Raw genomic sequence first — 115,000 nt, 5'->3', positions numbered from 1 at the left:
ACTTCTCAAGACAATGTGGAGCCCTATCATTGAACATCGTACCTCAAATTCCCAGAACATTTGTCTCGCCTAAACACGAGTCCTCTGCGCAAACAAACACAAACAAACACAGAAGGGACACATAAATACTCAAACCACAAACATCTGTCAGCGGCAGACTTCCAGAGCAGAAGGGGAACATCTACATCTTTACGACCCGGCTGTGAGACACTGTTTACTCCTCTGTCCTCTGGCGAACCTGCTTCCTTCAGGTTTGGAACAAAGAGGGGCAACTAAGTGGACCATCGCCCAGATGCACAGGTCAACAACAAGGAAGCTGATAAAAAGGTGCAGGGGGGATTTGAGAAGTTTTGACCGGTTTCTTTTTATGCCGATGCTTATTCACAGGGATTGTGGTCAAGCTAGCACCCAAACCTTTCAGAGCCAGCTTTAAAGCCCTGCACTTAAGTATGTAATCCTTTAGAGAAATGGTGTAAGGGTCATGTATGAAGCCACAGGTGTCACAGGATTAATAAAGAAATGTATACATCAGTTACTTTTATCCTGCTTTTTCCTTGTTTGCAAGGTACTTAGTGCGAAAACAGTCGACCGCTTAGAAGGTAGTGACGCTGTCAATCACAAGGTAGCCCTGCCCTAAAGCGTATCTGTTCCACTACATGGGACCATCTTTTACGAAATGAACATCATGCTGTATTAAAGAACAGATCATGAACTCATTATGGTAATAAATCAAGTGAGTCTTGAGTCTTTTTCTTATAGACTTCTATACAATCTGACTTCTTTTTGCAATCAAGCATTTCTCAGACTCGGAGGTTGCCCCATGTTTTGAGATTAGTAGGCTTAATGAAAGGTCACATAAGGGGTCACAAGCTTGTGGATGGGGGGGGTCTAACGCTGCGTGTCAGGGAGAAATGCAGGGGGGGGGGGGTGTTGCGTTTGAGTTGCCGTGAAGTCTTTCTATGTTTGCATGTTTGTGCGTTCATGCCGTGCCGTGTAGATCTGGGGAACAGCAGGACAGAGAAAGAGGTGATGGTGGTAATCACAGATATGAGCCCCCTCCCGGTATTTGGAGGCATTTTGGAAACAACAAACCAATCTCCTTGTAATTAAACACAGATGGAGATGATTTGTGTGCTCAGCAGCACGTTCCAGATGGATCGCTCTAGCATTGTGTGGCAACAAGTTCAAAACGATTCTGCTGCTAAAGGTCGTGTTTACATTATTGGCTCGATTTTAAATTCCAGAAAAAAAGGTAGGCCTATCATATCTCTAAGTGTTGTGGCTGATTGAGAGCCGTTTAAATCATTACCCCGGCTTAAGCCACATAAAACAACTTTTTATTTTCATTGCAAAATAGGCAATAAATCAGTTGTGAGTTGTGCCAAGCAAATATTCCCCTGCTGGCGTCACTTCAAGACGACAGGCTTGACAGGTAAACTTCACAGTGTTGTTTTGTTTTTATATACGTTTCCAAAACTAACATTCTTTCACAACTTATCATCACTAGAAACACACACACACACACACACACACACACCTGCTTTCCTCGACAGTGTGTGAGAAGTGCCACCCACACTACACGGGTCGTACCAAACAGATTGTGGGATCATTTATAAATCAGTCGCATCAACACTGCAGCGAATATGTATATATATAAAAGCCTACGAAGACATCTGTCGGCTGCACAGCATATACAGCTGGGGAAATATGTCTGTTCATAAAGAAACACTGGCCCTCCCGTTGTCTTCGAGGGACAAACACATACAGTATTTCACAACCGCACACGTCTCACTGAAAAATTATTTCCTTGTTGTAGCTTGTTAAATACACAAACATGGGATTTTAAAGGTGTCACAGTGACCTCTGATGACCTCTGGTGACCTCTGATGACCTCTGATGACCTCTGGTTGGCTTTATTCTGACTTTTATTGATTATATTCATTGTTTAAATGAAAAATAAGCCAGATTCTCAACGCCACATGCTGCAAAACGCCTGCATCAACGCACAATACCGAAAAGAAAAGTTTTGCATAACGAGCTGCGACAAGATCTGCCGCCTGCCAACCGTAGATGGAAAACACAAATTCCCTAAAACCAAACCAGAACATGTTCACAAACAAAGTGTGCAGTGCAAACAGCGCCGAGGGAATTATGTTTTCAAGCATCAGTGCAAATAAAGTGCTTCTGAGGGATTCACACACACGCACACACACGGACCCGCCTCAGCACGTTAGCTGTTCCACCTTTTCTGTTCCTAAACCGCACATGGTCCCTAATGAGGCTCTGCTGCATGCTCCGTCTGTCACACACCCGAGCGTAGACGACTTCAAAGCTATCAACATTACGGGTTTGGAACAATCTTAAAATTACATGTGACAAAATAGCAGCAAAAGGGAGAAGAAGAAAGGCAAGATAACGATGAGGGAGATAGAGAGACATGGATCTTAATCTAGTGTGGTGCTGCAGGGCTTGTTTAAACCTGCTGTTAACAGTACGGCCCGTCTGAATGAGACGCATTGACAAACCTCTATATGTATGTGTGTGTGTTACGCATGTCAAAGTGAGGTTAGCAGCTACACAATGTATAGAAATTCCTGTCGAGGCCGGTCATTATGTATCGGGAGGATAATCCTCTTCCAGAAAAAAGAGCCGGAGGAGCTTATCATCACAAGTCAAGGGTTTCTAGGAATGAATGGGACGAGGAGGGAAGAAAGGATGAATTTAAAGGATGATTTGTGTTCCTCTGTAAGGACTCAGGGACAGTTCCTCTTCCACATCGTTAAAGAAGAATGATGGTTAAGTACAACTTTGGTTATACCTTCGTTCTGTTCCGTCAAGAGGTCTGAAACCACCATGTTTGCAAACTTAGAAGAAGAAATGAAGGCCTGAGATAAAGAGAGGAGAGCTCGTGGAAGGGAGGAGAGAGTGACAGGATGGTGTGAGGGACATTTGTTAACCAGCCTCCATCATCACTGCAGCTGCTTGTTTTGAAAGTACAGTAACCCCCCCCCTTTCTGTTACTCCACCCTCATCTCCTCTCGCCCCATTGGTTGAACCGGCACACCTCACACAAGGAATTCAACAACCTCAACACCATCCATCACTCAACGACGTCCCGAGCTACAAACAATCACTGGGAGTAAATTCAACCTGTCGATCTACTGCAATCTATCAGCTCGGGAGGGGTCGACCGCGGCCCTGCAGGGGGATTGTGGGTATTTAAACCAACACTGACAAGTGGCAGAGCCAAAGCAAGTACTGGTGCTAGAATAAATCAAGAAAAATACGTTTGACGGCTGATTTTCAGTTGTAAAATCTCTGTTTTCAATAGTTTGCTTTGTTTTAAAGCAAAGTCATTAGAATAAAACTACATTCTGAAGGCATCTAGAAATAGAAAAAAGTCAAATTTGGGGGCAGAAATGGTTCGGTTTTCTCCCCCTGGGATCACGTCCTGAGCGTCCCCTCTAGTTCACCACAGAGAGAACAATGCAGCCACAGAAAGCAACACTTCTTCCCTGAGGTATGAAGATGGAGAAGACTTTTCTTCTTTGTTTTTTGGTCAGGTATGTGAACTGCAGAAACCCTCCAGTGCTTTTCCAAACACACTGTAACGCAATCTCTACAGCTGGCCGAGGGAGACAAGCTGAGACACAAACACGCCGTCTAAAACACACACGGAGACACACGCAAACACAGTCCCACACATGCATGTAGTCCACTCAACCGCACACCAAGTGTAACAGGAGGACGGAGACACTGAGGAGGGGACGTAGGAAACAGCTTTGAAGACATGTGACTAACCGTGACTTTAAACACCACTGCAGGTTGCTTCTATAAAAGTTTGGAAATCATGTTTTGGATATAGACCAACGTTGTGGAGCAGCCACATGTCCAGGCAGACTCTGTGACCCTGAACTCCTCACTCATCTCGTTTCTGTTGGCCCGAACGTCCAGCAGATCTGTGTGTGGGGTTGTGTGTCAATGGTTGGTATCTGCAAACTCCACTTCAAATCCCAGACTAGCTTTGAATGCACTTCTTTCCAGGGAGAAATGCTTTGTAAAATCTCTATTTAGGTGGAATGGAAGTTATTTATTGTTATTTATAATCTTTGTCCTTTTTGTCTCCAGGGAAATGAAGGCAGCAGCCACACGTCTGCAGCAACTAGAAAGATCTCAATCAAAGACGATGCAGAGCTTAAGTTACTGCTGGACTCCTACTTAGCCATGTGTGTGTGTGTGTGTGTGTGTGTGTGTGTGTGTGTGTGTGTGTGTATGTGCATGTGTGTCTGTGAGATACCAACAGAAAGCTATGTGAGATGCTGCACAGGCAATTATCAAATTGACTCCTTACTCTATACACTCACTTAAAGGCCTGATGTATACGGACGCTCAGTGTGTGTGTGTGTGTGTGTGCGTGTGTGTGTGTGTGTGTGTGTGTGTGTCCATGTGTGTGTGTGTGTTCTAATTCTGCGTGTGGTGACTGGAAGTAAAACTGAGTTCAATCAGATTCATGAGAGATTTTGAAAACCTTGAATGACCTTCGGCGAGGAGGTTATTTTATTGGTCTGCTGTGTTTGAGAGCTCGTACACTGAGGACCCCGGCCACAGAGATGACACCAGAACGGTAGAACAGGTCCCTTTCAGTGAAACACCCCCCTGCTATCACAACATGCAGGGTGGAGTGTGATGGGGGGGGGGGACAAGAAGTGACAGGCGCTGATAGGAGTCCGGTACACACACTGGAAGAAGCACTATTTTAACGGCGGTGACGACCCCTGCTCGCTGTAATTGCTGCTCTCGGTTTAAAATAACCGAGATGGAGAGACGAGAGGGTCTGAGTCACCCAGGGGCCGAGGCCCAGTGGAGGAGGGGCGAGGGCGCTGACATAGATTTAAGGATTATATTTATCTCAAGGGAAGGTGGCAGTAGTGACTGCACATCACCTGTGTTGTGCAGGTCTGCTTCACACACTGCAGCTTGGCACCAGGAGCAGAGTCATGGGGCTACTTTGCTCAAGGTCCCACATGACAAGATTATCAAAATATCTTTTAATGAGTCTGGGCTGCAGCCAGGAAGACAGGCTACCTTCTCCCACTGCGGGTTTGCTCATGTGTTATTAGAAAAAGAGTGAAACAGAAGCCGCCACAGAGACTTGTTCCATGGGTGTGGCCGCGTCCATAAAGAAGTGTCCTAGGTCTAAACTCAGACTGGGGTCAAGGGTCAAAGCAGCAGTGTCCTCACTCTGCTCCTCTAGTGTCGGCTGAGCTTCAGGTGACAGAAGCTACAAAACAAGAAGAGCGACAGAGAGGGAGGAACGGGACTTCTTTAGTCTAGAAAATGTGGAATATATATAAACCAGGGTTCTTACAGGTTCAATTTAAGACCTTTAAAGACTTGTTTTAATGCCACTTCAAGTGCACGTTGCTAATTATTTAAAGTTTTTAAACTGCCATGTCAGAAAACAAGTTATTTATTGATAAGAAAATCGCATCTCTGTCCATTTTACACATTGTTCAGTCGGTCTCCAACCACATTAACGCAGCAGCCACACTGGAGACCTTTCCAGCAACTAGACAGATCCCAAACAAAGACGATGCATAACTTCAATTACTGCGTTTCCTCCTCACTGTCTCCCCTGCCCTCCTCCTCCTCCTCCTCCTCCTCCTTCACACTATGCTTCTCCTGAGGAATTCCTGTCTCGGGTCGTTTGCAGCCTTTGACTGCAGTTACAAGGAACTGTAAAAGCAGCGTGTTTACCTCCGAAAAGAAGGGGTGAAATTCATTAAACGTCCTTTGTTGACTGTAAAAAGGCACGGCTACGCTCGAGGGACAGTCGCCAGGTTAGGGCATGGAGGAGCAGACGTGTGTGTGTGTGTGTGTAAAGCTGAGGAATGCAACCAGTGTTTGTAGTCTATAGGGCACGTCAATCCACAACTTGTTCTCTGGTTAAAAAAAGGACGAGCTGGGAAGGATGGAGGGAGGAGGAAGTGTGAGGAGGGAGAAGATGGAGGCCACAGAAGAGACAAGAGATGCAGGGAAAAGGACAGGAAGAGGAGAAGAAGATGCACGTGCTTCCTTTCTCTTCATCCTCCCCCTCCTCTCGTCTCTCCCTCCTTCTCTTCGGCCTCCTCACATTCCTCCCATCACAAGTCACAGCTGTCAGTTCGCTGCCTCGAGGCGAGGACAGGGATGAGAGTTCTCCTCCTGCTGCACCCCTATCCATGCACTTACTTTCTGAAACATGCAGGAAACATAGGCCTATATCTCTACAACATATCATGTTCATTGATATGCAAATGTTTGGAAGGAACGCCGCATGACTGAACGTGCACGAGTGTTAGAGAGCTCCTGCGAGGTACAAGTTTGGCAGCACTGAATGTAGTTGACATATTTATAGAGGCCATAAAAAAACATTCACCCCGGCGATAAAGAGGTGATATTTGGAGCTAGTTGGCGCCATAAATCCTTTTGATTATGTCACAGACAGCGCTATAAGTAAAACACTGAATTTATTCCTTCTTTATTCAGAAAGATTCGGCGAAAGCAGCCGTGGCCCTTTCAAAATAAAAGTATTTATATTCCTAATTAGAAAATCTCCATATTTTGTTATTTCAAGCCTGATTATTTTAGTTTTGACAAGAAAAATGCAGAAATTGATTCATTTCCATTTAAAAAATCGAGCCTTTTAAAAGGATTTCTACCTTTTTGAATGCTTCGTGTATGAACTCAGCGCTGCGGTCAAACACCTGGCTGCAGAAGACGACTCCCTCGACCCTCCAACTGGCTTCAATCCAACTTTATTTGTATACCTCTCTTTACACAGACATCCGTCACCTTATACTTCACAGCATTCCACAGACCGAACGCTTCACAACACTGCAAACCTCAGGTAAACTTACAGGATATACAAACCTCTCTCTGGTTTGTGTCAGACTGGACCACCAACACATCCTCTGCCAGGACGAACACAGGTCTGTCATTCCTTCTGTGTTAATGTGGTATAGAGGCTGGAAGATACAGACGTTTCCTTAACTCCTCTTGAGGATATTTATATAATAGGAAGCTTCATCTTTCTGACTGTTCAGAAATGTGCATGTCCGGTCTGTTTCTATATCGTCAACTGTCCAATGAAGACAAAGAAATATGAAAGAATTGCACGTTTTTGAAAGGAAGTGTAACTATTTGTGCTTCATTGCTAAAAGTGAAAACTTTACACTTTGGGCAGGTTAAAAATAGCTGCCATTTACTCCCATGAATTCTTGGTCAGTTTACAATGTGACCCACACACACACACACACACACACACACACACACACACACACGCACAGAGTGACTGAGATATGTGCTGTGGAAGTTGGCTTGTCGGTGCGAAGGTTGGACATGAAAAGCCGCAGCAATGTCACAGCAGCTTGTCAAGGAAGACGAGCGAGTGACAGAGAGACACTGACACAGAACGGAGAGCGTAGGTGTGCTTCAATCAATGTACCGCAGTGTGTGTGTGTGTGTGTGTGTGTGTGTGTGTGTGTGTGTGTGTGTGTGTGTGTGTGTGTGTGTGTGTGTGTGTGCGTGTAGGACAGCTGGTGGGAATCTCTCAAACGTCAGCTCTGCTTGTTCGCCTCGTGAGGAGCAGCAGTTATAGTAACCATATTGGTAAAACAGGTCGATAGAAACCTGAGGATCTGAAAGCCAAAAACTTCCAGTTCCAGCTTCACAAAGGTGAAGATTAGTTGCATTAACGTGAATATATTTGGGTTCTGGACTGTTAATGGAACAAAAGAAGACGTTAGAAGACGTCACTTTGGGCTTTAGCGAATCATGTTAGACACGTTTCAGTCTTTTCAGACCTTTTACAGACCAAGCGATGTTGTGTAAACCTGAGCATCATCCTGACGATGATCAAAGTGTTTGTGTTCGTCAGTGCAACAAAACTGAATTTAAGTTTAATCAGTTGTATCAGCATCTTGTTGCAGGAGCTCTGATTTCAAATGTTTGTCTCATGATTCCTTATTCAACATACAAATCCCTTTTGTTTGAACTTGTCCCCTAACACATGATACACACAGTCCATTTTCAGTCCTCTGGGTGCTCACACACACACACACACACACACACACACACACACACACACACACACACACATTGTGCCAAGAAGCCATCAGGTAGGTATGCGGAACAGGCCTTAAACAGGAGAAGGTAGACAGACAGAGAATCAGACGGTCAGACAGACGATACAGGAGCAGATACATTTTTGTCACACACACACACACACACACACACACAGACACACACACACACAGACACACACACACACATACATAGTAAGCGCCCTGTGCTGTGATCCCTTTAATCCACAGAGATATTTCTCATTTGTCTCAGTGAGTTAGACACAGACTACTGTGTAATTTAAAGACACCACGCTTTCATGAAACAAGAGGCAGAAGAAGAAGAAGAAGAAGAAGAAGAAGTTACACATGACAGGAAGATATACGTCTGACAGATTAGTGCTGTTGGGAAGTATTAACAGAGCTCTGCCTCCGTGCAGCAGTGTCATAACACACTGAGATAAAACAGATAAGTGCAATGAAGAACTCCAGTAGACGTGAGCAGCATGTAGCAGATTCTTTGTAACCAAAAGCTCCAGAACGAGCCAGTAAGTTGACCTTGAGTGAAGTTGTTCTGAATGAACTGCTGAGCTGTGCAGCTAGAAAGACCATGTGAAACAGTCAAAAGCTCTGGAACAAGGAAGAAAGCGGACCTTGAGGCTAAAGACTTTCCTGTTTGATAAAGCTTATAGTTAGGGCTGGCTCAGGCTGTATGCATTTATGTAAATGTAGGTCACTAACTCAGAGGGTCTAAGGACAGAGGGTCTAAGGACAGAGGGTCTGAGGACAGAGGGTCTAAAGATAGAGGGTATAAGGACAGAGGGTCTAAAGATAGAGGGTCTAAGGACAGAGGGTCTAAAGATAGAGGGTCTAAAGATAGAGGGTATAAGGACAGAGGGTCTAAAGATAGAGGGTCTAAGGACAGAGGGTATAAGGAAAGAGGGTGTAAGGACAGAGGGTGTAAGGACAGAGGGTCTAAAGATAGAGGGTCTAAGGACAGAGGGTCTAAGGACAGAGGGTGTAAGGACAAAGGGTCTAAGGACAGAGGGTCTAAAGATAGAGGGTCTAAGGACAGAGGGTATAAGGACAGAGGGTGTAAGGACAGAGGGTCTGAGGACAGAGGGTCTAAGGACAGAGGGTGTAAGGACAGAGGGTCTGAGGACAGAGGGTCCATTTCCTCATTTTAAATCTTGAATCTTCAGACTTGGACGAATGATCTCCGTTAATCATTGGGTCTTTGAAATGTCAAAAAGATAAAAAATGCCAATCACAATTTCCTAAAATCATAAAATGACTTGTTTTCAACAACAAAAGCAGCAAATTCTCACAAGCGAGTATTTAAACAATGAACCGATTGTCAAAATAGCTGTAAATAAATTAATCTAGATTAATCTATTGAGATTAATCGCTAACGGCTCGACTCATTAGTCCTGCAGTTCGGTTCAGTAACACTTTAACCGGTGCAATATATTTCCACTGAAGAGCAACGTATAGACGTCACTGCCACAGATATTCAGACACACACGTATCAACGACTGGAAAACATAACGAGGATTGATAGCGGGTCACACAGGTCCTCCACATCACAGCTTTGGGGGATATTTGGAGGCAACTTCCACCCTTAACTCTGAGAGAATACGGAAAGAATTGTGACAAGCAGAAGATTTAAAGAGCGCTTTAAAAGCTTTTCTCTGTGCAGTCCCTGAGGGGTCCATTTGTCTTCTCCCTACTCACAGGGAAGAGGTCAGGGTCAGCCACACACCCGCAAACTCAGGGCACAATGCACTGCATTATGGGAGCTGGTGTTTAATAAACATGTGCACAGAGTTTACTGAAGATGAAGGATGTGACAGCGTGTTTACTCTCACAGACTTACAGCTTTGTATGTAAACTGACGGGTAGGGAGGACGCGTCGTACGCATCAGAGATAGGAGCGGACATGTTTCAGTTTGTGTATAACTAGGAACCGAGAGGGAGGACAAGAAGCTTGATGCATTAGAAGTCATTCAAAGACCATCGCTGCCTTTTAACATCCACACGGCACAAACACACCATCTGTGTTACACTCCAGTAGCTGCACAACAAGCCCACCCACCGTGTTGCCATAGCTTTTTATGTAGCGTGACAGGTAGGCCACTGTCTACGTACATATATATATAATCTAATACAAACTAAACCTTTAATTTAAAAGATGGCATCAGCTCCCGGAGATGAGAGGAGGCTTGTGCTTTAACAACAAGACATCAGCACTCGCTTTAAGAACACTCTTTGAAACAAGTGAAACTGTAGTCCCAGCAGGAGGAGATGTGCAGATGATGGACACCTTTGCATTGTGCAATGACAGCTTTAAAAAAAGAAAAGCAACGCAGGGACTTAGCCGAGCTTTACACAGCTGGCAGGCGCCGCGGTTTCACACACCACGGGAGTCCTGCCTGAACAAGCCGCCTGCCGTCAGCCTCTTCGACTCCCTCGTCACCACAGGAAACCACCGCTCTGCGGAGGAGGAGGACGGAGGGGCGACTCAGAAGTGACAAGTCTCGTAAAGGGGGACGCCATTTTGGATCAAACATCACAGAGATAATGCAGACAGACGGGGTTAAGCGTCCCGCTGGGGAGCCATCTCACCCGTCATCACAGCGAGCTTCAGAGGGACTTAAAGATGACGGATAGACACGTAGACATTGCAACAATATTGTGCGTTACTGAAATAATATTCTCAGGCCGCAGCCCCATCGAGAGGCCGATATCGTGCGGCAGATACGATCGCTGATCGCAGGAGGCAGTGCACGTGTTTGACGTCCTGATGGGAGACAGTTTGGGGTTGAACCGTACTGAGATAACACAGGACGACTGTTTGAGACGCAGCGTGGAGGGTTAAGTGCTTCACACAGCAGAGAGCCAGGGGTCAAGGTGCAGATATAGGAAGCTGTTTGATCTGCACACAGTCAGTGGGAGTGAGGATCAAACACATTAATGCTTTACTTCATTCTACTTGGGTGTCGGGAGGGAGGGGTTTGCAACATGTGGTCAACGCAGTGGAGCTGAAAGATGCATTAAATCATCGGCGAGTAGCTCAAATAGGCCTTTTCCATCGCAGGAGCACAAAGGATGGAGTTAGCTGTACAGACAGTCGCTGCTACAACAGCAGTCATTCACAAAACCCAAAGAAGTTTCTGGATTTCTGACTTCTGGCTTGAAGTTCCAAAGGCTTCTTAGTGAAAAGGATGAAAAGCCAGATTCAATTACTCCGAAACAATAAAAGGAAATCTGAGATCTAAATGCTTCTGCAAAGGACATACTGCTAGCGCTGAGGCTTAACGGTTCATTTAACCTGGTTACCCAATAACAACGTGCCTCTAGTGAACTTTTGTGGAAATCCTGACCATGAGCCAATCAGTGACGCATCCACCTGCTCGGGTTAATTACCCATGAAGCATTGCATGTCAGTGGAGTACATCCTTCCCTCCCTCTCTGAGAAAACTAACAGAGAACATCGAGAGAAAGCTGCGAACCAACACGACTCTGAGGGAACATGAAGAACACGCCCTGCCGGACAGCCCTCCTCTCCGACCTTTGACCTTATGTGTGGAGCGCTTGAGACGAGTGGAAGGAGGAATGCTCAGTGTCCGACATCAGGTCAGAGTGGGGAGAGAGACCAGCAGACGAGAGGTGCTCAAAATGATTTTGTTTAGACGCTTTGGAACAAGCTACGGCCTCCATTTCCTTTGTGCATTGCATTGTGGGAGAGCAACAGAGATGTAAACTGTGTTGTGTTAACAAGACGGTAACGTTGGACGATACGCACTTAATTTGATTAACTGCTGAAGCCTCATAGTTAGCTATCACTTAGCACATCTTGGGGAGGAGAAACGATCTTTCTTTGATATCTTTAATGAGCACTGTACTGTGACGTGACATTCTTTCTTTAACATGAAAGCGACTGTTTGAGCGGATCGTTAACTCTCCGAGGCCACCTGCACTGCATCCTCTCTGAATGACCATTAGCGGAGCAGCGAATGTTAAACTGCATAAACATTCCCAAACTAACATTTACACTCAATAACAAACATTCAATATTTGAAGCTTTTGACGGTAAAAAGTTCAAACCAAGAGCAATGATTTACACGGACTGTCGGGCATCTGACATCTGAGTTTTGAGACGTGAACAATGACCTAATGGAGAGAGCATCATGGGAAAGTCTGCTCAGGAGGAGGCAGAGCTTTAATGTGGTCGTAAACAGCGAGTTACGGGCGAAGAGGCCCGGGACGGGACTCTCTATAGACAAAGTCACAGAGTTAAGAGAAGGAGGAACTGCATGTTATATTGCAATATCTCGTGTGCCAGTTTAGCTTCATCTAAATGTGGGACGTGGAGGAGAGATGCACTGACGAACCACCATCCAACGCCGTTTCTTCGAAAGTGTACGCAAAGCAGCCGCCTGCGTCCCTGCGATGACTCTTCGCCTCAGCGTCATTACGCCTTAAATCATCTCCAAAGACTCATTGTTGTCTTTAGCTGATGCTATCTCTAGACGTTCAGCTGAAGGTCAATCCATGACCATTTGTAGAAGAGGAGGAGACAAGGCGAGGACATTTAATTTATTAAGACAATAAAACGCTGCTTCACCTCACTTGGTTTTGATCCTGGGAGGTAAACACGTCCCAGGTGACCTGCGGGGTCTGAGCAGAGACGCGCCTTGGCCTCACTTTTACCTCTCGGTGTCGAGGTCATGCGTGGTCACTTTAACCGTCACAAGAGGTCATTATAATGCCTGAGTTTCACTTCTCCATCTGTTTCTGGCTTTAGCCTTTCTGGAAGTCAAGTCTGGACAACAACTCGTCCGCTTAAAGAGTTTAACCAAAGTGAACCTGCCAGAGTTAGACTGACAGCAGCAAATCACAGTGCTAAAACAAATGATGGTGCTTTCCAAAGAATGCAGGGTCATTTAGGCCTTTTGTTCACAGAATAATAGCTTCTTGAACTGCCAGGAACTGTCGCTTTCAACAACTGTCGAGAAGTAGGCATCATTTCTTTTAAAGCAGGACAGCTCACTATTGCAGAAATTCTTTTTTTTTTTATCCTACGCACAATTTTATCCCTATCCTTTAGAATGCTTTTTATTAAATCGATGTCACTATGTAAGTTTAATAAAAAATGGGCAACTATTCTATTTTAGTCATATATATATATATAATATTTATTTATATATAATATATATATATATATATATATAATATATATTTATTTTATTAGATTTAGATTTATTTATTTATATATATAAATTATATATATATATATATATGTATATATATATATATATATATATATAATATATAATATATATATTATATATATAATATATAATATATATATTATATATATAATATATAATATATATATATATATATATATATATATATATTATATATTTGATCAGTATTTAGTTTTTCTCATTGTAAACCAACCACTGACTTATTGCCTCTCTTATCTGTCTAGTCAGCAGGTGAATCCCCGGTCACTTCCTATCGCGCTCTAATAATCCCAGAATCAACTCCAGCCACTGCACATCAGTCATCTCTCCTCTTATCAGCCACGACCCCAAAGAAAACACACTTCTAAACTCAATAAACAGATAAAACTTTGACCTCTGCTGAAGGTCAGCAAAGGTCTAAACCAGATGTTTACCTCCATGTCATGCTGTGTACACAATTCAAATCCTCAAATGCGTGCGTGCTCTTGTCTCTCTCACAAATTCCTGAAGGTAACATGCAATGTTACGTAATTGAATTCCTGCTTTCCACCCGTGACCCTTGTGCACCGTTAGTTACAAGCCACACGGCCTACCTGCTGGCGCTCCGTGACCTCTGACCTCCAGCAGTAGCGCTGACCTGTCACAGCTTTTCTCTGTGACCCAGGAATTACATTCCCACACAGATGGGCTCATGGGTAATGTAGTCATTTAGAGAGTACACGAGACATGAATGTCTGAGTTATCAGGTTACTTTCATCAAACTTAAAAGACACTTATACGTCTTATTTAGATGAACCTGTTGCTTTAAACATTTTATGACAAAAAAGAAAAGAAATGAGTCACTGAGTTCAAATGAGAATAAGAGGGGGGGGGGGGGGGGGGGGTGAGGAAAGGAAAGAAGAGGTGCAGACAGGTGTGCGACCTCTTCAAGGAGCTGCAGGGCAGCGGGGGCGAGGAGGTGGTGGTCGAGAGGGGGTAGTAGCTGTGGCGATGACATGGAATGTTCACGTCGCCCCTGGCAACGGTTCATTAGCCATTGGCCCTCACAGGCTGATGGATGCTAAGCCCCGCCCCCCCCCCCCCTCTTCTCAGAAGTCTGGAATGCCGGTGGGATCGGGAATGCCGGAGCATTCCTGGAGGAAAAGGTGCAGCGCGCCTGCAGGTCGCCCCGCTACACGCCAGGGTTTGAATGTGACGCTCGAGGAAAACCTGGAGGTGCTGAAGTGTCACGCGTCACCACGACAGCAGCTTCTCAGTTACACTTCTTAAAACACTTCCAAGGTAGAAAAAGGTCGACGGGAGGAATGTTGCAATTTTAGAAATAAGCCGTACCTGGAGGACACAGGAGGCGAACATGTCTGAATGCGATTTCCCCCAGAATTTGATCAAATTTAAGAAACAACCACAGCTGCAACTAGCGACGCCTCTCGTCACGTGAAGAACGCAGTGAAAGAGCTGAAGACCAGAAGTTTTAATACTTATTTAAGATGAAGGAGGTTCTGGAAGGTCAGCGTGGGGAGATTTCCTTACGACGTAGGAGCGGATATTGTTTTCCAAATATGTACTTAATAAGATTATACTGTGTACAAAATAGTGCACGTCCCGGCTCCTTCCATTCCACGAGGCTGGAAGGATGAATGTATGTTGTGCAGTAAAATATGGATTTGCAAACCTCACATAAAGTGAACGTTAAAGGAGCTTTTCTAAAGATGTTGCAATCTGAGCCGACCTTTGAGACACTTTCTGCACGAGCTGCACGCCGTGCATCGTCTTCCACCCTGCAGGAGGAACGGACGACACCTCTTCCTTCAGTCTGTTTGGGCCTGCAGGTTTCAATCTTGATAGTAATGCCTCAGGGTTATCCAGTGTGTGTGTGTGTGTGTGTGTCAGCGTTCGAGACCTTTAAGTTCAAACGAGCAAAGAATCTTTGATGAACAGCTAATGAGGTTTAAAAGATTTAAGACGGACTCAGTTATATGAGATAATAAAAGCTTTGACAGATATAAGACAATAGAGGAAGTGTGTAACATTACAACACGTACTGTACGTGCTACTGTCGAGTTATATATTCTATATATGCGAGTGTTTTATGTTTTATGTGGTAGTTTTGGACGTTTTGCAGCCTGGCTGTCGTCTTTAGTATGTTTTACTTTGAGCACAAGTTATTATTAATATTGTCTAAAGCACACGGGTGCATGTCAGAACTGTGTCGTGCAAAAGAAAACATTTTGTGCCGATCATGTGTGGGAGTTCCCCAGCACACTGACCATTCACAGAAATAATGAAACCTCGCCTCACCCCCCTTCCACTCGTCCCACACACACACACACACACACACACACACACCGCCGCTCTCCAGCCAGCTAGTGCGTGAGCGAGCGAGCTATTTTAGGAACAAGAGGAGCCGGCTAAATAAATATGGAGGGGCAACTGCATCTGTTGACAAACACACTGACCCCGGTTACAGCGCAGACGAGCCACCGCCGCACAGCAGAGCGTTAGAGTCCAGTGACGTGAGATACTTGAGGTTGTTTCTGATGCAAATCAACATGATCAAGAGCGAATGTGAGATTAGATCGCCCCCCCTATGAAGCGGTCATGTATTGCGGCGTAAATTGGCACAATGATCATCTGTCCCCCCTCATTAGCAGCCGTTTGGGGCCACGGTGGGCAACAGGGAACAGAGCCAGAGGACTAGCGGAGGCCCTTCACTCCGTAATGAATGGAGTTAAAGCTAAGAGCACGAGGAACAGGGTGAAGCTGAAGGGAACGGTGCCAGGTAGCGCTAATCTGCAAGGCACTTCAGTCAGGGCGCTACAATGAGAGCTACGCTGGTCAAACTTCGTTAGCTGGTAAATAGATGTTTGTGAGGTTCGAATGCCACGTAGTGATGCAGCGCTGAGCAGTAAACAATCAATCAAAGTCACGACTATGTATCTGAGATAACACTGTCGTCCTTGTCTGTTGTTCTGTTGTTTCGATCGATGTGAATTCACATTTCGCACAAGCTAAGGCTGTTTTACGGGCGCCTGGTCCCTGAAAATATCCCACTACTCCCTCGTAAACAAGATTCTGGGAGTTCCTCTGATGGCGCTCGTTTGAAACGCCTGAACGGTCTCGAGAGGGAAGTTCTCGACACGAGTTATGAGCCACGGAGGACCGACCGATCAATCACAGCCCAGCGTAAAGGGCAGAATTAAAAGAGTAACTGACTGCTGCTCATCAGCGCTGCCACAGATGATGAACAGCGCTGGTGGGGGGGGGGTTCAACTGCAGGGCGTGTGTTGTAACTTTACACACGTTAAATTACACCTGACTGACGTGCGGTATTTCCCCCCTCTGGACAGGCCTAGAAGACAAATTGGGAATTTGATTTATGATTTCAGATTTACGTCATTTATGCAACGTCTAATTTGGAAATTGTAAAAAAAGTGACGTTTTAATTAATAATGTGTTCACAAAAATGGACTTTCTAGTAATTCTACTCATAGAAATAACCCAGCGAGGAGTTGCTTTAAAGCAGAAGGTAACACAGTGCAACAACTTTGAGGACAGCGGAGATACGAGATCTCTGAAGGTGAGGTAAGCAGACGTCAGCGTCATGTGTTTTACGACATTAAATCTATCTAAAGTTATTGCTTTCAAAGATCTTTTCATACAACAATGAGCTGTGGCACTTCCATGTCCACAGGCTGTGTTGTGCTCAAAGCAGCGGCGTCATTAAGTTTGGCAGCCGCTTGAAGTTATGGCAAAAGGAAAATGAGACAATGTACCAAAGTTATGTGGTTTATTAGAAGCTCAGAGAGGAAAAGAAAGAAAGAAAGGGGGGGGGGGGGGTTACCTGTGCTGCCTGGATTACCTGGCTGGCACAGAGGAGCGAGCGAAGGATGAGTGTGAGACAAAGAAGGAGGAAAACAGAGCGGAGGTATCAGTAATTACAGGGACAGGCAGAGACACATTGAGGCGGTAATAGCACACAATAACTGACACATCTGATGTGCCAATGATAGTGTTCCGATCACACTGGGACATTAGTGGGCTGCAGCCGGGGTTTACCTCACCACACACACGGTAACCATGGATATACTGGCTGGGGTTGGGGAGTCGGGGTTATTATTCACTAATGGAAACAGCCTTGGCGGAGGTCTGCGTTCTCTAAAGGGACGTACACAACCGCAAAACTACAACAAAAGGTGATTTGATTGTCTCAAAATGCTAACAAGCTAACTGAATGCTAACAGCAGCTCCTGGGCTGTTAGCATCGGTTATTTAAATCACTGTTTTAGTGACAGTGTAACAGAAAGATGTTAGTGTCTGCAGGATTAGAGAAAGAGAGCTTGATGCTAAAGGTTAAACATTAGCATGTAACTATCTGCACCTGCCCCTTTAATACCCACAACAATAACATTAATGTGGACTCGAGTATGTAATTAACGTCTCGATTATAGAACATTAGCAGTAATTAGAAAGCCACTCAAAAACACACACACACACACACACACACCTTGTCCCTACAGGGGCGCTTGTTCCGACCACCACCCAAGTAAAGTGACTAACAAAAGAAGATGTGTTCCCTCTGCTCGGGCACGCATATGATAATTGCAGTGAAAAATGTTTGACTTAAAGGGCTGATGTTGGTGTCTAATGCCAAAGTAGTGATGTTGCAGTGGAAAAAGTGGAGCATCAAAGCAAAGCGGGAATTGAACCTGTCAGGCTTCCTGACTTCAAAACAAACTGAAAGTCCTCAGGGGGGAGGGGGGAGGGGGTTAAGTTGCCATCAGACTTTTATTTAAAGCAGTACTTTACCTTTTCATATTGCTACGGCTAACGTGTTAGCAGAATAATGCGTATTTACACATCTAGCAGGCAAGAAGGAACGTTATTCTTCATGTAAGTGTAATAAACTCTCTCTAGCTGCCCCATGCTTCACTATGTTCACCGGCTAGTTGTTCCTGCCTGGAAGCGGGGTCGAGCTGAAAGACCCTAAAATGGCTTCTCTGTGGGACCCCTCTAACATCACACAAAGTCATTTAATCCCTTCTTAATACAAGAATATTGATTATCGCAGCTTTAAGTTGTCAAATGTGTCGCACCTCGCACTCAGAGGGGAGGTGCTTCGGTGTGGAGCAGCATGAAAAGTAAAGAAAAGGAGCAACGAGTGAGTTTAAAAAGGGACAAGAGCAACAAAATGAAGCCAGGAAAGGAAGGATGAAAGACAAGGCAGACAGAAGAGAGTGGGGAGAAGCAGATTGGAGGTCTAATCCTTCTGAAGTGCAAACAGCCTCGAGGGGAGTGATGGCATGAAGGAGAAGGGACCGGGCACGTCCAACAAGCTAAGACAGCACTCCCACTGAGCATCCAGCCAAACACTGCCCCACCTCAGCTCCTCTCTGACAAGCCTATAGCCCTTCACAAACACATAGATAGACCCCCCCCCCCCTCTTCTGACTTCCCCCTGCGCTCTATCTGAGGTGTTTTTGCTCGTCTTCCTTTCACGAGAGGCAGAAAAGCAAAACACAAAGTGCGATAAACAAATCTGGAGAGCGGGGCAGTGGAATGTTAAGCCGACGGCGCGGCCCAGAGCCCCTGCCGCCTTTGTGCTCGGACGACCCCTGACCCCGGGAGTTCACTGTGACCAATCGGGGGACAAACTGACAGCGTGTGCTTCGTCAAAAGAGACGGAGGGGGTCAGAAATGCGAAAGTGGCGCTGCCGAGCACTCGCCCGACAGATGGGGGGATGACGACGTGTTTACTCGCCACAATTTTGGCATCAGATTTTCAGTTTGCAGCCAACAGGTGCCAATTCTGACGAGTTCAGTTCCACGTCGACTGCTAAAAACACACAAACGAAGCCGGAATGCAACACAAGCAGAGCAGAAAATAACCAATCAATCAATTTGTGGAGCGATTGAAGAGCAGCGTCATGCAGCCAAGTCGCTTCGTCAGATTTATCGTGGGGAGAGCCTTATCTATCGTCCCAAACAAGCTGCGTCGCATCTTTTCATAACTCTAAACATTAGAGCTCTCACTTCAGGGAACGCAAAGCATGACAGGTGGGATTGATGCCCAAGTCAAGACGAACACACAGATGAAGAGCAGAGAACGGGACGCCAGAAGGTCGTGTCTGCCAACAGTAACGCCAGCGCACCTCTCTCTCTGTTGCTTTTGGATGTTTTAACACATTCTTGTGAGGACATAAGCATCACAGAGATTGCGTAACAGTTAGAGTGGAAAGCTAATAATGCTAGCCGAACAAGTACGACACACGATGGAGGGATGATAGTACGCCGACGCTTCTTCTAATCTTTCTGCAGACTTGATATTTGGTCTCACACATTGGCCTCCTCTTGACTCCAGATGAACTTTATCTATGTCCCACTGTTGTGGCATTAAATAGCCTTAAAGCCTTGTGTGCGAGGGTATTTCCCAGCGAAGGCCTTCATCCCACCTGCACCAGCAACACACACAAACACAGAGACGTATAGGATTTTATGGGGCTGGGAAACATGCACAAATGCATGTAAGCACCACACAGGTAGCAGAGTCTTAAGGGTGGGCGTGGGAGAGGAATAGCAGGGGCTTTTGAAGGGTACGTTAAACCTGCTATGTGTTTATAGGTTGTCTTATGCACTTACTGACAACGTCTTTTCCTCTAACGAAACTACAGAGAGAGAAATGGAGTGGGGCGGGGGGAAAGGGTTATTCCAGCTTTGAAGAAATGCAAAGAAATGAGAGATAGTGACACACAAGGTGAATTAGAGGATGTGAATGAGAGAGAATGAGAAAGAGGAGGGGAGAGGAAAGAGACATCTGCATCCTGACTGCTCCAGACCCACAACTGAGCCGTAGCAGCGTGACCCGGTCACATCAAACACTCTCTCTCTCTCTCTCCAGATTCACTAGCGGGCTCTTCGGCGATCACATTTCAAAACAACGACAGAACTTTTTCATAAACTTCACTAATCTCATCCGGACTCAAAGTCATCAGCGTTCATCCTCGCTTTCAGGCCGAAGCCTTCGGGGAATGTAAACTACAACACGGCGACTCCTAAACGTCCAGGAACACGCTGACATTCAAACCAACACGCGTGTAAAACCTGGAATCATTTTAACCCCAGAGTTAAGTATTAAATTGGGTTTAATCAGGTCTGACAGGTCTCACCGCACTTATACAATTATGTGGTGTCGGTGCTTGTCACCTTCTTTTTTCTCTCACAGCAGAAACGGAACATTCAATTGATGCACATAATGAATCAGAAGCACTTACAGAGCGGAAGACTTAAGCGTGACTAACTTGGAGATGAATAGTGCTGCAGCTAACCATTCTTTTCTCAATTAATCTGGTGAAGGTTTTGGAGACTGATCAGTCCGACTTATCAAGAATGCCAAAGAACAGCTGCAAATCTGCACATTTCAACACCTGGAACCATTTTGCTTGAAATAAATGACTAAAAATGTACCAAAATAGGCTGTTTTTAGCTTCTGCATCTAAAAGAATAATTAATAAAACTTTGGAAACACGTAGGAAGAAGAAAGACAGACAACAGGAAGAGTGTAGAGGTAGTCAGGAACCATCGATCGCGAATCAAACCACAAATGTTGTGGGTTGCGTGACTTATGGAAGCTCTGAGTGATAGGAAAAGAGGGTGTGAGGGGGTAATGATGGGGCGAGGGAGGGAGGGAGGAGGGCAGAAGGGAAAGGAAGGAGGAGGTGGGGGACTCAGTTGAGTTGGGGAGGGTCTAACAACCACAAATCAAGCAGTGATCAGTCGCCTCACTTAGCGTTTGTGGAATGTTCCAGCCTATAGCACCTGCAGGGAGTGGGAGACAGCCTGACAAGTCCTGCCAAGCTCTGGAGGAATTCACCGAAGGGGGGAGGGGGAGGAGGGGGGGAGTAAATGGATGTCCCTGCACCGTTTGTTAGTGTTTAAGTTTTCAGCATCATTCTTGCACCAAACCCACCTCCCGTCTCTCTAATTGCATCTCGTCACTCAAGAAGGACCTACTTTTTCCTGCAATGATCTAGAGTTAAATAACGGTTTCCAACAGCTCATCGATTTATCTCCATTTATTACAGACTGCGCAACTAAGTGACCACTAAATATTCCAAAAGACCACAAGATAAGTATCTGGCTATGCTCAGAAATCTCTCCCACACGTATGTTTGACTGATCCACAGATTCAAATCTGCTGATTGATTATCATATCACACACAAATAAATGAAAACCACTGGTTTGATGCTTTAAGGCTGAGATATTGTGTCGCTACCTGCCATAAGAGGACAGAAATCAGAATTTCTGGCATGAACTATGCACATACAACTTTTCCAAGAGTCTCCAACTTGTTCTTAAAACCCTGATTTGTCACCAGCCTGTGATTTAACAGTATGTACAAATGTGTACAACCCATCCATCTTCCATCCCAACAAATGTAAAAAAGTAGCCTATATTTCCGAACCTGCAGAATCAGTTGTTCCCTCCTCTCCTTCCCGTCATGCCTCCTCCCCTCTCCTCACCATTCCTCCTCACCCGAGTGTGATGTTTTCCCTGTGCCAACAGCTGTGTCAGCCCTTACAGACACTTGTGGCTCTCTCTGAATGTTCACTGAAACATAATTTTTCAGCGAACGTCCATCAATGTAACAACCAGGCTAAAAGAAAGTGAGCTATCTGGAAAAAAATGGCGATGATGCGGGTCTGGGTTTGAGTCATTATGCTAAGAAATGTAAGCTAAGTAGCACAAAAGAAACTCATATTTCAAAATGTACTGTAAGTTGGTGTGGCTCAATAAACATGCTTAGCTCCTGGTAGTGGCTAGCAGCTTGAGAAAAGTTAGTTCCCGTTAGCCTGATGGTTGTAGCAGCATAACTAGCTAGCATGCAAGCTAAGCAATGCTAACACGCTATTAAAAAAACACACATATTTCCAAATTCACTGTACATTAATGTGTTTCAATAAACGTGTGTGTGTTGTAGCTCTTTCCTCCTGATAGCAGTGTTAGTTAAATGTTAGCATACCAGCTAGCTAACTCGCAAACTAAGCAATGCTAACACACTATTAAAAAAAAACATATATTTCCAAATTCACTGTACATTAATATGTTTCAATAAACATGTGTGTGTTATAGCTCTTTCCTCCTGGTAGCACAGCAGCGTTACTTAAATGTTAGCATACTAGCTAGCTAACTCGCAATAAGCAATGCTAACACATTTCTCCCAGCCACTACCAAGGATAGCTTCTTCTAGACATGCTAACTAGAAGGTAAACAATCACTAGAAGATACTATAGTTGTTTTGCTAAACACAACATTTAATTGTTTTTGTTTGGGGACAAAGAAGCTTCAACTGAAATCCATGTAAACAATAGTGTTTTTATCTCAACACATAGAGCTTATAGAAACCTAACAAATATGGGTAATTAGCACTAACAGCAACCCCGTCTCCTAAAAATGATGTTACTACTTTCAAACCGTAAACACTTTCGGGGCCTGGACCACTGCGATACCCAAAGACACAGTTACTAAGGTTACGGCAGCCCAGACCACCCAATGAACTCATCTGTCAGTCACTCAACACACACACACACACACACACACACACACACACACACACACACATATACAACACAAAACAACAGGGAGGTGGAAAGTGGGTGGAGGAGTCAATTCAAAGTGAATGCAGCTCCATCACACGAGTGCTATTGAGACGCAGGAAGCTTTTTACTGCTGATTCGCTTTAATGTTTCCCCGTCAGCGTCTCTGTCACAGCCGACGACCACCTCGCGAGCATTTCCTGTCAGTCGGCTGGTAGAGCGCGGCACTAACACGGCTCGGGTTGAGCGTTCGAGTCCCTCTGTAGTCCAATCGTGAAGTTCGGTGCTGGATTAAAGTTATTTTGCACCACCTGTGCTTGAAATAGAAAGTACACTCGTGTGACCTGCAACTTTGAGGTACTTGAGTATTATCAATATATGCTACTTTATACTTCTACTCCACAATGATGCATTGTTATGGACTTAACTAGCAAATAATATATAAAGTCGTTCAAATGTTTTCAGGTAACTACTACTTAAATATTAATCCAACAATGAACTAACATTATGAACAGAGTGTGAAGAGGTAACTCGTCTGTGTGTTGTGTTGCAGAGATATCTCCTGAAGTTAGCATGCTAACAGCTAGCTGCGCTGTCCTGCCTGTAATACCACGTGTTCCTCTAGAGGCGATAGTGAGTCACTGCAGCTGCAGTCTGCCTCAGTACAGACAGAGAAGAAGAACAGCTGCTGCCTCTCTTGTCTGTTAGAAGATTATAAAACCGCATTTTGCGTTTTCTTGCCAACTGACTGATGCAACACACAACGCAAAGACTTAACTAGAAAACAATAAATATGCCAAAGTACCACTAAAATACAAACATTAGAGACAGTATGGACCCAGTTTAGAGGGGAAACACTGCCCCCTATTTCCATGTAAGCGTTCACCCATCCTCATCTAGATGTTGTAACCTACAGATATTAGTTATTATATATCTTACACTTTTAATTCTCCCGAATCAAACGTGCGGCCCAATTAACAAGAAGCCATGTTGGAACGACACCCTCCAATAAGCACCGCCGCTCTTTCTTATTCTAATTCGGGAGGTAGTGGGTGTAGCGCTGCCTTGACCTTTCTCTTCACTGAAGCTGACCCTTGTCCTCACAGATGGCCCGTCTGCGTCTCAATAAAGTATTAAAACACTTTACTTTAACACCCTGTTATAAGCAGTATATAAACCTTTCATAAATAATTTATTACACACTATAATGCCATTTGAAGCAGACAGATCGTGCAGGTGTATAAACAGATATGGGATAATACTGTGCACAGCTACAGTATAGTGTGTTATAAAGCAGTTATTAAATGTTAACATAGAGCTTATAAACGCTGAGTAAAGCTTCCACTGCACAAAGTTGTCATATTAATCCTGTATTAAATGCCTTAAAACCCTAATATACTGATTACATGTAGAGTTTTACAGAATGAGTAACTACATAACCCCTGTGTGCTTGCTCTCTCTTGCTGCAGCTGATGTTTCCTTTAGCATTAGAAAGTCTTAGTATTAGGTGTGGCTTTGAAAAATCTCCTTATTTTAAATATTCATTAGCAGGGGCGGGGTTTGAATTCCAAATGACGGTGAGCGGGCACACTCAAATATGAACTGCTTTTTTCAGTCCCTCGGGCTACTTATAAATGCAAACTTCACAGCAAAGCTTTAAAAACACCACCCACAGTTCACAGTGCACTGGTGGTGCAACATTAGGTGCACTTGGACTATACATGTTCTATAAATGACAATACAAAGTAGTGCAAAAACACAAAGAGTGTCCTTAAAGTTCTGTGAAGTGATTAAAAAAATACGCAGAAATGTGTGTCCTCGTGCGGCAGACTGGAGAGCGTGCATGGAGGGGTCCGAGCTGTGCAGAGTCTCTGGTGTGGACAACATGCGCGTGGAAGTCACTTTTAAAAACATATAATATACACGTCTGAACTGCAACAAGATGTGTTGAATTGTCATTTAAAAAGGTTTTAAAAGTGGCGCATACTAATCACGTTGTGTCAGCAAGGACTGTAACGTGCAACACTTTGAGGAGAAGTCTCTTCTCCAGCAGTTTCACAGTCACAATGCAGACACGTTCAGATTCAGGGTGTACATGTTGCATCTGCGCTCTAAATAAACCCGAGTGGAGAGACACTTCACCTGAAGGAGGGGAATAATAAGCAAAGGGGACTTACTCCGTGCGCAGATCTCACCGCCAAGGCGACTGCTATCATACAAATCCTGCCGGAGAAATAAACATTTGGAGTTAGTGTGTTGGTTCCTGTGATTATCTGGCAGGTAAACTGCGCCGGAGCTCGGCTAATGTCGCCCACAGCCGCGCACAGCGCTGCGGCTGCTGCGTGCAAAGCAGAAAACTTTAAAAGAAATAAGTTTAGAGAGAGACTCTGAAGAGGAAAATGGCTTACAGGAATTTCATTTTGATCCGACTGGCAGAGGGGGAACCACAGGTCGAGCTTCGATCCCCTTGTCTTCACCAGCAAGGTACTTCAAACGCGCTCATCGACGGCTCCAAAAAACCCTGTCATCTACCCGGAGACAGAAAGACAGAGATAAAGTAGTCCCGCCGCCAAACACAACCGGCGTTTATACACAAACACACAGTGCCTCGCGCATTCAAACACACCCAGAAGGGGAAACAAGTATTTTTGTAGGTGATTTCTTTCATAAAATGAGAGCTTATCCAACTCACCAAAGTTGCAGCGGTGAAGTCGCTGCTGCGCTCTCCGGGTTGTTGCGCTTGAAGCTCAGCAGCGCAGCACAGCAGAAGTGAGAGGAGGGGCCAACACATGTCATTCATGCCTCCATACCTTTGGCTACAACAGGAGATTTTACCCAGTCACATAAACCAGAACCTCTTCCAACTGTGTGGAGCAGCAAGGGAAGCTCTTCTCTCCGAAGCAAGTCTTTATTCGGTTTTAATCCATGAAGAAAATCTAAAAATAAAGAAAGTATTTCACAATATTACAAAGACATTTGCTCCTCTGATGCTCAATTATGAGTTTATAGAAACATTTATTTTGCTGTATCCCTCGAAATACCAACATAATATCCTTAAAAAGTTAGTTTCTCAATAATGTAAAGTGACCTTGTGATGCTTTTACATCAGTAGCACCCATATAAACAATATAAAGGTCATTTTATACACTCATTATAAACAGTACGCTTTACTTACCCGCCTGTGTTTGCATGATGTTTCTGTTGTGCATCATAAATCTGCAAATAAAACTAGTTTTACCTCTAATTTCTTTTTCTTTGTATGGATCCTGCACATAGATACGGGACTATTTTAGCTCTGTGTTGTCAGATCTGAAGTATTAAATTAAAAAGCTTGTTTGAACATCACTGTCCTGATCTGCTGCTTTAAACACGGTACACACACTGAGTTACTCAAGTTACAAACAGGCCCATTTTAGCTCCTGAATGTTCTATTCTAGTTCAACTTGACCTGAGTGAGTCTTCAACACAGTTTATCACAACACGGTCATGTATCTACTAATAGATTTAGTTTACAATACACACTTACATAATGTTATATAAAAGGCATCCGTGTGCTCCTCAGCAGCTTGTTTTTAGCTGGGGAGTACCTCAGGGATCCTCCATGGGACCTTTTTCATTTTGCACTTTGATGTAGATATTTGAAGGCGTGTTACATGTTGTCATTGCTGCATGAATCAGAATATTACTTACACTAACTTTATCCCAAACCTTTACCCTCACCCCATATAGAAGACGAAGTAACTAAACTCTCAATAAAGCTTTGAAGTCATGATCTTTGCGGTTAGAAAGTGCTTGCAGAATGACGTTTCGAGGGAGATGAAGGTAGTTTCACCAGGATTACGTTTGATTTTGATGTATCACAAATATGTCTCTGTAAGGGTGGATGGGTCAACTAACGCTGGACTTTCACCAAGGAGGCCGCTGGTCGTGTAACGTACAAAACTTAGCCTACGCAACATACCTAACTTACGTACTAGCACGTTCAAAGCTGCAACCGTAATCCAGAAAACAAATACATGAAACATCATCGAGAACGTTTGGGAACGTCAAATGAACTCTATCCAAGCCAAACATCACGTATAATAAAAGTATATGCAGATATTTTAACTAGCATGATGATCTTACACTCCCAAGACTAAATGTACATACATGGTATTAAACCCTGACAAGCACAAGGCAACAACGCTGACTCTGGAACAGCCCTGCGAGAGAAAGAGTTGTTCTTTGAGACATTCAGCGCCTCACTTTAAGGATTCTGCTCTGAATACAGTAAGAAACGTGTTTAAACCTACTGGAAACAAGCAATGATCGTTAACTCCTGGTTACTTTACAACTTCAAGCCCCCATAAAAGATGTCATGTGCATTTTGAGGTGTTTTAATGCGTTCGGGACTTATTGTCATGTGACTTTAGATACTTTAATAACATTTTAGATTGTAAGAAATGTCAGTATATTCATTTCATGAGGTCATCCATATAGTTTTGTATATTATAGATGGTATCAGCAGCTGTAGATATGACCTTTCCAAGTGTAGCTTCACAACACATTTAAAAGAAGACAGTAAGATGAGAAGAAAGATGTATTTAGTACATTTGACTTTTCATTCTGCCAGCAGCATCGCTCTGTCAGGAGTCCAAAGAGAGAATGTGGCCCTTAATAATGTAGCAGGAATGCAACATGTCTGGGCATATAGAAAATGTCAAATAAAGGTTTAATGTCAAAGCTTTTTTTTGTGCAGCCTCGGGCGTTGGGCAGGATTGGGAGGCAAGAAGGAAGACACCGTATCCATCCGCTTGAGAGGTCCTAACATTATTATTTTACTTGGAAAGAGATTTAAAACGAATCATCACCTGGAGTGAAACGTCACACATCGATCACCAGTATATGCGAACATTTTAAGATGCAACTCATCCGGAAACTTTGTTTTTAGATGAGTTGTCTGTCTTGGTGAAGGTGCATTGAGCTCATATCAGTGCGCCCTGCGTGTGGGAAGTAGATCCGGCTGGGCAAGTCGAGGAGAGAAAAAGTTAGAGAGGGGGACTGCAGAGGCGCACGGTGCCAGAGCCAGGACCACTGGGAGCCTCTGCAAGCGCAACACACAGCCGACACGCCGAGAACAAGTGCTTTTCTTATTACTTCTATTTCACTGAGAAGCAAGTGTGCAGGCGGGAAGCAGGGCTATGACCCGCGAGTAGAGAGCTGTACAAGTTGAGAGTGTTAACGCAGGCGGAACTTTCTTTTATTCTCGCAAGATGATTAAAGACTTGAAGAGCCTGCGACAGCTCGCCGTGCCTCTGCTCTTCATAGCACTGTGCGTCGCGGTGCAGCGATCCGACTCTGCGGTAAGTGCGTTTACTCTTTTTCTTTGTTTGTTTGCAGACATTTTACAGCCTATTGCCCCGCAACGTACCCGCAACATACCCGCACGAAGAACCCGAGAGACCTGCTGCTCTCACTCAGCCGGCGCCGGGACACCGACTCTCACCGCGAGCCCGGCTCCGGTTTATAAATAGAGAGGCTGCTTTAGAACAAGTGCTGTGTAATAACCCACTCACTGTTTCTAACTCCATTATCCACCTTGTGCGGAGCCTTTGTGGCACTTTGTAACGACGGGGGAGCCGCGAGCACCTTCCCGAGCTGTGCTTTGTGGCTTCATGGAAGAGTCGGACGGAGTCTGTGTCCTGCTCCCTGCGCAGCGCCTTTCTCCCCCCCTGCTCCCTGCAGCAGGAGGCGACCTGTAGCAACACGCCGAGCCCGGCGCACTTTGCTCAGCTTGCATCGGACTTTTATTCTTGTCATCAAACATTTGGACGACAGAAGATCTGTGTGTGTGTGTGTGTGTGTGTGTGTGTGTGCGTGTGTGTGTGTGGAGAGAGAAGCGCGCCGAGTCTCCCCCCTCCACTAGTTCGTCTCCTAACTAAAGTATTAAAGTTAACTGCAACATTCCTGCTCTGACACTGATAACACAGTCTGCTACCAGCCTCGTTTAAAACATGCTGTGCGTCATTTAGTTTGCTCTCCATCCCAGAAGAGCGGGAATGTGATGTTTCAGCAGCAGTTATGAAGGTGTATCCCCCCTGCAGGTGTGTTTTATGTTTCAGCAGCAGTTATGAAGGTGTATCTCCCCTGCAGGTGTGTTTTATGTTGACAGCTCTGGCGCGTATTGAAGTACAGATACATAAAGTCCATCTGTATGTCTCCTAGCACCATGCAGGCTTAGATGACGGACATGCAGTGGTTGTATTATTACCGAACATGCATGAAGGTGTAACTTCCCCCATCTTCACTCGTTTAAATCAAAGTGGCTGCAGCTCTCCCACTTTGACACCCCCTGTATGACGCAGCTGCATCAAAGTCCTCAATGAGCCTTCACTTCTCATGTAATATTCCAACAGGCTGTCCGTGTTATGAATATTCACACATCATTAATAATTCATGAGGGCTCGTTGCATGCTGATGTCCCGCCCACACACGAGGCGTGTCCAATCAGACACCGCGCACATGAGGACTTCTACATACCTTCCTCTTGCATCCTATGTTTCTCTGGCAGTATTGCATTATCTATATCAGCGTGTTAGGAGATTAACTTCCCTTAACTCTGCTCACATACCAGAACATGTGTGTAAATAACTACCCAGGTGGCACCAGGACATGTGACGTCCTGCTGCCTGCCAGCTGGTTGTGGCTGCACCATGACACTGATGAAATAGAAAAGTCACCACAGAGCACTGGTGTATGTCCTGATGCAAACAGACGCCATGAAACATCGTCTGCAGCGAAGTGAAGAAGCTCTGTTGATGCAAAGAGGTAATCTGTTAAAGGCGTGTTTATAGGTGCTGGTCGTGTATGTTACGGGCGTGACAGAGTGGCTGTTATTGTTGCCATGGAGATAGAGAGGGAGGGGGGGGGGGGGTCCACTTTGTACATAGGAATGTGGCTGACCCCACCCTCTCTGAGACGATGACACGGAAGAGGAAGTTCAGAGGGGAGAGGGTGACGATGGATAGAACAAAACATCAAGGTTCATAGAAGACGAAATAATTGAGCGTGAAAGTCTATTCATGACCTTGGCGGCGGAAGTTTGGTGCACTTACTGCAGCTTTCAACCACATCTCACAGCCTTCATCGCTAATGCAGTTTGATCGGACTATAAGAAAGCAAGTAAGTGGGCCTTGAGTTCAGATTATCAACAAACTAAACAAGGAAGATGTGCATGAAGGTGACACAGATGGAGGGTGCAGGTGTTGCAAAGGGAATCCCGTTTCTCACACACACACACACACACACACACACACACACACACCCTCATTCCCAGTATTCCCAAGTCATGTGTGAGCTGCACCAGTCTTCTCACCAAGGCCCCCAAGTGGAGTGTGTGTGTATTACATAAAACCGCCAAATATTTCCTCTGGAATTCATCTTTAGCACCAACGTTCACTCAAACTCCACCTTTTACACATCAGAGAAGTATTAACTTACAACGTCTGCCTCTTCTGTGCAGACTAAACACTTTTACAATCCACTTAACAAATACTTTCTTCACATCCTCTGTGTGTGTGTGTGTGTGTGTGTGTGTGTGTGTGTGTGTGTGTGTGTGTGTGTGTGTGTGTGTGTGTGTGTGTGTGTGGTATTAATCCTTGCCTAGATATGAATCTCCATTCAGCCAGGTGGGGGAGTTCAGCAGTAATGTATACCTGGAAGTTTCCCTTTGAACCCGTCATGCGGCGCAACCACAAACACACACTTAATTTGATGCATGCTTTGCACACACACTCACACACACACACACACACACACACACACACACACACACACACACACACACACACACACACACACACACACACACACACAGCTCCACTGGGATGTGGGTCACGTAAAAGGTGAGGCTCTGTGTGTGTGTGTGTGTGTGTGTGTGTGTGTGTGTGGTAGCCATAACATCCTCAGCTACATGTTTGCTAACACTGCAGAGCTGCAGCGTTCTCCTCTCGTCTTTGTCCCTGAGCTCAGAACACTTGAACAACATGTCCCTCCTAAGATTTGCAAAGTTTAACGTATTAAACTGATATTTTTAGGAAAAAAAGTAGTTGAATTGTAAGAATTTCTGCCGGTTTAGGAGCCACCGCAGTTTCATTATGAAGAAGAACTTTGTTGAGCTGCAAAGATTTCAACATTTAAATAGAGAAAAGTTACATCGTACATCTTTAAATGATGTTAAAACATTAGCTGTACATGTATACTTTGCTACAGTGCATTACTCTTGCAGTACACACGACTAGTGCAGCAATAAATACTACACACAGCAACGTGTTCTTCATGTTCTGTATGTTCAAGCTCCAAAACCCCCAACAAATTACAGCACAATCGTATCTTAATAAAGATAACGTAGATGCAGCGCTACTTAAACAATTGCCTTAAAGACTTTTCAGCGGGAAAGAGGCAGCAGAAGAGCTTTTTCCTTTCTGGCAGCTGCCAACTTTTGAATACAGCGATGTATGTTTGAATAAACAAAACCCTCCTCTTCTTCTATCTGTATCTCCCCCCTCCCCCCCCCCCTCCCTCCCTTCCTCCCCTTTGTGTCGCTTCTTGAAGGTAAATTCTATCTTTATCTCACCTGCTCTGAGAGAAGGGCTCCTTAAACAAGCAGCGGTGCGGGCAGCAGTCATATTCAGCTCCTTTATAGAGTTACACACTATAAAGGAAGGTATGTGTACTTTGTGTGTACACGTGTGTGTGTGTGTGTGTGTGTGTGTGTGTGTGTGTGTGTGTGTTTCCTGGTGGGACTCACACGTTGGTGTCAATGAGCTGAAAATGCCATTAGGATTAACAGGTGGACAAAAGTCAATGAGCGCCGACACCAAATGTTTGGACAAGACTTTCACTGCCTCCTCTTCAGTTAACGTCACACACACACACACACACACACACACACACACACACACACACACACACACACACACACACACAGCTGGAAGAAGCAGAACACGTTGTGTGACAGTGGAAGATGCGAAGTGATGGCAGGAGCAGCAGCAGGTCTAGAAACACTGCTAATACAGCAGCAGCAGCAGCAGCACTGAAGAATATTTATATATGTATTTTATTTGTTGTTCTATAAAATGTCAGAAAATAGTAAAAAGATGTCTTTAAATGTCTGTCAGTTCAGAACCCAAAAATATTCAGATTAATATATTTAAATTTAAATTTAAATGAATATCCTGAGACATTAGACGATGCTGACGTCCTCTTGGGCTTAAACGTCTAAAACATAGAGACTACAACAGTTGTTTCTGTGGCAGCAGCAGCCGTTTCTGTGGCAGCAGCAGCCGTTTCTGTGGCAGCAGCAGTGGTAGTAAACGAGTATTATTAGTAAAAGTAACAGAAGGTGTTGCAGCAGTGGTAGTAATGTGGGAGGACTAGCAGTGGCTACAGCAGTAGTTTCAATAGCAATAGTAGTACAAATATAAGTCTCAGCAGTAGAGTAGTAGCAACAATAGTCAGTGGCAGCAGCAGTAGTTTCAATAGCAATAGTAGTACAAATATAAGTGTCAGCAGTAGAGTAGTAGCAACAATAGTCAGTGGCAGCAGCAGTAGTTTCAATAGCAATAGTAGTACAAATATAAGTGTCAGCAGTAGAGTAGTAGCAGCAATAGTCAGTGGCAGCAGCAGTAGTTTCAATAGCAGTAGTAGTAAAAATATAAGTGTCAGCAGTAGAGTAGTAGCAGCAATAGTCAGTGGCAGCAGCAGCAATACGAGAAGCAGTTAGCTTCAGTACAAGTTGTAGTAGCATTAGCAGCAATATCAGTCCAATATCGTTCTGTTTAAACATGTTTTAATCCTCATCCTGCCTCCCTGTTCCTTCCCACAAGGGTCGTAATCTCATTTAATCTCTTTGCACAAGATATCTTTTCCTGTCACTCACTCTCAGACCTCATTACCCCTCTGCCCCCCCCTTCAGTGTTAAGAGGAGGGTAAACACAGTGTGTTTGTTAGAGACTTCTTTATTTACTCCATCCCTCTCTGTTTGGTTTGAGGCTTTAAAAAGGTCAACCGTGTCGCTTTCCATCTCTCCCCCACCATCCATCCATCGCATTGTATTTTTGCTCTCATCAGTAACCGGCCCACCGTGCAGTCTAAACCTATTTTTACTTTGTAACTCAAAAACAGCAGCTCATAGTCGTGTTATTCACGGCTCCCCACATGACATGAGCTCTACCCGGCCGGTCTGTGAGCGACTTAAAGTTTCTAGAAACCTCTTCGGGGTTATAAAAGTCAGGAATCTCTGGTCTTCTGATCCGGAGGGTTAAACAGCGGTCACTTAAAGAATTCACAGAGCCTTTTCTTTGAAGGGCACTGACAATATCCAGATTAAAGAAGAGCTCTTTGTGGATTTGGGGCTGAATTAGGTTACAGATTAAGGGTATAGAGACTTCTTTGAATGTATGGTATATAACAAAGCGACCCTTTTCACCCCATGTTTCTTACTTCCCATGACGTCTTTAAACCAACCTTGGACCTTCTTTGTATGTTGGAATGTTTATTACCCATCATGAGGTAGCGGACCTGTCAATCACGAGGTAGTCACGCCCTAAAGCATACCCTGCTTTATCGTCTGGGATTCATTGATAACGAACATCGTGCTGTAATGAAGAAGACTTGAAACTACAGATTGAGACCAGAAACCCTTCAGGAAAATGTTTACTGAGGTAATAAATCAAGAGGGAAGTCGGAACATTTTCTCATAGACTTCTATACAATTTGACATCTTTTTGCAGCCAGTGGAGTCGCCCCCTGCTGGTTATTAGAGAGAATGCAGGTTTAAGATACAGATGTTCAAATCATTTAGTTTAGCTTGTTTGATTCTGTGCTTAATCTCTCAGTGTGTATTTAATGTCGTGGGACTTCTTCACACCTCGACAGAGCTCCTCTCCTTCAGAGCAGAGTGTGGGACTGAAAGCTTCAGACATTCGTCTGTCTGTTTTCAAGATTTGCTTCTGGGATCAGCTTTTGGTGACGATCCAGAAGCTCAATTTCTGCCATTTCACAACGTGTGTGTGTGTGTGTGTGTTCATAATTCTTTGTTGCATTTTAACGACTGTGTTGTGTTCATATGCTGATGGGAAAGTCAGACATCTGGAAACTTCAACATTAGACTGTCGAGTCGTTTTACCGTTCGTCAGGGAAGACATTACAGAGCTAAGTGATATTATTTATAATATTGATTGTTGATGCAGGTTTGGTGTGTGTGTGTGTGTGTGTGTGTGTGTGTGTGTGTGTGTGTGTGTGTGTGGCTGCAATCCAGTGGGCTACCTGACAAGTCCACCTCCACAGAACAAGTCACAAGACTTGCCGTCCTCCTTTCACCTCCCTCCCTCCCTTCTTGTGTTTTCCTGACCTCCTTTTCTTCATCATGCTCCCCCCGTTTTCGTTTCCTATCAACTTTACAGCCCAAAGAAACACAGAGCGCTGCTTCGGGACAAATTGAAAAGAGATGGAGAACACAAAAACAGGCGGGGAGCAAAGAAGACAAACAGTAAAGCTGGGCTGAGGAAGACGGACGATCAAAAGAGCAAAAACATATCCTGGAATATTAGAATCACACATTCCTGCTCGCAGCATTTATTGTTGCATTCTTTGTGCAGAAGCAGGGAGGAGCTGTAGATGACCTTGATCTACAGACGTCTGCTTCTCCCTCTCACCTGCAGGGTTTTATACTGAACTACTTATTAACAAATATTTGTGAATGCGGTCCGACCCGAGCTGACTCGCCTTTAAATCATTCAACGCCTCTTTATTACTATCTGCTGAGCATCCACTCCCCGGCTCCTGTTGCTCCTCTCGTCCCGTCTGTTCCAGCATCTTCACCTCGTTTCTCATTTCTCGTTAGAAAATAAAATCCATAAAGTGGCGGCTACAACCTAGCATGATGAGATATATAGTTACACAGGTCTACTCTTAATGCACAGGACTACTGACATGTTGATTGACAGTGACGTGCACCAATCAGTGTGTCCGTAAGCCTCGTTTAAAATATGTCCTGGAATCCATCCTCCTTCTTCTACCTTCCACCAGCCCTCCATCTGCTCATCTACCTTGGGAGACTGATGGCGAGGAGCGATAACACACAGCACACACACACACACACACACACACACACACACACACACACACACAGCTCAGTGTGCTTAACGTGTCGTATGTGGCTGCTGATAGACGAATGAATGAAGTCATCAGAGCGGCTTCAGAGAGGCGGAAAGATGTTTTGACTGAAGCTGAATGGACTTTAGTGGGAGGCCTCTCCCTCCAGTCCAGATAACAGATTTATAGTTTGCACTTTGTGTTTACCGCCGACATTCTGTGTCAAAAACAGATAAATAAACTATAGTATATTAATATACTATATATATATATATTAATATATATATATAGTATATTAATATATATATATATATATATATAGTATATTAATATATATATATATATATATATATATATATATATATATATATATATATATATATATATATAGTATATTAATATATATATATATATTATACTTCCATCAGTGTCACCAAACACAAATATATTCCACTTAAAATGATATTAAAACAGAAGAAAGCATTAAATCCTCACATTTAAGAACCTGAATCTCTGTAATAATTATTTTAAACTCTTAATATTTTAAGGAATCATTTCAAGTCCTTGTACCCTTAAATATATATAATACAGCGTGTTGTAAACTTATTTAAATGTTTATGCCAAGTCAGATAAACTATATTACAATATTCTCACTGTATTGTACATCTATTATAAAAATCTAAAAGTCAATTAAATCAACAGATAATTAGACATTTGCTCGTTAGTGCTTTTAAACTCCTCGGCGATGAGGGAACGCCGTCAGTATGTTGTGAGGATCTGCTGCTTCTCTCAGCGGTATAATCGCCGTACATTTAATATCTTTGGGGTTACGACGTCACCTCGCAGTCTGGTAAGTTACAAAACGGACATTTCTCTACACTAAACAGTTAATTGACCAATCAGATAAGTTAAAATAGTGACATTAATCAGTTTCTGACGGCAATAAATTCAAATTATGATGAGCGTTTCTTACGGTTTCCTGCACTGAGCAATAAAACACAACAGGTTTTGCAGACACAGAAGAATGCTGACACGTCTGCCCGTCTGTCCTCTCTGTCTTTCTCACAACCTGACTGCCTGGCATGCGTGCAACCGATGCCCGTCTGGCATCCGCCGTGTTAACAAGCATGGGAAAAAGTGAATCCCATCCCTCCTTCTTCCCATAAAGCCTCTTCTCCACAACTTTCTCACTCTTTACACGTGTGAAAAGCATTTCCTGCGGAGGAAACTGGAGGGTTTCAGGGAGATAAAAGTGTTTTATTTGAGATAAACGCTTGTTTATTTGAAGTTCGCTTGTTTTTCTGGTTCCTCGCTTGACCTTGCATCTCATCCCTGGAGGAAAAGCTTCTCTTTGGGAAGAAATACCGGCCTGCAGCAAGCAGGAGCGTAATGATGGAGCGCCCTCTAGTGGCGATGCTGGATCAAAACTGCATTTAACAACGTGCAAACAAGATTAAAACAGTTTTTGATGCCAACTGTGGCCGTGAGACTCTAATTTAATATGTTTTAAATGAGACCGAGAATAAAAGTCTGAATAAATAACGAAACATCCTCATCCGTCTTTCTTGTTGCCCAACAGGCTTGCCATGGATGTGTGGGATCCAAATGTGACTGCAGTGGAGTAAAAGGAGGCAAGGTGGGCTAACACACACACACACACACACACACACACACACACACACACACACACACACACATATGTATACATTATTAAGGAGAAGGGGTGCGTTTGTTTACTGTATCTGTGGCACTGCGTGCAGGGTGAGCGGGGTTTCCCAGGCCTCACCGGACAGCCAGGAGTCCCAGGATTCCCTGGACCTGAGGGGCCGACCGGACCCAGAGGAGAGAAGGTGCGTTGGGGGTCAATTTGAGAGTCGAGAAGAGGGAACCTCACTTTGGTTCGGCCATTTTCTTTTGAGTGCAGTTTTTCGGCATCACTATCACAACAATAAGTGCCGAATATAAAACTAATTCTCCCATTTTAAGACTTAAATGTTTAAATCAGAGTAAAGTCAAAGCTTTGAATAAAATAAGGCGATCAGAGAAGGAAAGAAAACCGTTATTAATCTAATCCAGCGTTCCTTCTTTCAGGGTACCGATGGACCTCATGGATTATACGGTCCAAAAGGAATAAGAGTAAGTGTAAAACCTTTTCACCGTTTCTTCTCTTGCAGCTAAAGTTTACTTCGACTTTAGAGACAGTTAGTAAGTAGATGTACCTGAAGGATTTCATCTTGTAATACCCTCCTCTGACCAACAGATGTCCACATCCCACCTTATCTAAAAGAGCGAGGTTCTAACATTATGACATATCATGCAGCTTCTATTCTTTAAATCATTTGTATTACTTCCCTTCTAACAGGGGCCGTCTGGATTGCCAGGATTTCCAGGAACGCCAGGACTACCCGTGAGTTCTCTCAGCGAGCACGGTTACTTTAAAGACATTTTACTCAAGTACAGGTACAGGTGCAATTGGTAAAAAGAAATCAAAAGTAGGTCAGTTAAATGTGGTTTAAGGAAACAACATATATAAGATGTGCAACAAGCATTAATAAACCACATTAAATATAATCTGACTTTTAATAAAAGTCAAATATCAAAAGCACAGATGAAACTGAAATGACAGCAGAAAGAGAGCCGCTCACTTCCTGTAGTGCGCGCGCGCTCACGCACACACAACGTTGACGTTACAGTGCTCACCTGGTTGAACGTCTCGTGCACCACGTCCGTCCGCTTCTCTTTGCAAAGTATACCTCACTGAAGGTAGAAGAAGTCACCGCTGGAGGATCCATCAGGATTAAGCATGTTGGCTAGCATGCTAGCGAGGCACGTGCACCTGTTGGGTGTGTTTGATTTGGGTCACTTCGCGTGCCGGCAGGGGGGGGTGTTATAAACCAGTGATGAATTAGAGGTAGATGCAACATTCTTCCGAAATAGAATTATCTTTATTATGTTTTATATATTCTTTTGTTCAGTTTACATAATTTATTATGACTTTTTTTATGAAACTTTGGTTTTTACTCTGTAACGGAAATAGTACTTAAAAAACGACTTAAGTAAAATGACTTCCACCCCTGTCTAAAATGTACTGAAACATTTAAATATACAATCATTGCAGACATGTAATCAACTTAATATTACAGAGAAACAAACATATGACTTTAAATGAATCGAATAAAATAATAAATAAAAACAATTAGGATAAATGTTATTATTTTGGATTATGTATTTAAAATGTTGCACATATAATAATACAATTAATTCAATGTTATAACTATCATGTTCAAAATGTAAATCATGTTCTACACTCAATTTTGTTATTAGTTTTACACAATATATAACTAAAAGTAACTGAATGTGTACATATTATATGGTAAAATAAATATGTAAAAAAAAGTACATTTGTTTTTTAATTTCTTACACTGCTCGTCCAAAAACTCAGGAAATGTGTGTGATGTAACTTCCTGTTTACTTCGTGTTTCCTCAGGGTTTGCCCGGGCAGGACGGACCTCCAGGTCCGAGGGGAGTGCCGGGGTGCAATGGGACAAAGGTACCTGTTGAAAAGCTGGAAATAATAAATAAATTAAAAATTGACAAGACGAAATGAGAAAATAAAGATGCTTCTGATATTTTTTTTAAAGGATAATAATTTTGCATCAAATCTAATTTATGCCAGCGTTGAATATCTTTACATTTGGTCCTCTTTTTGTGCAGAAACTTTACATTTGAGTGATTTTTGCCAGATTTGTATTATTCTAAGCCTCTGTAATGCTATGAGATAAACCTTTTATGGCCTTTGACAAAACAAATCTTAACTCAAGGTCCGCTTCCTGAGCATTTATATATATATATATACTGTATATATGGGCTGTGTTTTCATTGTATTGTTCTCTCCAGGGTGACCTCGGTTACCCAGGAAGCTCAGGAATCCCCGGACAGCAAGGACGGCTGGTGAGTTTACAGCATTGAAGAGAAAGTTTGTTTGTTATCAGTCTGTTTAACAATTAATGTTCTTCTTCTTTTTCTCCTTCCCAGGGTCCTCCTGGTCTGCCAGGACAAAAGGTAAGAGCTTCACCTTTTATCATTATTATTGGTGCACAGAGTCCGAGCTTCTACAGGTCTAACGTAACTAAAACACCTGAGTGAAGTAGAACCAGGTAGTAAAAGTAATTAAGGTTTAATGGAAATGTGTTGCAGAACATGGACTTCAGCATCAAAATAAATGTAATATTAATAAAAAAGAAAGAAAGAAAATGCATAAAATTACTAAATTAATTAAATTAAATGTTAAATCCTTCTGTAGTTTATGACTTGAAGCCTTTCCTATAATATAAAATGTATTTCTGCCACATGGTGGTGCTGTTTCATCTGAAACTGACGTCTTCTGTGTAACAGTCTCCTCTGGTTGTGTTGTTCTGCAGGGCGACCCAGGTGATGTGATCTCCACCAATCGTTTCGGAGAGAAAGGAGCAGTGGGATTACCCGGATTACCGGGAAATACTGTGAGTTTCTGTGTATTCATAGTATTCCAACTCGTCCTGTGCAGCCAAACTTTGTTCAAACCCGCTTTTACAGTGGAGATTCAAAAATGTCCAAAGACACCAAATATATCCAGCTGAGACAAGCTGATACATAAAACATACGTCACTGTGTGTTAAAGGTTTTTTAGACATTCTTTTCATTTGAGAGCATTCAAATAAAGACTAATTGTACTGTAAATGAATTATAAGCATATAAAGGCCTTTTTTCTGTGTGTTCATGACAGGGATCTTCCGGACCCCCCGGCTTGCAAGGCCCCCTCGGCCCTCCCGGACCCAGAGGTGGTGAGGTAAAGAAGGCTTCTGCAAAACATATATCACCGTCTAAATTTGTGTATATTAGTTTTTAGTTGAATGACCAATGGAACAATTGAAGTCGTTGCTGTTTTCCAGGGTCGTCCAGGTCCTCCAGGTCTGCCCGGACCAAAGGTGAGCAAAACATATTTTACAAAGACAACCGTGCATTTCCTCTCTTTGTCTTTTTCTCATCCCGTTGAAAGTGAAGTATTCTGAAACTGAGAGTTTGTTGTTTTCCTGTTTCCTCCAACAGGGAAACATGGGGTTGAACTTCCAAGGACCCAAAGGAGAGAAGGTATTTACTGTGTTACCAGTGTTAAAGTTTGACTGGCGTCTCGTAGAATCTTAATTTAAACCCTTAATCTGATCGTGTGTGTGTGTGTGTGTGAACACAGGGGGATCAAGGTCTGCAAGGACCTCCTGGGCCTCCAGGGCAAGTTGGAGAACAGAAGAGGCCACCAGAGACTCAGATCCAGAGAGGAGACAAGGTAATACTGCCAGCCGCCTGCAGCGCTGAGAGACACCCACCTTGCATTAAAGACACAAAACATTAATAACTTTGGTTCAGTTGTTGCTGACAGGCGGCAACAAAGACTTCAGATAGGCAACTTTCCCTTCAGCCACTTGATGGCAGCAGATACTTTGTGCAGCTGTTGCTGATATTCTCACTTGTAGTGATCTTCAATCAGTCAATAGTTTGATTGAAACTTTGAACTCTTTCTCTACAGGGTGACCCCGGGTTTTCAGGTCCTGCAGGTGATCCTGGATATCCAGGACCCCCTGTAAGTATCTATTCCCCACCTGTAAATACCATCACGTTATTGCACATTGCAGGCAAAATGCTCCACTTTATAGAAATGTAAGAACAGAGAACGCCCTGGTCTTAACAGCCATGTTGTTGATGTTGTTGTGGTTGTTGTTGTTGTTGTAGGGTCCCTCAGGTGGCCAGAGAGGAGACAAGGGAGAGCCAGGAGAAGCAGGCAAACGAGTAAGTACAGATCACACATCAAATTGTATTTGATGAAGCATTAAACAATCAACCCTAACCCTTAAACTTACCATTCAAAGAGCTTTTTGAAGACGTCAGGGACAGGCTCCCTTGTCCTTACTTTCCAAACATACTCACTTGTAAGGTCTAGACTTAGAAAGACAGACGAACCTGGAACCCTGATCAGCTTTTCTTCTACCTGCAGGGCAAACCAGGCAAAGATGGCGACCCCGGTTCTTCAGGCTTCCCTGTGAGTTCTGTCAACAAACCAGTAACACTTTTTAATTCCCTTATTCGATCTCTAACTTTCTGTTCTTTCTATTTTCCTTGTTCACTATCAGGGAGGCAAAGGGGATTCAGGCCTGCCAGGTCCTCCGGGCAGGGATGGAGAGAGAGTATGTGTTCTTCAGCTCTGAAAACTATATTCCACAAGTCATAAGGTGATGTCATGGTCATAGATAACGTCTCTCTCTCTTTTTCTTTTAGGGATTCAAAGGTGAGACTGGATACCCAGGCCCACCAGGATTGGTATGTATTCTACATTTCATTTTGCTAAAGAATCAGCAGTTTGCTAAGTTGCCTTGGAGATTTGTTTCTCCCACTGTATGAAACTACTCTTGAGCGAAGCCGTTACAATAGAAGACACTTGTTGTACTTGCAACTACACTCATTTGATCGAGTGTAACTATAAACTCTACTTTCCTATAGTTAAATATTTAGTTAATTTAAAGTGACGAAATATAAAGAAAATATTAAATATCTAATCGTGTAAGTGACTTCTCAGTGCACTACATCTTTCTGACCACTAGATGGGGACATTCAAACATTAAATAATATATATTATTGTACATAAACAAATACAATAATATATTATTGTGAAAAAAAAATACATATTGTATATTAAAAATACAATAATATATATTATTGTGAAGAAAAAAAATACATATTGTATATTAAAAATACAATAATATATATTATTGTGAAGAAAAAAAATACATATTGTATATTAAAAATACAATAATATATATTATTGTATTTATTTATATACAATAATATATATTATTATATATAAATAAATACAACAATATATATTATTGTGAAAAAAAAATACATATTGTATATTAAAAATACAATAATATATATTATTGTGAAGAAAAAAAATACATATTGTATATTAAAAATACAATAATATATATTATTGTATTTATTTATATACAATAATATATATTATTATATATAAATAAATACAATAATATATATTATTGTGAAAAATAAATACATATTGTATATTAAAAATACAATAATATATATATTATTGTATATTAAAAATACAATAATATGTATTATTATATATATAAAACACAATATATATTGTATATTTTCCATATTTATGTTTTTATATGTTAATATATCAAGAAATATGAATATATATATTCATATTCTATGCAGCTGTACCGTAATTCCTCTCTCCTTCCAGCTTTTCTTGTCTTATATATTATTTATTAATAAAAATATATTCTTAATGGAAAAGACTGAATGTGTCCAAAATGTACTTTATTTTGAATTTAGCAAAAATTGTGGAAAACATTTTTTGTTTTCATAAATGTTGGTGGTATTATATTAAAATGATTATTATATCCCACCAGGTTATTGGCGAGCAGGCAGGGGGGCAGGTTGGCTCTAAAGGTGAGCCTGGCTACCCCGGATCATCTGGACACAAAGGAGATAGAGGACCAGCAGGTAAACACACTCACACAGACACAAAACATATATATATTCTGTCTTTTATGTGAAATTAAATTGGATATCTCTTGTTATGGGCATGATGATGTGTTTTTGGATTTGAACCGTGCCCTCCTGTCCTCTTCAGGTTTATCAGGACCTCCAGGAGCACCAGGACCTCCAGCTACTGGTGGTAGTGGGCAGCCCGGATCTCCAGGCTTCCCAGGAGAGAGAGGTCAGAAGGGAGAATCCGGCGTTCCAGGGCTGTCTTTGCCAGGTCCCCCAGGACGTTCAGGGTCCAATGGCGGCCAGGGTCAACCGGGGCCCCCCGGACCTCCAGGCTTTTCCACAGCAAGACAAAACTGCGTTGGTGGAGAGCCCGGGCGTCCCGGCGTGCAGGGAGAGAGAGGTTACCCAGGAGAGTCTGGCCAGAAAGGTGAGAGATGCTGGTGCTCATCAGATGACTAACCATTATCTGTTTATATGATGGCTAAATATAGAATATAGGCTATGAAACAGATAAGTAAGGAAAATATATTTTAGTTAGATTTTCACCAGCTTTAAGATGAAGAAGTAGATTCAATTTAAAATGCTCCCCTGCCACCGCACTAGAAAAGGCTGACGTTAGTAATCTGTTGTTTCAGGTGATAAGGGCGAGACCTGCGTCAACTGCTTCGGTGGTACCAGTGGCATCCCAGGACCCACGGGACCTGCAGGACAACCCGGATTCCCTGGTAACACCACTTCCCTGTCTACTCAACACATTCCCATCAGACATGGCTTTATGTAGAAATGTAATTGTTTCTCACCATGAGCAGTGTAAATCTATTGGATCATTATTACTGTATTTGTTTCCTTCTCCTCCATCAGGATCTCCTGGCGGCCAAGGTGGCAAAGGAGACAGAGGATATCCAGGAACACCTGGTGGTGTTGGACCCCCTGTTAGTACTAACCCTTGAACAGCACTTATCATCTTAAAACAGATATTCAGATATGCTTTGAGCTTTAGATTAAGGTCATAACACCTTTTGTTGTTATTATCTAAAATAATGGCTGGTGCCCCTTCCCTTTCCTCTCCAGGGTACCTCCGGCCCTCAAGGTTCTCCAGGATTCCCCGGAGAGAAGGGAGACCCAGGCGATGCCATCACAGTCAGCGGTGGGAGGGGAGATAAGGGTGACACCGGCTTCCCCGGGTCATCCGGTCTTCCCGGTCTGGACGGTCGACCCGGGCGCGACGGACAGCCTGGATCTCCTGGAGCAAAAGGAACTCCTGTAGGTGGCTTTCACTCCATCATATGAATCCATCCATCCATGATCTGCGTCATAACTAATAATATGCGTTCGACAGGGCTCTCTGCTGGTGAAAGGAGAACGAGGTCTCCCCGGTGACTCGGGTTCCCCAGGTCTTCCAGGAGACAGGGGTCCTCCAGGAGGCCCTGGCTTCGGACCTCAGGGATCTAAAGGAGAAAAAGGTATCCAGGGAGTCTCAGGACGATCTGGAGGTCCCGGTGCACCTGGTAAGAAGACAATTTTATGTAATTTTCAAAAGGTATTTACTTATTGTATTTAAAGGATGTCTATCATTTATTCATTCACTTCATTTCAGTAAGGTAGAACACTGTGATTTCTAATACTGTACGTTCACAAAACTATATTTGTAAGACCAGGACAAGACGCGGCAAGAGCATCTGTTCATCTGCCAAATATTTTCTCCATTAATAGTTGAGTCCTAAAGGCAACATTCAAGTACAGTTGACCTTTAATCTACGAACTGGAATCCTCCATTTAAAAGAAGATGCTTCACTGTTTGCCCCTCTTTATAACAAGAGATCTTGTGAAGTCACCTCACTGACCTTTTGTATCTTTGTCTCCCCCTGCAGGTACTAAAGGTGAACCCGGCCTGACGGTGGCCGAGAAAGGCTTACCAGGACCCAGAGGACTGGATGGCTCTTCAGGACAGCCCGGCTCACCAGGTACACAATCATTGTTATTTTACAGTAAAGGACTTGTGCTCACTCCAGGTGGTGACGCTTGTTTGTGTTGTGTGATTGTCAGGTAGCCCAGGTCAGCCCGGACAGAACGGTTTCCCTGGTTTACCAGGAATGAAGGGTGATCCTGGACTCACAGGCATCGGACTCCCAGGATCCCCAGGAGCTAAAGGTAAAGACACCAATGAACACTCCTCCCATCCTTCTTCATCCCCTATCCTCTTCATCTTCCCTCCACCGTCACATCCTCTTCTCAGTACGTCTTATGCCTCCTCCTCATTCCTTTTCATCCTCCAGGATTCCCAGGTATCCCCGGTCAGTCAGGAGCTCCTGCAGGACCAGGAAGACCAGGAGTAGATGGTCTCCCTGGCCAGCCTGGATTCTCTGGACCTAAGGTATGTAGATGTATAGATGGATTTGCAGCCCTGTTTCTTTTGTTGCAGGTTGATATCAATTACAAGGTATCTCATATACTGTACTGGTACTGTACATTGAATTGACAGTTTGTGTGTGTGTGTGTGTGTGTGTGTGTGTGACAGGGCGAACCCGGCTTTGGCCTTCCAGGCCCCCCAGGTTTACCAGGAGTACCTGGATCTAAAGGATTCACCGGAACAAAGGGAGATCCTGGCTTCCCTGGCGGCCCCGGTTCACCTGGACGATCTGGATTTGATGGCTCTGTGGGAACTAAAGGTATTCTGCCGTTTGATGCAGGCTTACACACACAAATGTATACTCGCACCGCTATCACCTGTCCACCCATAACTCATTACAGCCAACAGTAGGGCGATATGGAGAAGATCAAATATCACTATGTAGTGCTTTCACTAAATATTTACACAATAAGATTTTTGATAAATAATCATCAGTAATGTGGATATATTGTCTAAGTGAGGAAAGGCAAATAATAACACAGCTAGAACAGTCAGTAACACTTTCCTGTAATGCAGCCTTTAAAGCCAGGAATAGAAAACACTTATGAGAGAACATCTAGTCTTGTGTCACGATATCGACATAAGATGGAGTCCTAGCCAACAGTACAGCATCTGCTCTGTCTCTGTCAAGGTGAGGCCGGTACACCTGGTATACCTGGAAGTCGTGGCCCACCTGGATCCCCCACCTCCGGCTCACTGGGGCAGCCAGGCCCCCCTGGACCCTCCGGCCCAATGGGACCCCCAGGTGAGATACATAAGGCTGTATTTTACTGCTTAAGCTTTTCTCAAAATTCTTATTTTCCTTGTGTTTCTTGGAATCGACACATCGACATCGACATCGACACAGTTTGTTTGGAAAGTCACGTGGGACTGTGCATGACGACCCACTTGTCCGTGTTTTGAGCTTGTTGAGGTGTCCATGTGAGCACCACACTGAGGGTTTGTTTGGTCACCAGTGTGTTGGTGATGAAGGTGAATGAATGTGAGTGTTTGCATCACTGTCACCACACTACTGGATGGAAATCGTACCTTGATCTGGGAATCTTCATCTTTTCTTTGCCTTTATTTGAGGGCCACCTTTTTTGTTTTTAAACGCCACAGAAAATGTCGCACCTCGCTCACCCTTCCTTGGCTGCATCCCCATCCTACACTTCTGTGTCTCATAGCAACACACACCAGGTTTCACCATTGTAAGATCGCCCAAGGCTCTTTTCTTCGTGTACACACCAATCGTAAACTAACCATAACGTTTCAGTTCACCGGTATTAAACCTCACACCGCTATTCCTTCGAATGCACACAAATACCACAAACTAAAACAAAAGGTTCAAACACTGAGCATGCATCGGTTGCTGCTGCACGCGTTCAGTGTGCCACCAAGAGTGTTCGAAACCCGGCATCATATAGACCATTTAATGCATTTAATGCGTTTATATACTCCTCGCTTTGAAACACGCCCCTCCCTTACCTGCGCCCTTTGATGCCAAGGCCAGAAAGGTATTGTAACCCAACACTGGTGCTGGTTGATGGCCAGTTAATGTTGAAACATATCTCACGTGACAATGTATGTTTACATTGTAATTTAAATAGTGTCATTTGAGGTAATAAGACTCTTTGTTTTGTGTGGATACATTTAGTTTTTATTGATTTGCTGCTTTGTCTTTTACAATCATCTGCATCTTGACTGTATTGGGCATGGGTCTTAAGACCAGATTTTATTATTATTATTACCATCTAATCTAAAGCCTCAGTTTCTGTATCCAGACAATTAAATCTTGATGTCATCATTACAGGATTCCCTGGATCAAACGGAGGGAAGGGAGACCCCGGCCCTCCAGGTCTAGACATCCCAGGTCTGCCAGGAGACAGAGGAAGTCCCGGTTTCCCAGGTTCCGCAGGATCACTCGGAACCCCAGGACCCCCTGGAGGCCCTGGGCGGGATGGCCTGCCTGGACTGCCGGGTAAAATATAATGCTATAACATCATTAATCTACTCTAGGCTGCAAATAATGATTATTTTCATTGTAGATGAATCTCCTGATTTATTTTTCTCCATTAATCCATAAAATGTCAGAAAATAGTGAAACATGTTCTGTCTGTCCAAAACCCAAAGATATTAACTTTAATATGATATAAAACAGAGAAAATTCAATCAATCAATTATCAAAATGCTTGGTTATGATTTTTCTTTCGATGGACTAATCGTCGCTCTTATCTAAAGTCACTCATGGCTCAGTAGCTAACTGTGCATGCTAAAGGCTAGCTAGTTAGCTTTCTTGCTACTTAATGATGTGATCGCCTCATAGCCTATACATCTTAGATAATATAGACAGAAAACCTCAGTATTGCTTTTCATCATGGCTACCTAGCTGGCTACCCGGAGGGCTAGTTAGGGTTAACTAGCAGTCACTTGTCTTGTGCTTCACTTTCTGATTGGCTGTAGCTGTAGCTAACTATAGCTGTAGCTAACTGTAGCTAACTGTAACTGTAGCTAACTGCAGCTGAAGCTAATTGTAGCTGAAGCTAATTGTAGCTGAAGCTAACTGTACACATAAGATGCGATTGAATATCTATTTGTTTCTTTTCTGCTCTAACATCTCTCTGCTGCTTTGTAACGTCTGACTGGCTGCAGGTACGAAAGGAGACATGGGATCCATGGGAACTCCAGGACCTTCTGGAGGACCAGGAGGACCCGGTGGGCCCGGTGGTTCAGGACAGAAAGGTGTTCACTCATAACTCTTGCATACAGCTCTGAGGCATATATCACACACAGTATTTCTTAAGTTATGTGCCCCTTTGTATTATTTTTAATACAAGATTACAGTATGTTAAAGGAATATAAGATGACACAAGTTTTACTGATTGTTTTAACATTTGTAAACACGGTTTAGAGTTTGAAATCCATGCGAAAGCATATAAAAAACATTTTATCTAAAGGATTAATGATATGATATTTTCATGCTTGTTTTGTTTGTTTTGATGTTGATGTAACAAAAAAAGAGGAGTTCAGTTCATGAAAGTTTTAATAGAGAATAAAGAAACAAAGAACTTCTCTGATCCCCACATTCTCCTCTCCAGGTGAAACTGGATTCTCAGGCAGAGACGGCGTTCCCGGCGGTCCCGGTGGTAAAGGAGAGAGAGGCGACCCCGGCGTCCAGGGACCCCCAGGAAGCAGCCAGCCACCATTGGCCACAAAGGGAACCAAAGGAGATCCAGGACTACCAGGTACGGCTGAAAACACCTTCACTGAACACATAATATAACACACTTTAAAAGTAAAGCTATTCAATTACTACCCATCGTGTTATTAAATACACATTATATTTGTGTTCTACAGGTGGACCAGGTCTTCCAGGTCAGAAAGGCATCCCTGGTCTCTCCGGTGACCCCGGCCTGTCAGGATCAGACGGACGCCCTGGACTCCCCGGACCACCAGGTATGTGTTTTGGTCCCAACACACACACACACACACAGACACACAGACACACACACACACACACACACACACACACACACACACACACACACACACACACACACACACACACACCAATGCTAAATAAATACAAACATGTAACTGGTTTCCTAACGTGTTGTTTTCACTGCTGTAGGTCCCAAGGGAGATTCTGGAATCCCAGGAGGCCCAGGGGGTCCTGGAGGTTCAGGAGCTAAAGGCGGCATGGGAGAAATGGGATTTCCAGGTGGGTTTGAACTCATGGTCTCATAGTTGGTATTTGGGCCCGTTCGCACCTGCCTCATTTGGTCTGGACCCTTTGTCTTGTTTTCTATTGTGAAAAAATGTCTTGGATGGTTCGTACTTTCGGGACAATTACAAGAAGTTCTGCTATCCTCATGTCATAAGAGTAGAAAGAGCCTTTTTTTATCAAATAGCTGACCGCTTAGTGTGTACGTGTTCTATCCAACACCTGATTCCTTTGCCAAAAATGCTGATGTCAAACTTTGATGATGTCACAGGACCGTCAGGGCAGAAGGGCTTACCAGGTCAGCCAGGTAGGTCTGGAACCCCGGGACAGTCAGGAGGACCTGGTTTCCCTGGAAGCAAAGGTGAACCAGGCTCTGCAGGAGTTGGACCACCCGGATCATCCGGATTTAAGGTACAGGACTCGACCACTGAAATTTCCTTCTTTGAAAAAGTGCACATTTTAGGTTTGCATCTAATTTTCTTTGGAATATCTCTCACAGGGTGAACCAGGTCAGCCAGGGTTCCCAGGAAGTTCAGGACTTAAAGGAACTCCAGGATCACCCGGTCTCTCAGGAATACCAGGAGGACCAGGTATTAAAGGCGACCCCGGACTCCCAGGATTCCAAGGTAAGTCTGAAGTTTGACTACAGCTAGCTTTAAGAAAGTCATAGATGAAGTACATACATGACGCTGTCTAATACTATTAAATAAGTGTGCAATTTACGCCAATTTCCAGTTGTGTTGAGAAGGTAAGACAAAGCAACATTTCCTCCGTCTGCTCTCCTGTCAGGTTCTCCCGGTATCCCCGGTCCTAAGGGTCTCGACGGTGGGCCCGGTGGCCCAGGTCTCACTGGAGCTTCCGGTAGACCAGGAGAGTCTGGCAGACCAGGAGGATCAGGATCGCCAGGAGAGAAGGGTCAGGCAGGTCGGGACGGGATCCCAGGACCGGCTGGAGTCAAAGGAGACCCAGGTCAGTCCCTGGTCAACATGCTTAACTGTAAATTCTAAATGTGCTATGTAGTATATGTAGTTTAGTTTTCATTTGGATCCACTTCTGATTCATGTCTCCTCCAGGACTTCCTGGTTACGGTGGACCCGGTGCTCCTGGGCTTCCAGGGTTACCAGGTGAGCGACCATCCACTGAATAACAGTTTTGTGTGTTGGGATTATTGTCTCTGCACTGATGTGACAATCTCCATTTTATTCTCCACTAAGGCTCAAAGGGAGACCCAGGTCTCTCCGGCTCATCTGGCAGTCCTGGTTTCCCCGGGCCTAAAGGAGATGCTGGTTTCCCTGGCAACTCTGGTCCTTCAGGCAACAGCGGCCCTCCTGGGCCTCCAGGACTGGCTCTGCAGGGCCCCAAAGGACTCCATGGACCCCCTGGACCACCCGGAAGAGCAGGTAAAGCATTTGGATATAGTATTTGTCACCACATGTACTGCCAGAAATTGCTGCCTGGTTTTTTTTTATAAACTCCGTCAGACCTAGAATTAAGGGTGGTTTGATTTACTCACCTACACTAACAGGTGGGTGGGGTTTATTTTGTGGGACATTCAAAGCTGGCTTCACTTACTGTGAAAGTATTAAAACTTGCTTGTGATATGTGACACAGTTTCACGTTTTCAATCAGGAAGTGTTTTTAAAGCTTCTCTGTTGTAGCTCGTTTGCACCGCCGGGTGCTTTTTGAGATCCATTCATAAACTGAAAGGATAATCTGGACTCTTCAAAGGGCTTTCGACTCTACGACCGTGTAAAAGGCTCATTGTAGGTAAAAAATAAAATACATTTATGACTTTATAATTGAAGAGAATATTTAATAAAGAAATTGTACATTTGTGTTTTCTTTCTTGTAAATTTACCACTTTAATCTCAAAGATGTTCATCTTTAACCGTAGAACTTTTTTCTTTTGACTTTTTTTACTCATATCTTTTTGAAAAAATATATTTATGCCTACAATGCCCCTAATGCGCCGTCGTACGACATGTTCTATAATGTAACTTAAAGGTAAAAGAGTTCACTGTGATTGTTTACTTATTGCAAGTAAGTTTCAACAAATACAGCCTGTAGTTGAAAACAAACAAAACCACCTGCAGAATCCTGCACTTAATTTGCAGTACAAACATGGAATTTACCCACTAAAGAAAAGACACTACTGGTAAATATTGTGAATTGACTATATTCAGTTCTCCTAAAACCAGACAGCAAATGGCAGAAACTGCACTTATAAATGTGAATGCTTTCATCTCCATGTCAGTTGATTTGCATGGGACGTTGTCGCACCAATCGTCACCACCACTGGCGTAAGAGCCACGTCACTGTCTGAGCACCACCTGTTGAGTCATTGTCAAGAACACTGAGCACGGATGATAAAAGGAAATGTCGGGGCGCTCCTCCGGGTTTTAACCCCTATAAAGAGCATGTGTTTATGGCACTTTGTGGTTTCAACATCATCCAGTTTTCTTTGTCTTTTATCCACCAATCCATCCGTCCTCATGTCTTCCTCACCCCCCTGCCCTCTTCTCCCACAATGGGGGAAGCTGTAACCTATCCATCTCTCCACAGCCCTGAAGTACTGTTTGTGTGTGTGTGTGTGTGCTCATTGTACCCAGTGTGTGTTCATTGTTTGTTTGTTCGATCATTTTGAAGAAATATTGGTGTAAAACAGCTGAGCCTGAGACAAACAAAAACCTCAACACTTTTGTTGCTAACAATTAAAGCCCCTGAAAACCTGATTTCAAATCTTCAGTATTTTTCTAAAAGCTTACATAATATTGACTAAATGAGCAATAATCAAACTAGGTATTACTTTTAAGAGTTTAACACTCAAAAACTCAGCTAATGTTTGTGAAAATTAACAAAAAAGATAATAAGAAAATAGGCTTTCAGGGCCTTTTTAACAAAAACGTTAATTATTCAGGGTAATATCAGATTTTTCTGCAACCGCGCTACTATAACATACACTTTAGTTTAGTAGTTGAGTATTTGCTTCAGGCTTTGCTGTCTTGTGTTTTGTCCCACCAAATCAGTCATCTGCATGGACACTGTTTGTCCCAACAAAACACACTCACAAACATATAAATTGAGAACAAGTCAAACACACTGCTGAGAAAGTGGACAGGCCTGACACACTACCTTATACACAGGATGATGCGTGGAGGATGATGCAGAGTATGATACAAGCATCTAGCATCTGAAAAAAAGGTTCAAATGCAATAAATTAGGGTAGTTTTTTAATTTCTAATGTGTCTATGAATGTACAAATACATTAAAAAAAATAATACATGTAAGCATATACTCAAACGTGTAGCATGCATAGCACTCTATGTAGAGTTTGAAATTAATTATAACCGTATTATTTCTGGATTTCTTTATATTTCTGTTATAAAACAGTTGTTGAAGCCTATAAAATATTAATAAAAAAAAAACAAGAAATAAGACATTTTTTAACATTTAGAGAAAAATAATTACAATTTAAATTAAAGTACATTTTTAATTAAGCTGATTTGCATGTTTTCTCCCAGATTGGACTTCATATTTATATAAAATATTTATAAAGATGTAACTTGAACACACTATAAGCCTCAACAGCAAGATCTTGTGTCCTATTGATAATATCGTGTCAGCCCTGACCCACACCAGCACTGTGTTAGGCTATAAAAAGACACATGATTGTTTTTCTGGGTCACGAAATGAAGCTATGATATTTTACCCCCTGTGTTTCCTGTGGCTTGGCCCCACCCACTGCGGTGTGGCCCCGCCTCCTCATGTGATGACACGTGCATCCGACCGCCACAGGTCCCGCAGGTCAGATCAACGGCGTCCAGACGTCTCCTGCACGTTCCTTACAGCACCACTGACTGTTTATCCCCACTCTCTGATCTAAAGGGAACACCTTTCTGCTGGGAAATCACTGCATTTTCTCTTTATTTCTTCTTCTAATGACTGTCTTCTTTCACTTTCCATGCACTCTGATGGTAGTATAATGCACCTCAAGTAAGCACCTTTTTTTTGTTTTTAAGAAAAGAAGTTTCGCACAGTAGTTGATTTTAAAACTCACAGTAGTTTTCTGGCACAATTAGCATGTTATCTGGATCATTCTGTGAAATACAAATCTAACATGCAGAATGTGTTTTGCATATAGCATCATACAGTTTGTGCACAAAGACGCACCTTAATGAAACTAACTCACCTGAAACATGAATCATTGATTTTAGTTTGTGTCACATACTGTTATTCTAGTTCTGTTGGATTCTACTGAAATTGTGTTGTTTTTACGTAAGTGCTTTTATAATCAACCAGCAGTATCTCACAAATCCCAAAATGTCCTCCAACTCACGGTTATGAGTCTCTCCCTGAGGGTAACATGGTGGAGGAACAGGAGCCTGCATCCACGCAAGCCGCTCTGTGATCTGAGCGAGATGCTATCATGCTAAATGCTACATGTTTTCGTGTCAGTTCAGCGCGTTAGCATGCTAACAACTAGCACTAAACACAAGCTGAGGATAAAAGGAATCTCATTAGTTTGCTGGTATTTGGTCAAAAAGCTAAAAGTTTGACCTCATGATGGCGCTTAGAGGAATAGTTAATGCTTCACTAAAGTTATTAAAAATATATCCTGAGGAGATAATGAATGTTGGAACTACATTTCGTATCAATCCATCACAAAGAGTTAGCAAACCGCTCTGTGATCTGAGCGAGATGCTATCATGCTAAATGCTACATGTTTCCGTGTCAATTCAGCGCGTTAGCATGCTAACAACTAGCACTAAACACAAGCTGAGGATAAAAGGAATCTCATTAGTTTGCTGGTATTTGGTCAAAAAGCTAAAAGTTTGACCTCATGATGGCGCTAGAGGAATAGTTAATGCTTCACTAAAGTTATTAAAATATATCCTGAGGAGATAATGAATGTCGGAACTACATTTCGTATCAATCCATCACAAAGAGTTGGCAAGACATTTAATTAAAAAACACAAATGTCAACATTATGGCATTTGTTCTAGACAAAAAGTCAAGGGATCACAAATTAAGCTAATTATTGGAAATGTTCTTCTACTGTGTGACCTCCAGGGGGAACCATACATTTTAAAACCTCAGCCGTGAGCTTGGAGCACATGTTGAAACGTGGGAACTACTTTATCACTTTTACTAGAGCAAGATAAACAGCAGCTCCTACAGCTGCACACTCAACATTACATGAATATAAATCATTTCTCACAAACACAGCAGTGTGCAGTGGAGCTGTTGAAGTGGTGGAGCAGCTTCTTTGGTGTATACCTCGTCGCTACTTAAAGACGATATATCGTGTTCAGTGTTTCTGTACTGATGCTTGCTTCTGTCTAAACTTCCTCTTCTTTTTTTGCCCTGTGCCGTCAACCCGGCTTCGCTTTACCTGGGAATTCTGGGAAACCTAGGTCCTCCAGGTTAGACTCCAGCGGCTTGATGGTTTTGATACATGCTGTGGTACATGCTCTGTGTGGGGGAAGCCAAGGGTTTTAATGCGTCTCATGCATTGAGGTCGATTCACTTCAAACGCTCTGCGTTAAAAGTTTTTGCAGACTTGAATTTGAAATATCTTTATGGCTAAATATTTTTGAACTTCAAAGACATTTATTGCTTTGCAGATGTTTTTATCCCAACTCTTATCTCTTGATCTTAATCATAATACGTTATTGAGTATTATGGTGTACAGGTCAGTCTTTATTTAGGAGCAACATACAGTACGGAGAGTGTGAGTGAGTGAAAATCGTTTTGACCTTTCTTTACCCTGCAGGACATGCTGGACACTCAGGACTGCTCATAATCAAACACACACACACACACACACACACACACACACACACACACACACACACACACACACACACACACAGAAAACTGAAAATACTCCAATTGTTTCACTCCAGGTTTTTGTTGCAAAGGTTTCCATGTATGATATTTAAGTTGACATCTGAGATATTCTTTTTGTGTGTTACGCTGTATAATTATTTTAACATATAGAAAGTGCAGGTGTACAGGCTGCGACCTTTCTTCTATCATTCTGTACCTAACCCTTGTCTTTTGGCGTCTGCGTATGAAGGTTCCTCTGGCCCCCAGGGTCCCCGTGGGCCCTCAGGAAGCGGCGGCGTGAAGGGAGACAAGGGTATTCCCGGCGCTCCTGGCCAGCCCGGCTTCTCGGGACAGAAGGGAGATGGTGGCACTCCCGGATTCCCAGTAAGATCATTTAGCTCAATTTGCTCTCTTGAACTTGTGAAGTTGGGACGGTGAGATGTAACCGACTTCTTTGTTCCCAGGGTTCCTCTGGTCTTCCCGGCGGCTCTGGTCAGAAGGGAGATATCGGTCTGCCTGGCGTTCCTGGATTCCCTGGTTAGTCCACATTGCTGTAACGGCGTTTTCACATCCGTCCTACTATCCAAAACTGTCATTTGATCCTGTGAATTCATCGTGAGCAAAAACCCAACATTTGTATCATTTGTGTTTTTGCCAGGACCGAAGGGAGACTCGGGACTCCCCGGTGGCAGCGGCCTCCCTGGAGATCCTGGAGACATTGGAGCCACTGGTGGGTGAACTCGTTTACCTGTTGCAGTGAATATATATTTAAATATTTAGACTTGCCTTTTTAAAATCAGTTAAATGTCTCATAAGGCGATAAAACAATCTCAAAACGGAATCTCATGTGACCTCTAGGCCCTCCTGGTGACCCCGGTGTACCTCCCACTCCCATCGTGGTGAAGGGAGAGCGAGGACCCTCTGGACCTCAGGGCCTGCCTGGCAGTCGAGGAGCACCTGGTTCTCCAGGACGTGAGGGACTTCCAGGTGAGTGAATGTGAACTCTTTGATGGGACCTGAAGAAGGTCACGGGACAGTCGGGGATGAGAAATCTCTTGATATCCATGTCCAACTTCTTTAAAGATTCTAGCAACAGATGTGTTTGGCTCATCTTCTCTCTCCCTGATCTCAGGTCAACCTGGGGACCCCGGGGATTCTGGTCTGGAGGGTCCTCCTGGCTTCAGCGGCCCCGGCGGCAGGAAGGGAGACAACGGACCTGCCGGTCAGCCTGGTGAGTGAAACAGGAAGTAGACGTACAATCCCAACTCCATAGTAGCACGTTTCTGTGGTGAAGAGGGATTACATGAGGCGGATTTGCTACCACTTAATTAACATCTTACATAAAACTAGAAACATAATGTGACTTAGTGATTGAATTAAATTGTTTTCAATCTCTCTGATCTCCTAAACTCCAACTGTCGCACGTATTTCTAATACACGTCTCTCCCCTGATCCTAGGTCAGCGTGGCTACCCCGGCCCCTCTGGTTCAGACGGTCCACAGGGTCTTCCCGGTTCTCCAGGATCTGTGTCTGCAGCCCACGGCTTCCTCATCACCCGACACAGCCAGGCGCACGAAGTGCCCTACTGTCCCGAGGGAACCAGCCTCATCTACGACGGCTACTCCCTGCTGTACGTGCAGGGCAACGAGAGGGCGCATGGACAGGACCTTGGTACGAAGGAGTTTTGTTTTACTAAACCTTCACAATCTCATTTCGTCATCATGTATTTGACCTTCTTTATCTTCCTTTTGTTCCAGGCTCGGCCGGCAGCTGTCTGCGCAGGTTCAGCACCATGCCTTTCATGTTCTGCAACATCAACAACGTCTGCAACTTCGCCTCCCGCAACGACTACTCCTACTGGCTGTCCACGCCTGAGCCCATGCCCTCGTCCATGGCCCCCATCACCGGAGAGGGCATCAAGCCTTTCATCAGCAGGTAGGGATGGAGATAGAGGGAAGAAGAAGAAAGAGAGGAGTAAAAGGTGTGAGGTGTTTTAATTGTACAATCCTGTGTGTAGGTGTTCAGTGTGTGAAGCTCCAGCCATGGTGATCGCAGTCCACAGTCAGACCATCCAGATTCCAACTTGCCCCGCAAATTGGGAAGCTCTGTGGATAGGATACTCCTTCATGATGGTAGGACATTACACGTATATGCTGTCAGCTGATCGGCTAATCGGTCTCAGATATCCGCTGGTCAAATTTACACGCATGTGCCGCCTGATGGTTTTACACACACAGACAGGAACAGGAGTGAAGCTACAGCTATGCTAAGCCAGGGAGGTCCTGTAACTTGGTGCAGTTTTTACAAAACATTATGAACAACCTGAAATTTCTTAAGAAGAAAAGTTGCAATTTTAACAATATTACGCCTCATTTTATAATTTACACATGTGTGTTACAACTTACTGATCACAGTGAGTTGTACAAAGGCACAACACCTTTAGTCACAGGTATCCGGAACAGCACTTTACTTTATGATCAAAACAACTAATGTTTACACTTTGCACATCCTGCGGGCCGGATTGGACCCTCTGGCGGGCCGGTTTTCGATTTTAGTTCTTAGAAAGAACAGAATCAGCATTACTGACATAAATACACACATTTGCACCTTTGCTTACAAATTGCCTTTAAACATGTCGGTAACATCCCTGCTACATGCTGAACCCCTCCTCTATCTTCTTCCCTCTCCTCCCCAGCACACCAGTGCAGGTGCAGAGGGCTCCGGTCAGGCCCTGGCCTCCCCCGGCTCCTGCCTGGAGGAGTTCCGCAGCGCCCCCTTCATAGAGTGCCACGGCAGAGGGACGTGCAACTACTACGGCAACTCCTACAGCTTCTGGCTGGCCACTGTCGAACCCTCTGAGATGTTCAGGTACACTTACAAATACCAGCAGGGCAGTTTAGTGATTAGAGAAGCTGGGCGGTAACCACTCGTTAATTTCACTGTTTATATATCTGATGTAATAGTTATACACACATCCATCTCTGTATCTTAACCACCTCCCCCCTCTTTGGCCCTCACAGGAAGCCGCAGTCGGAGACTCTGAAGGCCGGTAACCTACGGACGCGCGTCAGCCGCTGCGTGGTCTGCATGAAGAGGACGTAACGGCACACGGCAACGAGCAAACCCACCGTTGCCGGGGATGCACTATCAATAATCAGATGATGGGGGACAAGTAGGGAGGGGGGAGGGGCGGCGGTGGTCACGGTGACGGATAGGCCGTTGCGGTGGAATTCCAATGGTGCGTTTGTCTTCCGGAAAAAACTTACAACTTAAATAATGGTGCTACTGTGCGACACAGCTTAAAAAAAAGAAAAGAAAATACTTACGTAAATAAATCTTACATTTATTCTTTGTTTCTCTTAAGAAGTACCTCAAAGTGAAAGCAGAAAACAATCTCCACTAAATGGTGCCACGACGGATGTGTGACGACTAAAGAGCATTCTTCATTCTTTTCCCTTCTTTCTTTTATAAAAAAAAAAAAAAAAGAATCACTTTTGATGAATTGTGATTTTGTTTTTGGCCTTATCGATGAGGAGTGGATGCTCTCCACTGTTACCAAATCGGCACTTTGACTTCGGAACATCCAAGATGAGAGACGCACTGACGATGAGCTTTCCTTAGCGAGACTGCCTTTTTTATTACTAGCTCTTCATTCACACTCTTTCTCTCTCTTTCTGCGTCGTCTTCCTGTCGTTAAACGTCACATTTGGTGGTACTAACCCTGCTGTAGCCCGCCTTCTAACCATCACACTACACCTTCTTTCTCTTACTTTTGTTTTTGTAAGTAATAAAATGTGTATATTGTGTAAAACACTTTTTTGTTTTTAGTGTATTAGGTCCTGAATCGGTACCAGCTGTTTGTTATAAGACAATTTTCCAGGTTCTTTTTAGCTCACACAATCACGCGTTCACACACAAATACACACACACACACTTCATCGCTCACTGACACACATTGACTCAGATATTGTACAAAGTAAGGCTTTTATGAATGAAACAGTATTTTATATATAATAAATATATATTTGAAAAAAGAGGATAAAAAGGTATATAAACTTTATTCGGCTGTGGGGAGATTGTTCACTGTTTTCAAACACAAACAAAAGGTCAGGCCGAAAAAATTAATCCAACTACTGAGCACAGACGGAGCCATTTTCCCAAAACATAACAGTCTTGTATGATATTAACGATGCCAATCGCTTAAACATTTTGTATTCAAATTGTAGAATTGATGAATGTTAAACTGAAATAAAGGGGATTTGCTTTTAGGTAGTCTAATGATTGGGGAATGTTACAGATATTTGGCTCCTTGATTAGAAAACCTTGATATTTGTTTTGTGTTTTTTAACATTTCCAGGTGCTGGGCTTAACTTGTAAAAAAAAAAAGAGGGCCTGAGGTTTTGGGGAATATTTTGCACCCAAAACCTTAAAATCCACTTCCGCTGGCTTGAATTTGTATCCAAAATCAGTAAAAGTGTTCACACTCGACGCTGTGGAAACACAAGCTGAAGTGTCTGTACATTTGAATCAGGTGTTAACGGTGCCTGATGTGACGTTTCTCTCACGTCAGGTGTTCAGACTCCCGATGTACTGAAAGTCTACAAGAGCTGTTTTAGGGGGGAAGAATTTTGTTTCCTGTGATTTTATTGTTATTTTTATTTTTTCAAAACTGCGTTTATGAATTCTAATTATGTCAACCTGGGGGGCGATTAAAAATGTGTATTTTGTTTTTTTCCTTTTGTTTTCATGTCATGTTATCCAGAAGTTGTTATAAACTTTTAAGACTGAAATAAATACTATGTCCAAAGTGCTGTCTTCTGAAAATGTATGATTATGCCGAGAGAGAATAGAAGAATCTCGTACTGTGGAAAAGCAGCATCATGAACTTTTTAAGGTTGTTACGCTGACGGTATTTCCATTATAAACATTTGTAGTGTCGTCTGAGGGGTCATGAGATTAATGAGGGAAGAAGAAGAAAAGTAGTTATTGGATAATATGACTTCTTCTTCCCATGGGAGAAGTTTCGAGGGGAAATGTATCTTTGCTGGAACTGCTAACACCAAGAGGAAGTGTCCCTCCACGACTGTAGGAGTCGGCACATTGGGATAAACAAGGCGGCACTAATACTCCACGTTGGTACCGTTAAACTGTAGATCATTAAAAGTGCAGCAGTGAAACCTCACGTGATGGTAAACCATGTGGCATTTCTGTTTGTTCCATGTATTCATTTCTTCATGAACTTGAGTCACAATTAAGAGCTTCACGTTCATCAATTGTGCATTTGTTTTATTCCGAAGACGTTTAGCTCCTCAGGCCTTCAAGGTCAACAATAAAAGTGCATATTAACATAGCCTACTGTTCATATGAATGAACTATGAATTGAGTATGTAGCGTGTTCAGCATAGTATGTGGATTTTATGTACACGAGAAATACACCGGATGTCGGATTGTGAGGTAGACCAGTGGTCCCACACATGCGAGTGCACTGAGAGCGTCATACTTAGTGACTAACCGTGTCGCTAAGAGAAGAAACCTTTTACTATTGGTGAAGAATTTATCCGACTATATTGGACCGGCTCGTTGCAGAGACACAAGCTCAGGGCTCCCACTAACTCAGCGTAATGCTGAGTTTTTAATGCACTTTATATTTGTTTTTATGCCGGCTATATCGTTTTATTTCGTCATATATTTCGGGACCCCCTCCCCCCCGGTCCGCGAACATATTGTTTTACATGAAACCGGTCCGTGGCATAAAAAAGGTTGGGGACCGCTGAGGTAGACTGTTGGCGAGCAACGTTACAGGACAGTTCAGAGGAAAAGCGTGGAAGCTCACATAATAAGTAGAAAACACATTTAGCTCTGCCTTAGGCTGGAAAAGTGTAAATTGACATTTGCATACTTTTTAAAATATTATATATATTCCTGCTGCTATAATAATGTTCCAGTAATTATCCTGATTATTTAATGGCTGATATCAAATCTGGATTAAGACGGTTGCAGTTATTTTGATGATATTAAATAGGTTTTGTTTTCTCTCCACAATTTGCAGTTTTATATCTTTGCGCTTTTGGATTATATCAGATTAAAAGCGCAAAATTAAAGCTGTGTTAGGCAATTTTATTATTCCTCTCTTGGTGGTAATCATACATTTACAAGACAGCACTTTGGACACAGTAGTTGATTTCAGTCTTGAAGGTTTGGGGGACAGAAGGTATTCATATAACACTTTAATATACTCCTGAAAAGAAAAGCCTGGACACCCACCCTCTGTTTTAATAGGAGAAACTGCATTTCCTAATGAAATACTGTATGAAACAGATTCTTAAGAGTTAGTTTTAACTTTCTTCTATGAGGGAAAAGTGTAATACGTTGACCTTATTCAGTAACTTGTACACAGTAGCTACAGAATAAACACATGCCGCTCCTCTTCCTGGAAAGAATGAAAAGCCCGGATAACCCCTCCCTTGTCTTCCTGCTCTAAAACAGCCAGTCCCATTTAGTTCAAGAGTCCTGCCTCCTGCACAGATCTACCAGTGTACAGATGGGTCTAACCGGCATGCTGTGAAATATGAGAGCTGACAATCCCCATGTAATGTAGATCAGCAAGTTTCACATTAAGGAAATGAACTCAGGATCAGAAGGATCCGCGTTTATCAGGAAGTGAAACAGTTTTGCCGTTTCTGAGAGGTGTCATGGCGCAACAAGGACTTCAGTCTGACCAGGAAAGACCCTGTTCCATGTGTTTTGATCTACTAAAGGAACCGGTGGTTAGTCCCTGTGGGCACAGCTACTGCATGAACTGTATTAAAAGCCACTGCGATGAAGAGAATCAGAAGGAAACCCACAGCTGTCCTCAGTGCAGACAGGTCTTCATGCCGAGGCCTGTCCTGGAGGAAAACACAGATTTAGTGGAGCAGCCAAAGACGGAACGCCAAGCTGCTCCAGGACCTGTAGTAAAGACAGCAGCTGTGTCAGATAAAGTACAGGGAAGTCTTCATGAGGATCACACCAAGATGTCACCAACAGACACTGAAGTGGACTCAGAAGAAGAGCCCAAGACCAGGGCTGAATTCCTAAAATACTCGTGTGAAATAACCCTGGATCCAAACACAGCAAACGCACGTCTGATGCTATCTGAGGGGAACCGAAAAGCAACAAACATGGAAGAAGATCTGGTTCGCCCCAGTCACCCGAACAGATTCGTGGACGGGTCTCTGGTCCTCAGTAAAGAGAGTCTGACTGGACGCCATTACTGGGAGGTGGAGAGGAGCGGGGGAGCTGTTTCTGTCGCCGTCGCGTACAACGATGTCAGCAGAAGAGGAACTGAAAGCACGTTTGGATGCAACTACAAGTCTTGGGCTTTAGATTTTTTCGACAGTCGTTATGTAGTCAGACATATGTACATCCAAGCTGCCAAGCCCCACCCGATGTCCTCCAGAGTGGGAGTGTACCTGGATCACAGGGCAGGTATTCTGTCCTTCTACAGCGTCTCTGAAACCATGTCTCTCCTGCACAGAGTCCAGACCACGTTCACTCAGCCGCTCTACGCTGGGCTTTGGGTTCATGGTCATAATTCTGCCGCTGTGATGTGCTAGCCTCATGCTGACTGTGTGAATTGAACATGGAGATGATGTTTGTTACAATAACTTGAGATCTAGCCAACGGTCAGTTTTTACTTATCATATTCAGTTAATGTTTTTTGCTGCCTAAAAGTTCTCCATTTGATTTTGTGAGTTTTAAATGCATTGACAGCTATTTTTCTTGAGGTGCCAAGACTTGAATACTGCACTATTTTCTCCTGGAAAACCAATGTACTGTTCTCACAACTGCCACTAAATATAGCTAGTTAGCTCCTGTTAACTGCTAACAATGGCAGATTAAATCCATATCTATAAATAAACATGTACACAGCCATAAACTTAACTCTTCAGTGGTGGAATGTAACTAAGTACTGTACCTAAGTACAATTTTGAGGTACTTTACTTGAGTATTTCCATTTGATGCTACGCCACTACAGGCATTTTAAACTCATAAATTATGTTTTTATAGAAAGCTACCCAGCAATAAAGTAATGAAGATTATTGCCACCTTTACCAGCTGCAACATTAAAGTAATGCACACATTAATGCATCACTAATTATAATCCAGTAATAATAATATTAATATATATTATTAAGTAAATTACTTAGTTATTACTTAAGTAAAGAATCTGGGTAGCTTACTTCTTCCATTAACAACTTTATTTATTAGCTGATTATTATTAGCTCACCCTAGCATGCTAACTAGCTAGGCAATTGGTTGTGAGCTTGCATTAAAGAAGAGCCATGTTAGCATTTGTAGCTAGCATCTCTTGGCTAGAAGAACCAGAGAAAAGTATTTTGTGATCTTCGCAGTTCGAGTTGTGTCTTTCTCTGCTGCCGCCATCGTAACTCTGTATTCTGGCTTTTCACTCTGCTGCTACGTAGTTAGCTCACAGCCCAGCCTAGCTAGTTAGCTGGGTAGTTAGCATGTGTGCATTTTATGTTTAAATGCTCATGCTAAAGAAAGATGATTAACATATACATTTTGGGAAATGCTTATTCACTGACTGGTGGAGGGTTATATGAGGAGATCGATATGTTAAATATATCCAGCAGCTGCTTCGCTTAGTTTAGCACAAAGACTGGGAAACAAAGCACTTTTTTTTGTTGACAAAAATGAATAAAAACAACATACTTGTTATCACTCTGTGTTTTGTTGGCATTATCGAGTCATTTTCTCAATTAATCAATAGATTATTTTCTCCATAAAATGTCACAAAATAGTGAAAAATACCCCATAATCTGACAATTATTTGTAATATTTAGGAAAACATAAGGTATTAATTAAATAGCAATCAGTGGGATTCAAACCAATACATTAATACCCACAATTTAAATAATATATCTATATTAAATATAGTAAATCATTTGTGAAATAGGCCTAGGAGCCATGTTTGGGGTTTTGGTAATTTAATTAATTGTGAATTTGTCAGAGAAAATGGTGGACTGTTCTCTGTGTCTGCTATTGTTTTTTAATTTCACATATCTGTTTAAGTAGTAAGGATCTCCCAACTCCCAAATTAATTAAAAAAGTGTCTTCTTATACAGACAGTAACCAGCAGATGGCAGCATTACAGCACAGAGTCCAAGGACACAAACTAGTGTGTAAATGTGTGTAAAATCATCCAAATACTGAATTTTGCTTTTTATACCTCATTATATTGGGATGCAGATAAAGACACAGGTTATAACACACAATTAAAACACCTGAGCTCCATAACCTCGAAGAAAAACGACTATTATATCTATTAATGAGGAAAAGGACACTGCCATTAATTGTTATTATTTAAGGAAAGATTAAGTCAATTGTCTAATATCAAACAAAGTCAATATTTCATGGTAAAGTGAGTATGTATTATGAGTAATATCATCATCTAATAATGAAGACAAATTTCAGGAAATATCAAGTAAAAATGTAAAAACAATTAAACTAAAATATCAAATTATTAAGTAAAGATGTTCTAAATATTAAACCCACAGAAGTTATCAAACATATTAATCAATATAAATTCAATAAAGGAAGAAAATGCATGAAGAACCTCTTTAAAGCATCGACATCATAGTCAGGTTAACAGTTCCTATTAAAAAAAAAGAAAATGCACAAACAAAACGACAAACTTAAAAATCCCTCTAGAAATGAAATCCAGGGAACCAAATAAATTGAATGGTTTCTTCTTTCCCTTTTGTGTTTCTCTGTGTGGTAGCTGCAGCTATTGTTTTGGTTTCTTAAGCCGTTGGAGGCTGCAGGCTTTCTTGACTAATCTACTTCCTGATTCGTATTGGCTGAGCTATAGAGACATGAGAGGATCGGAGGTGAGGTGGTCTGTGTGTTCTCTCAGCTCTCTAAGCTGTTCAGAGCCTTCTCATTCCTGGGAAGACATGCTGTTCTTTTGTCTGAGCGCGGTTCCCCGGCTTCCGTTCACTGCACAAAGGTAAGTTTTGGGGACGCACAGCAAAACACAAAGCACAATAACACAGGGCTGTGAGGTTCCCTGGTGTTAAGAGAGACCATCCCATTACCAACAAAACTGATTATGTGTTCCCTGCGCTCAAAAGCCTGAGGTGTCCCGCCAAAGTGTCCTTAAGGAAATTACAGAATCCTTGCTCAAGCAAAAGAAGTCTCTTAGAATGAGTGGATATTTACTTTAATGTATGCTTACATTTCACATGTTAAATGTTGTATCTCAGAAGTTTAATGTGGGACATTAAAGGACATTTTCTCCACATTTGTACCTCAGACAATTAACCAATTGTGCTCCCGGTTAAGCCCACTAATGGGCCTGAGTCTGGCATTTGTTCGTTCAGGCATTGTGTCCCAATTCTGATTGATCTGAAGTAGGTGAGATTTGTATGCAGCTTATTAGGAAGAAAAACCTGAGGAATTTAAATCAAGAAAGTCTGAAGTATTCCATAAGTAATGCTGCATTAATGATCATTTACCTCTGGGAATGTTTCAGAAAACAACAAGCGGTGCCAAGGGCTGTAGACGTTTGTGTGATGTCCCAGAGCCCCTGAAATCTCCTACACACATGCAAATTAATCAAATGTTCTACCTAGGAATAACATAGAGGGTTAGAACAACAATGCTTCACATGTGTAAATCAACATATGGTGTCATTGTGATTGCGTATCCAAATCATTGAACCGGTAAAGCAGCATTCTCAAAGATTACTAATAAATCTGAAATTAAAAAACCTATTTTAATAAACCATAAAGAGCCAAAGCTCCAGACATTTTCCGCTAGCTGATAGCAAAGCAAAATGGGAGGTTCTCAGATATGTTTTGGACGCAGAGCAGTCAGCCCGGATCTGCACTCCAGTGGATATACTTTTTAATTGTCCAGGAACACACAAAGTACACTTGTATGGTAACTTGTTTGTACATACATGCTCTGCACAATGCATGCCTTCCGTGCTGAAATATAATAGTTGGGTTCTCTGTTCAGTAATATAAGTTAAATGTACGAGCAACATATCATATCAATGAATATCTTGTTAGCGTTCAACAACAACAGCATTGACGAGGGTCCGATAGCAAGCAGATGACTTAAAATACAAGTTGTTCTAATTTTATTGACCAATACAATATTAGACACTAACAACTTAATGTTAGTTGATCGGAATCCAACCTGAAAGTGGGGCAGGATGTCACCACGCTATTATTTTGTAGGAGCAGGCGCTTTTGCTTCCAGTACATATCTGAGAAGACGACCATAGCATCTGCTGTGGTGGATACCTGAAAAGCCCTCTCACTTGCTACCTAAATAGGAAACTTTCTAGGATGTGAGGAGGAGGCGTCACCCCTGTCGATGGATTCTTTCTGGAAGATGGATGCTGTTGTTGAGCGTCAACAAGGTCAGGCCTCCCACCGGGCGACATGGAAACGAGATGCGGTCAGGTGAAACTCTGACGCATCCTCGCTCATTAGGAACCCATCTGCGAGTGCGTTTGTATGGGTTAGCAGAAGGATTTGTCGACACTCACTTACAAAGATGCTTATAGCGGCACTAATAGTTGAAAAGCCGCGTACAGCAGATCCATTGGGCTCCGAGGCTTTGGCCACACATCGTGCACATAAACACAAGTGCACTCACACACATGCACACAGTAACACACACTGGTTGTTGTTTTGAAACTCTAGCACCAGTCTACATTCCCAGTGGGCCCACTGGTTCGTCCATCAGTAATGAAACCTAGCGGGTCACATGCTGTTGAAATACCCCCTGCTTGGTCCACTGGCCTGGCCCTCATCATCCACACACACCAACACAAACACTTCATCATCATATCTCTCTAGGACTCAATGTGGAGGTCTGTCAGTCAGCAGGGAATTTATTAATTAAGGGTGTAACTCACCCTCTAGTGGCCATATTGGGGGAGCTAAGCTGATGCCATGGCTACCAGCGAAAACAATGCAACCGCAACTGCTGCAGCTTCCTCGGACGCCATTTTCATAAATCTGGTCGTCCCTCTCCTGTAGTCTCATTTAGCAACTTGTTAGCATCCGCCTTTTTTAAGACACGTCAAAGGAAAGGTCTAATCAAGCACAACAAGTGAAAACAACTGTTGGTGTTAGCAGCTGACAGGGAGCAACATTAGCATCTATTCTGTGTCGTGTTTCAAGTCAAATATTAACTCTCCTTTTATATCTTAGTTCCTGAGTAACACATTTGACTCTTTAGCTGCTAAATGCTAAACTATGTTCAACAGCTAGCTAGTAGTGTAGCTAGCTAACTTTGTGGTTTCATGTCCCAGACACATGATGAATAGCCTAGCTACGACAAGTATATTAGGTTCACTGTAAAGTACATTTACCCAAGTACTGTACTTAAGTATAGATACAAGGTACATGTACTTTACTTGAGTATTTCAATTGTATGCTAATTGTTTTTGTACAGCTTTAGCTTCACATCCCCTTCCGGTCCAGTAACTTAGTATTTTTACTCTGAATACTTCTCCCACCATCTTCTCTCTCTTCATCTCTCTTTAAAATACTCGTGCTGACGTATTTAGAAGCCCAGATGTTGTCAAAGAAAGTTTCCATATTTCTATCACGGAGTAATATATCAAGGTTTCTGATAATATGTGCAGACCTCAGATGTTACATTTCAAACCCTTGAATTTGACCATCATTTGAACTTTCTGTCCGCTCAGCAATGAGGCCAAAAGGCCTGAAAAGTTAGTCAGAGATATTCATACGAGATGATCAGATTGCTGATAACTGTTGAGTATCATGAACCCTAAACCTCAGCCCTTCATTGAGTTCACAGAAAGCTTGTTGAAGGGATTTCCCAGCACAATTTGACTTTTTGCCAAAGTGTAATTCACTCTGGTTTTGGCAGCATGTCTTTAAATAACAAATCACAGACATCGCTCTTTAAGTGTTTTACTGATTCTAGAAGTGTTTAATGGTGTGGTGTTAGCGTGAATCCTTTAATGGGAGAGTTAAACTGAATATATGTAGCATACTTTGTTAGTTTGAATTAATGAATATTAAAACGACAATAGGTTGTATTGTAAAATGATAGCTGTTTGACTTACAAGGAGAAACCAGAAAAGCAACGCTGTGGATCAAAACTCTCCTCTGAGTTGACCTCGTAACCAAAGCGAACTTTGATATTGTTTTGACAGTTGGACTTTGAGATGCTGGGCCGGTCACCTGAGCTGGATAAACACTGTGTGTCATTGGTTGAAAACCACTAACCTGCCAAAAGAGCTTCAGGAATGAGGAAGTAAGTGCTTGTTTCCTTGTTGACACCCATCTATTAACAGATTTAACAGGTTTCAGAGGTCAAAGGGTCACAAACCCAGTAAAACGCATAAATGATTATCAATGCAGTCGAGGAAAACAACAAGTCTGCAGCCATGTGGTTCCATGTGCTCCTTCATTCATCCATAATGCATCAGGATTTTATGTATTTTGAATATGGCTGGGCTTAATTTGTACCAATAAAAATGAGATCACAGTTTATAACAAGGCACTAAAGAAGTCAGTTTAAACATGTGGACACTGATTGAAATGAAACAAAGACTGCACACATTATAGATAAGAATGATCTGTTTATTTTTCCAATAATTTTGAATGTATCATAACGTAAATATTGACTCTTGGACTCTTTCGATCGCAAAAACCGGAAATTAAATGAGCCTAGCTTTCCTTCAAGTTCTCATGCTGCTATTGGCTGTAATGAGAATAGACACAATAGACAATTAGTATTACTCCCACTAAATATTACAAATTCTCTTTTTATCATTATAGTTTGTGTGCAGATTAAACAAGTAATATGTGTCAATAAATCAGATTTAGAGGTGCTGGTTTTTAAACTTAGTCTTTTTCCGTTTCCAGTCTTTGTGCTAAGCTACGTTTTGTAAGGTATCTCAACAAAAGCATATTTCTCAAAATGTCAAACTAATCCTTTAAATGTACCAACTGTGAACATGATAACATGCTAAACGTTACATATTTGTCATCACCATATTAACATCCAGTTTTGTTACAGACATGCTAACGTAATGTAACATGTTAGCATGCTAACGTAATGTAACATGTTAGCATGCTAACGGAATGTAAAATGTTAGCATGCTAACGTAATGTAACATTAACGTAATGTAACATGTTAGCATGCTAACGTAATGTAACATGTTAGAATGCTAACGGAATGTAAAATGCTGGCATGCTAACGTAATGTAACATGTTAGCATGCTAACGGAATGTAAAATGTTAGCATGCTAACGTAATGTAACATTAACGTAATGTAACATGTTAGCATGCTAACGTAATGTAACATGTTAGAATGCTAACGGAATGTAAAATGCTGGCATGCTAACGTAATGTAACATGTTAGCATGCTAACGTAATGTAACATGTTAGAATGCTAACGTAATGTAACATTAACGTAATGTAAAATGTTAGCATGCTAGCGGAATGTACCATATTAGCATGCTAACTTAATGTAACGTTACCATGCTAACGGAATGTAACGTTAGCATGCTAACGTTGGCACACTTGAGGACGAGACAATACAGCTTGGACTGATGAAAGTTTAGATTAGTGGAAAATGTTCAATCAATGTACGTCTGAGATTTCAAAAAAAAAACTACCACAGTACATATAAAATAACCTTTAATTGTAATGAACAACACAGCAGCATTTCAGGCGGGTCAAACTTTACCTTTCATGGTGTAAAGATATATAGAATAGAAAAGTGTGCATGGGCCAAAATACTAATACGGCACTATATTATGTTTTACCGTGTTATTGCATTGTATACCACACTAGTTTCTTCTTCTTAGCTCCTCCAGGTGCAGACGTAACCTGTTTTCAACTTCAATCAAAGCCCGTCTTTGTCAAACATTTCAAACAGTCCCTGTGTCAAAAACACATTTGCCTGAGCGTCGGTGTAAACACACAAAGATTAACATTTCTGGTACATTTACACCAGATTATTTATCTTCAATGACGTCAAAACTTTTGATTGGAAGTCTTGTTCATGGTAAAACAAATAGAAGTGTTTGCAGCAATAACAAATACAGAGTTGTGTGATGTGGAAGTATTCAGTACGGATACCACATTTAAGAAATACTCCACAACTAAAGGTCCTGCATTCAAAACCTTTAATAAAATGATCAGCAAAATGTAAAAGTAACATGTTCCCTTATATGTGATGTTTTTGCATTAATGTGTATGTAGCATTTTACGGCTGCAGATGTTTAAGCTCATTTTAACTTCTTTATTTACTGCTGTTTAATACAGCAAAGCATCATATTCTCTAAGATTTGTACTTCCCACACACACACACACACACACAAAAGACAGTTGAGACCACAGCTGTTACATGAACACATTTTTATTGCAATAGCTCTATCGAAAGCAAAAATTTTGATAAATATAAACACTATGCCGATGCTCAAATCGCCTCTGAGTACCCCTCCTACCCCCCTTTCCCTCCACGAGGAAAAACAAGAGAGAAAGAAAGAGAGCAGGAAGTAAAACAAAAAAAAAAGGGGGGGCACCGGCCGAGGCGCCGATCATAACATGAAAAAAGCGACAACTTGAGTTTTCCTTATTTACAGGAGGATTTCCATTTCCACCACATTTTTATTTTCTTTAACTCTTTTTTTTCTTCTTCTTTTTCGTATATAGGACGTACGTCGCTGAAAAATAATGCACATACGAAGGATACACACCTCCACAGTATTTTTTTTTTTTTTTTTTTTAACTCTCTTTCCTGTAAAGCTAATAAACAACAGCATTCAACTCGGAAACTAAGAACACAGGTAGCAGGGTGGGAGAGTGGGGTTTGCTCCCCCCCACCCCCCACCCCCGTCCGAAGTCTCTGAATACGGCCTGATAGCAGGGCAATGAACATCATCTTCATCGTCATGGTTGCCATCGACAGCAATTTCCAACTGTTAACTGTACTACACAGCAGCAAATAAACTGTAATATAGTTACAAAAAAATAAACATTAGGCAGAGGTTGTAACCCATTTCTTTATACAAATAACTGCAAAATGCCTATGTACTCTTAAAAAAAAATACTAGCCTTGTATCGCTTTGTTTTCAGAGAAACAAGGTTGCCCCGATACAACGAAACAACCAAAGATAAGATGATTATTCCCCTCTGTAAACTAGAATACAAAATAAACCAAAACAGAGGAAAAAAGGAAACAAAAGTTTGCATAATGATGCAGTACCCTAAGTCTTCTCTGCGAGGATTATATATATATATATATATATATATATATATATATATATATATATATATATATATATATATATATATATATATATATATATATATATATATATATATATATATATATATTCTCCACCCCTAACAAGAAAAATTCACAACAGCTGACTTTCAACATCAGAATCGGTAGAATTGAGGACAGTTTTGAGGTTGAATTGTTGCCAAAATTAACACAGATTCTGTGTAAATTAATTCAGTCATGACAAAGGGAGTAAAATTCAACATGAAGGCAATCAGACATGAATGACATTTATCCATTTTTGAATAACGCTTCAAATAAATTCAGGAGGATTCTTCCAAAATCCCCCCAAAATCTACCATTTCTTTTTACCATAGTGTTAAAAAAAACAAAAAAGAACAAAAGCAACACGTCGCTGTAGCATAGTAAGTTCACAAAACATGTTTCAAAACATAAGAAACAAAAAGGTTCTCGTTTGTGTCGGGCAGCAGCCTAAATACTCTTTGTTCGCTCGAAGGGGACAAATAAAAAATATCTCAAATTGTTCATAATGTACATATAAGACACGTCGCAGGCGTAAAATCTTTGTGTGTTATCAGTCTCTCATTTACTTTTTGGCTCTGTTGTCACTACAGTTGGGAGAAATAATGGGAAAGGGTGAAGATACTTTGAGATTGGCTTTGAGTGGAGAACCTCACAGGTCTTGGACTAAGATATGGAAAGTTTGTAACGTTGGTCGTCTTCATAGTGATGAAATATGACACTCTGAATTGCATTGATGCAGTAAAATCCACTTATCTGGTACGTAATCGTCAATCAATTGACATTTTAAGTCATTTTGTTATCTTCTCAAAATGTTAGGATTTCATTTTCACTGTTTTAAATCCATCTTGTAGAAAGCTGTCCGGTGCACATGCTATGACCTTAGCATACAACATGAACAAACACATCACTTGTTGTCCTAAAAGACATGTTTGTTTAGCAGATGTGTCAAATAGACAACAAATAATTAAAATAAAGGAACGTATGGAGCCTCTAAAGTCCTGAAAAACAACGCAACACAAGATAAAAGCATCGTGTGTTTCAGAGCTACAAGGTCTCTGTTGCAATGAGCCAAAAGCACCTTTTTGTTTTGCAATATGGATTTAAATAAATACTAAAAGTCTGTTTTTGCAAGTTATCTTACGGAGATTTAACAAAAACTGTCTGCAGCTTCAGAGTTTGGATCATATCACACCAAATACGAGACCGTGTGCGACCCCCCCCCATCGGTCCATCTATGACTTTATTTTCCAAGAAATCAAAACTTCCAAAAAAGTTTACAACGGTTTTGCCAGATGTGCAGAGCTCACTGCATCTGTACAGTTCAGGGAGCGTCGAGCCGGCTGTCAATCACAGCCGGCTGACCTTCACTTTGAGATCTTCTGACGCTGCTGCAAAACCTTCTCGAGAATTATTTAAAGCCACCTCAGCGTCCCCGCGGTGCGAGACAAAGATGCGTCCCGCACACCAGAGTGACAGGCCTTCATCCGTCCAAACTAATTCAAAACAACAAAAGAGTGGGAGGATTAAAAAAAAGAGAGGAGGGAAAATCGGAAACGGGGAAAGATGGCATTAGATGAGTGAATACTAAACAACTAAAAAATGCAATTCTGTGGGCTACGTTAGCCGCCAGTCTGTGTGTGTTGAGCACATGTCATGTGGGTGACAGTCATGGGAGAGGAGTGCGAGGAGAAATGCTAAATATGGGCGTGTCAGTCTGTTAAAGTGTGAGAGAGAAGAGGCAGCAAGCTCCGGCTAAGACTGTGATTGATGTGGGTGTTCACTGCTTGTCCAAATGTGTGTGTGCACATATGTGCGTCTGTATGTGAGGTTGTAGCAGGGCAAGTATGTCCAGCATGCTGCACCTGGGGCTGGAGCTCAGGTTACCGGAAACCTCTTCACGTCACCCAGAGCCAGGGACGAACACCCCAGCGTGCGCATATATATATATTTATTTATATATGTGCGTGTGTGTGTACGTGCGTCATCAAGAGCCGCTGACAACGAGCCGAAAGGGGGGGCACACAGGAGTTATCCTCGCCTAAATAGGGCTGCATGACTTCTGTATGTGTTATGAGAGCAGACATGGGAGACGCCACATGACCGTGACATGTGTGTGTGTGTGTGTGTGTGTGTGTGTGTGTGTGTGTGTGTGTGTGTGTGTGTGTCGGTGCCACTCTCCCTCGCGTACCTGAACTGTGCTACGGACCGCATGAGGTAAAACTGCAGGAAAACAAACACAAACTAAAACACCTGCTTCAGTAACACTACTGACCACAGCAGCACCTCTACACGCTGCTTCTTAATGATTCTTTTTAAAGGAATAGTTCCACATTTTGGGAAAGATGTTGAGCGGTTTCTTTGCGGGGGTGTTGGAGGAGAAGATGAATCCCACTCTGTTAGGTCTATGTGTAGCTATAGTCTTAGTACAAAGACGTGAAACTCTAAAGCTCACTTCATGTCATCTTGTTTGTTTACCTGCACAGAAACGTTCCCAGAGGGACGGGTGACGACAAGACTTCAGGAAGAGTCCCGCACATAAAATGTTTACACACGTGGGGGGGGGGGGGTTTATAAAACAAACAAGATGCAACATATTAATTAATGAGCTTTAGAGTGGAAGGTCAACTTGTGAACTCCAGAGCTAGCTGCTTCCTGTCTTTATGCTAAGCTAAGCTAATGTGCTTCATATTCAACACGAGTGGCATCAACCACTTCATCCAACTCGTACAACAACAACAACGTACTCCCCAGAACTATCCCTTTAAACGTCAGCGATCAACAAAGACAAATAAAAACTTTCCAGCATTCGATTGGTGGCCGGCGTTCTTCCCCCCCCCCGCCCGGCCGGCCGGCCGAGTACCGCCGACGTCACGAAAGCAAACAGAGAAATGTACCGGAATATTTGCACCTAATAAATAATAATATGTGCTACAGAAGATGAGGAGAGTCATGCTTTTAGGGTTTCTCATCGCAGGACACTCACACGGGTGCTGTAGCCCCCCCTCCCCCAGTTGTGTTATTGTTTAACTGGCACGCTGAGGCGATGGGTCCATACGTGTGAGAGCGAGCGCGGTAAGAACATTCTCTACGACCACAATGTAATAACTGTACGGTACCATATTGAGGAAGGGTTATGCATGGGGGGGGGGGGGTAAAAAATAATAATAGAAAGATAAAAATGTATATTTTAAATTCAACGCAAACATAAAAGTTTCCAAGTCTGTACCATAATGCCGTTGCTTAATATTCCCTCCCTTTTTTTAATACCGTACGGAGAAGCAGAACCTTCTGACGATCTGAGGTTCTGTTGACGCCCCCCCTCAACCAAAGTTCACTGACCGATGTCTGTTGAAAAAAAGCAGCGCACACTGGCAGCATTGATTGTGAGAGGGGGGGGGGGGGGGAAATGATAAAAATAACAGGACAAGATATGCATATAAAACACACAAAATAATGAAATACATTTATAAAAAACTGCAAGCGTTTTTGTCGTCTGTTGTCGTTTTCTGCGCCCAGAAGGGAGCGGCTGCTCGGTCCGGGTGGAAAGGTCAGAGGTCGCCGGCGGAGTGGAGGCCAAAGGTCACAGGCAGAGTCAAGTGACAGTACCAGAGAGATGCGGAGGAGGTGGAAGGTGGGGAACCTCTTATCGTCCAGTCGCTCAGTCTGAGGGAGAAAATGACAGAAGAGGGAAAGCAATGACTCCATCTTCAAACACCTGAAGTTTAAAGGAACGAAACTATAAAAACAACCTTGTTGACATTTTCTCCGCACCTGGCAGCCGCGTCTGCGCTCTTAGAGGTCATTAGAAACATTAAGAAGGGTGCGATCACGGTATTCTGGCTTTACTTTAGTTCACCGTCTGAGAGCTTTTAAAAAGAAGCAGCGACGGATGTAGGTCGGCTCGGCTTCGACCACTCGCTGTATAAAAACAAATGTGTTTGCCTGGTAAATAAGTGAGCGTGGCCGGTGAACTTTGGATCGAGCTCGCAGCCAGCAGACACACAACAAAGTTTGTTTCCTGCCCCGCTATCATGGCCGAGCCCGGGCTGTTAGGTCGGCTGTTTTGGTGCGGCCAAGCGGCCTGAAATGACCCCGGCGATGGCCGCCGTCCAGCTGGGTTATTCCACTGAGAGCGAGGCTTTGTCCAACACAACAATGTGAGCAGCACGCCACAATACAGATGCTTTGACAGGGGGCACTGCTGGAATGCTGCTCCTCTGTTTGTTAGCCACGGGGATGGAGGGATGGATGAACGGACGGACTGATAGAAAGACAGGAGCACACAGTACTCAGAGAGGAGGAGGAGTAACGCCACACACACACACACACACACACACACACCAAATTATAGCCAAACCAAAAAGCAACAAGAGGAAGCGCAACACTTCCTGCTACATTGATACACTACAGCCCGTTATAAAGACAGAAACTCAAATGCCACGAGCTCGACACACTGACGGAAACGACAAAATTCAATATTTACTGGGGGGAAAAACTGACATTGCAAAACGTGTCAGCGCCTGAGAGACAGACGCACGGAGCGGTCTGAGGTCTCTGGGTTTCTCTGCAGTGCAGTTGTGGACTTTGATCAAAACAACTTTCTTATGACACAAGCGCTCCTGACCTGAACTGACCACCGTTACACACACACACACACACACACACACACACACTTATAAAAACACCTGCATTAGCTAACAGCTTGTTGTGTCGTTGCAACACAGGCAGGTGTTCAGAGCCGTGACCGCCTCTCTCTGTCCTTAAACCCCATTCACCCAGCTGGGACAACAGATGAAAGGCATTATGGGAGTGAACAGCAAGCGTAACGTGTTGACCTGACACGGGCTGGCGTGACAGCTGGGGCGACGGCCTTTTAAGTAGCAGATTGAGGGACGGGAATTTGATCGGGGGTGCTCGAAACTGACCGTTTTTTTCCGTCCTCCAGAGGATCTGGATCGCCGTTTGTACACCGCGTTTTAACTTAACAGGGTTTAAGTCTCTCAGTGTGTGTGAAAAACCACCATCAGTGGATTCCTTTTCCTTCTCCAGACCTTTCTGCTGCACACTTTCATTGTGTTTATTCATTGACGGCTGTTTTCCTTGAAATAACATCCAATCAGAGCTCACGCAGACAGGATGAAGAAGGGAGACCTCATCGTCCTGCGCCACAGCGAGTAAAACAGCTGGAAATAAAATGGCCACAAAACTGTCAACACGTGTGGATGAGAGTGAAGCGGCTGCACGGGCTGGTCACGTGTTTATTTTGTTGTATTTTAACCACCAGCGGTAGAATGTAGGGTACCTACACTTGAAGTATTTCCATATGAAACGTTCTCCTCTACACGTTTATTGGCCATTTTGAAAATATTGCATCACTTTCATTTAAAGTTTATGACTTTTATCTGCTCGTCTTCAGGTCCAGCTTCTAATGTTTTCCAACTGTGCATGTGAACGCATCGAGATGAGCAAACGTTGCCGTTTTCAAATATACGTTTGCACGCACAGACTAATAAAAGCTATCCAACGTCACATTCCAGTAAGTCGAGGGGTACTGTAGTAAAACCCTGCTTTATCATTACCGTGTGTCTGAGCGAGACAAACACGCGGGAAGGAAAGAAAGAAAGCAAGAAGAACACGGGAGTTCTGGAGGCTCAGCGATGGCGTAATGTTCAGGAACGACCACCTATGAAATGTACACTTCAGAGTAACTGAAGACCGCAGAGCACATAGCTGACGGTGTGTAGGTCCATTTATTACTGACGAGACACAACATCCCCCTGTGAGCGAGCTCTGCAGGGCGGCACACGCTCTCTGCTCTTGTGGAGCTCGATCATTAACTGGGACTTTGAGAAACTTCACTTCTACTTTGTAACGCTCAGTGAAGAAGAGAGTTTGCTGCAAATAACCTTTATTTTTTAATATCAACTTCTCCCAATCGGGACTTTCCCCTAAAGCCCAAGGTGACACCTTCAACAAAACGTATTTATTTCAACAAACACAGATGCGATTACACAGATTCGTCTCTACACTGAAAGGTAAACCTCTGGGAAACACCTCCTTCAATTCAGCAACGCTCCTGGAACTCATTGACCAGAGGGAACGCGGTCAGGCTCATAGATTCCCAAGCTTCTCAGATGCTAGAAGCACATCTAGCATGTCAGGGCTTCGACTCAAGTCGCTCATCGAGCAGTGAGATTTATTTTGAGATTACTCATTTGCTAAATAGACACCAAAGTGGGCAAAACTTCAACCTGTGAAGGGCTTTTAGAGACTCTGACAGTCAGAAGGGCTGCTTAAAGTCTAAATTGCTTTGTGTGCATGCATGATGGTTAATAATTCTAACATCTGTGGGCTTATATATCTGGATATTTAAGAGAGAGAGAGACCTCTGCATGCAACACACTGAGCAAAAGGGGGGTCCTGTTACGAGCATGCCTCGGACCGGCCCATAAATTCATGTCAGTCTGGAAATAGACTTGTAAATATAGCAGCGCCTGGCTGTGGAGGTGGGAACGAGAGAGGAAAGGGCAGCCTTGTACCATCTCCTCTCACGTCTTACTCCCCCACTCACTCTGAGAGATAACCCTTCCTCACACTCTGACTAACCCTTTACCACCTCGTGTCCACTCGGGGGAGGGGGGGGGGGGGGGGGGGAGAAAAGGGCAGGTTCCCACCGCTGTCACTTGCATCTAAAAAAACTTCCTCTCCCGATCCAACCTCTGCCATCTTATATCCAGCCGAGCTCCTTTCCCTTCATCAACCTGCAGCTCAACCAACGGCCTGACGTAGACCTGACGTAGACCTGACGTAGACCTGACGTAGACCTGACGTAGACCTGACGTAGACCTGACGTAGACCTGACGCAGCGGTCGCGTGTTAATACAAATTAAATGGGAAATGATGGAAAGGTCCAGCACACACGCTGACGGAGGCAATTCCATAATGCATGCACTTCTTCGAGCTAAAGCACTAAATATTCTCTCGTTTTAGCTTCTTAAATATTAGGATTTATATAACAAAACCATCTCAGCTGCTGTTTCCAAGGTCAGGAACGGACCATCGACCTCGATGTAAAGGTCATTTTGCTTCGTCAAAGTCCAATATGGCTGACTTTACTTTCTACACCTGGTACCTGCGGTGTGTTTATCCCTTTAACTCCAGCTGAATTCACGTTCCATCGAATATTTATAGCAATATTTCCTTGACAGCTGGACAGAGAGCTCGTCCCAACCCCCCCCCCCTTCCTCCTCCTCCAGGTGTGCCTGTATCAGTTCAGCACCGCAGCTGAGAGGAAGTGCATTCCTGCGCGATGATGATGCGTTTCCTCCCGGCACCGCTGTGTGCCTTGACACGCTGCCGCCGCATTTACAGCGCCACATCAAAGGCTGCCTGCCTGCCATGACTCAGCGTATAAACACACACACCTACCTAGATGCAGACCAACACACACATCTAAACGCAGACTGAGCGCGCATGTGTGTGTGGACATGGATCAACATTTCTGAACGTAACCTTGAACCCCACACACACACACACACACACACACACACACTTAATGAACCTGCTGGCAGCGGCTGAAAACAAAAGTGCACACAGACAGACGCAAACAATAGGATGTGTTTGAGTGTCAGTTGATCTCCACACATTCAGCACTGTAAATGTACCGCGCACGCACACGCACTTTCTACTCTGTTCAGCGCCACGATAAACAAATGAGTCAGTCGGCGTTTGCAGAGAATCCTGACTCATGCACACACACACACACACACACACACACACACATGAAACGACAGACAGATTCAGGGAGGAAGCGAGGGGGAAGCAGGGAGGAGAGAGTTTAATAGAGGATGAGTCGGTGAAACAGAAAAGAAGATGATCAAAGAGGAAGCGAAAGACTGAAAACAGAGTCAAAACATCCTCTTCTCGTCCTTTTAAAATCGGTGCACGCCGTCTACCACCCCGACTGCAGACCTCAGCTCAGCACTAAATGTTAGTAACACACACACACACACACACACACACCATGTCTGCACTTTAACGCTGCAGGAAACTCACATCTCACTGCCTGCGACGGTCCACAAAGCTGCACAAACATCGTTCGCTATTTCTTGCATATTATAGACTAGATGCAAGTGAGAAGATTTCTGCAGATCTCGAGGGATAATTCAAATAATAGTTGTCAAACTATCCCCTTAAAATGGACGACTGAGTGTAACACCTCAAGAAGAAAACACCATGGAGCTTCATGCGTCTTGCCGTCATCGTAACGGCTTCTCCTGGCTCTGCACTCATCGCTGTTTTGTATAAATAAATAGATTTTTTCAAAAGATGTAGAAAAGCGTCTCAAGTGACAGCCTTACAGCAGACAAAAGGCTGCGAACACACACACATTAAGTACACGCCGCACACATGCTGACACAAAGAAAACAGCGGCACGTGCACAGACAGGCACAGAGAGACCACGAGCTACAAAGACGGGAAGTCACAGCCTTTTATTTTTGGGTGAGTCGGTCCACACTTGACCTCAGATGAACCTCAGTTCATTCGGCAAAGCTAACTGTCTGCTTGTACACAACACAGACCTCAAGATGAACCACATATCGGCGCCGCTTCCTGCAGCAGCACTGTTATAGCCTAGACGTTCAGCTCCCTGGACAGATGCCTTCAAAGACAACGTCTGGCTGCTCAAAGCGCCTGAACGCAGCCTTGTCAAGATCACAGAGACTTGATCCAAAATAGATTCACGAGAGGAGCTGCTAATTGATATAATGTGACTAATAATAGCATAAAGCACTTAAAGCAGGTTATTTTAGATTTCAGTGAGGAAGAAAAGATCCACTTTTACATGAAAGCTCCTTCACACACGCGGTGCAAGATCTTTCCATACACTGGCTGCTGTGTGAACTCCAGGAAGTAGAACCTGTAACGGCTGTCAGAGGAGACAGACACACGCTTGTATTTACTCACCCTTGGTTGTCGTGGTGACGCCATCAGATTTGGTGAAGTCTATACTGGCATAGGCTCCGTTCTCGGGCAGAGGTACCGTCCCCGCCGCCGCCGCCGAGCTCCCATTGCTGCTACCAGCTCCCGCCGCCATGGCTCCCGTGTTACTCGCGTCCTCACTCAGCTCCAAGGCGATGTAGTTCAGGCCGTTCTGGTAGCCCACAGATATGTTCCTGCACATTCTGCCGCCTCCCTGCCCCCGAGGAGGAGGATGACACTGAGGTTGTGCCCATTTCCATGGCTCTTACTGGAGCATGCTCAACCTGCGACTCCCCAAGGCCCTCCATGGACACCCACATGCTGTCAAAAGATGCTGCGCTGGCCCACCTGGAAGCCTGACCCTCTGTTAGGTAAGAGCCGTTGGGGGCCGTGGGGTTGGCCAGTGTAGGAGGGGTGGCTGAGGATGAGGGGGCAAGTCCTCCTCCAGAGGGAGTTGAATTAGAGGAGGACGTGGAAGAGAATGTCTCAGAGCTGTGTCTCCTCCTGCCTTGGGGGTCGGCTCGAACCACCTTGGGCTCCAGCTGTTGTGTAGTTGCCCTTCCTGGGCTCAATGGAGGGAGGGGGGGCGAGGAGGAGGCAGAGGGAGCATGGCCATAACGTCCCTCTATCACACAGAGATGCTGCAGCATGGCCGTGGGGCTCGTTTGCGTCCTCTCTCCTCTGCTGGGGTTAAATGTCATGTCTGTGTAGTCGTCCCCCATCGACCTCCAGTGACCTCCGGCAGTGACTCCAGGGGAGGCCAGCGCCCCAGGATTGGTAGCCAGGGGTCGGATATAGCTGGGGGGGTTCCAGGGGGCAACGAGGCTGGGTCTGGGTGACTGGTTTTTACCCAGACATCCAGAACTGTCCTGCTGGTCTGCCCCGACCTCCACACTCATATAGTCCTGGTGAGGGGAGTGACGGTCACTGGATCCCAGGGAAGGCGCTTCGTCTTGGGCAGTGAGAGGATAAGCTGGGGGCTGTTGTTGGTGGGGGTAATGATCCCCAAACTCAATGTTAATATACTCTCCTGGACTGGAGGGCCCTTCAGATGAGCTAACAGTGGCGGGGACTGAGGCGGAGGTGCCTGCAGACACTGTTGGGGGCTCACTTACCCGCAGTGGACCATGGAAACTTCTTCTGCCTAAAGGGAGGCGGTTGGGCCTCGCGGCGCGTCTGTCTGCCATTGCTGCGGTCGTATGGTGAGCTCCATAAGGCGGGGGTGGGTGAGAGGGGGTGGAGGTGCTACTACCTCCCCCACTCCTCTTCTCTGGTGTTGACATGGAAGCTGTGGCAACTGATGAAAAGACTGGCTTGGCAGGAGAACTCATAGGAACATACTCCCCATATTCTTTCTCATCCCTCTCTCTGGTGGGGGCCTTGTAAGAGCGAGGGAGGGAGAAATAAGGGCTGTAAGACTTTGGGGTACCCTCTGGTGTGCCAGATGTGTAATAGCCACCGCTCCCTTCATTTGGGAGCTTTTGCCCCCCACTGCTGCAGTACGACATGTCCATATATTCCCCATTCTCAGGTCTCTCTGCTATGCTGTCACTCGCACTGGTACCTGCCATGCTGGAGCTACTGTGAGGGCTGGGGGGGGCCTGCCCTGGAGAAGGAGAGCTGCCGCTGCCCCCTGGGAGCATCATCATGTAGCCATGGGAGTCTGTGGAAGATTGGGGCTGGGGGTGGTGGTGGGCTGAACGGTGACCTAAAGCTGGACTGTGAAACTGCGGGGAATGGGAGAGGGGGTGGGAGTAAGAGCTGGGTTGCATAGGCATGTAGTCGGGGGGAGTTTCCTGCGAAGACGCAGCCACGCCGCACAACATGGGCATGTAGCCGCTGTCCTCCTTGGCTGAGGAGGAGGAGGAGAGCGGCGGGCGTTCACCACCGGCCTCCGTCCTGGAGAGCGTGGAGGGACGGCTCTGCTGGCTGTGCTCGGAGCAGGAGCTGTAGTCAGAGCGGAGCGAGGAAGAGGAGGAGGACGGCCCGCCACGGAGCAGCCCACTGCCAAATGGTAGCACAATATCTGACCCCTCGTCCAAAGAGAAGTTGGTCTGGGTCATTTTCTGGTAAACCGCCACTCCAGAACCACCAGTTGCCCCACCGGCCGGTCTGGAGAAAGAGTGCGTCCTCCTCCTTAGCGATGATGATGATGATGAAGAAAAGCGTTCATCCTCTGTTGTTGACGTGCTCTCATCCCGTGGTGTGTCACCTCCGCTGTTGTTTCCAGAGCCCCCACTAGTGCCGAACACCTCCCGGTTCCAGCCCATGGCCATGTAATCATTTAAGCAGTTCTCTTCTCTGATTGGCGGCGTGTTGCCCAGGGAGTCTGGCGTGTTACTCCGCACCCTGAAGTACCGGAAGTCACCAGGACTGGATCCATACTCATCTGAAGAGTTGAAGCCGCCGTCCGATGGGGAGCCGCATATCGAGGCGCTCGATGGGCGGGTGAGCGTGTCGGAGACGGAGCCGTGGCCGCTGCTGGAGGATACGCTCACCGGGCTGGTGGTGGAGGGGAAGTGGGAGACTGGCAGCGAGGCAGAGCGGGCGTGGTAGGCAGACGTCGACCCCTGGATGGCTCTGACATAGCGTGCGCTGCATGTGCTCGTGCCAGCATTTCCTGTGGCAACACCGCTTCCGGTGCTGCTGCCGCCCCCTTCCGGGCGACTGTGATGGGCACGTGCAGAGTTAAGGTGAACCAGACTTCCTGTGGCGGAGCGGAACGGCCGGTTCATTGTCCCCTCACCCTCGCTGGATGTTCGGAAGCGATAACCACTAGCCCCGGAGCTCTTACTTGACGGCGGCGTGCCGACGACTGACTCCGTCCTCGACCGCCGCTGCAGTCCCGTTTGGCTCGGTGGCAGGTTTCCCAGGTGGCGCCGCGTCGTGATAAAAGGCATGGGGTTGGAGCCTGATGACTGGCTTTTACTCCGGGGACGAAACTCTGCAAAAGCTTTCAGGGACTTCATGGTCTCCAAGATGGTCTCGTGCATGTTTTGGGCCACAACAGAATCATCCACCTGCATCCATATCTCCCCGGGCCCGATAGAAGAGGAGCGGCCGACCTCAATGAAGAAGAAGCTTTCTGAATGTCCACAGCGCCTGATGTTCATCAGCTGAAGGTTAACACACGGGGTCTCAGAGTTTAACTTTACGAGGTGAATGGTTTTAGTTGAGAGGCATAGCCGGTAAACACCTGTGAGGTTTTTAGTTTGACCAAGTCCTTTAGGTTTCACATTCACCTGCCACACTTCTTTAAACACAGTACCAGGGGTGACAGTACCATACCCATCATCTAGATCATCTGAATCCACGTGCCCTTTTTTGCCCTCACACATCAACTCACTGACAGCTACGTACCAGTCCTCTTGCTCCTGCTCGTTTTCAGCCACAATGGCAAAGTACTCGTCCTTAGTATAAAGGGCAATGAGGTGTTTGTTTTTGGAATCCGCCCTTTTGTTTACCGTGAAGCACTGGTAGAGGTAAATAACCCTTTTCGGGGGAGAAGGGGCGACCGCGCCACCGCTGGCGGCGGCCGCGGCAGCGGAGCGCAGGCTGTTCCTGAATTTCTTCTCGCTGTCGTAGTACTCCAGCCGGCTGGGACCGAGGTGGCTGGCAGCCCGGAGCACAAAAAACCTCTTGTGTCCGTGCTTCTGCTTTCTTAAATAGCCACATTTCCGAATATCATCCACAACGTCCGAGGTATTAGCGACGCTCACAGCTGCGTATACATGGCTGCTGCTGCTGCTAGCGGCGGAGGACGCGGCGGAGGACGCGGCGGGGTCCTCGGCGGTGTGTACCTGGCTGAGAGACGACGAGGAGGCTTTCCTTCCCGGGGCCTCCTGCCTTGGGGTCGGCTCGAACCACTTGGGCTCCAGCTGTTGTGTAGTTGCCCTTCCTGGGCTCAATGGAGGGAGGGGGGGCGAGGAGGGAGGCAGAGGGAGCATGGCCATAACGTCCCTCTATCACACAGAGATGCTGCAGCATGGCCGTGGGGCTCGTTTGCGTCCTCTCTCCTCTGCTGGGGTTTAAATGTAATGTCTGTGTAGTCGTCCCCCCATCGACCTCCAGTGACCTCCGGCAGTGACTCCAGGGGAGGCCAGCGCCCCAGGATTGGTAGCCAGGGGTCGGATATAGCTGGGGGGGTTCCAGGGGGCAACGAGGCTGGGTCTGGGTGACTGGTTTTTACCCAGACATCCAGAAACTGTCCTGCTGGTCTGCCCCGACCTCCACACTCATATAGTCCTGGTGAGGGGAGTGACGGTCACTGGATCCCAGGGAAGGCGCTTCGTCTTGGGCAGTGAGAGGATAAGCTGGGGGCTGTTGTTGGTGGGGGTAATGATCCCCAAACTCAATGTTAATATACTCTCCTGGACTGGAGGGCCCTTCAGATGAGCTAACAGTGGCGGGGGACTGAGGCGGAGGTGCCTGCAGACACTGTTGGGGGCTCACTTACCCGCAGTGGACCATGGAAACTTCTTCTGCCTAAAGGAGGCGGTTGGGCCTCGCGGCGCGTCTGTCTGCCATTGCTGCGGTCGTATGGTGAGCTCCATAAGGCGGGGGGTGGGTGAGAGGGGGTGGAGGTGCTACTACCTCCCCCACTCCTCTTCTCTGGTGTTGACATGGAAGCTGTGGCAACTGATGAAAAGACTGGCTTGGCAGGAGAACTCATAGGAACATACTCCCCATATTCTTTCTCATCCCTCTCTCTGGTGGGGGCCTTGTAAGAGCGAGGGAGGGAGAAATAAGGGCTGTAAGACTTTGGGGTACCCTCTGGTGTGCCAGATGTGTAATAGCCACCGCTCCCTTCATTTGGGAGCTTTTGCCCCCCACTGCTGCAGTACGACATGTCCATATATTCCCCATTCTCAGGTCTCTCTGCTATGCTGTCACTCGCACTGGTACCTGCCATGCTGGAGCTACTGTGAGGGCTGGGGGGGGCCTGCCCTGGAGAAGGAGAGCTGCCGCTGCCCCCTGGGAGCATCATCATGTAGCCATGGGAGTCTGTGGAAGATTGGGGCTGGGGTGGTGGTGGTGGGCTGAACGGTGACCTAAAGCTGGACTGTGAAACTGCGGGGAATGGGAGAGGGGGTGGGAGTAAGAGCTGGGTTGCATAGGCATGTAGTCGGGGGGAGTTTCCTGCGAAGACGCAGCCACGCCGCACAACATGGGCATGTAGCCGCTGTCCTCCTTGGCTGAGGAGGAGGAGGAGAGCGGCGGGCGTTCACCACCGGCCTCCGTCCTGGAGAGCGTGGAGGGACGGCTCTGCTGGCTGTGCTCGGAGCAGGAGCTGTAGTCAGAGCGGAGCGAGGAAGAGGAGGAGGACGGCCCGCCACGGAGCAGCCCACTGCCAAATGGTAGCACAATATCTGACCCCTCGTCCAAAGAGAAGTTGGTCTGGGTCATTTTCTGGTAAACCGCCACTCCAGAACCACCAGTTGCCCCACCGGCCGGTCTGGAGAAAGAGTGCGTCCTCCTCCTTAGCGATGATGATGATGATGAAGAAAAGCGTTCATCCTCTGTTGTTGACGTGCTCTCATCCCGTGGTGTGTCACCTCCGCTGTTGTTTCCAGAGCCCCCACTAGTGCCGAACACCTCCCGGTTCCAGCCCATGGCCATGTAATCATTTAAGCAGTTCTCTTCTCTGATTGGCGGCGTGTTGCCCAGGGAGTCTGGCGTGTTACTCCGCACCCTGAAGTACCGGAAGTCACCAGGACTGGATCCATACTCATCTGAAGAGTTGAAGCCGCCGTCCGATGGGGAGCCGCATATCGAGGCGCTCGATGGGCGGGTGAGCGTGTCGGAGACGGAGCCGTGGCCGCTGCTGGAGGATACGCTCACCGGGCTGGTGGTGGAGGGGAAGTGGGAGACTGGCAGCGAGGCAGAGCGGGCGTGGTAGGCAGACGTCGACCCCTGGATGGCTCTGACATAGCGTGCGCTGCATGTGCTCGTGCCAGCATTTCCTGTGGCAACACCGCTTCCGGTGCTGCTGCCGCCCCCTTCCGGGCGACTGTGATGGGCACGTGCAGAGTTAAGGTGAACCAGACTTCCTGTGGCGGAGCGGAACGGCCGGTTCATTGTCCCCTCACCCTCGCTGGATGTTCGGAAGCGATAACCACTAGCCCCGGAGCTCTTACTTGACGGCGGCGTGCCGACGACTGACTCCGTCCTCGACCGCCGCTGCAGTCCCGTTTGGCTCGGTGGCAGGTTTCCCAGGTGGCGCCGCGTCGTGATAAAAGGCATGGGGTTGGAGCCTGATGACTGGCTTTTACTCCGGGGACGAAACTCTGCAAAAGCTTTCAGGGACTTCATGGTCTCCAAGATGGTCTCGTGCATGTTTTGGGCCACAACAGAATCATCCACCTGCATCCATATCTCCCCGGGCCCGATAGAAGAGGAGCGGCCGACCTCAATGAAGAAGAAGCTTTCTGAATGTCCACAGCGCCTGATGTTCATCAGCTGAAGGTTAACACACGGGGTCTCAGAGTTTAACTTTACGAGGTGAATGGTTTTAGTTGAGAGGCATAGCCGGTAAACACCTGTGAGGTTTTTAGTTTGACCAAGTCCTTTAGGTTTCACATTCACCTGCCACACTTCTTTAAACACAGTACCAGGGGTGACAGTACCATACCCATCATCTAGATCATCTGAATCCACGTGCCCTTTTTTGCCCTCACACATCAACTCACTGACAGCTACGTACCAGTCCTCTTGCTCCTGCTCGTTTTCAGCCACAATGGCAAAGTACTCGTCCTTAGTATAAAGGGCAATGAGGTGTTTGTTTTTGGAATCCGCCCTTTTGTTTACCGTGAAGCACTGGTAGAGGTAAATAACCCTTTTCGGGGGAGAAGGGGCGACCGCGCCACCGCTGGCGGCGGCCGCGGCAGCGGAGCGCAGGCTGTTCCTGAATTTCTTCTCGCTGTCGTAGTACTCCAGCCGGCTGGGACCGAGGTGGCTGGCAGCCCGGAGCACAAAAAACCTCTTGTGTCCGTGCTTCTGCTTTCTTAAATAGCCACATTTCCGAATATCATCCACAACGTCCGAGGTATTAGCGACGCTCACAGCTGCGTATACATGGCTGCTGCTGCTGCTGCTAGCGGCGGAGGACGCGGCGGAGGACGCGGCGGGGTCCTCGGCGGTGTGTACCTGGCTGAGAGACGACGAGGAGGCTTTCCTTCCCGGGGACTCTGCGAGGGTTTCCCCGGGAAGAAGCTGCTGCGGAGCCAGCTGGTAGTGATGGTGCTGATCCTTTGGTGGGTGGTGGTGGTGGTTGGAGGGCGGCAAATGTTGATGGAAGCGGGAGCCGCCGCCGCCGCCTCCTCCGCCGCCGCCGATATTAATTAACGGGGAAGGGGGTTCCCCGACCGAGCAGTCTCCGTTCGCGGTTGTGGCCGCGGATTTCGTACCCACGTCCCTCTGCTGCGTCTCCACCATCAACATCGCTGCCTTGCCTTCCTGGTAATTCGTGAAATTTGCCATCAGAGAACACAATCAAAGGTCACTTCACTAGCGAGCTAATCCGAGTGGACCTAGACCCCATTCTTGTTTTGGGAGACGAGCTCCCGGGTCCGGCTAGGCCAGCTAACTGCAATCCTCACGGACCGGCTTTGTTATTCCGTCCAAAAACAAGTACCGTGGCCCCTTCTTTGTAGCAGCGAGGCAGGTAGTCCAAAGCGGGCTTTTTGTTTTTCACGGATGTAATCGTACCGTGTGCAACATGAGCACGCTCAGCCGTGTTTCTATAATCGGGAGGATCCGGCTAGCTCGGTTAGCAATCCGTTCCCTTCTCCTCCTGTACACATCTCTACGGGCCAGAGCACAAACAACACATGACCCTCTGCGTCACGCAGCAAACGGGAGGAACAAAGACTCAGACACGAGCTCTGATTGGCCCGTCAATTTGATTGGCATTCCATGAAATGAGCGTCGGCCAATCGCTGTAGGATATTAGTGCTATTGCGTCAATGCCTGTAACCAATCGCGTCGCAGAGAGTTTTATTGACGTTAAAAATAAGGCGGTGATTTTGTAGGGCTGATCTGGAGTCTGCTGTTAGGTGTTTCAGCGACTATTTAGACGTAGAAAGCTGATCCCAGAGCTGCAGACGAACCAAAGAGTCACGGAGTCTTCCCCGTGGGTCAAGTTTTAGATTTAGCTTCTTTTCTATATTATTTTATATAACTTTTAGCTATTTTATATAAGCTATTACCCCCAAATTAAATCAAATGTTGCACATTTACACAGTAATAATATTCACTAATGTAAAATAACTCAATTTTGAATACTTCAAGTACATTTTTATAATAATTAAAATGATAATATAGTGTATATTATACAAATAGAAATACAATGTGATTCACAAAGATATTAAAAACACACATCAAAAAACTAAAAGTGTGGAAGAATTATTTGTAAAATGTGTGTTAACCAGCAGGAAGTATTTTGATATAATGTACTCGCCAACTGTTGATCTCTAACAATGCATCCTCTTTGATATCATCAATGTTGTGCATGTAAAGTGGATTAGTACGTGCGTGTGATCAGGTACTCTATCCTGTAGTATTATAGCTATTCAACATGCTTATCATTCCCTTTTCTCTCTTTTCCATCCTGTAAATATAAGCTTGTTTGGTGACCTTAGATCTTTAACCCATGCACTGAGGATACTAACAGCTCGCCAAACGTTAGACCTTTTGCCTGCCGGGCCTGAGGTTTACTAAAAACACATTACTGCTCCCGTCATGTGAGAATCCTCTGGTGAGATTGGGTACCGGCCAGCCACAGTGTCAGCAAGGGTGACCTCAAATGGCCTGCATCCTATAAGCCTAAAGCCAACACCAAACCCCGCTTTGGCACATGGCGATGAATTCAGATCAAATCCAGGTTTGTTTACACCGTGCCATGTACGGCATCTGCCATCCACCACACTTGGAAAAAGTGTTTCACCTCAGGATGCTTATTAAGAGAACATGCATACAAGCCCCAGCTGTGTTTTCCATGGGAACCGAGCAGTCGAGAAGGTCTCCCCCCTTATCCCAGGGGAGGTATCTGAGTTCTTCCACGCCTCGGAGAATGCCACGCTCGGCTTTCCGGGCCTCTACTACACTTTGCATGCAACAATCTGCTGGACACTTTTATCCCAAACACCTTTTGGTATCATGAGTGGGATCATGTGTAGTGCAGCTGGCCCCAGTGGGAATCATACCCTTCAAACGGGCAGAGCTGCTGCCATGTTTTACCAAAGGAGCTATGCAGGACGCACCACCTGTCTGTGTCTGCCTCCTGAATCTGTCACTGCAAACTGTCATTTTAACTTGAGAAGATACGCTTCAACCACACAGTCCAGTTAGTAGCTGTTTAGTAGGTTTCAAATGCATCACGCAATCTTCCTCTCTGTGTACTGAGTTTGTTTATTGTTTTCAAGGTTAATTTCAACCTCAATACCAGTTTAACAGTTCAGCGTACACTACAGAGATTACCCAAGACGTGTTTAGCTCTAGCCTAGCTTAGCGTGATGTCGTCCCATGTTGCCAGGCTCCTTTAGTAAGAGGAACGAAGGGAGATGGACGTTTCAAATGCAGTTAAACTAGTTAAACTGAGCAAAATCTGCAATGCAGAAGCTGAGAAGTCCCATGAAGTTGCTGCATTTGTGCACTTTCATACATCTGTCTCTTGGAGTTAGCAAAGAAGATGTGCACAACAGTTGGAGTAGCTGCAAGGTTTGTTTTCTTCGTCATCTTCTGCGAACACACGGAGATGAAATGAATCTCCTCATGTAATGCAGAGTATACATGTAGACGGGATATAAACTGGCTATTTGAAGGGCAACTTAAGGGAGGAATCATACTATAATTGACCCTCTTCTATAAGCCTGTTTCCCTCTATCACTCGTTCACCTCTTTCACCTCCTGTTACGGAAAAACTGGACAGCATTGTGACAGCCGGAATACCAGCGAGTGGAGCCGACGGACAACCCAACTCTTCCCCGGGGAAATGTCAGCTGCTTTTCAAAGGAAGCCTGGTTCTGCTAACCTCGTGAGTCCTTTTATCTGCTAACTCTGCTGCCGTGACAGCAACTGAACTTGTGTCGCCTTCGACCTTTAACCTCGTTTCTGTCTCACTTTTAATATTAATGGAGGAGCGTTACAGATTCTGCTTGTACCTCTCTCAGCCCTCAGAGCAACATATAACACACCCTTAAGGTTAAAATGTGTAGTTCTTGTATTGTTACAGTGACAACATTATACACAACTGCTGAGTAATCGTCCAAACAATAGGTGTGGTCAAGTGTAGCAGCAGAGCTTTAAGTAAAACAAGCTGTTTTAAGAATGCTTCATGAGAATTAAGCGAGTGTTGTTTGACTTTGAGAGAACAAACAGAGTGTGTGTGTGCGTGTGTGTTGGTTTGATGATGCAAATTCTAACCGGCGGGTCATTTATGTAGTGGCTTTGGATAATGATTGACGTCAGTTGTCTGAGGGAGATGTAATATAAAGCCATTGATTGGTGGACAAACAGCCTGTAATGTGTGTAAACTTTCATACGATGCGAGGGAGAAAACAAACCTGCTGTCTCTGCTTTAATGAAGCTGAATGAAACACTTGCAGTGATCGAATCCAAATACTTTTCTAGCAACTAAATATCTCTAAAACAAAGCGAGCTAACTGTAAAACTACATTCACATGATACATCACAGAAAAGCATGCACAGAGATGATGTGTGTGTGTCTACTGCTAGACTAAACATGTACTGCAGCTAACAGGAGCACAGGGGGCTTATTTATAGTTTATAGTAAAGTTAGCAGAATATCATAAGAGCATTAAAACTGACGTAGCATAACATCAACCTGTATTTGTTTACTCAGGTAATTCTTCTTGTCTTTATGATCACTTTATGATCCTGCTCCTCTTGTCTCGTGCTGACTCACAGTCACCGTGTCACAGCGCCACCTGCTGGTTGGGGTCGTGCCTCACAGTCAATCCTCTGCTCCTATTGTACTTGCAACAAAGGAGCAGAGCAAAGCTGGAACACACACACACACACACACACACACACACACACACACACACACACACACACACACACACAGGAAGCACAAAGCAACGCATGCTTCCCTTTGTTACGGTCTCTGATTAAGCAACATGTTGTTTATTATGCATTTAAAAAACATACTGTGGAAATATATCGAAAGTGGGGTTTTGTGACAGCACTTAAAGCTCGTTCATATTATTGCAGTGTGATAATAAAGCATGTGCAAACACACACATGCATATACATTTCAGCCTACACCTGTGTGTGTGCTGCAGAGCCTCCTCACATGAGATGCACCTCCCTGAATGCATCTGTAGGAAGAACGACTTGAGGGAAAACTATTTACTGTCGATTATTATCCAATTCATTCAGATTTCTGGATGATGTGACAACTGAAACAGGAACCAACACATAGCTCCAACATGTCGCTTACACTTAAAGCACATTTGTGTTTGCGTACAGTTCCCCCCCTGGCTTCCTGTCTGTGTGCTAAAATAATCACAATTGAATTTACTTCCCAAAAATGTCGAATTATTCCCTTAAATTTAGCAAATTCCTTAAAAACCTTGAAACACTTCTCACCGTAAAGCATCCCATAACCTGCTTACCTCATATTTCGACTTTATGCAAAAGAAAAACTCCATTTTAAAGTGTCATTATGTTATTTTGACTTCTAGTTATTTGACTTTCGATGTATTTATGATGAAAAAATGCTGCTGTGAGTCTGATAATCCAGATCTAATCTTTCCCATCCACATTCCTCCTTATTCTATATCACTATATCATAATCTATACTTACCTCTCCCGGCGCTCAAACAAACTGCCATTACCGCAGCGTAAATCCTGCGATAATCTCAGCTCTAACGCTTTGACACACACACAGTTTGTTGGAGCTTTTCGCTGTCTGTTGGACGATATATAAACCACACATGTACAAGAAGCTAGAAAAGAAATGTTACATGCATTCAGTGCTGGAACTGTAGACTAAATATCTGTAACATTCTCCTTGTCACATTGCCTGGCAGTGTAGAGAACGTTTTACATGTTTATACCATCATTTAGGGGATTAAACTATAATAAGAACGAAGAAAATATAATGGAGTCAAAGAATACAGGAAATAAATGCAACACAATATATTTTAGTGTGTTTGTGGCGAGTTAGACACTTATCCTCCTGGTTTGTTTGGAGTAAACAGAAAAAGACAACAAGACAGAAACCTGCAGACCTCATCAAGAGAAAGCCCCGCCTACTCTGTTTGAGTGACAGGTGGTGTTCTGGGAAGAGCAGAACACATCACGACACATTTTCAAGTGAAAATCTGTAGTTATTTTAATAAGCTTCAAAAGGCACACACACACATACACACACACACACACACACACACACACACACACACACACACACACACACACACACACACACACACACACGTTGAGGATCAGCAGGGATAATCCTGCAGAGTTTCCAGGATGCCATCTGTAGTTTAAAAGAGATTATTTTATGTTGCGTCCCTAGAGGGCGCTGTGTGTTTGTCTTTAATCCCTGTCATTGATTCTCTTTAATATCAGACACACAGATTTTTACACTGAATTCCAGCACCAGAAGATTTATTGCGATGTTTGATAGGCAGGTTTGGTTACAAAACAAGAGAGGACTCAATACTGCGGTTGATAATATACAATCTGAACCTACATTTAGGATCATTTCCAACTACAAGCACAAAATAAACTTTAATTTCTGTGGAGAAATGTTGAAATAACTGCCTGATATAGTCATATTTACATTAACACAGTGTTTTTAAACAAATAAAACATTAAAACAGAGCTACAAGTACAAGAACAAGTTACATTGCACATAAAGAAACATTGCTAAAATTACAACTAATGACATAATAATAGAAATTATAAAGAAACAAGATTTGTTTTTTTGGACGACACAACAAGTTTGCATGTGGCTGATAGAAAGCTGAGAGGAAGTAATGCCTTTGGTTGTGATTATGTCGTCGTTGCCGAGGAGATTTACCTCCCTGGTGTTCAGATTAGCACGAGTGACGCAAGATTAAGATTTGCTTTGAACACTTTTAGTTTTCTATCATAGTAAAGTGTTGGTGAGGCAAAACAAGCAATTACAAGATGTCTTTTTGGATTCTGGGAAATAGTTTGGGCCGTTTTTAATCATTATTTTTGCTCTCATGTAATCGCAATGTCCCCGGTCTGATGCTGTCTGTGTTGCATGTCATCCCTCCTCTACCTCCCCTCTCTACTGTCCACGGCCCAAACGTACTCAAAACCTGAACAGCAGAGATCGTTTCTGCGAGTAAAATTGCGTTTTTCACAATATCAAAAAGTTGGTACAGTGCCACCAACGTCCTCCACAAACAGGGAGTCCTCTTCTCGTTCCCCTCCTTCCCTTCTTAATTTCCTCTCCTCCCTTCAAACACAGAAACGGGGAAGAGAAGGAGGAGGAAATGAACCAGATTAGCTGCTGCTGACAGACTGTTTCTGTAGATCCCCGCTTTGCTGAGTCACCACGTCTCGGCCTCTACACATAGTTCCACGCAAGACTTCATCTCCTCGACTCGAGCCGTTAACACAGACACACACACATGGTGATAATCTGAATGAACACTTCACTAGCCCCCCCCCCCTCTCCTCCTGGAAACTGTGGAGGATCAATGGCAGGGAATTTGTAAAGGGTCCATCCTGTCTGCTAGAGTTTAAGGGTCACAGTTTCCTGTGATGTGATGGCGTGATTTAGTTCCTTTGACTCCATCTACGCTTTCCAAATAGAATTAGAGAATTTATGAGTGTCAAACTTCCAAAATAAAAGCACCTTTTTCGCACCAGAAGCCGACGTTTGACCAGCTGCTTCTCATCATGGCCAAGACTTCTTCCCAAGCTGCAGTGGACCCCTCGAGACAGTTCATGCTAACAAGTGTTTGCCAAAAGACGGGTCACGTTGCCAACCAGGCCAGCGATGTTATATGAGATTTTACCTCAGTTTTTCTTCTTTGCAAGCTGATCCTGTTGTTGTTTCTCGGCTTTCCGTTTCTTGTACTGGGCTATCTCGGCCATCTGCAGCCCCTGGGCCATTTTCCTGTCGGGACGAAATGAAGAAGCGTGAACGCAGAACGCAAACCAGTTTAGACTGCTGTGTGAAGAAAGCCTTAATCAGAACACACTTGGTCTCTCTGCCTTCTTTCAATACATTAATCTCAGTACAACTCTTTGATTCTGTTATTTACTGTCAAGAAGCTTTAGGAGAAAGTTGTTCCTACCCGGTCGTGACCTCTGGAGGAACAGGAAGTGGTTTGGTGAATCCCTCTTTCCCTACAAGCCAGTAGGTCTCCTCCACTCCTTTCCCCTGAGACACAGAGACAGAGGCATTGACAGACTTCATCCAACACGCAGGAACCTCTGTTGTCTAAAAACAAAAGTCTCGTACCTTCACTTCTGTCTTGCCTCTCAACTCCAGCTTGTAGCCAACATTTAGGTCCCTGAGGACCTTCGCTGTGCTCTGGTGGATGTGGATCCTGTAGGCTGCAGCAAAACATGTTTTGATATATTGTGTAGGTGGTTGGGAATAAATAAAATTAGAACAAGTGAGAAGAAGATAGAAGAATAAACATAACTTTCTGTGGTTTCAGAGATACAATATAATAACAATGAATACTAACAACAGGTGGAGGAATGTAAGTAAGTAATTATTCAGTTTATTATCATGTATGACAAAGAAACGTAACCATCAAATCTTTTAATTGAAAAATAAGTAAAATAATATTACTTGATTATCCGAATAATTGCTGATTTAATTTTCTGATCTGTCTCAGCTCTAGCCCAAAAATATTAATTGATTAATTAATAATTATTTTATCCATAAATTATAAATACAGTGTTTTGTACTTACGCAACCCGGTGGACTCCATACGAGAGGCGGTGGTCACCGTGTCTCCAAACAGACAGTAGCGAGGCATAGTGAGACCCACCACACCTGCTACACATGGACCTACAACACACACACACACACACACACACACACACACACACACACACACACACACACACACACACACACACACACACACACACAAATATACATATATTGGTATGGCCAATAACCCAATGGTTCTAAAACTTACTCGTTTTTTGGATTCATTGATGTAACCATTCTTTTTAGTTTAATTGATGACCTAACAAAAGTATAGATATGACATTGTTACTGGGTCAAAATAACCTACATATAAGTAAGGCTCAATGGACCCAATGGTGACCCAATGGTGACCCAATGGTGACCCAATGGTGACCCAATGGTGACCCAATGGTGACCAAAGTACTGGGTACCACAATCGAATTTCTAGCATTTATAATGATTATGATTGAAATAATAGAAATGGGCTGATCTTCTGATTCATCACCAGGCCTCGGCATGTAGTTCACATTATCAGGTAAGGGATCGGACATTCCCCGTCCCCAGCCATTTGGGGTGTTGCTCTGTGATTTTAGGGGTCACTGCTGCGATACCTTGCAGGATTTTGTGCAAGGAACTTTGCCGTGCTGCAGAAGCACATAACTCTTTGGCTCAGAATAATGTCTGTTCATGTTCAGTGGATTCCTTTGAGCCACTCACTCATTACTTATCATTTTATTCTCCTGGCCTCACCTGTGTGTAGTCCTATACGTATCCTGACAGGAACGTCGGGCATGTGTCTCATCTTGAAGGTTCCCACAGCGCTCAGGATATCCAGGGCCATGTTGGCCATCTCTGCAGCATGGCGGTCGTTGTTCCGGACAGGAAGACCCGACGCCACCATGTAAGCAGTCACCGATAGTCTCCACCTAGAGAAGGATATAACCGAGTGAGCGAGAATGTGATCTAACGAGTTTTACTGCCACAATACTAATATAAAATACAGAGGTTAAAGCACTGCACCTTGTAGACGTCATGGTTTCCTATGATGGCGTCAAAGACCGTGTAGAGGTCGTTGAGCAGGTCGACCACCTCGATGGGTTCGCTGTTGGCTGAGATGGTGGTGAAGCCGACGATGTCGCTGAAGTAAAGCGTCACGTTGTCAAAGTGCTCCGGTTCGACTGTACCACCCACCTTTAAAGCCTCCGCCACAGACCTGCAGGACAGAAGGAAACCGACCACACATATCTTGATCTTCATATTTATTTATTTAATATCGAGCACTTTGAGGCTTCTTAAGCCGACACATTAAAACGCCCATTTTCTACACATATTCTTCATTTGTGGGTTTATTTTATGTTCAATGTGCAATTTAATATCCAGCCAGTATCGTAGCGTCACCCATGTGAGTCCAACTCACGGAGGAAGCATCTGAGTCAGCAGTTTCTCCGTCTTCTGCTTCTCGATCTCCAGCTCCTCCGTCCGCTCTCTGATCAGCTCCTCCAGGTTAGACGAGTACTGCTCCAGCATCCTCAGCATGGAGTCTATGATGTTGGTCTTCTTCCCCTTGTTGATGTTCTTAAACTGAAGACAAGACATAACATCAGAATTCATTCCCAAACAATACTCTCAGATGGATTCAACCCAAAGACAGTATTTCTACCTGGTCGAAGATCTCGTCAAAGCTCAGTCTCTTGTCCGGCTGTTCGTTCCAGCACTGTTTCATCAGCTGGATGCACTCTAAAGGAGCGTAGTCCGGACTGACCAAGGGGCGGAACAGAGGAGGAGGCTTACGCAGCTTCTCTATTATGTCTGAAACACAGAAAAACATTAACTGTTGTGTGTGTGTGTGTGCTCATTGTCTGGTAGCCATGCTGGATGTTGAGAAACACTCTTGACAGCTATTAGATGCAATGATAGGTGGAAGGATGAGACAATATTCTGCGTGTCTATATGTGTGCAGAAATCCTAGAACAGCGCACATGAAGAAAACCCCCCAGAGTACGTGCATTTCTTTGGGTTTTGTTTGTTATCTTGCCTGTGGCGGACATGTCTATCATGCAGAACGGAGGCCCTCGGACCACCACCTCCTGCATGATGATGGCAAAGCTGTACACGTCTCCAGTTAGAGTCCCGTGAAGCTCCGGCTGCACGCTCCTCAGGATCTCTGGAGCCGTCCACAGCAACTCTGGAGCACACAGAGCCGCGTTAGTTTGCTCCCGTAGAGGTGACACACACTGTTTATAATCTGAGCTGTTCTCTCACCGTCTGCAGGTTGTTCCATGTAGGGAAACCTCTGCGCCTCCAGAACCTCGTTGTAGCCGTAGTCTGTGACCTTCAGGACAAAACGCCCGTCCACCACACAGTTACGGGACTTGAGACGAGTGTGGGACACGCCGTGGTGGTGGAGGTACTTCATACCCTGACACAGAAGACACACACAACAGAGTCAGTATCAAGTATCAAGTCCTGTACGTGTGTTTTCTTTTCTACTCCACTACATCTCAGAGGGAAATATCGTCATTTGTACTTCACTACATTACCTGACAGCTTTAGTTATTTTACAAATTAAGCATTAAACATGATAAAACATGTTGTTGAAACTCCCCAAACTGTTTATACAAGTGCAGCTGAAACGATTGGTCAATTAATCAATTAGTTATAATCGTTTATTTTCAAATTGAATGTAAAAACAATACATGTGAAGATTTTAATGCTTTTTCTTTTAATTATTTGTAATTGTAATTTAATTGTAATTTAATTGTAATTTAATTGTAATTTAATTGTAATTTAATTGTAATTTAATTGTAATTTAATTTAATTTAATTGTAATTTAATTTAATTGTAATTTAATTGTAATTTAATTTAATTGTAATTTAATTGTAATTTAATTGTAATTTAATTGTAATTTAATTGTAATTGTAATTTAGAATATTGTTATATTGATTGGTCATCAAGACAACTTTGGGCTCTGGGTAATTGTGATGGCATTATTTCCCGAATTATACAATCCTCTCTATAAAACTATAAAATCCTGTCCTAAATATGTCACATCCCACTTCTGCCCCCATCTGTTTTATCTGCACCTTAATTAAATCCAGAAGCAGCGACGACTTGAACATCCAGTCGAGTTTGACGTCGTCGTTCAGCAGCAGGTCCTCCAGACTTCCTCTGGAGCAGAACTCGGTCACGATGGCGAACACGCCGCAGTCGTGAAAGAAGCCCAGGAAAAGGTTCACATTCTCGTGACGCATGTCCTTCATCTGCTGCCAGAAAACAATGCTGTCTGATGCTCCAATGTGTCATTAGCTGTGTTGTTCTTTGTTACACAACAACGCCACGTACCTGTTCAAACACATGGCTGGTTTTTGGGTTGATGCTGCTAAAGGACCCGCCAGGAAGTCTCTTCAGCCAGGCCCAGTCCCCCTGAAGGACAGCAACCAGACATCAGCTGATGCTGCCACACCCGTCTTCACTTTCTTCACAAAATGTACTCAAACCCTCAAACCCGCAGTGCTGTCAGTACATATAAACTGAAGTCTCACCTGGAAAATGACCACGTTGGAGTTCTCGTAGGTGGCCGGGGATTGGGTGGAGACGGGGGATGTGGTGTCCGACGCGCTCTTCGTGCAGCTCGCCCTGCTGCCTTCCAGACTCAGCTTCTATACAGTCAAAGAGGATGTGGAAGTTTCCAGTTGGAATTAGTTTTAAAGGCAACCTCAGCACCGTGCGGGGAGAAGATCATTAAATTATTAATCATTTCAAGGACTAATACCACAGTGTGGGAAAAGTCCTGCATTAAAAAGTTCAAAATCATTAGCATCAAAATATACTTTCCTATCATTATGCTGACCTTGTTGCTTAGCGACGGGTTGATGAATGTGACGTCAGCCAGAGTCAGCAGAATCCTGTTCGGACCCTTGACCAATCGGATCTGATTGAGGCGTCGCCTAGGCAACAACACACAGCAGAAAGAGTGATAGACTGTTGTGAATTCACCAGTACTTTCATATTTATATATATATAAATATATTGTAGATTCTTGAACTTCCGGTCTTCGTACCTGATGCAGTAAATAAATGCCACTCCAAAAATGGAGGCGACCATCGTTCCGAGGAAAATGCCGATGGTCGAGAACAGATCCACGCCTGGAACAACAACAAGAAGCAGACAGTCTTCTAAACTTCTGACCTGTTTTACAGTAAAAAAATGTGTTTAAATTAAAATGTTTAAACAGCTGTGCTCTGCACGACTAAAGAGGAACGCATTTATAAGCACGTGCAGGAATATGTTTATTTGGAGAGCAATCAAAAGCGTGCATGTGCGTGTGTGTGTGTGTGTGCGTGTGTGTGTGTGTGTGTGTGTGTTCCTAACCCCCTGAGCAGATGACTCCAGGAGTAAACCAGCAGGAGGCGTCCCTCCTGGGTCCGGAGCCACGAGGGAAGTGGATTTCCCGACCCAGAAAATGCACCATCCCAGCCTCCATGTCGATCCTGTCAGTAATTTGATCCAGTTATTAATGCAACAATAACTATTAATAATTTAAATATTACAAAGAAAAGCTTTTCCCCAGTTGAACAATCAGTTAGAATTTTCCTCGTTTGACTTTCTTTTACCTCCTTTATTCGCTTCTCTCTGTAAGGCAGCGCTCGTATACCTGTGGGTGGGCTTCAGCTCCCTGGAGAGTCCGTCTGTGTCCAGTATGAGGTATTCCAGCAGAGCTGCTCCGGAGCCGTTGGTTTTGACGGGGTGGCTGAAGCCCTGCAGCGTTAGATGCATAGTCAGAACTGCCATTTATAATCAAAACAATATAAACATTTATAATATGTTTAACTTCCTCATTCAGTGTAGAAACTGTTTACTGCATTGAAATGCTTTTAGATCAAATTGGATTTTAGTTTTTGTAATTAAATGGAAATATGAACTTTTTAGGAATGCCATGTTTGATTTAATTTAATATTATTTAAAATATTTTAAAATAGGTCCAGTGACGCTGGAAACAAATGTATATGAAAAAACTTTATTAAAAAACAAAAGCAGTAATTCAAATGTTCGTGTCATTAATCTTATTTATATAAGTTACAAACACATTCTAGGTTTAAAAAGATCAATCCTGAATCACATAAGTCCCATTTGCTAATATATTGGTGTTAATATTTGCCTGTTTTAGACTTTAATCTGTGACAATCAAACACATTTCTATTACATTTCCTGTATATTTTGTGTCTTTTCTTCTCTTGGTACCTGGAAGTCCAGGTTACGGGTGTGTCCTACCAGGTTCCCTCCTGACATCCACTCCCCAGCTTCCCGAACACGATGCACTGCGTGAGCCATGAAGAGGATGGAGCTGTAGATGGTGCCGAAGAGAGGAGACACCTGCAGGACACACAGGCAGATTTAACTGCTTTGCTCAAAGCATCTCAACCGTGCACACAATCCCTCCTCTACGATCTCCACAGTCCCGTGCGTCACCTGCTGAGGCGTCAGCGTCCTCGCCACCTCTCCCCTCTCCATAGCCTCCCTGTAGGCCTCGTAGAAGGACACCTGCGGGGAGTTGATGGTGATGGTCAGCACGGCGTCGTAGGCCCGCAGCAGCTTGCTGTTCCTCTTCAGAGCCGGGTAGGTCACGTTGCGGTAGGGCAGGCTGTAGAGCAGGGTGTCGTAGGGCACGAAGACCATGGAGCCGTCGATCAGCTGCATGTCGTAGGCCGTCTCCAAGAGCTGCTTCTGGACTCCACCGCCGATCAGTACAGAGTGCATGCAGAGGATCACAACTAGGACGACACATGAGATTACAGACACTAAAGAAGTCACATGTCCTTTTAGGGATTCTGAACACCCGAGAGAAACTGGGACTCACCTCGTATTTCTCTCATCTCGCGGAGCTTGGCCAGAGTTTGTCTGATGCTGTGAGGTGTGTTCTCCATGAAACTGACCAGTCTGACCGGCAGACCGTGGCTCCTCAAGGAATTAGCCACCTGTACAGGACAAAGAGACAAAGATGTGAAAAGAAAGGCACATTTTAATGTCCATTTCATAGTAAATGACTTGCAGAAAGAAATATATTCAAACCTCGGTGGCCGTCTCCACCCAGATGTCCTCTGAGGAAGAGATGATGCCGATGTGGGCCCACCTGAAGTAGTTTATGACCCTGAGCAGCACCCCAGTGGGCCTCGGCATGGAGCGGGCAAACGTTGGGTGGCTGCGAGCATCGTCCAGCTCGTAGCCAACACAACCCCAAGGAAACAATGCCTGCAGGAGGAGAGGAGAGCATGTCGCAGTAGGAAAACACATTTCTACCTAAAGTCCCTAAAATGCCACACTTACTTTGTTCCAGCCTTTGCTCAGCATTGAAGCAGCGTCGCAGTAGCCGGGGTTGGCTGGTCCGATGTACGCCGAGGCTTTGGTTCTGAAATCTAAGTACTTCTCCAACCCTCTCGATGTCTCACATGGCTCCTGCAGCACAGTGTAGTCGAATGTTGCCGCGTAGGACAGCGAGGGGTCCTTGTTGATGCGGTTGACGGCGACCTGAGCTGCCACACTGGGGAGAGCCTTGGCAAAGAGAGGGTCGCACCCCCACGGCCCCACCACCCCGACCCGAAACCAGCCTGCCTGTGCCGGGCAGGGCAGGAAACACAGGGAGGCCAGGAGGACCAGGAGGAAGCTCAGGATGCCTCGGAGGGATGGAGGCAGCGGAGGAGAGAGGCGGGATAAAGCAGGGGAAGAGGAAGCAGAAGAGAGTTGGGATGGAGCGATGATATGGTTGACAGGAGAGAAGCGAAGACGAGGAGGAGGAGGAGATGAGGAGTTGATGTCAGGAGCTTTGTCTGGTGTCGGCCTCCATGTTGGACGTGAGGAGAAGATGAAGGCGCGGTGCTGTTGTTGCATCTCAAAGCTCAAAACCATCAGCGCTCACAAGAACCCTGAGGGACACGGCCTGCAGGTGCTGCTTCCCTGGAATACATCAGGATGAGGAGAGTGAGTATTATTTAGTAGAGATACTCTGAGATACATCATAGAAGTAGTCAGTGGTGGATGAAGTAAAAGTACAAATACCAAAATGTAAAAAATACTCCATTACAAGTATATTCAAGTGTCGAAAGTAAAAGTACCCTTTGTGCAGTGACTGATATAATAGATGACATGATGAATACTGATGTACAGTGAGTAGCAGGTGGAGGTGGAGCTAGTTTTAACTATTGTATGCTGACGGGTAGTTTAGTCCTGTGGTTCCCAACCTAGGGATTGATCCAGAAACCCCCCCCCCCCCCCCCCAAAGAAAAACCAAGTACGTTAGGCCCTTAAATGTCTTTTACAGATTTACAACTTTTAAAAACCCTTGAATGAAGGCGATTTTCCTGGAAGTTAACAACATGTAACGATGCAGGAGCTTTATATTCTGAAGGAATACATGTTTTCATGTCTGCAGTAACACAGCCGTCCTACAACAGATGCTATTAGCTGAGGTGTCATCTTTACATTTACTTCCTTCAAACTCACTTAACTAGATTGTACTTGTCATTTTATTCTGCTCATGCATCTATTAGGATTATTTTCTTTAAGGGACTCCTACCATGCATTGATGAGGCGGACAGGTCTTGCTTCTCTCCGAGACAAATGGAAGCGATTGAAGCTTCATCACGTCCTCTTCTGTTTACATCCAAGAGTTGTCCATCAGGAACCAAGTGAGTGTTACTGCATTATGAGGACGCACACATGTATCTCAGCTCGGATGTGTGTGTTAGTGTGTGAGAGATGATCCTAGAACAAGTGTGTGACCTTTCCTGTCAGATTATATCAAATCCAATCAGGAACTCTGTCGCTGTAAGCCACGCCGACTGAGGTGAAGCAAAGATAATGATCAGTATTATGATTATTATTATTATTATGATTATTATTATTATTATTATTATTATTATTAGGTTGGTGTAATGCAACATTAACACACAGGTTTTACCTTCCAGTTCTGTCCAGACAGACATGGAAATGTTTTTACAGCTTCATGTGCAGACCAGACGACTGAGAGGAAAGCAGCAGCAGCAGCAGCAGCAGCAGCAGCAGTAGTAGCAGCAGCAGCAGCAGCAGTAGTAGCAGCAGTAGCAGCAGCAGTAGTAGCAGCAGCAGCAGCAGTAGCAGTAGCAGTAGCAGCAGCAGCAGCAGTAGCAGTAGTAGCAGCAGCAGTAGTAGCAGCAGCAGTAGCAGCAGTAGTAGCAGCAGAAGTAGCAGCAGCAGCAGCAGCAGCAGCAGTAGCAGCAGCTGTAGCAGCAGCAGTAGCAGCAGCAGCAGCAGCAGCAGCAGTAGCAGCAGCTGTAGCAGCAGCAGTAGCAGCAGCAGCAGTAGTAGCAGCAGCAGCAGCAGCAGCAACAGCAGCGCTCCACCGGGTTTTATATGCACACATGGTATTTATTTATTTATTATTTAAATTTACTAGGGAAACGAACCTTTAGAGAAGTTGTAATTGTGTCACATCGTTCCACTTTGGTCCGTCATGGGCCGCATTACCTTTTCCTCATTCAAACTGCACTTATGTCCTTCTGTGACACACAGTACAGTGCTTCTCTGAAAGCTAGAGGGCAGCATGGTACAGATAAGAGTCCCACTCTTCAGTGTAAGGAATGATAAAAAAAAGTTATAAATAAATAAACTGTGTGTTCCTGCAGGGTGAACGTCACTGCTTGCTCTTTTTATTCTGTCAGGCTGACCTTTGGGGTTTACTCGGTCGCCATGATTCAAACACAGTTTTAACATTCAGTGTCAAAAACAAAAGTGATGGTTAATACAAAAGGATCAGCATTTCCTCAAAGCATCTACATGAGAGTAAACTGCTGCTGTGTGCAGCTGGATCATCTTTGGATTACTGTTTGGATGATAAAGTTGTAACTTGACTCTTCTAACATTCTGTGAAACAAGACAAATCCGTCCAGATGTGAAGTCCTGACCTGCCAGACTCCAATAATACTGCAGATACACACAAGGTTTGATAGGATGGTTCAGTTGTCATTACGTGGTCTAAGTATGGAGTCAAATGTTCTAGTTTTTGCTTTTAAAGGCCACAAGAAATTCATAACTATTATTATTTTTGGTTGATTTAGGTGTAATCCAAGGGCCATAAGGGGGGACCCTTGTAGGGACATTAAACATCTACCACATGAGCGCTTTACTTATAAAATCATTACGTAGGTTATGTAAGCTATATTTTATAAGGTTCTTTGAGTTTTGGTTTGGTTACATGGAAGGAGGCTTCAGTAGATGTTGTGTCTGTCACAGAGTTCACTTGTACGGCAGAGTTCAGCCACAGGTTGCACATCCAGACCGTCTCCTTATATCCAGGTGCTGACAGTCTCGAACATAAGCAACTCTTTGAATTGATCGCGAGCTCTTTCTTTTCTGAATGGCACTCATCTTTATGAAGCTGCCACTTGGCGGTCACTGACGGAGGGGGCCCCTCATTCTCAAGACTGAGCGGCACCACGCTGTTCAGAGGGGGGGGGGGGGGCAAACACATTCCATCAGTGGCGATAGAAGCTGAATACAAGGCTCCCTCTGGCGGCGGCCATATTGGAAGTCCTCCAGACTCTATGACAAAAAGATACGCTCTTAAGTTTAGTCGAAGCTAATATGAACTTCAGCTCTCTCTAAAGTTACACCAACACCCCCGCAGCAGCTAAACAACCAGATGTTTTTTTTTTCCAGGAGCTAAAAGCAGAGTGAGTATTGAATGCTAACGTTGCTCTGTGACTTCAGGATGAGTAAATGATCAAGTGTCACATTGTAAGGTGATAATATGTCAATGCACTGCTCACAAGTGACCAGAAATCTTTATTAACGCAGGTGTAAGGAGCATTTCTCCCCAATCTGAACAGATAGTTACGTGTGATACATCTCTTTGCAATAACTTAATAATTTAGTGGCATGAATGAAGCTCCAGGACACGATTCAGTCATTTACTCCTTTTACAGTATATACTGTATTTAATAGCAGTCAATTCCACATTGACTTGTGTTGAAATATCCATTCAGTGCCTTTCTTTTCTGTTGCCAGCCCCACCTCAGCCAGTCTACAAATCTTCCTTATCTGATGTGGACTGTAATTTGACCACACATGAAAGGAGGAACGATGAAAAGTCAGAAATGTGGAAAAGCGGAGTGACATGTATGAAAAATAAGAATGAAAAGGATTAAGAAACTGACCCTGCCACCCAGAAACAAGCACACACACACACACACACAATGTCGATGAATCAGTCAGCGTGACTCGTCCATCGTGCAGAGACAGAAAGACAGTACAAGTATTGATGTTTCGAACCTCTTTGGAGAACGTATTAGCAGTAAGCTCGTAGACTAGCTGCAGTAACATAAAGTTTGTGTTTCACTTTTGGCTTATGAAGCCGGGTCCCTCCATCAGAGAGCGTCCGGGAGGTAGCGAGCGTAAGTGGCTGACTCCACAATGTTGCTGTGGTTGCTGTTTATTTGTTATGGCAACTACAAGATCCCTAAAACGTTTCTCTAATCTCCCTCCACCCAGAGAGCTGCACTGAAACATTCAAGCTTTTCTATTATGGAAAACACAGAGAGAAAAGCCCTGACATATATCATCTGAAAGATCTTTCTGATCCGACTGTTGAAGAGAAATAACATCACTTTATTTATGCCGGGTTTCTGCTCAAGAGGCCAAAGATATATAGTTTGTGGTGTAACCCTGCAACATACATTTCATCACGTAATCCAATTAATTTGACATTTGTGAGCCTAAACACTATAAACACATTTATAAAAGCGCAATTATTACACAAGTTTTAAGCGGTACACATCTTAATGGCTCTCTTTAAAGCTTCCAAGTTGCGTTCATGAAAAAAAGAAAGCGCAGTTGCTTATCTTGAAAACATTCCAGTGAGTTGCAAAATAAATTTAAAAATCACTAGTTTATCTTGAAAACATGACGCAAGACAAAATAAGTCTTGCTGTGGAAATCTGTGCGGAGACATTGTTGGATCTATTGTGTGGAAGTGCCCAGAGGCAAGGCACTACTCTACTTCCAAGAAATGCTGCATGAAGAGGGGAAGAGTGAGGGAACAGGGCAAACAGGGAGGGAGAGGGGAAATGGGAGACTAAATGTGTTGCCCACTGGGAGCTTTGGAGCCAAAAATAGACGACAGACCTCAGATATTGTTCCTGCTTAACTCTATACTGCCAGCCATTTAGGCAGAAGTGAACGGAAGAGGCTTCCAGGCCTAAACAAGGATTGAAGTTGGAGCTCAAGACAGGAAGTCACTAAAGTATGGTGTATGATAGAAGTCAATAGCTTCTGCAACCGTTGTTAGCCGCTGCAGATGTCATTTCACCAGGAGAAATGACATCTGCTGATCCAGAACGGCTGCTAAATTGACTTTTTGTTTGTAAACTATCAGTTTTTGTGCCTAAAGCCAACCGAATAATCCTTAACCGGTCATACGGTAGATTGGAAACCGGTCATACGGTAGATTGGAAACCGTTCATACGGTAGATTGGAAAGCAGAAACATGACTTATTTCTGTAAATGTCGGCATGTTGGAAGGCGTTGACAACTTCTACGTCTGGATAAGCGAGACAGTCTTTCAAGCCTCTCATTGCTAAACAATGAAATGTTCAGAATGTGTTGCTTTATAATTTCCTTCCCGCCAAAGTAAAACCTCAACTATTGTAAATTGAAATAGGGAAACCTGGAGCTTCTTATTGCTCTGCTGATGTAAGTACTCTACAAGCACTAATGCCCCCTAGTGGCTCCTTTAAGTGTCACAAGGAATAACCTTTGACCTCATAGTCTAAACCAGGAAGTGGCTGCACATGCCATGGTCTGCAGCTCATCTGTGTAAATCAGCAACATCTGCACATCTGTTTCGTTGTCGGTATGCATTTCTGTATTTATTCACCGTCGTTCAAGGTGTCTTTGAGTGAGATGTATTTTCGGACCATATTTAGTTATGTTTTTCAAGCTAGTTTGTGAACCAGGCTATTTTTAGTCGTTCTCGTTCTTACTTGGGTTTATTTAAATTGTTGTTTTTGGTACCGATCAGAATCAGAATCTGGTTTTTTGCCAAGTAGGTTTTATTTCCTTGATGTTTGGTGCACAACAATAAACATATTGTGAGAAAATATTAAAAAGCATGTACTGTCAAGACACATGAATATTGAATCAAAAGGAAAATATGTCAAAATAGATATAAAACATATGTCAAAAATATGTATGAATAAATATAAAAAATGTCAAGAATATGTATAAATAAATATAAAAATATGTCAAGAATATGTATGAATAAATATAACAAATATGTCAAGAATATGTTTAAATAAATATTAAAAATCTATAACGATATGTCAAAATAAATATTAAAAATATGTCAAGAATATGTATAAATAAATATAAAAAATATGTCAAAAATATGTATAAATAAATATTAAAAATATGTCAAGAATATGTATAAATAAATATAAAAAATATGTCAAAAATATGTTTAAATAAATATTAAAAATCTATAAAGAAATGTCAAAATAAATATGACAAATATGTCAAGAATATGTAAGAATAAATATTAAACATATGTCAAAAATATGTATAGATAAATATTAAAAATATGTCAAGAATATGTATAAATAAATATTAAAAATATGTTTTTTTATGAAAGAGCTGTATAGTTTTGTGCAGATATTTGCAAAAATATTGACAAGTTCACAATATGAAGGTATACATAATATGTGTAATGTACAGAGATAATAATAATAAAAGATGCAACATATAGATGAAGGTTTTTGAAGGTTAAAGCACTTAATAATCAAGCTTTCAGGTTTTTGATTATATTGTTTCTTTATGGTTTCATTCTTAATTCTTATCAATGAACTTGATGGAAACCACATACAAATGTCATAATTATAAACAAAATGTTTCTTTGCAGATTAGAATCATCCGGCTCTGATAATCCTGATTGTTTATCACCCTAAAGCAGCGTTGACCTTTCACAGCAGCATTGAGCTGTCACTCAGAACGCTACCATCGTGTTTTGGAGCCGAACATTTAGTGTCTCGTCTTGTGCTGAACGCTGACGTGTTCATTTGGTTTATCTCCGGACAAACAAGCCGATAGCTTTTCATGTTTTTCTGTCTCATTTTTATCTGTCTGACTTCGACTCCCTTCAACACCCGCTCTCCTCTCCCTCCCTGTTTCTGTCAACCCTTCAAAATGGACGTTCATATTTAGTTTTACTTCCTAAAGTCTGACATCGTCTTGCTCCTTTTTGTCTCTCTCCGGGTTCGGGGTCTTGACTTCATCCCAGGCGGGACTTTAACTTCCTGCCGCCTCCTACAGATAACAGAATAAGGCATTAACACACACACACACACACACACTCACACACACACAGCTGGTTTATGTCCTCCACACTGCTGTTGTTGAAGTGCTTTCCCATAGTGGTCACCAGAACACCCACATGTTTGTGCTCGCTGGCTGAGGGTGGTTTGCTGTTGATAAACTGACTCAGTCTGCTGCAGCTTCAGCATTTTAGTCACAACCTTTTAAAGAAATTACTTTTATAGCAGAAGAATGTCGACTAAAGCACACTGACTCTGTTCCCTATAGACCGCCATTATAAAAGAGAAGTCAGCAAGCAAGCAAGGTCAGCAGCTCTTTGCTTCATTTTTAAACATTGAGACTTTAGAGCCTAAAAAAAGCTGTTTTTCATGCATGTAACATCCTCTAAAGCTACTTATCAGGAACTAAAACGCAAAGTGTATTGAAGAACACACAGTTCTGGGGATTCGACGGTTTGCAGAGGAGGCGTTGCTGCACATGTGTCTGACAAAGAGAAGATAACATGAAGGAAGTCTGTCCTCACGATCAACAGTCGCTGCTCCGCTATGCAGATGACACACGATTATAATTGAACGTCATTAGATTGAAAACGGGGACATCATCAGTGCTTTCATTTTACCAACAAAATCAAGGGAGTCCAGAGACAACACTCAGTCGAAGCACGTCAGGGAATCTTTACCATTTCTTGCTCGTTTGTGTTATTTAATATTTAAAAGCGTTGCTGTTTGAGACACACAATAGCCTCTAAAATACTTCCTAGCGTCAACACTATGCTATAAGGGCCATTTAAAGCAGTAACTTTGGGGCAAAGGTATTGAAATATATACACAATGAAATAAAAGTGTCCTTTTCCTTCATCTTCACCTTTCTTTTACTTTGATTTCATTATAAGCTCTCACATTTCCTTTTTTTTTTTTACTTTTGACCTGCTAAACTTGGCTTTTGATTAAATACCTGCTTGGATATTAATGTGCACTTCTCATGATTTGATGCCTTTGTTGCATCTTTGCATTATATCTTCTCTGGACTGCATGACATATACTGTTGAGCGAGAGTATGACCGAAAAAGGGAACATTTAGTGGAGGCTCCATTTTCCAAAAGTGCTTCATTAACTCTCCATCTATCAAGGACAGATTGCTGGCTGGTTGGAAATGCAGAAACACTTGATCCAGTGGCACACAGGAAGGAGGTCTTTAAGAGCGACATGGTGCATGTGTGTGTGTGGGAAGTAAAGTCAGGGTCTCAAAAGAAAACACACAAGGAAATTGGACTTAAAGTATCTGAAGATTACGGGAGAAATCTCCATTTTTCACACACATTATTTCTGTCTCGCCGCTCATCAAATGGCATCTCAGAGTTGTTGTCACACAGACTTTATCTCAACCTTTTTCCAGACTCTTGATGGAGCCCAGCTGCTTTTAAAGGGCAAAGGGCAAATAAGGTCACGAGTCAGGGTCACCAGACAATTTTCGAGGTGTGTGTTTGTGTGTGTAAAAAGAAAAAGGGTTAGAGTGGCGGTTCAGTGACCGAGAAGGAAATTCCAGATGCTGAGGAATTTTGTCTTTACTTGGGATTTTGTGTGTGTGTCACTGAGAGAAGAGGTCATGAGAACAGAAAACACACACACACACACTTCCCAAATCTTAGAACAGTCTGTATTTCATCAATTCCATCCACAGTTCTGGACTTTGACCCATGAACAGCGTCTCCTGGTACCAAGAAGCTCAGAAATTCCTTCTCGTTGGGAGGAAAAGTCGTCTGGACGACAACAACTCCACACAATACTGAACTCTTCTTCTTTGGGCTGAGCTTTAGCAGAAAATCAAGTTTATTGTGTCTTTATCAGTTAGATTATGGCATCTTGGAAGCATAAGAAGTATATAGCTATGACACAATGCTATGCACAAATACAAAAGTCAAATTACACTTTGATTAAATGATTGCTTTTCATTTTTTGGCAGCCATCGGCCTCAAATAAGCTGAGGCCTGGTCCGACGCACTCACTGTCCTTCACGGTAAACACGGCGAGTTTCTGACACAACACGAGCGCTTTGTTCAGCCGCCTGGTGGCTCGTTCACTCTGAGCAGCTTCCAAAAGGTCATGTTGACCATCAGCTTCGTCCAAAACACAGAGAGGAGCAAATACAGCTCCATTCAGTCTTTGTCTTCGTCTGATGACAACCGCTTGTGCTTCTTTAAAATGCTTTGATCCCCAAAGAAACGTTACGGCTTCAGTTCCCAAACGTAAAAGTATTTATATAGAGGTTTCTTCGGCCTTCCATCAAAGCAGCTTCTATTTCCATGGATGCTCTTATTTGTGCGATGATATTTTTGGACCCGTCCTTCAATCAGAGAGTTGTGGAGGACTTGACTTTGGAGGAGAGGACCTGCCTGAACCTCCTCTTCAGCTCCTGCATGTTAGGAGATTTAGGTCTGGCCAGGTGGAGGCCTCCTCTTCGTTTCTCCCCGTTCCCACCTCCACGGATCACCTGCAACAGAGACCACAGTGACTTCACTTTGCATCAGCAGCTCAAAACCCACTTTTATTTGTACTTATTTTACTGGTGGATTCCATATTCCTGCTACATCATTTACAATAAGAACAGATATATGTGTAATTTATGTATTTACTAATCAATCTACTTGAGGAACAAGTTTTTAAAGATATCTTCATTTAAAAACTGCATTAAATAGTGTTTTGGACTCTCCTTTTAGCTCTGTTTTTGGTCTCCACCATCTCCTGAGGGAATCATCTAGTTCTTTAGCCGCTAAATGCTCCATTATGTGCTCCAGCTTTGTCTGCCTTCTGTTAGAAGCTCTGAAGGTGGTGTTCAGTTGGCTTATCATACCTTTGTTTTTTGTTCTTTTATGCTGAAAGCAGCTGCCGGCGGGGCCAGAAAACCAAAACAATCAGCTGAAAGGTGCTAAAGTGCTGAAAGGAGCTGCAAAGTCCTTATTCTTAAGATACAAATACTGATTATAGCAGCTTTAAAGCATCAGTTAAAACATGCTTGAGGCTCAACGCTTTGAGAATCTGCTCTCTTGAACACCAGAGAAGGATGCAGACTAAACACTCAATGAGCGTCATATCAGAAAACAAATATACAGAAGAGACCAATATGGGCTGGTATACCTCTTTCTGACCAAAGCATAACAAACGTGGTATTTGTGTAGTGTTTGGTGGCTCTGGGCATCAGTGGGAAATAGTCTGTGATCATAGTTCCCACAGGAAGTTAAACATCCCTTTAAAGTTTGTTGGATTTAAAGTGAATGACGTCCTGATACCTGCCGATAGAAACCTTCATGAGAACAGAAAGGGTTCAGCTGACCACAGAGCCACAGCTGTCCCTCGTCCTCCTTAACAATCAATAGTTAGCGCACAACAAAAGGTCCCACCTCCTGACAGAGATGTAAGAAGGCGGCGTGGACTCCCTCGTGGTTCTCTCTGGCCGAGGCCTCAAAGTAAACTCCTCCTGTGAGCAGAGAAGTTTTATCTCTCAGATAACATCCAGCATTCCTCCTTCATTAGGCAGCATGCAGGATATAGTATACATGTATACTGTGTGTGTGTGTGTGTGTGTGTGTGTGCGTGTGCGTGTGTGTGTGTGTGTATAAAGAATAAAGAAGAGGAATAAAGAGAAGGAGTCGGAGGAAGAGAAGAAGAAAGACGGAGAAGAAGAAAGAGAAGAAGAAAAAGAAATAGGAAAAGGAGAAGAAGAAGAATATAAGAGGAGGAAGAAGATGCCCCACCTAGTGAAGCTGCTAACGTCTCGCCTTCATCTGCCGGCACTTGTCGGGCTCTGAGCAGGTCGCTCTTGTTTCCAACCTGCATGAGATTACAGATTACAGGATGGATTAGATAATTGGGATTAGGGTCAGTTGGTAACTGTTGTTGTCTGTTGTAGACGGGAGTGGAAGACTTCGGCTAAACGCTGAAGCAAATTGACATTTAAAAGAAAAAGAACTGCATTAAAACTAACCACCGTCTCCTAATACTTCAAAGTGGTTGTGACGCACTGACCAGCATAATGGGAATGTTTCCAGAGGGGTGTATGCGCCTCACGTGTTGGTACAGCGGCTGGATGGTGCGGTAGCTGTTGTGGTCCGTGATGGAGAAAACCAGCACGTAACCGTCTGCCCAGTAGATCGACCTGGAAGTGACGTGATGTCGTGCACAGTTATTATACAGGATGTTATTTAATCTGTCATATTTAAGTAAATAAATCCGACCTGTTGATCTGCTCCTGGCAGTACAGGCCTTCAGCATCATCCTGTAGAAATGATGGACAGACGAGATTAAGTGTTTAATGGATGTACAGAGTCTGAGTTTCACAGCCCAGACATTAGACCAGACCAAAGTACTCTTGGTTGCCTAATCTTGAAGAAACACCCCCAAGTTCCCCTTTAAAGTGAGTTAGCAGGTGATGGTTTTACGGGCGCGTTGCCAAGACAAATGGCAGTTAATGGACACACACAGCGGCTGGTTCACAGTCTGAACTTGTGACTCTGGACCCAGCGGACCACCCAGATGTCCGTTTAGGAGCAATTACGTTTCAGGTTGGGCAGTTCCATGTGCTCCTTGATTACTAAGCGAAACGTATTTTCTGTAATCAAGATGAGTTTGTTTTATCGGGGCGACGTGCTCACAGATTAGGATTAATCTCTAACTCTATGATTATGTCTGCTTTTACGTTTTAAAAATCCTCATGCAGCTTTGAACATTCTTGCAGAAGCTCAGTGACGTGTCGACCTCGCTGCCTCCACACACCAATTACTTCTGTCTAATCTCTGAAAGCCCCCGTCCTGCCAGGAGGGACTTCTTCACCCTCTGTTATCTCCCCGGCGGAGGGAAGGAAATGAGCCGTTCTGAGGCCTGGTTTGTAAACAGCGTGCCGGCGATTTAAAGATGCGAGAGCAGATATTTTAAATATGATAAGTTTCCTGCGACGTGTTTGTGTTTTGTGCACATGACATCTTCATAAACACTCTGCTGCTTCCATCCACATGCTGCCTCCGTCAGTTACCTGGAGAGCGACGCAGGGAGTATCCTGGATCTGAAGTGACACTTCCTCCCCATCCAGCGTGACCTTTCTGGAGTAGAGCGCTCCTGGAGAGAATGAAAGAGACTGGATGAATGAATGGATCAATGGCGGGGGTTTTTCTACTGCGGAGGACTTTTGCAAAGGGAGTGAATGCATTTATTTCTGACAAATGTTCGGCTGGAAACTCACCAGTGTTTGCTTCATAATCTCCTATAAACCTCTTGGTCAGGAACCTGACAATCAGAGCTGAAAGGAAGCAGAACAACTCCGTTAATTAAACTAGGAATGCAAGAACAACGGGAAGAAAACGCCAAACTAAATATTGCATTTGGCCATTTTCGTAAACCCGTCCTACAGTGTGCATGAAGTATATAATCTGTATCCGTACTTATAATAAAAACTCACCACCCTGCTGCAGCTTTCTGACCTATATAACACTTAAACGTTTGCAGGTGTTGCAGGAATTTCTCTTTTCTGTGACACATATGACTTTGGCAGCAGAGAGATGAGCTAAACAAACCGGCCCAAAGTCTGAAATGAGAAAATGATTCACCAATTCTCACAATCTGATGTTGCAATCCTTCATGCGTCACTTTGCGCTGGTGAATGATTGTCTCATCCATCTCTTGTTTGTTGGGATTCTGCAAAGACTCCTGTTGACTTTAGTGAAGCCAGTTTCATTTTAGTAGAAACGTTTAATTCCCATCAGTGTTAGAGGATAACTCCACGGGTTGTACACATTAAACCTCCAAAACCCTAAATCCTACATTTCCCATGATGCAACTGTGTAACATCTTTCCCTGCCAAGTATTCATAACTTGCCTCCTCCAGTTCAACACAGACGTCCCGCTACAAATCTATCTAAGGGTCTAAGGACAGAGGGTGTAAGGACAGAGGGTGTAAGGACAGAGGGTCTAAGGACAGAGGGTGTAAGGACAGAGGGTCTGAGGACAGAGGGTCTGAGGACAGAGGGTCTGAGGACAGAGGGTGTAAGGACAGAGGGTGTAAGGACAGAGGGTCTAAGGACAGAGGGTCTAAGGACCGAGGGTGTAAGGACAGAGGGTCTAAGGACAGAGGGTGTAAGGACAGAGGGTCTAAGGACAGAGGGTCTGAGGACAGAGGGTGTAAGGACAGAGGGTGTAAGGACAGAGGGTCTAAGGACCGAGGGTGTAAGGACAGAGGGTCCAAGGACAGAGGGTCTGAGGACCGAGGGTGTAAGGACAGAGGGTCTGAGGACAGAGGGTGTCGTATCCTGTACAGTCTGTAAACACTGAGACAAATGTATAATTTGTGATATTGGACTGTATAAATGTATAAATATAAATACATTTGATTTGATCATCTCCGAGCCCAAGCCAACATGACCCTGATGACATCACTGCGACATCATCAGGGTCATTTTCTCAGACTATAACGAAGGTGGTTAGTATCACTACGCTACATTATTAAAGGGAAATATTGCACTTTTTTACTCCATAGATCCTCAAGATTAAACATGCAAAACAAATCACATGATCTACTTATAGCACATGATGAGTGCTGCAGATTAAACTCCTCTAAAGTATATTAAGCAACACTTAAATACACATAACATGGTGTCATTCTGCATACAAGTGCTACTATAAGTACATTTTGCTGATAATATTCGTCTTATGCAGTCAAGACTTTCAGTTGTAATGGAGTATGTGTACATTGTTTTCAAGTAAAGGATCTAAATATTAATATATAGATTTATAATTAATACAAATATGTAAAATATAAAAAAGTGCAATATGCGAAATGTCG

At 43.9% G+C, this 115,000-nt stretch overlaps 6 protein-coding genes and 1 long non-coding RNA gene across 9 annotated transcripts in view; 2 read left to right on the top strand and 5 right to left on the bottom strand.

Moving 5' to 3' along the window:
* Positions 1 to 25,121: 25,121 nt before the first annotated feature.
* Positions 25,122 to 25,802, bottom strand: LOC115023937 (uncharacterized). Its single transcript, XR_003834062.1, has 3 exons — positions 25,638 to 25,802; positions 25,354 to 25,473; positions 25,122 to 25,168 (listed from the first exon to the last, which is right to left on the bottom strand). It is a non-coding gene; the product is annotated as an uncharacterized LOC115023937 (long non-coding RNA).
* Positions 25,803 to 28,004: 2,202 nt separating this feature from the next.
* col4a5 (collagen, type IV, alpha 5 (Alport syndrome)) lies at positions 28,005 to 59,383 on the top strand. 3 transcript variants are annotated; one of them, XM_029454545.1, is made up of 51 exons: positions 28,005 to 28,287; positions 36,660 to 36,716; positions 36,841 to 36,930; positions 37,172 to 37,216; positions 37,443 to 37,487; positions 38,568 to 38,630; positions 38,978 to 39,031; positions 39,116 to 39,142; positions 39,502 to 39,582; positions 39,846 to 39,908; positions 40,012 to 40,047; positions 40,169 to 40,210; positions 40,311 to 40,403; positions 40,644 to 40,697; positions 40,847 to 40,903; positions 41,109 to 41,153; positions 41,245 to 41,298; positions 41,390 to 41,431; positions 42,550 to 42,643; positions 42,774 to 43,061; positions 43,270 to 43,359; positions 43,496 to 43,566; positions 43,706 to 43,897; positions 43,974 to 44,142; positions 44,506 to 44,598; positions 44,681 to 44,785; positions 44,911 to 45,008; positions 45,153 to 45,303; positions 45,676 to 45,789; positions 46,837 to 47,004; positions 47,676 to 47,765; positions 48,122 to 48,268; positions 48,381 to 48,479; positions 48,655 to 48,744; positions 49,019 to 49,158; positions 49,247 to 49,373; positions 49,537 to 49,716; positions 49,821 to 49,871; positions 49,962 to 50,147; positions 52,543 to 52,551; positions 54,162 to 54,170; positions 54,827 to 54,960; positions 55,041 to 55,113; positions 55,235 to 55,306; positions 55,435 to 55,563; positions 55,709 to 55,807; positions 56,035 to 56,247; positions 56,334 to 56,511; positions 56,594 to 56,708; positions 57,272 to 57,444; positions 57,597 to 59,383. In XM_029454545.1, exons 1-51 carry the CDS (start codon positions 28,198 to 28,200, stop codon positions 57,676 to 57,678), a joined length of 5,067 nt encoding a protein of 1,688 aa, XP_029310405.1. In that variant the 5' UTR covers positions 28,005 to 28,197; the 3' UTR covers positions 57,679 to 59,383. The 3 variants fall into 3 exon arrangements, with proteins under 3 accessions (XP_029310405.1, XP_029310406.1, XP_029310407.1); XM_029454546.1 differs by lacking the exon at positions 52,543 to 52,551; XM_029454547.1 differs by lacking the exons at positions 52,543 to 52,551; positions 54,162 to 54,170.
* Positions 59,384 to 61,122: 1,739 nt separating this feature from the next.
* LOC115023440 (zinc finger protein RFP-like) lies at positions 61,123 to 63,297 on the top strand. Its single transcript, XM_029454417.1, has one exon. It carries the CDS (start codon positions 61,269 to 61,271, stop codon positions 62,169 to 62,171), a length of 903 nt encoding a protein of 300 aa, XP_029310277.1. The 5' UTR covers positions 61,123 to 61,268; the 3' UTR covers positions 62,172 to 63,297.
* A 7,687-nt stretch (positions 63,298 to 70,984) lies between these two features.
* LOC115023931 (insulin receptor substrate 2-B-like) lies at positions 70,985 to 83,682 on the bottom strand. Its single transcript, XM_029455297.1, is given in 4 exon segments — positions 70,985 to 74,577; positions 79,882 to 80,110; positions 80,112 to 83,433; positions 83,435 to 83,682. Coding segments are annotated over 4 exon segments (3,693 nt in total). The 5' UTR covers positions 83,572 to 83,682; the 3' UTR covers positions 70,985 to 74,572.
* Positions 83,683 to 84,381: 699 nt separating this feature from the next.
* Positions 84,382 to 87,717, bottom strand: irs4b (insulin receptor substrate 4b). The gene is given in 3 exon segments (XM_029455414.1): positions 84,382 to 84,459; positions 84,461 to 84,921; positions 84,924 to 87,717. Coding segments are annotated over 3 exon segments (2,991 nt in total). The 5' UTR covers positions 87,376 to 87,717.
* A 5,039-nt stretch (positions 87,718 to 92,756) lies between these two features.
* Positions 92,757 to 101,737, bottom strand: gc2 (guanylyl cyclase 2). The gene is given in 23 exon segments (XM_029455413.1): positions 92,757 to 94,021; positions 94,203 to 94,288; positions 94,370 to 94,464; positions 94,832 to 94,930; positions 95,585 to 95,741; positions 95,743 to 95,760; positions 95,855 to 96,047; positions 96,252 to 96,415; positions 96,495 to 96,643; positions 96,870 to 97,019; positions 97,097 to 97,253; positions 97,918 to 98,094; positions 98,177 to 98,257; positions 98,377 to 98,493; positions 98,685 to 98,781; positions 98,895 to 98,979; positions 99,206 to 99,324; positions 99,489 to 99,592; positions 100,076 to 100,207; positions 100,304 to 100,605; positions 100,692 to 100,809; positions 100,904 to 101,083; positions 101,159 to 101,737. Coding segments are annotated over 23 exon segments (3,459 nt in total). The 3' UTR covers positions 92,757 to 93,921.
* A 7,793-nt stretch (positions 101,738 to 109,530) lies between these two features.
* The window catches only part of rasl11a (RAS-like, family 11, member A), a 6,328-nt gene continuing 858 nt past the window's right edge, over positions 109,531 to 115,000 (bottom strand). Inside the window, exons 2-8 of the mRNA XM_029455295.1 lie at positions 113,405 to 113,461; positions 113,198 to 113,280; positions 112,404 to 112,444; positions 112,195 to 112,324; positions 111,924 to 111,999; positions 111,570 to 111,646; positions 109,531 to 110,662 (exon numbers count right to left, since the gene is read on the bottom strand). Coding sequence (XP_029311155.1) covers positions 110,522 to 110,662; positions 111,570 to 111,646; positions 111,924 to 111,999; positions 112,195 to 112,324; positions 112,404 to 112,444; positions 113,198 to 113,280; positions 113,405 to 113,461 — 605 coding nt within the window. The 3' untranslated portion in view covers positions 109,531 to 110,521. The remainder of the gene's footprint in view (positions 110,663 to 111,569; positions 111,647 to 111,923; positions 112,000 to 112,194; positions 112,325 to 112,403; positions 112,445 to 113,197; positions 113,281 to 113,404; positions 113,462 to 115,000) is intronic.

The sequence above is a fragment of the Cottoperca gobio genome, chromosome 18 (genome assembly GCF_900634415.1).
Source record: "Cottoperca gobio chromosome 18, fCotGob3.1, whole genome shotgun sequence".
Taxonomy (NCBI): domain Eukaryota; kingdom Metazoa; phylum Chordata; class Actinopteri; order Perciformes; family Bovichtidae; genus Cottoperca; species Cottoperca gobio.
This window is presented reverse-complemented; position numbering and strand designations above follow the sequence as displayed.

Excerpts from the sequence above, each read along its gene's own strand:
- col4a5 (XM_029454545.1), top strand. The coding sequence starts at position 28,198 with ATGATTAAAGACTTGAAGAGCCTGCGACAGCTCGCCGTGCCTCTGCTC. Across the intron at positions 40,211-40,310 it reads AAGGACCCAAAGGAGAGAAG|GGGGATCAAGGTCTGCAAGG; the intron begins GTATTTACTGTG and ends GTGTGAACACAG. Across the intron at positions 43,360-43,495 it reads AGGACAACCCGGATTCCCTG|GATCTCCTGGCGGCCAAGGT; the intron begins GTAACACCACTT and ends CTCCTCCATCAG.
- LOC115023440 (XM_029454417.1), top strand. The coding sequence starts at position 61,269 with ATGGCGCAACAAGGACTTCAGTCTGACCAGGAAAGACCCTGTTCCATG.